General features: G+C 35.5%; 1 pseudogene; it reads right to left on the bottom strand.

Annotated features, from left to right (window-relative positions):
• Positions 1-81763: 81763 nt before the first annotated feature.
• LOC113927896 lies at positions 81764-120390 on the bottom strand (annotated as a pseudogene).
• Positions 120391-144179: the final 23789 nt, after the last annotated feature.

Here is a 144179-nt window from a genome sequence, read left to right as displayed (position 1 = left end):
CCAACTTTCTATTACATATATAGAGTTCATCACATCTTTGCCCTTCTATTTTTCTCATCTACTTTTTGAATACCCAGGTCTACCCCTCTTGCTTTCCTTCCCTACTATGACTTACATCCTCTAGTGTGTTATAATGTTCCCTCCTAACCCAGTGGCAGGCACCCTCAACCTCTTCTATTCATTACTTGCCAAACGTTAGTGATGACTTCCTTCTCTGGCCCAAGTGTAAGAATCAGTTGTGTAAAATAAGCAATGAGGCAAATATACCAGGTCAAAATGTGATCTGGAAACACACCAGATGGTATTCTTCTTACCTATATTCTTTACTAGAAACAATAATACCTTATTTTAGATACCACCATGCCAGTTTCACCTCTTTTATAAAATTTAGTCTTTTTTTTTTCCATAGGCTTAAACCTAACCGAAATCCACTTATATTTTTAGAGCAAATACCAACTCTTTTTTTTTTCAACTCTTTTGTCTGTAATTAGATGTTACTTCAAGGGAAGGAGGTATTCGTGGCCCTTTCATCACTCGCTTTGGCAGCAATATGATTGACAGCAATGACAAAGTCATAACTGTCTTAATGTCATTTGGTCAGGCTAAATGCACAGTTAGTTCTCTCTTAGTACATTTCAGAGACCAATTTTAAAAGATACTTTTCTCAGAACTGATAAACATTACAAGTTCCTCTTGATCTGGGTTGTAAAATTTATCTGGCTTAGGATGATACATAGAATTTAATTGAACTTATTTAAAAGTTATATTTAATACAATCAAAATATACTATTGTTGTAATTATACCAAGAAAGAGGGAGAAACTTTCAAATGCACCTTAAATGTTAAGGATGCTGTGACATTTAAAGATTTCCTGGAAAATCCTGCCATTTTTATCTGATGCGGGGATTCTCAGATGAGGCACCGGAGGACCAGATGTGCTTGGTTTTCTTCTCGGCCAACTGCAAGGGCTGAACTAAACAGTAACTTGGAATTCCAGTGTAAGTGATGGGTGTTATTGTCCCCGAATATAATACTGTCTATAGCCAGTTCTGCCTATTCATTGAGTAGTTTTTAAAGAAGGTTGACAAGGGATTAAAATTGTATTTTTGTGGTAATTAATAATACAATTAGTATATCGCTATACCAGCTATGTTGCTGTGTTTTCTTTAAATTCCACTATCGTTAACATACAGTGTTATATTAGTTTCATGTGTACAATACAGTGACTCAACAATTCTATACATTACTCAGTGCTCATCACAATAAGTGTATTCTTAGTCCCCTTCATCTATTTCACTCCCCTCCCCTCCCCTCCCCTCTGGCAACCACCAATTTGTTCTCTATATTTAAGAGTGCTTTTCATTTATTTTTTTTTCATTTGTTTGTTTTGTTTCTGAAATCCCACATACAAGTGAAATCATGGTATTTGTCTTTCTCTGACTGACTTATTACACTTACCATTATACACTCTAGATCCATCAGTGTTGTTACAAATGGCAAGATTTCATTTGTTTTTACGGCTGAGTAATATTCCATTGTATGTATATTCCACGAACATTTGGGTTACTTCCATATCTTGGCTATTGTAAATAATGCTGTAATAAACATAGGGGTACATATATCTTTTCAAATTAGTGTTTGTCATTTCTTTGGGTAAATACCCAGCAGTGGAATTATCGAATCATACGGTAATTCTATTTTTTAATTTTTTGAGGAACCTCCATACTGTTTTCCACAGTGGCTACACCAGCTTGCATTCCCACCAATAGTGTAAGATGATTCCTTTTTCTCCTCATCCTCACCAACACTTCTTATTTCTTGAATTTTTAGTTTTGGCCATTCTGACAGGTATGAGGTAATATCTTATTGTGGTTTTGCTTTGCATCTTCCTTATTATTAGTGATATTGAGCATCTTTTCATGTATCCATTGGCCATGAATATCTTCTTTGGAAAAATATCTATTCTTGTTCTCTGTCCATTTTTTTATTGGATTATTTATTCTTTTGGTTTTGAGTTATATAAGTTCTCTATACATTTTGGATATTAACCCCTTATCAGATATATCATTTGCAAATATCTTTTCCCATTCAGTAGGATGTCTTTTTGTTTTTTTGTTTTGTTTTGTTTTTTGTTTTCTTTGCTATACAAAAGCTTTTTGTTTTAAGTTTAATTTTGCTTTTGTTTCCCTTGCCAAAGGAGACAAATCTAGAAAAAATGATTTGAAGGCTGATGTCAAAGAGATTACTGCCTATGTTTTTTCCTAGGAATTTTATGCTTTGGGGTCTCACATTTAGGTCTTCAATCCATTTTGAGGTTATTTTTGTGTTTGTTGTAAGAAAGTGGTCCAGTTTCATTCTTTTGCATATAGTTATCCAGTTTTCCCAACACCATTTGTTAAAGAGATTTTTTTCCCCATTGCCCATATTATTCCCTCCTTTGTCAAAGATTAATTGACCATATATTTGTGGGTTTATTTATGGGCTATCTATTCTATTCCATTGATCTATGTATATATTTTGGTGCCACTACTATACTGTTTCAATTACTACAGCTTTGTGGTATATGTTGAAATTTGGGATTGTGATACTCCAGTTTTGTTCTTCTTTTTCAAGATCACTTTGGCTATTAGGTCTTTTGTGGTTCCATACAGATTTTAGGATTATTTGCTTTAGTTCTGTGAAAAATGCTGTTGGTATTTTGATAGGAAGTGCATTAAATCTGTAGATTGCCTTGGGTAGTATAGATGTTTTAACAATATTTGTTCTTCCAATCCATGAGCATGGAATCGCTTTCCATTTCTTTGTGTTGTCTTCAATTTCTTTCATCAATGTTTTATTTAGTATAGGTCTTTCACCCCCTTGGTTAAGTTTATTCCTAGATATTTTATTCTTTTTGATACAATTGCAAATGAGAATGTTTTCTTAATTTCTCTTTACTACTTCATTATTAGTATATAGAAAATGCAACAGTTTTCTATAAATTTTATAACCTATGATTTTACTGAATTAATTTATCCGTTTTAGTAGTTTTTGGTGGAGTCTTTACAATTTTATTTTTATGGTAATTAATGTTACAATTAGTGTAATGCTATACCAGCTGTGTTACTATGTTATTTTTTTACCATTTTTTTCATTTTTGTACATGAAATTAGCCATTTTTGATACACATGAACAGAATCACTTATTATGATCACATACATTTTTTAAAAAGATTTTATTTATTTATTTGACAGAGAAAGAGACAGAGAGTACAAGTAGGCAGAGCGGCAGGCAGAGGGAGAAGCAGACTCCCTGCTGAGCAGGGAGCCTGATGTGGAGCTTGATCCCAGGACCCTGGGATCATGACCTCAGCTGAAAGCAGACACTTAACTGAGCCACCCAGGTGACCCACTATACATTTTTTAAAAAAAGATTTATTTTAGAGACAGATACTGAGAGAGCATGAGTGGGGGGAGGGGCAGAGGGAGAGAGAGAATCTCAAGTAGACTCCATGCTGAGCATGGATCCTGATGCACGGCTTGATCTCAGGACCCTGAGATCATGACATGAGCCAAAGTCAAGAGTCAGACACTTAACCAGCTGAGCCACCCAGCCACCCATATATCTTTTAATTGTTTAGTAAACACTCCCCGAAAATATAAATATTGTAAATAAATGAAAACTTTGTACCCCATAAGCCACATGAATGGGCAAGTCATTTTCTAAACATAGTACATAAATATTTACTTGAAGTTTTCAAGATGAGAAAAGTTAAAATTTTGTTTTTCGTGGTGAGGCCATGAAACCAGAAATACATCAGAAATATAACTGGTGAAAAAACTAAGACACCAAAATATTTTTAATCGTAGTATAATTTTGTTCATAGCATTAACTATATTCATGTGCATAATATCTTGGAAGAGATAAAGTGCATCAGTTGTTGCCAGGTAGAGAGGATTTTTGTTGTTGCTATTGGTTTTCCCTTTTTATTCTCGTCATAAGATTAGTAACTTGAGAAAGTGGTCAAGTTATAGCTCAGTATAAAAGGTACAAGAGAGAGAACACAGAAAAAAAATCTGTAAGCTATAGTTGTTTTCAATTAAATATGTTTGACCATAATCATTATTTTATGTTTATTGAGGCAACATGAATAAATCAACAGCCTTTCAAATTGGGGCACTCGGGTAGTTCAGTCGGTTAAGCGTCTGCCTTCAGCTCAGGTCATGATCGAGCCCCATGTTGGGTTCCCTGCTTCTCCCTCTCCCTCTGCCCGCCACTCCCCCCTGCTTGTGCTCTCTTTCCCTCTGTCAAATAAAAGAAACACAAAAAGCAAAAAGCAAAACAAAACAAAAAACAGCATTTCAGATTAGGAAATAATACCCTGACGGACTTGGAACAGCACACAGACAAGCCTGTCTGTCTTTGATGAGCCTCTGAATTAAAAATATATGTACCCCCAACTTCATAAATGATATAAGTGATATTTCAGGGTGAATCAGACAAGATCTTGGTTATTTGTTATTGTCAATATTCTCCACAAACAAATCAACTAATATTCGTTTCCATTGCTAAAAGCAGAGTAGATAAGCTGATAACTGATTATGTTGATTAACTATAATTGTTAGAATATTATTCTTATGGACTTTATAGTTATTTCATCAATACAAAATACATTTCTCTTTTTTTTATTCGTAGTTTTTATGGTGATGATTAGAGATCTCTTTCTCAAAAGGGACCTGGGTAAAAATAAAATGAAAATTGACTCATTAGAATTGATTCATCCTCCTAGTTTAACAGTACTTTCACAAAAATGTCTGAAAGACAGGCATTTTTTAAAAATGAACAAATTACTTGTATATTATCAAAAAAAAAAGCAATATGTGTCTAATATAGTCCTTTTAACCTTTATAGTAAAGGGAAAAACATAGCTAACCATAAAATACTATGGACCTACCATGGGTATCAATATTGACTTCAAATAGATTGCATATAGATTGTGAAATGTTTATTGATAAAGTGACTAAGTTTGTTTCATACTGAGTATCATAAGAGTTTTCTGTATTGATTATCATTGAAACTTTATACTTATAATAAAAAGAATATTTTTGGAATTTAAAAAATTTTAATGGGAAAAATCTGTTGCTTTTCATGAAGATATTTTCTAAGAAACACATGAGATTTATGGTATATGTCTCCTTGTAGAGTCTCTCTTTACTCTCTTTTTTGGGGAGGATGGAGGAAACCCTGGGAGTTTTAGAGTTCCAATCTGGTATTTATGTTTCCCTTAAATATTGCATGACTTTTATACATTTAGCTTAATATAAAAATGTTTATGAGAATATAAATCTGATGAATCCTTTTTTCCTTTAGCATTTGTTTAACACTCAATAAATATTTATTGACCCTTTACTTTGTGGTAGGCACTATTTTTGGAAAAACATCTGTTGCAGGGAGAATAAATACTGAATTGCTTGCATTTTGGTTTATCTTTATTCCTTTTCTTCATTTATCCAGTCTTTGGGTTATGGTTCAAAAGAAGTAAACAAATTCTATTTTAAGCCCCATGGTTCTGATATGATAATGGCAGCCACCTAAATTTAAATTTATTTACATATTCTCTAAAAGAATATCACACAAGAAATACCTTTTTGGGGGGGGTTAATTTTTTATTGTTATGTTAATCACCATACATTACATCATTAGTTTTTGACGTAGTGTTCCATGATTCATTGTTTGCGTATAACACCCAGTGCTCCACGCAGAACATGCCCTCTTTAATCCCCATCACTAGGCTAACCCATCCCCCCACCCCCTCCCCTCTAGAACCCACTCCTGTCACCTAACTGGAAGTCAGATAATCCTGACAAGTTATATATAAGTAGGATATCAGCTAAAGCAGACACAGACTGTAGTGAAGGTAGAGAGGCCAGAAGGGTCCTAGGAGTCGATGGAACACAAAAAGAACAAACAAACAAGAAACACTGAGAAGAGGTCCGGAGACTTAATGAGATAAAATGTAGTGGAAATCAAAAAGAGGTTGGTGCAGAGTGCACAGGATCAAGGAGACAGATGAATGGATAAAGAAGATGTGATATATATACACAATGGAATATTACACAGCCATAAAAAGGAATGAGATCTTGCCATTGCAACGACGTGGATGGAACTGGAGGGTGTTATGCTGAGTGAAATAAGTCAATCAGAGAAAGACATGTATCATATGATCTCACTGATATGAGGAATTCTTAATCTCAGGAAACAAACTGAGGGTTGCTGGAGTGGTGGGGGGTGGGAGGGATGGGGTGGCTGGGTGATAGACATCGGGGAGGGTATGTGCTATGGTGAGCGCTGTGAATTGTACAAGACTGTTGAATCACAGATCTGTACTTCTGAAACAAATAATGCAATATATGTTAAGAAAGAAAAAAGAAGAAGATAGCAGGAGGGGAAGAATGAAGGGGAGTAAGTTGGAGGGGGAGACGAACCATTAGAGACGATGGACTCTGAAAAACAAACTGAGGGTTCTAGAGGGGAGGGGGGTGGGGGAGGGTTAGCCTGGTGATGGGTATTAAAGAGGGTACATTCTGCGTGGAGCACTGGGTGTTATGCACAAATATCAATCATGGAACACTACCTCAAAAACTAATGATGTAATGTATGGTGATTAACATAACAATAAAAATTAAAAAAAATTAAAAGAAAAATGTTAAATTTCCATCAATCTTCATTGAGAAAGTATTTTAGATAGCTTTATCGACCAATGCAAAATTATTTTGCTAGCTCCTGTTAAGATGTACTGTGAGCTAGACTATTGATGTAATATATACAGAGAAGAAAATATTAATTGATGTGCATTAAGAATTGTGATTGAGTAGCTGAGTTACTTTAAGAGTCACTAATGGAAGCTTTTAATGATCAAGCCATTTGTACTGCATAAGAAATGACCTTTGACATTTCTCCTTGTCCAAAAACTTATATTTTTCTCTCTTTGATTAATAACTCAAGAAAAATTATATTTGCTAAGAGTCAAAGCACTTTAATATACCTGGATTACTTAAAATGCATTCTCTGTGAACATAGACTATATTCTAATTTTTTTCTGCCTTAAAAACCTCTTTCAGCTGCGTGGCATACATATATTTAGAAAACTGAAACCTAACAAATTTCCATTTCTCTGCCTGAACTCATTTGCAAATACTTTGTGTGTCTTAAAGACCTCCTATGATAAGTTTCCAGAATCCAGCTTTGACTCTAACAAAACTAAATAAAAAAAATGTGTGCCCTTTCTGTTGAGTATCTTAAGTCACTCCATTTGAGGCATGCCCAGGGATTCTCCCACCTTCTTACTTTCATTTGGAGGCCTCTACTCTGTGGTTCCGTAAAATTTACTAGGACTGGTGCACAGCTGGCGGAATGATTGATGAAAGACTAAAGCATATTTCTTCAGTTTCAAATTTAACTTCAGTGAGAAATCTATACCTATTCCCACCTGGGTATTTATTTTTAAAGATTATCGAAGAAAATAGTTGCTACATATTTACATTCCAACCCAGAAAGATCTAAAAATTATAGTAATATCAGTGTGATATTTAGCAAATTCAGTTTTGTTAGGCCAGCAGAATTATTTTCTTTAGATTCTTTATGGTAGAAACATATCTAAATTCTCTTTAGACCAAAAGATTCAATAGCAGTTTTTAGGGGGATGTAAAAGAAAAATGGTCTGGGTTCCCTTTGCAACTTGAAAATTACATTTAAAGCTAAATCTAAATAACAATATGACATTCCGGCCATAGAAAAGCAGCTGCCTCCTGACAAGCATAATTTGCTTTTATGGTTCTGAAATTAATACTGGAACAGTAGGACAGCGAGGAAAAATGTATCTCTCATAAAAAAGCCCTTGGCAAAATGTGAGGTTTTTAAATCCCGATTTCTGATGGACTGGCTACAAAAATAATTACCTATTGTGTAACGTTAAGTTTTCTAATTTTGAGAAAATTTTTTGGAGCATAGTACTCATTGAATATATATCTTGGTAGGAAAAATATACCTGAAAAGTAAGTATTAATGATAAGTGCAGATACGCTTTTCATTCGTACACTTTAAAGCTAAGCAGAATTTACATTTCAACTGATAATGTCCTTCAACCAAAGACCATCAGAAGCATACCTGTAATTGAACACATTTGTACTGATTGCCTTATTGCAATGATAGAAAAGCACACTATGGGAGCTGTGGAGTGTCCCGGTAAGAGGGTGTTAGGAGGACTTGCTATAGGATGGGAACTTGTGTAAGGTGATATTAGGGATCGTTCAGGTTGCTAGCAGGGCTTTGCTCTGGAATGGATGTTGTCAAGAAGCAGGGATAATAATTCTCTTCTGGAAATTGAGAATAGAGTGACTCTCATGCTGTGATTGGTAAAGGGGCAGAAGTTACTTAAATTAGCCAGGGCAGGTAGATCTATGGTCACTTGTATGGCTTGTCTGGTGTTTAGGTTTTCATTTGTGTTCGTATATAATTACATATTGATTACATGTTTACCTTGATCTATCATGATAATACGGTGGCTTTCTTTAGTGATATTGTTAATGTTAAACAAGAAAAAGCCACCACCCAACTCTGATTGCCAGACAGGGTTCCTTCTGGCAAGATCTGCATTTTTCTTGCTCAGAAAAAAATTGCTTTATTGAGAAGACTCTTAAACTCTCCAAGTGATATGTTTGGGCAACTAAAGATGTCAAAATAATCACTTAACATTTCTCAATTATCTGGTATGCTTTTCACATTCTTCTGCAAAAATTTTCTTTGCATGGTTTATATAGCATAAATATTTACAAACATTAATTATAAATTTTACTAATAAAGAAGGATTTGCAAGCTATAAAAAGTGTTAACAGCTTTATTGAGGTGTAATTGGCATACAATAAATGGCACATATTTAAATGTATCAGTATAAGTTTTAACATGGATATACTTCTAAAATAATCTCGACCAATAATATAATATGCCCATCATCCCTGTAAGCTTAATCAAAATTTTAAAATTATTCTTAACAAGAAAGTATTTAGCTAATAATTATTACCATGTTAATTTTATGCTTCTGTTTTCTATTTCTGTCATTTCTTGGGCTTAATATCTCCTCAACAAGATGGACTAGAAGGAACATAGCTCTGAACATGAAAATCACTGGAGAGAGAAGTTAGCCCCATTAGCTGATAGTAGAAATTTACCCAGCCAGCCAGAATATAGTGCTCCTCTTAAGCCAAGTTAAGAAAAACTTCAGTTTATCTTAGTGGCAAGTGTCAAAAATTGTCTGTGGCTGATACAAGCAGAATAGAATTTTGGATAGTTCACAGAATCTCCTGGAATGCTAGAGAACTAGGCTCAGAAATCGGTTGGAACCAGGGAGACAGAACAGTAGCCAAGTCCACTGAAAAAACAGTGTATAAAAAAAAGGGAGGGTGGCCTGGGAGCACATGAGGCCACAGCTGCTGCATCTTGGATGCTGAGCACTCTGGTTCCACTGTCATTGCTTCTGGGCACTTAAAGCCCCACTGAAAAATCAGAAACTGCTGGTCCTGGAGATTCAGTGTTGCCACTGGCTTAGCCATCACCCACTGGAGACAGGGATAACATAACCACCTTGCTTCTTGCCATCAAGGTTCAGGGCCCGTGCATTTGAGTAGCTAAGGCTGATTGTGGTTGTGCTCTGGCTTCCAAGAGGCACTGAGAAAAATGAGCATTCAGTGTTTTCAGTGTGGGTAGCAAGTTCTGCTTTCCAAACAGACATAAGGTGATTCCTCCCACATTAGAAATGAGAAATGGGGAGCAAGTTATGGACAGCAAGTAGTAAATGGCAATTTTCCACTAGAGTCCAAAATGAGGTGGTTTACAAATTGATTGCAAAACAGCCATTTTAGAAGGGAAAACAAGCAGCAGTCTGCCTTTAGTCTGTGATTTCTTGGTAAATCCTCACTACTCAGGGGCAGACTAACAAGATTAAGCCAGGATTTTGGTCTTTGCAAGATGACAAAATGAAAACCTAGTAATGCACATTTACAGATCTGGTGGTAACACTCAAAGTAGTTGCTAAATAGAATGTTTGCCTTCTGATAGTCCACAATCTACTCAGGTAAATAGAAAAAGAGACCCGGGTCTAAATAGTGACCACGGGGGCGCCTGGGTGGCTCAGCTGTTAAGGCTCTGCCTTCAGCTCAGGTCATGATCCCAGGGTCCTGGGATCGAGCCCCACATCGGGCTCCCTGCTCCGCGGGAAGCCTGCTTCTCCCTCTCCCACTCTCCCTGCTTGTGTTCCCTCTCTCACTGTGTCTCTCTCTGTCAAATAAATAAATAAAATCTTTAAAAACAAACAAACAAATAAATAGTGACCATGGCTTATCCCATTCCCTATGCCAGCTCAAGAGGGACTCAATGTTTTCCACTTTGTCTCCTATCACTTTAGCACAGTGATAATATTCTCTACCTACCCACCCCTTGTTCCTGGCTTACAAGGACCCTCTGTAGCCCATGTGTCCTAAGGCAATGTTCCTGCAGCATCAATTTAATTTCTCTGCTGCTTCAAAGCTCTATTATAACAAGTAGGAAAAGTCTGCATCTCAGAAATAATGGCACATGGATCTATGCTAAGACTTTATATCCAACTTCAAAAAGAGAGAGAGAGGGGTGCCTGGGTGGCTCAGTCGTTAAGCATCTGCCTTCGGCTCAGGTCATGATCCCTGCATCCTGGAATCGAGCCCCACATCGAGCCCCGCATCAGGCTCCCTGCTCGGTGGGAAGCATGCTTCTCCCTCTCCCACTCCCAGTGTTTGTGTTCCCTTTCTCGCTGTGTCTCTCTCTGTCAAATAAATAAATAAAATCTTTAAAAAAAAAGCGAGAGAGAGGCTTAATTCTTAAATTCCCCCACTTCATCATGCCTAAAATATACTGGTTTTTTATTTTCTCCTTATGGATTGTCCAGTGAATTTGAGCAAGGTTGAACCTGTAGGTAAGATAAACAGTGGGTCCCACTGTGAGCACTTGAGAGGGCAAGGCAGTTTTAAGAGTTTGCTGAAAGTAACAAGGCATGCCGTATTATAAAGGAGTAACCAGCATTTGAAATCAGCAACCTCCACTGCCTCTATTGAGAGATGCCAGAAGTGATGTCCACCAGAGCACCTTGTGAGGAGTGCACTGTTGGTGGACAAAAGCTCTTTGTCCACCAGGAGACAGAATGTTCCCTTTCTCCTATTTAAATAGAGGTTGGAAAGAGATTTGAAGAAAAAAACACAAAACACTCATAGATATTGGGATTTTCTTCAAAAAGGAAGGATGAGAATTTCACTCCTTGTTTGGATGTCTGCTTAGGCAGCAGAATTGGTAAAGTCTCTTTTCACATATAGCACAGAAGAAAAGAGAAGTAAAATCAACTGGCCTGGTGGGGAACTGCCAGTTGGAAAGAGAATTAGAACCATGCTTAAATTCCCAGCTCCCAAAGAGTATAGAATGCGGGTCCATCTTGTCTCCATAGAGAATAGAAGAAAATGAAGTGCTAAGTCTTAGCACTTCATGGCAAGCAAGGAGGTGTCGTGATGTCACTGCTTGGAGTTCAGTAGGAAGAGGTAGCCAATCTCCTCAGGGCTCCTACTAGAAGACATTCATGGGAACAAGTCACTCACCAGAGGAGCACATTGGAGCCATCCCCATTTCATGTCAGAACAAAATGAACTATAACAGCAGTTAAAGTCAACCAAGAAGAGATGTTTGTAATTTTCTTCCTATCTCCTGAAACAAAACACAGGGGAAGCTGGTTCCAAAGAGACAATGCAATCTATGAAGTGAATGAGGAACCTGGAGGCAGTTTACAGGAAACTGTGTCCCAAATGTAGAATCATTTGGGATGTAGAATGTATAAAGATAGTGATTTTGAAGGGGCACCTGCACCCCAATGTTTATAGCAGCAATGTCCAGAATATAGAAAGAGTCCAGATGCCCATCGACAGATTAATGGATAAAGAAGATGTCACACACACACACACACACACACACACACACACACACACACACACACACTGGAATATTACTCAGCCATCAAAAAGAATGACATCTTGGGCGCCTGGGTGGCTCAGTTGGTTAAGCGACTGCCTTCGGCTCAGGTCATGATCCTGGAGTCCCAGGATCGAGTCCCACATCGGGCTCCCTGCTCAGCAGGGAGTCTGCTTCTCTCTCTGACCCTCTTCCCTCTTGTGCTCTCTATCTCTCATTCTCTCTCTCTCAAATACATAAATAAAATCTTTAAAAAAAAAAAAAGAATGACATCTTGCCATTTGCAATGACATGGTTGGAACTAAAGGGTATTATACTAAATGAAATAAGTCAGTCAGAGAAAGGCAAATACCATGTGATTTCTCTCATATGTGGAATTTAAGAAACAAAACAGATGAACATAGGGAAAGGGAAGGAAAAATAAAATAAGATAAAGACAGAGAGGGAGGCAAACCATAAGAGACTCTTAACTATAGGAAACAAATGGAGGGTTTTGGAGGGGAGGTTGGTGGGGGGATGGCGTAACTGGGTGACAGGCATGAAGGAGGGCACTTGATGTAATCAGCACTGGGTATTATATGCAACCGATGAATCACTAGATTCTACCCCTGAAACTAATAATACACTATATGTTAACTAAATTGAATTTCAATAATTTTTTAAAGGGTATAAAGAGTGAAGTAACATCTAAGGAGTTAGAGTTGAGACCACTTTGGTGGGTCACACTAGGTGCTGACAGAGGGCCTTTCATGAGCCCAAAGCCAGAATGCACACTGTTGACCCCCCAGTACAGTGTACATGCCACCTGGTACTTGGCAGTCTTTAAAAGCTCTAATCGTCCATTTCTCCTGTTTCCCTCTAGAAGACCTGACAGAGATTTTCTATTCTTTTTTAAAGTTTTCTCCTTTTAAACTTTTTTGTTTATCATAGACCCCTCTGTAGTTACAATAATTGTGTTAAAACTTTGGTTCAGATAAAGGTTCCTGCACACAAACACAGTTTTGGATATGCTTTGGGTATAGTACACAGAGCCCTTGAGGACCATTATGGAATACTTATGAGGTCTCAGATCCCAGCTCATGAAGATCAGATCTATTTCTTTTCTTGGATGCTCTGAATACACTCTATTATTTTCTGTCCCTAGCAGGAGGAATAGGAACATGTTTGAACTGCTGTGTATGTAAAGATCTGCACAAAGGCAGTCCCTCTGTCTAGAACACTTTTCCCAACTCTCCATACCTACCTACCTCCTACTAATTTCTCAGGATTCTGCTCAGCATCCCTGTTGCCAAAAGCTTTCCAAAATATCCATGAAGTAGTTGCCCTTCTTATTTGATCTCAGAGCCACCTGGGCAGACATTTATTAGGGTACTTTTTACAATGTAATTATAAGCTCCCTAGATTATAGCATCATGAGGTCAGGATCCTGTCGTTTTACATCTGTGTCTTCTGAAGCCAGCATGAGGCCTGGCACACAGTAAATAAACACACAATGAAAATCTCTGAAATAGGTGACTGTAGACATGAGTAAAGACATCTGTCATCTCATATAGTTTAACTTACATTCTTAAGTACGTACCAGTCCTTTATTAGTAAATTATAATATTCTGTTTGTTAACAAGTGAAAGCTTCTCAGAGTCTCTCCCCTTTTGGCATTGATCTTTTCCAGTCCCCTGCGTTCAGGAGAGCTCAGATCCAGATTTGGGTTTCTCCTGTTCTCCCAGATATGCGGCTATTGCTGTGTTCTGCTTTAGCAGTTCTCTGCCGCTCCAGCCTTGGTTTTAGTGATCTGCATTCTCACTGTTCTCTGCCTGTTTCAGTACTACCTATGTTGCCACAGGAGTGCCTACATCCTGCATCTTCTTCCTTCTGTGGCCTGGCCATGCTTCATCTTCTCACAAATGTAAAATTCATACCATCTGATCCAAGTCCTCTAAACTAACTTCACTTTGGGGAAATGATGCATACATATAGTATTATAGACTTTTGCTGGTTGTCTTCCCAACATCATTTCCCTCTTTATATTACCAAGCATACTATGATTATTCTTTAAGAAGTTGTCTCTCTCCCATTATCAGAAGTGCGTATAGGGTGAGGTTTTCCTTTTCCTGGCTTTAAGAGCCAGGACCATTACTGATTTAGGCAAATTTTGCACGTCTCATTCTTTTTGGCCTGGATGATCCCCTGACCTAGTGTGGGGCAAAGCATAAAAAGGAACCCCATGCTTTTTTTTTTTTTTAAAGATTTTATTTATTTATTTGACAGAGAGCAGGAGAGAGAGCGAGAGAGAGCACAAGCAGGGGGAGCAGCAGAGGGAGAGGGAGAAGCGGGCTCCCCACTGAGCAGGGAGCCCAATGTGGGTCTTGATCCCAGGACTCTGGGATCATGGACCATGACCTGAGCCAAAGGCAGACGTTTAACCAACTTAGCCACCCAGGTGCCCACCCACCCATGCCATTTTTTTAAAAAATTTAATTCTAGTTCAGTTAATATACAGTTTTAAATTAGTTTCAGGTATGCAATATAGTTATTGAACAATTCTATACATTACTCAGTGCTCATCAAGATAAGTGTACTCTTAATCTCCATCACTTATTTCACCCATCCTTCCTCCCCTCCCCTTTGGTAACCATCTGTTTTTATTCTGTAGTTAGGAATCTTTGGTTTGGTTTGTCTCTCTCTCTTTTTTTTTTTTTTCATTTGTTTTGTTTCTTAAATTCTGCATATGAGTGAGATCATATGGTATTTATTTTTCTCTGATTTAATTCGCTTGGCATTTATATTCTTTAGCTACATCCATGTTGCTGCAAATGACAAGATTTTATTTCTTTTTTATGGCTGAGTAATATTCCGTTGTAAAATACACACACACACACACACACACACACACACACACACACACACACACACACACACACACACCACCTTTCTTTACCCATTCATCTATCCATGGACTTTTGGGCTGCTTCCATAATTTGGCTATTTTAAATAGTGCTGTAATAAACATAGGGGTGTATACATCCTTTTGAATTAGTGTTTTCATACTCTTTGGGTAAATACTCAGTTGTGGAATTACTGGATCGTATGGTGGTAATTCTTTTTTAATTTTTTGAAGAACTTCCATACTGTTTTCCACAGTGGCTGTACCAGTTTGCATTCCCACCAACAGTGTGCGAGGGTCCCATACCTTTTTCAGAACCTACTGGAAATGATTCTGTTTTCCTTTAGGTGAAATACTGTGTTGTAGGAATGCTGAAATTGCTGCAGTCATTTTACTGCCTCATTCAAAGAAACTAAAGCTTTTGGGGGCTACCAAAGAAGGGACTTAAAATGGAGCTAGATCTTAGGGTATCTGGGGGTTCAGTTGGTTAAGTGTCTGACTCTTGATTTCGGCTCAGATCATGATCTCGGTTTCATGGGATCAAGCCCTGTGTTGAGCTCTGCACTGGGCATGAGCCTGCTTAAGATTCTCTCTCTCTCTCCCCCTCTCCCTTTTGCCCTTCCCTGCCCTACCCATGCTCTCTCTCTCTCTTAAAAAAAAAAAAAAAGTATAGCTAGATCTGGTTTCCTCAGAAATAACACTTATTTTTTTTTTTTTTTTTTTGCCCAGGCTTGAAAATTTTATTTATTTATTTATTTATTTATTTATTTATTTATTTATTTATTTATTTAAATCCCAGTTGAGGTTTTTATTATTTCTGTATTACTTTTGTCTTTTATCATCAAAAGAATCCAAACGGGGCACCTGGGTGGCTTAGTAGGTTAAGCGTCTGCCTCAGGTCATGATCTCAGGGTCCTGGGATTGAACCCTACATGGGGCTCCCTGCTCAGTTCAGGCTCCCTGCTCAGTGAGGGTCTGCTTCTTCTCCCTCTGCCCCTTCCCCACCCTGGTGCGTGCTCACGCTCTGTCTCTCAAATAAGTAAATAAATAATTTCTTTAAAAATTAAAAAGAAAAGAATCCAAACCCAAACTATAATCAAACTGGAGATTTTATATCCCAGGTAACTAATAAGTCTTTTTTTTTTAAGAGATAAAAAGAGTGTGTAGGAGTTGGGGAATGGATCAGAGAGAGAGGGAGAGAGAGAGAGAATCTTAAGCAGGCTCTAAGCCCAGCATGGAGCCCAATGCTGGGCTCCATCTCACTACCCTGAGATCATGACCAGAGCTGAAATCAAGAGTTGGATGCTTAACTAACTGAGGCACCCCAAAGTCTTTAGGGTTCAGGTTTCGAAGGGAAAGATTCAAAGTAGGAAAAAAAAATAAAGTAATAGACAATCGGAGAGGGAAATGAGAAAAATAGTGATAAAAATAAGTCCAGTACATCTGGACTATATTTGAATGAGACATGAAAATCAAGAATAGTTCATCAATATGATACCCAGTGTAGAAAAGCTGAGTATATGAGAAATCAGAAATGAGTCAAGTCTTATGACTTTAAGAAATGGAATAACTGCCAGTATATTAGTATTGCCTTGTTAACTTGTGCATTTGTTAGGAGCTCAGTTTAAGTAATGTGTCCTAAACTTTAATGCAAGAAGGGGATTTATTTCATGGACATTGGCCTCTCAAGAGAATCCAAGACCAGATAAGCAGCTGGTCCTCAGGAACAAACCAGCAGCAGGGACCTATTAGGATGTTGCTGTATTATCTTTCCGCCTCTCTACTCCCTTCCTCTCTTTCTCTCTACAAAATAGTATCCTCGGCCTCTCTCTCCTTGTTCCTAATTCCAGTTCCTCAGGAAAGGGATTTGAGTTGACCCAGCTCAGGCCTTAGGCTCTATCTGGACTGATTAATGGATGCCAAGGAGTAGAATCATGCTTTATGTGTATATACTAGAAACTTAAGGAGGTAGTGTCATGGTACTTTGCTGAAAAAGGGGAGTGAATTCATCCCAAGTAGTGTCCATGACAATTGGATAAAACCAGTCTATTGGAGGAGCCATGACTGTAATACTACACTGTTAGGGGATTTTCTTTTTTCTGCCTCTTTCCATACTGTGATATCTAATTGTGGGCTCTCACTTCTCCCAGTGTGAGCTTTCCTCTCTGTCACTCTAGTCAGAGAAGTAAAGACACATGAAGGTTTTTGTTTGTTTATTTGTGTTATTTTATCTGTGTGTTTTTCTGGTTTAATGCTGGAATATAAGCTCAGAGCCGACACTCTGAGATGGCATGTAAATCTCTGTGTAGTTATTGACAGCCACTACAGAGGAGCACAAAACTCCTTATTCCTAGAAAAAAATAAGATGCCACATATTAATATATCTCATTTTTATATAACCCATGTCCCAAAAGCTTAACATTATAGTTCACACCATAGCATTCTTCTATTAAATAAGGGATACCTTATCAAATATGTATCACATACAACAATAAGGCTTTGAAAAAGGATGATTTTCTTCATTTTCAATTGGCTTGTCTTCCAAATCCCAAACTCAGCTTCTTGTTATGTACTCCGACTTATAAACACATAATTGAAACATCTCATATACAATCCACATAAGAACCTAAGCTGGAGATTTCTCCCTCCCCTGCTTTAACAAGGTGAAGTCCTAACTTAGTTGACTCAGTTCTATCCTTTTATAGAACTTTACTGTTCATCCTACTGGTCGGAAAGGAAAATGGTACAATTTGCTGCTGAACTCTGTCTCCACAAACTTTTTTTTCAAGCCCCAGCAATTCTTAATGGTCAAATCATAAACACCAGAAAAGAGGAGTTTAAAATAGAAATGCTGACAAGCCCTTAACTACAGCACATTGAGTGATGCTGCCATAATGCACTATATTAGATGTACTCCTTAGAGCTTATTGCCAGTAGTGAGTCTATAAATTCCTGAATTAAACCTCAGCTGCTCACAGCTTACACTTTTAAATTAAATTTCTTATTTCATATTCTCCTTAGAGAAATCTAAGCTGCAGCAGCTGGTATACATAGGCAAATAAAAATAGGATAAACTAAACTACCTATATCAGGTCTGAAATATATTTCTATTATGTTGCTACTGCAGGAAGTGGTGTGTTCAGCTTCCCAAATATGTCTTTGGGCACTTGCTATTAAATAGTGTGGCCATTCCTAAGAGATAATGAACAGTGGGAGGACCGCTGAACAGTGTCCCGTGAAACTGAAACTAGATGATTTGTAAAGTTTGGTAAGTACTTATTTGTTTTAAAATATTAACAAAAATTCTGATACATTCTGATTTTTCCCACTGTTTACCAGCAATTTTCTCCTATAAATGTACCAGAATCAATTTGGTTTTAGAATTCATACAACTCATTGCTGAGAGAAAGACATTTGGAGAATGTGACTTTCATTTAGTTGGTCTTGACAGGTTAATAGGTAACCTTTGTTTAATCAAATGGAGGTGGTTAGTTCATATTATTGCTTAGGGATTCTGAATGTGATGATTGGACAGTATGAACAGCATGATAAATGTTCTTCCTGGAGTCTTTAAACAAGATTTATTGAGTTTTCAATTTTTATATGTTTTACAACTTCAACTAGAATTTCATCATGAAACTCATCTATAATTGGACTTCAGAAAAATCAAGAATGAACTGCATGGAACATCTTCATTAACTTATTCCTATAAATCTCTCAGAGACACTTTCTTTAACTTTCATCTGTGGTCTTAAGCAAGTAGTCAAAAATCAAAACAAACCTTCATGTTGGACACATCAAGATGCATAGATGAAAGCATAATGCTTGAGTATTTCAGGAAAAAGATTTATATATTTTATGGTCAAAAAATTGTAGGAAAATAAAACAAAAATGACTTCCTGTAGTCATGCCAGGTTTTTTCATATCAATAAAATGGATCAAGTATTTCTAACTTGTCTCACTTTCAAGTATTATAGGCTTTTAAATGAAAGCCTTTCAAATGAAAACACTTTCAAATAAGAACTAAATATGAAATGGTCGTGAAACTAATTGAGTAGGAAATCACCAAATCAGATAAAAATTTTGTTTCTTTAAACTACCCTTTTTTATCTGGCACTTCGACTCTAATATGATTTTTATTAAGTATGCTTTGGTAATTTTTTTTACTTATTTTATTTTATTTTATTATGTTATGTTAATCACCATACATTACATCATTAGTTTTGACATAGTGTTCTATGATTCGTTGTTTGTGTATAACACCCAGTGCTCCATACAGTACGTGCCCTCTTTAATACCCATCACCAGGCTCACCCATCCCCCACCCCCCTCCCCTCTAGAACCCTCAGTTTGTTTCTCAGAGTCCATAGTCTCTCATGGTTCGTCTCCCCCTCTGATTTCCCCCCCTTCATTTTTCCCTTCCTACTATCTTCTTCTTTGTTTTTTTTTTTTTTTTAAATCAGAGTAAGGTTTATGTAGGAACAGATGTCCAAATGGTTATGTATTATTGAGAAGCAACATTCTCAGTCAGGATGTGCCAAAGAGATCTAAAGTTTGTGCACAAACATTAAATCTATGAGGGCTTGAAGCCAAAATGCCATCCTCAAGGGTGTCCTCTGGTGAACATACCACAGAATTAGGGAAGACGTCTCTCTTGAGCTATTCATTCATGGAATTTAGTGGGAGAGTTGTAGAGACAGTATTAGATATACAGCCATTAGGGGAACATCCATGTGTTGTAATAGTTCAGTTGCTTGGAATTCTGCAAATTTCCTTTTGCAATTTAAGCTTCTGTCTTCTAGGTTGGAGATAATAGGATTGAGCTGGATTCTAAAGAAGTAAATTAAAAACATTATCACATAAACCAATCTGTTTATCATGTCACATCTTCAGTGAAGCTTAACAGATATACAGTAGTGTCAAACTCTATCACCTTTTTATATATTTTTATTAAAACAATGGATGTATTGTGACGGTTTTGGAATCTATGCCCATAGGTTTTTGACAAATAAACCCCTACTGGTTTTAGTTTGGCCTCAGTTGCGGGAAATCTCTGGAATTTTACCTTTGTGAATTTCCTCTTGTGACTAGGAAATGCTCAGACTCCTTAGAAAAGCTGAATGCTGAAAACAGTTGAGCTTCCTGCTACTGCTTCTATTTCCTTGCTACAAAGGCAACAAGACATGGACTAGGCGAAAGGATACACTTTGATCTTTACTATCCTTTTTGTAGAATGCTATCACGATCCTGTTGTTCTCTTTCCATAAAAGTGGAAGTATTAATGATATCCCAAAGATGAAAGACAAAAATATCCTTATATGTAGACACTCCTATATGTAGTCTCAGGCCTCTTCAGTTTTCTTTCGATATTTTCTTCCTAATCCAGCCCATCTAGCCCTCTCGTCCAGAGTTCAGCAAACATTTTCTGTTAGGAGCCAGATAACAAATTTTATAGATTTCCTGAGTCATGTGGCTTCTGTCACAACTACTCAATTCTGCCATTGTAGCACGACAGCCGTCATTAGGGATACTTACGGGAATGCGCGTAGCTGCATTCCAATGAAATTTTCTCTACAAAACAAGTGACAGCGTGTTGCAGTTGGCTGATCCCTGTTCTAGTTCATAGCTTTAACTATTCATTTCTTCAAATACATATCTGTAGCCCTGCCTTGCTCTTCCTCACCTCTAGCCCCCACATTTCCTGATAAGCAAGACATTTGGATGCCAGATATTACAATGTACTCCAAAGATGTTATCCCATTTGATCCTAATCCTGAGTTAGTGTTTATTATTCTCTTTTATAGAGCTCCTCCCAGCTTGCCCAATCCTCGAACTAGAAAGTACAAAAATTTATTTGAACATAGATTTATCTAACTCCACATCTTGTGCTTTTATCACTTCACTAGTCACCTCCTTTATACAGACTGAAGTTCAGACCCTTATTCTGGCACTCCCTTTACTTCACAGTTTTGTTGAGAACTCATAGAACCCTTCTGCTTAATCTGGACTAGCATCTTGGTTGATCTGTGCAAGTAGTGCATTCAACCAACATAATTCAGATGTGGCAGGACAAAAACACACCTCCAAAAATCTTCACAGAATACGGTTTATTTGACAGAAAAACTATAATGGTGGCTAAAGGAAACAACAACAGGGTCTTGACCTACTCAGGTTTTCCCATGAAAGCTGGTTCTTTCAAACCCTCCAAAAGAGTTCCCAGAGTGGGCCACACAGCAGAAACCTCACCAGGGAACCCACTCAAAACTTCTGAGTTTTACCAACTAAAAGCGTATCAGTGCAAATTGTCGTATGGTCAGGATGACATATATACTGATTCATCTCTGCACAGGCCTTTAGTGTATAACATTTTCACTCCTGGGTAGCTATCCACCTGCACCTTGCCACTACTTCGCATCAGCTTCTGCTCCTCTCAAAACCATGAAAATTCATCCTTGGACCTTGAGACTCTTATCCCTAATCTCTCTTTACATCACTCTACTTTTTATTATAAAATCACTTCACCTGGGGCGCCTGGGTGGCTCAGTTGGTGAGGCGACTGCCTTCGGCTCGGGTCAGGATCCTGGAGTCCCCGGATCGAGTTCCGCATCGGGCTCTCCCCTCAGCGGGGGGGGGTCTGCTTCTCCCTCTGACCCTCTCATGCTCTCTCTCTGTATCTCATTCTCTCTCTCTCAAATAAATAAATAAAATCTTATAAAAAAAATCACTTCACCTTTTACCAGTCGGAGGAGGACTCACTTTAGAATTTCTGAAAGAGGGCAAAAAATTGTGTGATGCCAGAGGCCTCTCAGTCAGCGGTGAAAGGGGAAAGTTTGCAAACATTCATATGTTAGTGTTAGTCAGCTGCGTTCCTTTGCCTTAGCATGTTGTTTTGGTTGTTGTTGTTTCTCCCATATGCCTCTATGACTATTAGCATTCCCATATAGGAGATGTCATTGTAAGCCTTCCATGCTGTCTTACTCAGCCTGGACTGATTGTAATCATCTGTTCCACTCACTATCTCTAAGTATGTAGAAATCCTCTAATTGTATTAGGATGTGAGTTCCATGAGGACCTTGATCTCTCATGTTCACTCCTCTTATCTGTTGCGCCAAAACCCGTGTCTGGCATATATCATGTACATAATTATAATTCAATAAAAATGTATGAAAATAAGTTCAAATAATGACAGTAATTACAAATATTAAGTATTAGCCATGTCACAGGGGTCTTTCTAAACATTTTTTAAATAATAAGTCATTTAATCCTCTTAATTATACAGGGTAAGTATTACCCTTCCTATATTATAAAAGAAGAAGCCTAAAGAGATGAGTTAATTTGCAAACAGCAACTACATGATAGAGAGAGGATTTGAAGCCTACAGCCCACACCAGGTCCATATCCCGATTAAGATATCTCTGATTCCTTACACATAACTCATCATTTCCATATCTTAACTCCCAAGGTGGGATTTCCCCCACTATTATAGCAATGATTTCTTCTTTGATAAATTTGCTTATCAATCAGAATTCCTAGTTACAAATATAAGAAGCCCTGCTCTGGTTAATATAAGATGAAAATCAATTATTGAAAAGATAGTGGTATTTCACAGATTCACTCAAAGACTAAAACTCCAGACTTGGAAAACTAGAAAGAACTTAAATTGTCTGGGAGAAAGAACTGCAATCAAAATCATCCAAAAGGAATAGCCGATAAGCTACCACATTGCCTGCTGATGCCTTCACAATGGTTGTTATTAGACATAAACATACCACTGTCATAGCCATCACAGCACCAGATGCTGCTACTGTTCTTCTCTCCAGAATGAATTCTAAGCTCTGTCACACTTCTTCACATCACTGACCCCAGATTCAAAGCCCAGGACAGTAGTAGCTAAGCATTTTGTTTATGCCCCTACTCTGGCTCCCAGCAGCTAGAAGGAGTGAATATTGATAGGGGCCTATTTTCCGCTGTCCTAAAAGTCCTCTGAAATGGGCAGGGTGTCTGGAGACCAGCCAGTAAATATGACAAATGACCACTTTTAGGGGCATGTCCTCCACTAATGTTAGTCTCCCAGGGGGTAAGTACCAGAGATTTCCAAGCCTCTATCCTGTGGAGCCCTCTTTTTTAATGTTGTGTACTCTGAGACACTCAGCCTAGCCTTTTTACAACTATTTGATTTCTTCCCCATTTTGGGATATCACTTTCCTCCATGGATTAACTATGGAGAAGAACACAAAAATATCCTTCCCAGCCACTCAATCATTTTTAAATTCGTTCTTGTTTTGGTAGTTTTGAAGATCCTCAATCTGAAGAAATGAAGAATAGCACACATAATGAAGTAGGGAATTTAAAATGGATCAGGAAGTCTTATAAAGTTATTGTTGGTATACTTTCCAATCTAGAGTACCTACTTTCTTTATCAGATTATATCGAAAAGCCTCATGCATGGTGCAAGGAGACAATCAGATGCTTTGTTGTGCTTTGATGGAGAATATATTCCCACTTTAAATCTAGCATGAGGGCGCCTGGGTGGCTCAGTCGGTTAATCATCTGCCTTCAGCTCAGGTCATGATCCCAGAGTCTGCTTCTCCCTCTGACTCTCCCCCCTCTCGTGTTTTCTCTCTCTCTCTCTCGCTCGCTCTCGCTCTCTCTCAAATAAATAAAATCTTTAAAATAAATAAATAAATAAGTCTAGCATGAACATCAGCCCCTGCCAGTAGCAATTTCTCAATCTTTCCTTAGATTAGGTCTTGTCTCCTCTCCTGTCACCACATCTTCTTGAATAAAGAACTCTTTTTCCACTTATTTATTCCTACATTTCTGTTTCTTTGCACCGAATGTTCAGATATCTCACTCATGTCTCTTAAGTCTTCTCTACTAGCCCCTGGAGTCCAAGACCCTCTCCCTCTGCTCACACCTCACTGAGAAGAGTGTCTTCTTATCTGGGCCCCCTTTGCTTCAGTCTTCCTTCCATTGGTCTATTATAGCCTCCATCACACTGTTGGGAAAACACTTCGTTTTAAACTATAAGTCATACTTTTCTCTTCACCTTTTTTTTTTTGGTTTGTTTCTCTGTGTCCTCTACATTTTAGTTGTCATATAGCATTAGCTTTCAGTGGATATTCACATTATTATGTCTAAAGCTTTCTGTCCTTCTCTACTTAGGGCTGTGTAGCCTAGGAAAAGGCTGCCTACTCTTTTTTCTCCTTAATAGAGTTTCTAGACAATGCCTTTTTAATTCAGAGATCCTCATTTCCTATATACCTATCATCCAGTTTCTATTTCCTGTTAAAATTATTTTAGCTCACAATTTTCAGGGCTGAAATAATTAGCACACCATGTGAGAAAGAGACCTCCCTAGTTTATTCACTAACTTGATCTGTACCTCAGTGTTCTCCAAAATGACTCTCATTCAGATGTCTCATATGCCTACTATAACCCATGCTTCAATTTTGTTTTGTTTTGTTTTTTAAGTTGCTGTCTTAGATAGAGAAAATAAAAGGGCATGAAGATCCATATACACACTTTTCACCAGTAAGAGAAAGAGGGTCAATTCAGAGTAATCTTCCCTATCACCTAGCAAGCACTTTGCTGTTCCAAATTACATGTGCTCAGGCAATATTTAATTTGAACTGAAGCAACATGATGAGGCTTCTGGTTGACTTACATGCCAGAGTTGATAAAAGAGTTTTATCTTAAGATGGTTCTTGCCCAATATTATGTGCCACTGGTCTAAAAAATATTCAGAGAATAATGATCGGCTCTAGTGATTGAGAAGGACTTTTCTATTCCTTAGATATATAGTAGCACTGCATATTTTAATTAGAGGAATGAATACGCACATCACCTTTCTTTAAGTCCAAATATAGTTTAATTATACTATTTAAAGTATTATTATTATAATAAATACATGTCATATTTATTGTATAAATTATTATTTAATTTATATTTGATTATATTACTGTCTTTAACTAGGAATTGTACTCTGTTTGTACAACTGAAAGAATGCCTTAAGAAACTTGTCCTCAGTGGTCTAGCTTACCACTGCATGACAAATATGAGTATCCCCTTCTCCTCCCTCCCCTGCAAGCTGAAATCAACTTCTAAGATAAAATATATTCAGAAGTGCTTTTCTCTCATACTCATGCTGGTAATTCTTTATCATACTTTGAGTTCCAGTAGATACAGAACCACCTTGGAGTTTAACCAGCAAAACAGAGATACATTTAACTGGAATCCATAGAGAAAAATGTAAACTGAGAAAAATAGGTCACCCATGTTGTTTCATAATTATACTATGGATTTTCTTTCCAATAAATTACCCTACCAACACCTCTAGCATAAATGTAAATTCTCCATGGAGGACTTTGCAGAAGATCGTTGATGACATTAATATATAGTTCAGCTGAGATACATTATGCTCAAACAGGAATCTGGTTCCAAAAGGTTGAAAAGCTAATCAATAACTTGCTGAAGGAAAACTTATTAGAGAGGATCTGCAATAATTTTATACAGAAATAAAGGAGGCAAATATTAAACAAGGCAGCTAAAATTAGGGTTTGATTTCTGCTGTGTGAAAGCATTAAATTAGTATTAGTGAAACTCTTCTGATGTCTAAATTCTCACTTCGGTTTTCCAAAACAAGGTAAGTCAATCCAGAGCTATAGAGTGATTAGCAGTTATCTGGCATATATAAGTTGAACTTACAACAATAAGGAAAATTCAATTCACAAAGTCGAATGACACAGGCTTTCTTCTTCTCCCTACCCAAAACACTCCATGGTGACTCCCTCAAGCGGGAGAAAAAAATATGGGGAAATACTGCAGAATTTCCAGGCTCAATACTCCCCATTCTCTGAATTTTCAGGGCACAGTTCTCACTGGGTTCCACTAATCTAGAATTTTAGGACCTCAGAATTTGACAGAACCCAAGACAAAAATCCACATATAGAAACCCAAACAAATTACTCTTATTTATCCCTCCTACATCAGCCAGTTAAAGGAAGGGTATAGAAACCAGGATTGTTCAAACATTGTTCCCCAACTGAATTCATACATTGTAAAAAACTTTAAATAATACCATTCGCATGGACTATTGTTTTCTACCTATTCACATGCCTGTGTTTGTCCTTGAATCCAAAGTAAATTCTGTTTTTAAAGCACATTTTTATTGAAAGATAAATAAAATGCGTCAAACCTTATTTTTCTAGTACTATGTTACTCACAAATGTTAAAATGTCTGTTTATTAACACCTCTGTATTCATTCTTACAATAATGATAGTTATTAATAATTATTCTCTGTGACCCAGAGAACTCCATTTATTACACAAAGAAGAGTCATATTTTTGTTATCCATTAACACTTGTGTTTTTCATTGCATTCTAATCCTTTGGAAATTTCTAATTTTATACCTGTGTGATGTACTGACTCTCTCTTGACCAGAATATTGGACTTTTATGAACTCCATTCCCTTAACTTTGCAGACAGCAATGTGTTTCCTTTTACAACTTTCTTCCTAATATAGCTGTAGAAAATGTTGAATCTCCGGTCTCAGTTTTGTGTCTCACAGATTTATGCTACACTTGCCTCATTGATGAGAAAAATAAAACAAATGAAATGCAGGCTGCAGACCAGCTGGAGCCTGCGGTACTCATTTTCAGTTGAGAGCTGATAATTAGCCTGCATCCATTCAAGCACATAACTAACGATAAGATGGTTCCACCATAGATAAAACTGTTCTGGAGCAATTTCATTTCTAATTAGGAGCCCTGATAGAATATGCTTGTACCTAATCTATGGTTGAACGTAATCTCCTGGGAAATAGGGGAACCAAGATATTAAAATCACATTTTCACGTTAGAAGTGAGGAACAATTTCTAGTTGAAAATATGTTTTGTAAATATGAATGAGTTATTTGTAAAAAGAAAAAAATCTATGAGAGGAAAGTAACTATATTTTCCATGATCCTGGCTGGGAAAGAAGGATGGTATACACTGATACCCATGCAGATGTACTTAGGGATATGGAGGTAGATGTGACAGAGATGGATGTAGGAACAGACACAGAAATAGAAACCAAGCTGGAGATAGAGCAACTCATATTTAAAGATTTCTAAATAATTTCACGTACTCTGGCCTAAATTCTCGTAGTTAGTTGTTAAATGAAGATAACTTAAGTACTTTGGCAGCATCATTAAATTTATCAGGTCACTAAAGTAATGAATTTAAGTGTCATGAAGTTATTTACTGTTTTAAAAATGATCCAGTTATTCCATGTAAGAAGTTAATAATACTTATAGGCAAACCTGGATCGGTCCATATACCATTGGAACACCTTATAGTGTAACAAACTCATCTTGATCTAGATTATATATAACCTAAATTATTTATATATATAGGTATTATAATCTATATATATTCAATGTTTTGGGTGCTGGGTAGAACTAAAGTTCTACCATCTTTAGATATTTTTCTTGATTCATGAATCTTTTCTGTCTTTCCGTGTCTTTCCATGTGCATGTAACATAATCCCAAGAAAAGCAAGTAAGTAGAATTTAAAATGCATAAAGTTGACTTTAATCAGAATGGTTAGCTTTTAAACCCAGTGTCAGAATGATAGTGTGGTTAGAATTTGGTTCTAGGTCCCCTGTGTACAGGCCTCTCCACCTAGACACTGAACATATTGGCTCTGTTTCCTAAGAAATGGATTTACAGTTTTACTTGTTAAATATACCTATTTTATAAATGTATTCAAACTGTCTCACATTCATTTATTTCAGGTTCTTGTATTCTCTTACATACAACGAGTCTATAGTTATTAGAGAACTACCCTACTGATCAGTTTGCACATCAGTGCCAGTTAAAATTTGAAATATCCACTAAATTCATTTGTGAGGACTTCAAGATGTATCAATATGCTTGAGTCAATGTGATTCAATTGTGTTCAAACGATTTACAAGACCTACCAGAAGTAGTTACCTCTCCAAAGAAAACCTTTGTTGCCTGATTTGGAAAAGGTCAGTCAGTCAGTCACATCACTACATTTTCCAAATCCTTGACATTCAGAGAAACATTTCTGTGAGTTGCTCCATGAAAGAGAAGAGTTGAATGTGTAAATATATTCCACAATTGTACTCTCAGGGCTTATTTCCCCAATCAAAACATGCATTAGAATATTAAAAACTCTGAGAAATCCCTGTTCAAGAGAAAGCTGTTTATAATTGTTAACTTTTGTTTAACTCAGCATTTCTTAAAAGCTTTTTTGACTATGGAGCCAAAGAAATACTTTTAGTGTAACATATTTTAACACTCAACAAAACTATTTATCTGCAGAACGCATTTTGAAAATGCTGGCTTATTGAAATGTATTGTTTCTACTACACACAAGATTATTACTTAGGGGCGCCTGGGTGGCTCAGTAGTTAAGCGTCTGCCTTCCGCTCGGGTCATGATCCTGGGGTCCTGGGATCGAGCCCCGCATCGAGCTCCCTGCTCCGCGGGAAGCCTGCTTCTCCCTCTCCCACTCCCCCTGCTTGTGTTCCCTCTCTCACTGCGTCTCTCTCTGTCAAATAAATAAATAAAATCTTAAAAAAAAAAGATTGTTACTTAATTGTAACTGCTTAAAGCTTAAATCAAAGTTCAAATCTTCTCATCTCAGACTCCAATCTGTAATCTGAGGTCCAAGAGCTCTATGGATTCAGTAAACTCTTGAAAATTGCATACAAAAATGTGGGTATATATTCACATTTTAGAGAGAGAGAAAATATCTTTCATTAGATTGTTAAGAGTCCATGATTTAAACATTTAGTACCCTTAATCTAGTAATGCTAAAAATCTGTTTTAAAAGTGAGAATTTAAAAAAAATGCACTGATATATATTTTAAATACATACGACAGGAAACAGTGGTGTATATAGTCAAGTCTGTGCCTTGAATAGGTGATATTATGAAGAGAAAGTAAGTATCACATCAATCATGTGCATGTATTCTGGAAAATAGTAGCAGTTAAACCTGCTTCCCAGCTTCTGATATCACCTCTGTTTATGCTTCAAAAGAACCCTGATGTCTTTATTGAATCACTCTTGTTTTCCTGCTGTGACTAATTCTCTTCTACCATGTTACATGGAGAAATGCACTTTCTATGTTTATCACTACAATGTTCAAGGAAGGGCCTCCCTCCAGAACTGAACAGAGGACTACTCCTGCCAGTTGGTAAAATGGATGACAATCGATGATGAAAGGGTCGATGAAAAAAGGTAGTTATTTCCTGGGGTAAGAGGTATGAATATCTCCAGTGTTTTACTTTGTCTCATGGAAATTAATAAAAATATTAAATGCCTGAAGAAGTTATAATTGAAAAATGAAAACTGGGGTCTCTAGAGAGTTCTCCGTCTTACATTCTAGTGTTTAGATATCCTGTTCAAAGGGGAAAGATCCATGGTATTTCTTGTTTTCCTCTTTTACAACTTAATAGCAAAAGCCTGGAATTGTTATGATGTCTTAGTTTTCCTTGGTTAGATTATGAAAGGAGAAAGACCAGCCAGTAAATAGCATCACCTTTGAATTTTTTTGTTTTTATTTTTTAAGTTTTTATTTAAATTCCAGTTAGTTAACATACAGTGTAATATTAGTTTCAGGTGTAGGATCTAGTGATTCCACAACTCTGGGTGCTCATCACAACAAGTGCCCTCCTTAACCCTGATCACCTATTTCACCCACCCACCCCACCCACCTCCCATAAGGTAACCATCAGTTTGTTCTCTATAGTTAAGTGTCTGTTTCTTGGTTTGTCTCTCTCTCTCTCTCTCTCTTTCTCTTTCTCTCTCTTTTTTCCCCTATGATCATTATTTTGTTTCTTAAATTCCACATATGACTGAAATCATATGGTATTTGTCTACTTTTTAGGACATAAGGGTTAGGTGGTCCTGGTTAAATAGGAACAAATTACCATTACTTCTGGAAATAGGCGAACATACTTTTGAAATTTGACAAACATATAAATGGGGAAGGTGATTAAGAATGTTAACCTGAAAAGTAAGGATATTTTAGGTGCTTTCCTTGGTTACAAATACAAATACTTAGGCCTCCCAAAATATAAGCTTAGTATAATAATAAATGTATGATAAATGCATAATAATAATAAATGATAAATATATACCTAGTGAAATGTCTTTTCTTAAATAAAGCGATTAAGATGCGCAGGGAATTAAGATCTTATCACATGGCTCACACAAAAACAGAAACATACATACATACATACACACAAATGGCATTTATGGTTTTTATTTCATCCGATTACAGTATTTTATGTTTTTAATTTAAAAAAAAGGTGATCCCGAGGTCCTGGGATCAAGTCCCACATTAGGCTCCCTGCTTGGTGGGAAGCCTGATTCTCCCTCTGCCTCTGTAGCCGCCCCCCGCCCCATCTCTCATGAATAAATAAATAAAATCTTTAAAAAGAAAAAAAAGTCAGACTCTTGATATCAGCTCAGGTCATGATCTCAGAGTCATGAGATCGAACCTTACAACGGGCTCACCACACAGGGTGGAGTCTACTTGAGATGCTCTCTCTCCATCTTCCTCTGCCCCTTCCCCTGCTCAAGCTCTATCTCTAAATAAATAAATAAATGCATCTTTCTTTAAAAATTAAAAAATAAAATAGCCACACTTTACAGATTTTAAATATTTGATGTAGAAGGCATTTTAATGTTGTGAAAGAAGAAATACACATTCATTGAAAAATAACAAGCAACTACTAATAAAACAATCCCTATTTTCTTTTACTTTTATTTTCTTTTACTTTTTGGAAATTCCCTAATTCCTTTAACATTTGAAATCTGAGCATGAGCAGACAGGGTGTGTGATATGGAGAGCCCATATAATTCTGTTAGGTTTACTTATTGTACCTTAAGAGGTAGTCCCAAACTCAAAATTTCTTAACTCACTGGAGTTCTTTGATAATGTAAACTGCCTACATTTATCTCCTAAAGCCTGATAGACCTTGACTATCATTAAGCTCATCAATCTTCAACTCTCTTCTAATGAAGGTCCTATCCTAGGACCCTGGGATCATGACCTGAGCCAAAGGCAGACGCTTAACTGACTGAGCAACCCAGGTGCCCCAGAGTCTGACTTTTACCTGACAGTCACTCAGGTACCCGTGGTGTGGCTACTTTTAAACACTGATTTTTTTTTCATTTTTATACTTCCATTGTTCTTTTTGGGATGAAACTCATAAATGAATGAAATACTAGACACCTAAGTGAGTTGTAGGTTTTGAAGAGCCTGGTGAATTCACTCCTCACTCTCTACTTGATGTTTGAAATCGAATCATTAGAGACCTAGTCTTTATGTTTTGATTTAATAAATTTATTAGTCTTTCTTACTAATACCTCATTGTATACAACTTTAGTAATCTATTTTCCCCTGTGACAGTACTTAAAAATATCTGGCTCAGAAAGTTTAAAAGATACCAAAGGGAAACAAAATGCAACAGACCAGGAAAGGGGGATCAAACTGGATACAAATTTTGCCCATTCCACAGCTGTCTCTAAGCCTTAGAGAAATAGTGCCATCATTAGTTTACTATCTCTATTCTACAACGATCTACAAAGAGAACAAAGCTGACAGGGATACGATTGTGTGAATAATATGAAATGTATACATATATATAAATAGGTATATCTATATATACATAGACACACACATATGTATACATATACATATATATACACATATAAAAAATTATCATTAAGGCAATGTAAGAACAGCTGTTTATTTAGATGTTACCTGTGTGTTTGTATGTGTGTGTTAAAGGAAAATGGGGTTTCCTCTGGAAATTCGATTGCATACACATTTATTGATCATTATGCTAGTCCCTATACATATATATATATATATATATATATATATATATATATATATATATATATAAAATCGTGTTGCATTTTCAACTCTTACTCTAATAAATAAAGTAGATTTTCTGGGGGTTTTTTTGCATTCATAAAAATATAGAATCACTATTTCTGAGATTCCATTGAATAACATCATTCTAATCCATATATCAAAGTTAGATGACATATTTTATAGAGGGCTCTCACCTGAGAATCTCGAAGAATTTTGGGTGGAAGAGATTGCAGTGATTTTTCCTTTAGTGATGAGCAAGGATCTGAAGATACAAGTCGCCTGCCTAAATTATATAGCCAGGCTAAACTAGAGGTATCTGCAACCTTCCCAGAATATTCCAGGGGCAGACTTTTAGTGAGTGTAAAAGGCTAAAATGAAAGAAATTCCTGGGCAAAGTAGGGATCGTCCCAGTGTACAAGGGTTAAACCAGGCTTGCTCTTAAGATTTTCATGTGCTGGAAAATGAATCAAAATTACCAAACCTTTTCTTCTCCATGTCTGAAAAACCCCACCAAAGAAGGTTTCTCTTCACTGCTATGATGTTCAGGGCAACTTTTGACCCTATTGCAACAACCCTTGTCTCCCTAGGTCCTTAGAAAGAGAGAGAACATAGAAACTATTTTAAACAGTTAAATACCTGCTGGTTGCAAACTGGATTAAATCCTATTCAGTCTCAACTTAAAGGCAGGAACTAGGGCCATAGATAGAATTTTAAGAAGTTGAATTTTAGATCAGAGTCAAGAACTAAGGGCAATAGAGGATAATGATTTACATATATTATACCTCACATTCTGAATATAGCCATATGACACAAAGGTTGTATTTCTAAGTTTCACATGTGTACAATTCCTATTAAGTGATTGAAATAAGATTTCAGGATACCTCTGAAATAATTAAATCCCAGTAATATTCACTGTATTAGTGATGCTGAAGAATTTTACCACTTTTAGATGGAAGGAGTCAGAAGACTCAAAGCCAATTCCCCTTGTCCTACCCATGCTTTCTCTTCTTTCCATGGAAAAACAGCTTGATGATAAGAAGAGAATTGAAGATTAACAAGATGAACCCATTAAAATAAATGTATTGCTAGCTATAGATATAAATTGCTTATTAATGTTTTAAGAGATGAGTATGACCATATGTGTATATATATAAATTTTATCATAAAACAGTATGCTATGATATAAAAATAATTTAGCAAATGCATTACATTTATTTAATACTCTTTTGCAAGTTATTTAAATAGCATAAATGCACAAGTAGAATATAATCAATGAAGCTGCCAATATGTTGGTGAATATGTGTATACCTGCTTTGGAAATAAAAATAAGCATGATTCATCTTTGAATTTCAGTATTCACATCTTAAAATCTATTAATTGGAAAATTGCAAATCAAAATTCATATATTCACTACAAATTGGCAAGGTCACTAAATAATCCAAAACTAACTAAATTGATAAAGATGAAGTTAAAATTACAGCATCCCATACTTTAAAAGCAAGAAGAGCAGCAGTTGTAAATCATCCTGTTTGAGGCACACAATTAATGTAGTAATGGCAAAGCACTTTCCCCTGAAATTCTGGGAGTTCTGATTCTTTTCTGTATACATAAAGCAATAGAAGTTTTATAGTGTTGTCTTATAGTCAGATTGCCTGATATAATATTGATTTATAGTTGTCAGGAGATTTAAGCACTAATAAGAATAAATGAGTATAAAATTTAGTAAGCCTTAATAACTTGCTTTATATATCACTAGCAAGTTGCTTTTAGACATAAGGAGGTTATGTGTTCAACCTAATTACCAGAGAGTTAATCAGAGGGATAATCAAGACAGGAATTAGGGAATCTAATATACAAGGCAAAGGAAGGTCATCAATGTTAGTTGATAAGAAGAAAAATGAATATCAGCCCTTTGTCTGTAGTGTCATTTGCAAATATCTTCTCCCATTCTGTGGGCTGCCTCTTTGTTTTGTTGACTGTTACCTTTGCTGTGCAGAAGCTTTTTATCTTGATGAAATTCCAGAAGTTAATTTTTCTTTGTTTCACTAGCCTTTGGAGATGTATCTTGAAAGAAGTTGCTGTGGCCGATGTCAGAGAGGTTACTGCCTATGTTCTCCTCTAGGATTTTGATGGATTCCTGTCTCACATTGAGGTCTTTCCATCCATCTTAAGTTTATCTTTGTGTATGGTGTTAGAGAATGGTCGAGTTTCAGTCTTCTGTATATAGCTTTCCAGTTTTCCCAGCACCTGGATCACTACATCAAAAACTAATGATGTATTGTATGGTGACTAACATAACATAATAAAATTAAGTTAAATTTAAAAAAAGAAGAAAAATGAATAGAGAGTGAGAAAAATCATAAAGATAAAGAAGTCAGACTGTGAAATGTTTCACCTTTATTTGACAGTGAGGGAGTACAATGAAATATTATTAATTTCCAGCTGCAGTTGTCCATAAGGTTACTCCCAGCTACTTGCAGACATGGTTTTCCTCCTTATACTAACAACACTATTATAATAATACCGTAGAATAACAAACATGGAAATGAACATTGTTGGAAACTGAACCTTCTTATGTAGAGCTGTCTTCACCTTGGAGTAATCTAGGGAGAAGTTTAGATGGAGGTCATAGCATTTTAAAAGATCAAGGACAGAAGGTAAGAAATTTTAATGGAGGTTGAAAGAACTTAATTCAAGGCTTCAAATTAAAAATAACTCTTGGATACTATAGATATGCCATTTCTCCTGCTGAATGGTCATGTCAGGGTAGGTATTAAAACATAGATTTCCATATCCAAGTTGTCTTGCTCATTCTATCTACTGTCTGCAGGTAAATTCTAAGACAGAATGGCTGAAGATCATGTTCTTAATCCTTGTATAAACTGGGTTAGGGCTGGAGAAATTGTACTAGCTTACTACTAAATTGTTCTGCTATCCAGAAGAGTTGAATCTATCCAAAGTGGGAAGTGGCAGTACTTGGAGATCTACCAGGAAACTGCAGGTTTCTCTGAGGGAAGGTGTTTAAGTTATTACTGAAAGTCAATGCTATTCTGTGATAGCAGAGACTGAGTAGTATATAGGGTTATAACTAAACAAGAGAGGTGGTAAAAAAATAAATAGCTTTCTGGATCCCCCTGAAAACAGTTCTACATTGTGGTTTAATTATTTTATTCAAGGTGTGCTTGCTTCCCAGAATATCAGAAGCAACCACAATAAAATATTTCTATAGAAACACATTTTAAGAAAACACACATACACACAACAACAACAAAGATTTTTGGTTACTTGTGTCACTATGGCTCTATTTCCTTTTATTAACATATATAATTCATTACAAATACTGGCTCTTATAGGACTTAAATCACAATAAGAACCTAAGTTTTTCTTTTTAGGTCTGAAATCCCTGTGATCTGGAGAAACAGAATAATGGAGCAAAATGAATGTGGAGAATAAGGGAGAGTATGTGCTGGTTTAGATCTGTTATCACCTATATATATCAAATTAGTTAAATCCCTTTAATTCTCTGCTAAAAAAGTGGCACTGATGCTATCTCTTAGTGAGTTGTGAATATCCCATGGCATTAAGTGATTGGAAGTGTTTTATATAAATTTAATAACTAAGCATTCATTGGCATTATGGGCTATTGATTACTCATAGTAGGGAACATACCTTTTTTTTTTAGTACTTTTTATTTTTTTTTCTTTTTCAAGTTTTTATTTAAATTCCAGTTAGTTAACAAACAGTTTAATACTAGTTTCAGGTATAGAATTTAGTGATTCATCACTTGCATACATCACCCAGTGCTCATCACAATGAGTGCCCTCCTTAAAACCATCACCCATTTAACCTATTCCCCCCACTCACCTCCCCTCCATTAACTCTCAGTTTGTTCTCTAGTTAAGAGTCTGTTTTATGGTTTGCCTTGCTTTTTCCCCTTATGTTCATCTGTTTGGTTTCTTAAATTCCATATATGAGTGAAATTGTATGGTACTTGTCTCCCTGACTGACTTATTTCATTTAGCATAATACTGTGTAGCTCCCCCCATGTTGTTGCAAAGGGCAAGATTTCACTCTTTTTTATGGCTGAGTAATATTCCATTTTATATGCATACACCACATCTTCTTTATCCATTCATCAGTCAATGGACATTTGGGATCGTTCCATAATTTGGCTATTGTTGATAAAGCTGCTATAAACACTGGAGTACAGGGAACATACCTTTCTTTTCTAGTTGTGACAATTTGCATTGAATATCAGGTCTCTATAACTAGAAATGCATCAGAGAACTGACCACTGTCAAGAGGTTTATGTACTAAAACACTCTCAAAAATAATTTTCCTGGATGATGTAAGAAAAAATGAGAACTCTGTTTTATTTTCTCTTGAATGTTTTGATAATCATGGTCCTAGATACTAGTCTCTGAGGCCTATTTTTTCTGACTTTAAAAATCACACACATTTAAAGTTATTCAGTGATATATCCTTTTCCCTTCATTTAACAAAGAGGGCTTGGAATTAGCAATCATGTTGGTATGTTCAGGAGTCAAGATTAGTTGCCTCTTAAAATAGTTAATAATGCTTAGAAACAGTTGTTTCCTGTTTTAGACCTTTCCTAAAGATCATGAGACTACATTAGCGAGGCAGTGGGTTTCACTCTTCATACTACCAATCATGGCAATATAAGCCTACATTGGTATGGGTATACTTACAAAATGTTTAATATGAGTCAAATATGGTCCAAGATATTGTACAACACTGGGATTTCAAAGCAAAAAATATTGCACTGAGTACTTACATGGAAAGAAAACACACACTAATATATGTGACTGAGGGGTACTGAATTCACTGCAATATGAAAGTTTGCATCCAGGGCAACCACAAACCTAAGCATTATCCATTTTGGATATATCATTTATATCACTTACAGATAGTTCATTAGTCATTACAGTTGAAAATTTCTAGAAAAATTTACATGTATCATCCCAATCTCAGCAATATTATTTTTAAAATTCTTTTTTTTTAATTCTCAATACATATATCCAGCAAAGGGTTTATATCCAGGAATATACATACACATGAAGAACTCCTAGAAACCAGTAAGAAAAAACAGACTACCCAATAAAACAGCAGCAAATGACTAAGAACAGACCATTTACAAGAGAGGATACCCAAATTACAAATAAGCATAGATAAAGAAGATAAACTACATGAGTTATCAGACAAATGCAAATTAAAACCATAACACATGACTTCTACAAACCCATAAGAATGTGTACAATAGAAAAGATGGACAGTATAAATGTTGGTGAGTAAATATATTACAGGGTGGAGTAGAAACGAAAACAAGCTTTGTCTAACTTTAGCTTTGTCTAACTTTTAAAAATACTATCAAATTTTATCAATTCCTCACTTTTTCCAGCTGCTATTAATTGGATTTTCTATTACACATAACCAAAACTTTCCAAACAGATAAACTCCTTAAAAATGCAAGTCTTCCTGCAATTTAACACCTAATACATCCAATATTGCTTTGATGATAATTGTTGTAAATTATCAAGGCTACCAAATATATAACATAATTCAGCATATTTACTCTCTAGCAAAGGCATTTAAGCCACAATTAAATATGTTCATCAATTAGAGTTAAGAGGCTCAAGAATAAGTGGTGATAGATTGGTGGTTACTTATTGGTATGAAAGCAGAAAGCTCCACAACATAGTCAAACAGTATTGTCATGATATTAAAAACTGTTCATTCACCTTTTTCAGAGAACGCAGGAACAAACAGGTACTAATGGAAAAACGGCCACTAAATAAATAGTGATGATAGAGCCACCCATAGAAAGAAGTGCGTATAAATAAAAGGAGGCTACTACAATTGGACATGGAGTGGTAGTTAGACTAAATATTCATGAAGGTCAAACTCAAACTCTATCAAAGTGGCTTTTTTTAAAAAAATGAAGTGGGGGAGCCTGGGTGGCTCAGTCAGTTGGGTGTCTGACTCTTGATTTCACCTCAGGTCATGATCTCAGGGTCCTGGCGTCCAGCAACATCTCGAACCCCCATGTCAGGCTCTGTGCTCAGTGGGGAGTCTGCTCTTTCCCCCTCTGCCCCCATTTCCTGCATGCACTCTCTCACTAAATAAACCTTTAAAAAAATAATAATAAAAAAACGAGGTAAAACAGAAGTTTGATGAAATATCTAGGGATGTGGAAACCATTACTTTGTTTCTATTTAAGCAGCACTTTAGGAAAACTTATTTATAAGTTTGGTGACATTTGTATTTGGTATGATTTATTTATAAGTACAAAAGCAGTTTCTAAGATGTCAAAAAATATTTTCTCCATACATTGTTTTAAGAAATACATACTGCATTTTTAAAAATTATTTTGGTCAAGTAGTCTTTTTCTACAAAGATAGTACAAAGGGAAAAAAATATCCTCCAAAGGTCTTCCATTTCTGATTGATGAGGACTAGTTAAATGAGATCTCCTTTTATATACATAACAGTCTTCATGTTTTTACTTAAACACATGTAGGGTTATTCCTCATTTTCCTTTATTGCCAATTCAACCAAGTTTGTTTTTCTTAAGTTCATTCAGATATGCTATATTCACAGAAGAGACAGCAGTTAAAATACTGCTTTACATAATGAGTTTCAATAATCTGAGACTTATGCACCATTACATGGTGGCAGGGACAAGAGCAGGGTCATAAGCCCAAATGCTAGAGAAACAAAGAGCAAATTCCTGAACTAGCATGAATTCATTTCTAAGAAAGATCTGTGACCTTCTGTTAGCAAACACTAACCGATTTTCTATCTAGAAGATACCTTAGAAGTGACCTAGTTCTAATCCATAATTTTCCATGTGAGGAAACTGAGGCTTGGAGAAGTCATGTGATTTGCCCAAATTTTCTGCCCCGTAGACCTGGAACTATAATATGAGCTCCTGATTTTCATACTGGTGCTTCTGTCATAACATGGCTAAGTTTGGCTTGGCTTTGTGGGAGCCCAGACACAAATTAGACTCTTATCCCTATAACTTTAGAATTAGCCACAATTAGAATACTTGCTTACTTTTCTTTGATCTTAATTTTTCTTTGTATTTCCATTTAGTTGTTCTGTTAAATACGTCTTTTTTGAAGTTTCTTCAGATCTTTTATTAAAAAGGTACATACTACACACACACACACACACACACACACAAATAAAATTCTTGTAAAATCCTACATATGTGTTTGCAATTTAAGAAGAGTTTATAGAAAGAATATAATGTCTTTCAACAGTTTTACATAGGTCACCTAGGATTAATTTAGTGTAGCCAAGCCTAGATTGTTTTCCTTAATCAATAAGTGGTCATTATTTATAAGATACCCATAAAAAAAATCATACTTTTTAAAACTTGCTCTTTATACGTAACAGTAATTTGGGATGTATTTAATTTTGGACCTAATGAAAACATATATTCAGCCTTAAATACATGCATTATTACATTTCCAAATTGAAGAAAATATTGCAGATTTTAAATTTAGAAGTCTATATTGAATGTACTAGATTAAGCTAAAAATACTCACACCTTTTCAGATACTAAAAAGTTGTACCTATCACTAGTTAAGTGGCAAAAGGAGAGAGAGTAAAGTAAAACAGAGTGCCACATTTTAAAATCATCTCTGTTTGTTAGTAATATAAATAATACACTCAGTGTTTAGGACATAAGGACACTATGACTAAGGATCAGCTGCCTGAAATGATGAGCACAAGGTATGATACCCTAGCCAAACAATGACAAAACACAGCAATCTTTGAATCTCAGCATTGATATGGCACTTGGGAAAAACTTTAACACTGAGGGCTCGGGTATCATAGGGAAACAGAGCGATCACAACTGGAGGCAATTCTCTTGCCATCCATTCTAGTTGATGCTATAGGCAAAGGACAACCTGACAAATTTAGAAAGAAGCAATAAAATCTACTGAAGCAGCTAAATTGTCCACTAAAAGACACTGGACATTGCCTAGAATGAGGCTATAAAAAGGAAATGCATCCTAAATCACCTTGCAGTAGAGTTTGAAATAAACATTTTTGGCAAAGTTCCCCTGCATTGTCTACTCTTACAATTTCAGCACACCATTCTTCAGATCCTAAGACTAGTATTTGGCTTTCCTAAGCTACATATATTTTTTTGCCTCTATACATAAAGTTATTTCCGAAAAGGTTGTTCTATTGCTTTAAACATTGACTTTCAAGGATTGGAATATTAAAAAAGAATTTTACATTATTAAGTTGTATTAAGTCAAATTTTAGTTGCTGTCTGTCTAAGGTAGCATAAAAATACGGTGCTTTGATATTACTGTGATTCAAATTTAGTTGTGTGGTGTATTGAGACAAATGTACTGATGTATTAACTAGCTGCTGTGAAGATAAACTCCAGAATCTCAGTGGCTTAAACTAATAGTATGTATTTCTTTCTCACGTGATCATTCAGGAACCCAGGGTTCTGCCTTGTGCCTCTGCATTTTTCTAGGGGTTTGATATCATCTGTTCAGCAAATGGATGAGGAAAGAGACTGTGGGAAACATGTACAGGCATCCTTACATCTTACCCATATCTAGGTGGTCTGAAATAACACACATCACCAGCCCTCACCTTCCATTGGCAGGAACTAATCACATGTCCCACTTAGATGTGAAGGTGTGGTATAACAGCTGAGAGAGAAGAAGCCATGTCCTAAAGCAAAACTATTTGATGGAAGGGGAACACAAATATTAGATGGTAATTGCTGCCATACCAGAGAGTAATTTTATAAGGAAATATTTATTAAATATATGTTCTACATTCTTCCAAAATTCATATCTGGATCAACCATGAGGTTTTACCTGTGATCCAAGGGTGCATTAGGTAGGCCAGTGTTATGGCAGCGGCTTTCCTAAAGCCATGCTATTCTCTTCAGAGATCACAGAACTTTTCAAGTGATACACTCTATGAGCTACAGTAGGTTTTCCTTTGAATGCTCTGCAAATTCCACTTTTCTGTCTTATACATTTTAGTTTGCTTTAAACTTTACCTTCTCTTTGTCATATTCTCTAACCTCTCTGGCTCACATTAACTCATTCTTCCTCTCTTTAACATCATTTTACACTTAGCATTTTTACTTGTACCACCATGGATTGGTCTCCATAATTATGTTGCTAATATCTGGTCAGTGAAAATTATTTCTTATATTTCTTTATGATACATTCAAGTTTCTGATAGAGTGGACAGCATCCAGAAATGGTTAAAAAGTGATGCATTGGCATGCTTGATGAGAATGCATGCATGAATGAATTACATAAACTAATATGAGGAAGTGAAAACAGCTTAACAATTAAAAGAATCTGCAAAATTGTTTCTAAGCAGCATGCTAATTTTAATAAAGATAAGGAAGCACAGAGGCACGTATATTTCACAGCACACCAGTGAACTTAGAAAACATAGACCTGATTTTCTATTTTTATTCATCTTGAATGCTATCTGGTTTTATTGATATCTGTGTATATACATTTAAACTAAAGAATACATACAAGCGGGCCAATATGTGTTATTACTTAAGAGATTGGTCTTAAAATTTGGTACTTTAAAGAAAGATGTTTTTACAATCAGTGCTAAGTCATGAATGATACAATAAATTCACATTGCTAGGAATAATTGATCAGTTGCTTCAATAGCAATATTGAATTCTAACTGAAAGTTATAATATTTAATTGACATAGACATTGTATTATTGTATGTATCCATGCAACGTTCTCCTTTCTGCACAATTTTTCTTCTCAACTTATTGAACAAATACTATGATAGGAATTGTATAGACATCTGCTCCAAATTTTACATCCCCATTTTCTGTAGAAGGAGGTTGTAATGTGTGGAAACTTTCTTAAATTTTACAATCTCTGGGTGTAGGGAGACAGTTATCTACCAATCTCCTGTGCTTCTGTAGTCAGTGAAAACCTGCTGTCCCTTCCACCCCCAACCAAGAAAAAGGAGGCCAACCACCTGAATGGACTCGATATTGGAGACAGATGTGCCTCAGTAGGATTTTTACCTGGGCCTTTATATCAACCGCCTTGAAAACCAGCATCTTAGAGTTAGTCTGAGTTGAAAGTTGTCCAGCAAACTGGGAATTCTTTCTACCATTGAGACCATACGCTAATGACCCCTTTGAGCTACAGTCTGTGATAGATGTTTGCGCTGATTGGAGCCTCTGGCAAAGAGAGGACTTCCATATGGAAATGCCCCTCTTGGATTTGTTACCACCCAGACACAATGACCATGCACAAAACTTTAGGAAAACAGCAATTAGTTTGCTACTGGGTTCTTGTCAAAACTGAGTGTTTGACTCATGAGACCCCTATGACTCACCAGCCTGATGTTCCCCATTTTTGGGTGGGTCAACTCAAATTCGATCACAATGTAGGAAAGACCCAACAAGCTCTGTTTGTCAAATTGAATAATATATTCAATGTAGCTGTCCTGACCCCAGTGGCCCTTAGCTTCATATGAAAAGTATCAGCTTGTTTAGCTATGTCTTAGGGAGAAACTTTATTCCCCACTCCATCATCTGAAACACAACCACTATTTTAGTAGGGGCTTCAACTCAGAAAAGTTCCTAAATATCTGAGCCTGATTCACTAATCATCTGATTATGCTGAAATAAGAAAGTAGACTGCTAGGGTTGGGCCCACCTCATGATATGTTTACTCTGTTCAGTGGAAAAAACTCAGGCTGTTCTCATAGCTCTGGTCAGTACTCTCAGTGACGAACTTTGTTAATATTTTCCTGGCTCTTGGGCTATTGCCAATACCAAGTTATCTTTTTTTTTCACTTGAAAAACTACTGAGGGATGCCTGGGTGGCTCAGTTGGTTAACGTCTGCCTTCGGCTCAGGTCATGATCCCAGGGTCCTGGGATTGAGTCCCACATCAGGCTCCTTGCTCTGCAGGGAGTCTGCTTCTCCCTCTGCCTGCCGTTCCCCCTACTTGTATTCTCTCTCTCTCTCTCTCTCTCTGTCTCTCTGACAAATAAATAAATAAAAATCTTTTTTTTTTAAGATTTTATTTATTTGACAGAGAGAGACACAGCGAGAGAGGGAACACAAGCAGGGGGAGTGGAAGAGGGAGAAGCAGGCTCCCCGCTAAGCAGGGAGCCCGATGCAGGGCTCGATCCCAGGACCCTGGGATCATGATCTGAGCCAAAGGCAGACGCTTAATGACTGAGCCACCCAGGTGCCCCAAAATAAATAAAAATCTTAAAAAAAAAGAAAAAATATTGAAAGATTAAACACAATTTCTATCAGGCTGGAAACTATAAAACAAATTACTGATTCTGAATGAACCATATAGATCATTCATGTAGCCCAGCCTCTGATGGAACCAATTGAAATGAAGCTGCTAAATGTGTCTGTACTAGCCAGATTGCCACCATGATGGGCAACACATCCACCATCATAGCCTGGACACAAAGTAAAGGACTCCATTTCTGAGAAGAGTCTGTCACTGTATGCTGGATTTATGACTCCTGCCAAAAGTTGATCCATTTTTCTGGTGGTGAGAAAGGTTACACTGTATGATGTGTCACCCTTCACCCACTCTAACAAGATTCCCTATGTTGACCTTTGACCTCCTCCCAGGATACTCAAGTATCCAAACCACTGCTGATGCTTTTTCAAATTAAGATGCTCCTATTCCAATGGGAACAACTGACTCTGGCCATACCATTGTAGTTCTTAAAACTAATCTGTGTCATGTTTTTAGCTTTTATAAACTTCTGCAGACTCACAAAGATGTTCCGTTTATTGCAAACTCTATGCAACAGTGGGATGGTATTTAAGGTATTCAATGGACCTTCCATACTCCCTAATATCATAAGGATCTAATACTGTTGAGCATTGGAACAGCCTCCTCAAAGCAGACACAAAGCAGTCTTACTCTGTGCTATGCTTATCATTTCTTGGTCCACACTCTTTAGTAAGGTCGTTGAACATGACTGTTCCCAGGAAAGAGATTATCTTATCTGGGCTGCTGGCTAATTAATTATTAAGAGAAAAGGGATGGGATGATAAGTAGACCTATTTTGAAATTTTGGGATCCTACCTTATTTCTGGAAATAATTCTTATTTCTTTCTCATAATGGCAACCCTAGACCAGGCTGGTTGCTATACCAGTTTGGACCTGGTTGGGTCCAGGATTTTGGGGGGCACAAGTAAGGTCAATTCTGTAAGTTGGCTTCATTCTGCTGCTTGGTGTCCTATTGATTGTAAATGTTATAGAAGATAAATGGAACAGAATTTGTCCTAACTTCTGCCAGTCAGATGAATCAGTGCGGCCAACAGGTAGTATATGTGTGCAAAATTTGTCAAAAGCCAAGATGGTATTAAAAACAAAGGGTGGGAAGTGTTGGGAGGCAATTCTCCCTTATGTCTATTCATTTTGCCTATCTTGTTAGTAACTCACTACCTGACCTTTCCCAAAAATTATTTTTTCTAGGACAGTTGTAGAGTGACAGTTTTAAAGATAGAAATAGTGTATCTATTTGGAATGAAAGGAAGGTTTTCCACAGCCATGGAATATATAGATATTGTATCTATTTGGAGCAAAGAGAGGGCATGCTTATTGCTCACTATGAAAGATTGGGTTCCTTAAGCTCAGGGAAATGCAACTAACTGTGTGTGCAGGTATCATCTTGCCCTATATGTCACTCTCTGGGGATCAAGGCTTGAGAAACTAGCCCGTATATGCTTATACTTTGGGTAATAGTGTTTCTGTGAGTAATAAACTGTCCTCTGTCTCTGACTTCTACCAGAGTACTTCTATCCATGCAACTTGGGAAGGCAATTTTTATCTTGCAAAGAATGTAAAATCTCAGACCCTTCACAGTTCTTGACACTAAGTGACAAATCTGGAAATCTGGCTAGTTCCTCTGACTCTTAAACCATGCTCATTCCACAAGAATATTTTGCCTTTTGACTCAATTTTTTTAAGTTGAATTTTATGTTAACCTGAGGGTTCACATATTCTAATTTATAGTTCCAAATCTCTTCCTTTATACATGATTTCAATGAAATCATTATAATTTGCTGGCTTTACTTCCCTATGTATAGATGAAATTTCTATAGTGTCCGAAAAAGAAGTAGTAAATACAGAAGTTCCAGTAATGTTAGCTCAGCAACCACAATAGTCATTTTTGTTCTACCAGAATAACAAATGCACCCTTTAATCACTTCTGGACAGGAGGGATAAAAAGAGGTTAAACTAAGGCTGAACATATGCATACTCTACGTTCCAATAATTCCCCTCTGTGCAATACCAAGCACAAATGAGTGCATCTATGCATGAAGTGACACATATAAGACTCTTCTTAGCAGCTTTATGCATAATAATAATCTGGAAATAATATCAAGGACAGTTAAAGGTATCATATTCATATGGTGCCATATCATACAGAAAAGAAAGAAAGAACAAAAAGGAACAAAATGAACCTTTGCTACATGCAACAACTTGGATGAAATTTATAGACTTATGTTGTGTGGAATATACCAAACAGAAAATACATACTACATGATTCCATCTATATATAAAGCTCAAAAACAGAAAGAAAAAATCTATGATGATCAAATGAGAATAATAGTTACAATTGAAGGACAAAGTTAATGACTAGGGAGAGAAACAAGAAAGCATTTGGGATTCTGGTAATGTCTGCATCTTGATCTGGGTGGTGGTTACAGAGTTCTATTCTCTTTGCAAAAAATTTCACCAAGATGTATATTTCATGTCTTGTAAGTATAAGTACTACTGGTAGTTTATGTCATAATAAACTAGGTATCTTACTATAGGTGTTTTATGCTATATGTATCTTACGAGATAATAAAAATTATACCAAAAATAATCAAATAAGATTTTATAGGCTGATACATTTGTTCTATTACATGTGTCTATGTGTAACAAAGTTCCTTTGTTCTTATGAGAGAAAGTATAAGATTGCTGACAACTTGAATTATGAATCATAAACTCATGAAGGAGAACATATACAATTTTCAAAACACAGACTTAATGATCCCAATTAAAGATATCTGATAATTAAGCAAGTAAAAAGATTAATTAAAAGAGGGTGACTGAGATTATTATGAAAGTATTATATATGTGTGTGTGTCTGTCTGTCTGTCTGTCTGTCTGTGTGTTTATAGCCTTTTGATACTTAACTCTCTGCTCTAACAGAATAAATCTTTTTATTCAACCAAATAAGAGGATTTTAAAAATACTCTTACTCAGCTAATTCCTAAGCCATGGTGTGAGTTCTTAAAATATTTTATAACTATTACTTTCAGCATTTAATGAACTATTTTAGGAGCAAGCTAAACTTGAGATAGTTTATTACAGTACAGTCATGCTATTCTCCTGTTCAAAATGTTTAGTTGCTACTTCATTACATAATTAGCAAGATACCAACATTATTTAATACCCTGACATTTAAATTCTCTATAATATCACCTGGACATACCTTTTCCTTTTTATTACTCACCTGCTTCCTTCCTGACTTGTAGCCCATGTTTTATCTAAACTCACACTTTACTGTTCTCTGTACCACTACTAATTTAATTTCCTTCTCATTTAATTTCTGGTTGTTCCCTTGAATGGAAAAATTCTACATACCTGTCTCTTGAAATCATACCCATTTTTTTTAACTCAAGTGAAATACCACTTCTTCTATGAAGTCTTTTTTGACTTTAGAGTGATGCCACTCCTTCCTATGAATTCCATCGTACTTCATAAATCATGCTGCAGCTGTGTAACCAGCTATTACTTGAATCTTCCTGGCGATCACACATGTTTGAGTTATGCCTGAGCCTCACCAAGCAGAGGCAAATCAGGGTCTCTCCTCAGAGCCATGGCTTATCTTAGGGAGACCTCTGACTAAAAAGGAAGGATCTACTTAGTGCCACAGCCGCTATCCCTACTTATTCAGACTTCACTTCTGAACACTCAGTAGTACCCATGGCGAATACAGCTTCTCAAATGCAAACAGACTCCTTCATCTATTGTCTATTTTCCCCCCTCATTTCCAATTAGTTTCATGAACAGCATGAATCCAAGGGGATTCTCTGATCCTTCATAAACTCTTAGGCTTTCTAGTGAGGTTCCACAGTAAAGCAGTTGTGGATGTGATGTACAAACTTCTTCATAAGATTATCAGGCATGAATTCTTGAACAAAATTCTGTTTTTAACATATACAAAGGAACATTTTGCCCTTCTTTTGTTGTATATATTCCACATTTTGCTTTATATATATTCAAGTACCTAAAATACCTGAGTTCTTAAATTTATTTCATCGTGGTTTCCTCTGTGCCCTCACTTAATACAAGTGAGTTCTATCCTTTGGTCTCATACCAGCCATTCTGCTAACTATGGCCACTTTCCACAAGAAATTACTAACCATTCTTTTAAAGATGTGTCTTTTATACCTGTAGTGAATTACTGAAGAACTGTGGGAAAGAACATATCTTACACTACTCAGGGTCCTTCATCGTTTTCATTTACCCACCATGCTCTGTGCCCCTTCCCCAAACCCCGGTCTTGACATATGATCTCCACCACAGAAACTATCCTAAGACATGCAGCCCTGCCTTCTGGGGTAGCATCTTCATTTGCAGTGAGTAGACCTACTAGGTCACCTGCCTTTATCATCTAAGGACTCCAGTGATTAACATTGTTCTACATCTTCTTATATTTATGCTAATTTATATTGCTTAAAGATCAGACTTGGAACTGGATTACCTAATTTAAATCCCACTTATATGGGGTGCCTGGGTGGCTCAGTTGGTTAAGTGTCTGCCTTTGGCTCAGGTATAATCCCAGCATCCTGGGATCGAGCCCCACATCGGGCTCACTGCTCAGGGAGTCTGCTTCTCCCTCTCCTCCTCCCCCTACTCATGCTTGCTCTCCCTCTAGCTCTTTGAAATAATAAAGTCTTTAAAAAAAAAATCCCACTTATGAGTTGTGTGACCTGAACAAATTATTTAACTTCTCTGTTTTTCAGTTCCTATATTTATGAAATAGAGATAATAATAGTAGCTACTTCAGAGGGTGATTGTAGCAATTAGGATAATTAATATATATAAAGAACTCAGAGCAGTGTCTAACTAATAGTAAGGCTATGTAAGTGCCATCTCTGATACAGTTGGTATTATTATTGTACCAACTCTTGGTACTAACAATGCAGTCTACTAAAACTCCACTTTACCCACCTCCACTACCTTCATAACAACTCTCATGGAACCTTACTCACAGTAGATGTTTAATAAAAATGTATATAACTAATACATCAAATGAATTGGAGAGCTCAGCTTAGAACCAAGATTGCTAAAGCAACTCATCAGAAACTGTTAAAAGAGAAGGCTACAAGGGTATAAAGATAGTGAGAACACTTGAGTAATCAGAATTCCTTTCTGGAAAAAATAAATTGACTTTGGGAAAATAAAGGAATAAATACTTGTCATAGAAAATGAGACCGTACAGGTAGGGTAGGGGAAGCGTTAGTGAACACAGATAGGATGTTCTGCAGGTGTACAGAAGGTTTCTTATAAATGACTGAAGGGGGGGATATAATTAGGAGTATGAATATAGGAGCAGTGTGCTTATACTCAGCAGTTTAGCCTTTCCTTCCAGTTGCACTATAAGTTTTTTGTAAAAACTCAATCCCCAACCCCTGCCAACACACACACAGCTTTGTGTCAGTGGACCCCATCCTCTGCCCAAGAAGTGAAGAGTCTGGGCTTTCTGACAAGAATGGATGGATAAAAGAGCCCAAAGGCAGATGTAGAGAGAAGCAGGAGTGCATAAACTACCGGGAACTCAGAGAAATTATGGAAAGGCTCTGGATTTTGACCAATCAAAAAAAAAAAAAAATCAGCAGTCAGTAAAGCAATCTAAATTTTCATGGAGAGAATACCTAGGTGATACTGGCCTTAATTTTTTTTTTTTTTAAAGTTCAGGGGCCCCCGGGTGGCTCAGTTGGTTGAGCATCCAACTCATGATTTTGAGATTTATTTATTTATTTGAAAGAGAGAGAATGGGAGAGAGAGAGAAAGAGAGAGCATATGAGAGGGCGGAGGGTCAGAGGGAGAGTAGACTCCCTGCTGAGCAGGGAGCCCGATGCGGGACTCGATCCCGGGACTCCAAGATCATGACCTGAGCCGAAGGCAGTCGCTTAACCAACTGAGCCACCCAGGCGCCCCCCAACTCATAATTTTGTCTCAGGTCATGATCTCATGGGTGGTGAGATAGAGCCTCACATCAGGCCCTGCCCTCAGCAGGAAGTCCCCTTGAGATTCTCTCTCTCCCCTTCCCTCTGTCCCTCCCCCTGCTCTATCACTCTCTCTCTCGAATAAATAAATCTTAAAAAAATAAAAAGTTCATTCCCATTTCTCAGTGAATAATGATACCTAATACTGGTATGGTGAACATCTATGAATTCTCTGGCCATCAACCCTTCTCTTTTGGGCACTGTTTATGGTGAATTTTGTGGGCATAAACACATTAACTCAGGGTAGACTTGTTCTCTAACTTCTAGCCTAGTGGTGGACACCCTACCAAACCTTAACCTTGAAGGCCTTTCCCAAGGTTTCAAGAACTGAATTTGTGAGAGTCTCTTTTCTTGGCTAAAATTTAAACTGTGGAACTCAAGAGCTCTCAGCGAGGGGGCATATTCTGGCCCATAGAGCAAGACTCCACACACTGCAGTGAAATAAAACTAGTCTTAAAAGAAACAGGAAAAAAATAACACCTTGTCATGAAAGCCAATAACTTCAGTTATTCCTGGGTCCAGCATTCTCCCTGCTGTTCTTAAATCTTAGTGCTTAACTCTTCCTTGATTCCCAAGTTACACAAGTATTCCAGCAGTGGGTAAGACTAGATCAGATTGGATTGCTATTTCTTGCTTACAAAATATCACACACTCAATCTCTACTAAGTAATATTTTTACTATTTTATTACATATAGACTTGTTTAAAATATTTTACCATAAAATCATAGGAGCTATTTAATTATATCCCAAATCACTATAATCCTAAACAGTGAGTCTCTTGATAAGTTAATATTTCAAAATAAACATTGCCTAAATTTACAAAAGAAATACAGACTTCAGTTATGTAAGACTACAATCTCTGTAATAATAATGTGTTTATTCATTTAAGGGTCTCAAGAGATTATGATTCATAGTGGCCTTTATATAGTTTGTATACCAGCCTTTCCCGAACATTATTTGATGTAACACATTATTAAGATTTGTTGTATAATAACATTTATATAGTTTCTTTACTAAAGCTTTTTTTAAGTTTCTTTAAAATGCTAATGGAAACCTATCCTTCAAGATGAGGCTATTGAACACGGTGTTTTCCCAGACTTACTCTATCATGGTTTTTGTTTGTTTGGGTTTTTTTGCTTATATCAGATTAGTCTCCCATAGGGCTAGAGTTGAAACGTGGTAATACACAGAGTTGAAAAACATTTTTATGTGGAAAAAGAGCAGTGTAACAAAGGAATACATCTGAGGATCATGCCTTGAGAGGTATTTAGAACTCCCTAGAACTCAAACTTTCTTACCTCTCAAATTGCCTAACTTGAAATAACAGTAGTAATTATAAGCATAACAATTAATTAATTACTTATTAAGCAATTTTAGTGCCAAGCTCTGAGCATCTTACAAATTTCTTCATTTGATAATTTAGTCACCACAATAAAACTGGTAGGTTGGCATGATTATTCACATTTTACTGGGGGAGGAAACCTATCCTTACATTACAGGAGTTGGGTTTCTAAACCTGTCAAACTGAATATAGCATCCAAAATGTAAATAACAGACAGTAAGAGGTTATGTCTTAATTAGAATTCACTTAGAGTTTTATCAGATCCAAATCCAACAGCAAAGTTACTTGAGAACAAGGCACAGAGAAAATGGAAAATGTGGCTGATGTATAAAAGAGAAAGTGAAGAAATTTGGAACACGAAGAAAGAACTTTGCCTAGAATAAATGCGTCTTGGGAAACCCAAGCACAGAATGAGGGCACAGTCAAGAGGAGGGAAATGTGCAAAGTTTGCCTTTCTGGACTTTGCATTTTTTTAGGACTCACATGGGTGATGGGGATAAAACTTAAATGGAAGAGAAGTGGGGACTTTGAAGTCATGAACTGATCATTATAAATCTTTTCTTGTTCCTCCTTCTCACAGCTGGTCTCTGGCAGCCCAGTGCTTATCAAAGGACTGGGCCTATGGAAAGCGGTGATGAATGCTCTTGGGTTTGGACACAATTGAATTGAACGGGTGTGAATTAATTGATTTGAATCAAATTAAACAGACTCTAAACTGCTGGAGAAACTCTCTTTTAGATAATTTTCAGAAGAGTTTGGAAAATTGCCTAATTTAATGTCCTCTGATGAAAGGTGACTCCAATGCACATCGAAATGAAACCCAAGAGCATGTGCAACTAATGAGTGGCTCACATGGGACAAAGTCCTAGTTTTCTGATTTCCTGCCCAGCTTTACTTCCACTATGCAACACTATATAAGAATTCTGTGAGAGTTCCCCTTTCTCCACATCTCCGCCAACATCTAAAGATAGTAGGAAGGGAAAAATTGAAGGGGGGGAAATCGGAGGGGGAGACAAACCATGAGAGACTATGGGCTCTGAGAAACAAACTGAGGGTTCTAGAGGGGAGGGGGTGGGGGCATGGGTTAGCCTGGTGATGGGTATTAAAGAGGGCACGTATTGAATGGAGCACTGGGTGTTGTATGCAAACAATGAATCATGGAACACTACATCAAAAACTAATGATGTAATGTATGGTGATTAACATAACATAATAAAATTAAGAAAAAGAATTCTGTGATCTAAAAATCTAAAGAATAATAAGAAGGGTACAAGAATGAAGATAATTTTTCAATGTATAAATAAAGTTTGCAAAGTTATGTTGGAGAATGGATGATTAAGGGTACTACCAAAAGCCATATTTCCATAACATGTTTCTAATGTTCAAAGAGAAAGTGGCTTAGACAGTCCACTGTGACTTGCTTTTAGAATCAGAGGAGAATTATTTGAATGCTATGAATGAAGATATAAATGTACTAAAATAAAAAGGTAAATCGGTAATGGCCTCATTGTCATTTATTGAATTATTATCACCATTTCTATTACTAGTGTCAACTTTTTGTAGAATCACCCTGATGAAATCAGCTGTGATCATGTAATTTAATTCATCATCTTCACAATTCACATTTAAATCCTGGCAGCTTTAAAATCAATCAAGATAATGTGAAAAAACAAAATTAAATGTGAAGATAGGAGTTTGTGATAATGGTAGACAACATCCTGAGTGTTCAGTAGTAGAGATTAAATGTGCTAAATTATTTGAGAAGAGATTATGGGTATGACAATTTATCTTTTTATTCCTCCATCTTGACACCTTAGAAACCTTATGAAGCAAAATCCATGAGATATTGTAATTCAGAAAAGGCATATATTTTGTTATTTTGAGTTAGTTCTCCCAGGCAACAATACCATCTTTTACAACATTTCTTGTAACATGGGTGGATATTTCTTCATATTATATGAGAAAAAATCATACGTAAAATTTGATGAAGACCTATTTGCCCAAACTAATCACTTTCCGAACTTCAATGATTCCTAGTCTGTCCACAGTGAGGCAGCACTCTCCAGGAAAATGAAAATCATATCTTCTGTAAAACTGCATATAGTGACAGTGACCACAGACTGCTTTAGAAGATGGTCATCATGATTTGTGAGCTATAACAGACACCTAGGGAGAACTTACTTATGTTTAAATGGGTTAAAGTAATCTCATAATTGGATTTTAGAAATTATAGCAGGACCTGAGATATATTTACAACTATAAATGTGTTTTGTCTTTTTCCCCAAATGAATGATTTTTAAAACATAAATCTTTAAATATTTTGCACATGATTTAAAGAATACTTGTCACTTTTGATTAATAAACAAATTTGGAGGGAGAGAAAGAGTGGTTGCTAAGGGCTGAGAGGATGGAGAAGGAGGGATTAGTCAAAGTCTCGGTTACAGATGGTCTATAGGTGAATAAGATGAGTAAGTACAGTATAGTGCCTGTAGTCAAGAGTACTGTATGATATACTTAAAAGTTTGCCAAGGGGACTTATCACAAATAATAAAAATGTATAAAGATATATACACTATAGTATAATATATAATAGGAAGAAAGAAAGAAAAAAAAGGAAGGAGGGAAGGAAGGAAAGAAGGGAGGGAGGAAGAAAACTTCCGGAGGTAATGACTTAAGTTTATGGGATCGATTTTTGTGATGGTTTAATGGGTGTATACTTATCTCCAAAGTCATTTAAATTGTGTACATTAAATATATTACAGTTTTTTAAAGTCAAATATACTTCAATAAAGTGTTTTTTTAAGTAATGTCAGCTGTTACATATGTTACTTTACATATGTTACTCATTTTGGAATTTTCTGTGTAACTGGTACTCTTCAAGTCTACTTTTGATGTTACATATTTTCATAACAGTGCTCCCCTGCTTTCTGGTCTTTCGTTGTTGTACTGTCTCTCATCCAACTAAACCCAAAGCCTCTGTATCTGATAATCATGTAAACTGCCATTTCTGGTTCATCTCAGTCCCAGAACTGAACCTTAATCAGTTCCTGTTCCTCTACTTGCCAGCCCTTCTTCCACAGCTGATCTACCCCAGTTCCTATAGACCTGTTTTTCTGGCCAGTCTCAACACAGTCCATCATATTGCTCATACATTTTTAATAGGTATGATATTTCTTAATGAATAGATAATCCCAAAGCCCATGTTGAACTATTTTTATGAAGTCAAAGCATCCCTGATACTAAAGACAAAAAAGGAAGCATGAGTTTAAAAATGTACTTGAGCAATCTCAAGTACAAAGATTAAAAAGTTATTCATTAAATTATTAGTAAGTAGAATGCAGCAATATATTAAATATACTGAGGAAAGTATTATTTCCTCCAGAAATGGAAGGCTGTTTAATATTAAGACATCTATTAACATGATAAAAACATGTTAAATTTCTATGGTAAATCAAAGGCAATATGATGCATAACTGAATCACGTAGCACATGTCCATTTAAGTCAGGAACAAAACAACAAATAATCATATTTATCATTATTTAACGTTGTTTTTCATGTGTTAGCCAAGAAGATTCTTGGAAAGAAATACCATTAATATTAACAGATGATATGACATTTACTAACAAACTCAAAAGAACTGACTGTTCTTTTGGGTTTGTTAAAAATTTAATCAAGTCTTCTAATAATTTAACACAAATCAGATACAATTTATCTGACTTTAAGACTTTTTAATGACAGCAATAAATGTCAACTTTCGATGAATAAACCTAACAAGAAACCTCAACATTAAACTTAACTGATAAATATAATTTAAGATGTCAACAAGTGAAATGAAAATAACTAATCCATTTATATACTGGCCACCCCAATTAAAATCTGCGAATTTTTAAAAAAAATTAGTTCTAGATAATTTACTAAACCATAACTGACAAGAGAGTAATGTATACTGTAAAATACAAATGATGATGAGGGACTTGTTTTACCAAAATATAAAAATTTATAATAGACAAAAATGTAACTGTGATCCTGGTACAAAAATGTACAAATAGGTAATAAAACAGTTGTGAAAGCCAAACAGACTTAATTATATAGAAGTGTTTTATAGTATATAAGTATCACTTTATAGTACATAGCATTGCTTTATTAAAGCATAAATTATAAATTTATGAAATAAAAATTTCAGAATAACCTTATAGGAAGCTACTTTCTTGAAATTTGAGATAATCATCTCTGCCATTCCTTTATAATTTTACAAACTATGTAGTTTATACAAACATGTATATTCCCCTTCAAAGCATTTTTTTCTGTTTATGCTGGACTCATTTATAAACGGATTCATATCATAGCTATGTTTCTCTATTATTTGCATGTTGCTCAGTATGAATTTTGAAGTAGAGCCATGTGGATGTGTTCATTTGTAATTCTTTTATTTTCACTGCTCTATAGTGTTCCACTGTTTGATATCTTTAAAATACTGTTTTAGGCTGATCCAAGTGTAGTGGTGTTTACAATTAATTGATCACAGTCCATTATAGACTTCTCGTTCCTTCTGTACTCCCACTGCTTCACTTGACTAGCCTTAAAAAATGTTTTTGTTCATTTTACTATTGGTAAAGTTTTAAGTTGCTTCCAGGTTTTTTTTGCTACTACTACTGCTATCATTATGGATATTCTTGTATATGTCTCAGAAGTTCATATGGAAGACTGCCTATTCTCTAGATTTTGCACATAAAAATGAAATTTCAGGGTTATCGTGTGTGTGTGTGTGTGTGTGTGTGTGTGTGTGTGTGTGTGTTAAACTTTACTGGGTAATGCCAGGGTTTTTTTCATGATGGCTGGATCAATTTACACTCCGCAACAACAGGGTATGATCATTCCTGCTGTTGACATAATTGCTGACATTTAGTATCATAAAACTTATCACATTTTTGCAAATCTATTGGGTATGAAATATTCCATAACAATTTTAATTTGCATTTCTCTAAATGTTAATATGGTTGAGTATCTTTTCATATTTTTATTGGTCATTCATGTTTCCTTTCTGGTTAAATATGAATTCATGACTTTTGATCATCTTTTATTAAATTATTAGGCTTAGAATATTAGGAGTTTTCTATATATTCTGTATGCTATTCCATTTTGAGTAATTTGCATTACAAATGCCAGTTCCCAGATTATGTCTTACCTTTTCACATTTTTTTTCCTTTTCACATTTTTATAGTGTATTTTGATCAATAGAAGCTTCAGCTTTTAAAATTATCAAATGTGGGCACCTGGGTGGCTCAGATGGTTAAGCATCTGCCTTCGGCTCAGGTCATGATCCCAGGGTCCTGGGATCGAGTCCCGCATCGGGCTTCCTGCTCCTTGGGAGGCTGCTTCTCCCTCTGCCTCTCTCTCTGTCTCTGTCTCTCATGAATAAATAAATAAAATCTTTAAAAAAATAAAATAAAAAATAAAATTATCAAATGTTTCATTATTTTCTTTATAGCCTTCTTCATGATTTTTATTCTTTGAATATTAAGAATCCCTACTCTAGGAGTGTAAAAATATTCTTCTATGTTTTAAAATTTTTTTCCAAAATTATTTTATATATTTTTTCTACATGGTTAACCACATGTTCCAGTAAAACTTATAGAAGAGTGCATTTCCCCCACAAATCTTCAAAGTTGGCTGTGTCATAGCTTATGTTTCTGGGTCTCTATTCTGTTTTACTAGCCTAATTTCATATCCCTATGCTAATAACTTTACCAGATTTTCTTAATGAGTATCAATTTATAATAAATCAGTAACTAGTTGGACGTAGCTCCCTCCCCTAAGTAGGTTTTCTTTCTTAAGATTATTGACAATTTCTGGCTTTTGTTCTTCAGCATAAATTTGAGAATCAGCTTGATTAGATCCTCTAAAGCTATATTGATATTTTATCGAAAATTCAGTGAATCTAGAGATCAATATGGGACTAAATGACACCTTTAGGATACTAAGCATTTTTTTCCCACAAGCATTGCATATCTCTCTATTAGGTATTTTTAAATTATTTTACTGTATATTTTGCAACATAAAAGTCATATATACCTTTTTAAATTTAGTCCTTCTTTTGTTCTTTTTGTTAGATTTAAATCTTCCATATGTCACTGTTTGGGGTAAAATAACAAACATTCTGTTTGTTGCTATGGTATAGAAATACATAGGTACTGAGCTTATTACTTAGAAATTTTCCTTTATAGTAATTCTATTAATTTTTCATTTTTGTCAATAATGACAATTTTGATTTTGCCCTTGCTTTTTTTATCTATTATTTTTCTTAACTAAATGCATTATTGAGGTCTATTAGAATTTTGAATTAAGTTTTAATAAGGATACTTTTAATATTTTATAATTGCTAAAAGTTATTATTGTTTTCATTTTTACTATTATCTTGTAGAGTATTTATTTCAAGTTAAGAAAGTTACCTTAAATTTCTGTATCAGAGAAGTTTAAATATAACACAACAATACTTAAATCCCAGTGTCTAAACATAATATATTTTTGGTCATATCACAGTTCAAAGCTGGTTGGTGTAAGTGGCTCTTCTTCATGTATCCATTCAATGACCTAGGATCCTTTTATCTAGGGTTGTTGTTTTCCTTAGGTCTTGGGAGTTCTTTGCTGCATTCTCTCTGCGGGGGATATGTTCCCAGATGCTAGTGCATGCCTGAAACCACAGATAGTAACAAACCTTATAGATCCTATGTTTTTCTGATATCTATAATCAAATTTGTTTTATAAATTAGGTACAGCAAGAGATTAGCAGCAATATATAAAAATAAAATAAAACCACTATAATAATATACTGTAATTAAAGTTATGTGAATGTGGTCTTTCTCTCAAAATACCTTACTGTATTATACTCACCCTTCTTCTTGTGATGATGTGAAATGATAAAATGCCTACATGATGAGATGAAGTGAGGTGAATGGCAGAGGTATTATGACGTAGCATTAGGCTACTATTGACTTTCTGACAATACATCAGAAGGAGGATCATTTGCTTCCAGACTGCAGTTGACTGTGGGTAACTGAAACCACAAAAAGTAAAACTGAGAATAATGGGAGGGGGGAGACTGTTGTTGTTGGCTGACAGACACCAAGCAAAAAGAGACAAAATATAGACATCACCTGGGAAGTTCTACAGCCTGGCCTAGAAGTGGCATTCATGGCTTCCAATGGTCAGGAGGCTACGCAGTTATGTAGCCACTTACTGGTGTAAGGAACTTTCTCTTTAAAGAAACATGTCTCATTGTAGCTTAGCAACTGTCTACAATGTAAATGTATACAACTTTTAAAAAATACCATTTATAGCAGTTCTGTAGAAGCATGAATACTCATTGGCATTTTGTCCATTAGGGTGGTGAGACACATGGGAAAGAATAATTTTAGAGACCAGAAAACTGTGTGCTTATTCTGTCTCTCAGGACTTCAAAGCACAAGTTTGAGATTAAATAATCTCTAAGTAAATAATATCTAATTCCTTCAATCATTTGTTGGATGAACGTTTATTTTTTTCCACAATGATGAGTTCTCCATCATAGATTTATAACAGAGTTTTCCAGAATGTGAGGTAAAGGTAGGCTTTCCCTAAAAGCAATTACTGATAATAATGTCTTTCATTATTGGAAAAATGTGAATACCTGTCTTACATAGCCTATTTTGACTTTCAACCCTTATGGAAATCAGACTTTATGAAATGATGTCACAGTAATTAACTATGCTTATTTTGAGGAATGGTTCTTCTAGCATGCCTTTTGAAAGATTCATATTTTTCATCCAGCATCACAGAAATAATGTGATAAACTCTTAAAATAATTACATATTATTTTAACATCTTAATTAAATTAAAAGCCTCAAAGTTCCACAGACTGTCAATAAGCACTTAACTAATTAAGCACTTCACTATGTGCTAAGCATTAATGTGTTTGCTATATAGTTGGCAAAAAAAAGCATAATCATTTGACATGATGGCATAACCTTTCTTAAAATATAATCGAAAATTTTATTAAAGGATTTCTCAGTCATGATTCTTCTGGTAGGAAGGAGGAAGAACAGCCAAACTGGATAATTTGGTAAGAGTCTAATAAAAAAAAAAAAAACTATTTACAGAGTGTGTACAATGTTCAAACAAACCAAAAAGGGACAACGTAGGACCCCTGAGGCTAGTAACATTGAGGATCTCACCATCCCTAAACCTGAAGGGACAGGGGAGGGAATTGTTATTGGAATGTGGAGCAGGTAACATGGAGAGGTCACCTAAAGGAACTCTGGTCTTTGCAAAGCCAACTCACAGTAATGTGCGAAGAGAGAACCATGGTGATCAATTTTATAATTGAATTTTCAGAGAAATATACCTTCCAAAATTCAGTTATCTGCAGGAAAACTTCAAACATATCAAAAATTGTCAAGATTAGGAGATCATTGTAGATTTCAACATTATTATTTTTTAAAAGTTAATGTTCACATTTAAAATAAAACTTTATGCCTTAATTTGAGCACTGACCTCACTCTCTTCTCACCCTCCCATCTCCTGCGGGTGTCCCTTATTGGCCAAGCCCTAGACAGCAAGTGAGCCTATTGATAACCACCTATTTGGTCAGAACAGAGAAGGATAAAGATAGCTCTAGAGATCAAACAGGAGATTTTAGTTCAGGAGAGCAGCTCTGCCTAATCAAGAAGTTCTGGAGTAGATGTCTGGGTATGAATCTACTAATTGTCTCCATGACTTTCGGGGAATGTCCTAACTTCTCTGTCTAACTTACCCTATTCATAAGAGCAGGCAATGGCATGAGTTATCTTATGAGACTGTATTAGGAGTAAATAAAGGAAAACATAAAACTGAGGACATACTTATCATATAGTAGACAAGAAGGACTGACTATTTTTATTATTGTATAACATCACTAGTAAAGCTCTCTGGTTTGTTTATCTGTCTATCCCTATCTTCATGGCCTACCAGAAGCAAATCTGATAAATAGGTGGCATTTTTCATTATCTGTTATTATCCCTTAGTCTCCTATTTCTAATACTATTAAATTTACCATCAAACTAATACTTTTGTATACAAATTAAAACCTGTTCTTAGCAGAGGCTCAACAAAATCAATTCATACCAGTTAATGAAAAAAAGATTAATTTATATTTGCATTTGTTCAAAAAATGATTTGTTGGTTTAAGCCAAAGAACAGACACTCTAATTATTTAATTTGTTAATAAATCAGATGCAGAAATTATTGAGGAGCAAGAAAGCTTCTAATAACATTAGTTATGTAGACCAACACATAAAGCTCGTTTTACTTATGTCCTTCCATTCATGTGCCAATGCATTCATTTTTATATATGCTGTGTGAGAAACACAAACCTAAATGCTGATAATTAAAAGGTAAAATGATAAAAATGTGTCTGTAATTAGAAAAACATTGTCAAAACAAACAAAAAATACTAGTATAACCATATTAAAATGCCATGAATTACTATTTTGCCTTCTAGCATTGAATGTTTTGGATGGAAGTCTAAAGCCAGGTTGGTTGTCTCCACTTATAATTGGAGGGGACTCTTTTCTTTCTACCTGGAAGTTTACAGATCTTTTTTCTATTGTGATAATTATTAATTTAGTTAGACTATTTAACAAAGTTGAACATTATGAATCTTATTTTCCTGAAACACTTATTTTTTATAGGTAGATTGGGGTCTGTCTTCCTTTTGGAAATTTTTTGGCCAACAAACTTGAATAATTCTAGTGTTTTAATATTCCCTGAGTGGTCTGACTACTGCTTACCTTTTCCAAAATCATTTCATGTCACTCGACTTCCTCTGTTGTTAGTCCAGCCAAAATGATCTTGTCTCTCTTCTTCATATAATCAGGATGTTTACAGGGAAGTTCATTTTCTGTGTTTCATCTTCTGGCTGTCTCCCTCTTTTTCAGGTGAAGTGACATTTGCTCAGGGCTATATTCACTCATCATCCACCCCTCAGTATAGATTAAATTGCACTGTTAATTCTTTGTCATGACATCCTGTCCCTGGCATCTATAGCATGTATCTCAGTTATAACTATTTAGTTACATACGATTATTTGTTTAAATTATTCCTCTGCAGACTCTAAGATTAATAATGAAGATAGGAACCGTATCTTATTTTATTCATGCAGAATCCCTGGCATCTGACTATTTCACAAAGGGCTTTTGTTGAATGGATGGATGCATGCATGGATGAATCCAAGAATTCATTGAATACATTTTATAAAATCTGTCTAATTTTAAATTCTAGAATCTCGTTTTAACACTCTTATTGCCTCCTTACACTTATTTTAACTTTATTACTTAGAAATAAGTAACATCTTCATATTTACCAGCATACTTTCCTATGTACTTTGACCCTTTCTTTTTTTAAGTCAAAATACCCAACCCCTACACTATGGGCCAAATGCACTATAGAGCCAAGCCTTCTTCCATTCACGTCTGTCCAGTTTCTCACTCCATGACCATTTCCAGCTCACACCTATTCTCTTGGGCACCTCAGGATCTGACTAACAGCAGCCTGCTTTGGTCAGCTTCCTAACTAGGACTAAATATCTCAACTTCCCCACCTTAAGGAATAATTCAGAAACTTACAGGTAAAATTGTTATCTTCTTGTTCCAGGCTTTTCTTTCATTCAAACAGGTCTGTGACCTCTATTTTCCTTCAGTTTGGAATATAAATTGCTTTTTCTTCCATAGTTGCTGTCTTAATGAAAAAGAAGGGCTGACTATACAATAAGAAAACCTAACCCTTTAAATGCCTGGGTGATTACATCCATACTGTTGAGTCATACCTATCGTATTTCTGGATTTGAGATGAAGGTAAATTCACAGCTGTCAGTCAGGAGAAATCATGCTGGGTCATTTATATCTTTCTTCCATATTAAAAATAAGTTGTTTTTTGAAAAGTTGGGATAAGTTTGGTGAAAAGTATCAGCTTTTAGAATAATGTTTTCATGACACTAATAAAAGACATTACATACATTTAAATATGAAAAATATGCTTCTCAGAAGAATGCAGGGGCGCCTGGGTGGTTTAGTCGGTTAAGCGTCTGCCTTCCGCTCAAGTCATAATCCCGGGGTCCTGGGATTGAACCCCATGTCAGGCTTCCTGCTCGGCAGGGAGCCTGTTTCTCCTCCCTCTGCCCCACCACCTCCCGCTCATGCTCTCTTTCTCTTGCTCTGCTCTCTCTCTCAAATAAACAAATAAAATCTTAAAAAAAAAAAAAGACTGCATTGATTATATAACTTTCTCTACCAGGTAACCTACAAACCATAAGTATAATGATTTAATAATAATTTCATTTGTATTGTGTAAATGTTTCTCAAATTCAAGTATTTCATTATCTTTATATTTAAGTCAAGATGACAAATGATTGTGTATCTCCCTAATTACCTCCTAACTTGGTTTTCATGAATATACCAAGACTCCATGGCTTCTGACTGGCATGTTGGCTATTGTCTCACATGTCTTACAAACTGAAAAACTGTGCTTATCATGTGTAAAATGCTAATCCGGTTTAGCAAATGGCTTTCTAAAACTCACCATGGCATTATGGCATAATTACAAGTGTAGGCTCGTAGTCCAAGATGACTGGGTCTATATCCTCACTGCACATTTGCTAGCCACCTGGCCTTGAGCAAACAACAACTTATATAGTTTCCTGGAAAATGGTGATCACAATCATAGTGAACTGTGAAGATGCGGTTTGCTGTGAAGATTACGTGAGCTTAAATGAGAGTGCTCATCACATAGTAGAAAGTCCACAATAAGGGATTCCCATCACTTCTATTGAATATGATGACTTGCCTGAATTATCCTAGTCTACTTTAGGAAAAAATTTAAAATATATATACTTTATTCGTTTCATCTCACTTTCTTTTCACTTTTTCTTAGGGCATGCTTTAAAAAAAAAGAACAACTCATCTAGAGCTTTTTTTTTTAAGATTTTATTTATTTATTTGAGAGAGAGAATGAGATAGAGAGAGAGCATGAGAGGGGAAAGGGTCAGAGGGAGAAGCAGACTCCCTGCTGAGCAGGGAGCCTGATGTGGGACTGGATCCCGGGACTCCAGGATCAGGACCTGAGCTGAAGGCAGTCGCTTAACCGACTGAGCCACCCAGGCGTCCTAGAGCTTATTTTTAATGTTACCCTTTCTCCTTTAAAAAAAAAAACAGTAAGAGGGATTGGTAACAAAAGGAGATATCATAGTTTCCCTAAGTACTAGACCCACAGTACATCTTCACAGCATATTTCATTAACATGACAAACTATCTTCTAGAATTAAGAGAAGACAGCAGAATTTATAGTGGTACATTCTTGGTCTTGATCATTTTCATATGATATGAGAACCTCTTAATGTTTAGAGTCTAATATATAAAATTTGGAGAGAAATGTTATATATAAAGCTTCATTAATATATAAAATCTTATGAAAATAAGTCCTTAATTTTTATAATGCCAAATCCACAATCTAAAATGTTAATGAGATGAATCAAACCTAAGATAATTCTGAAACCACAGATAGAAATCAAAATAAGCCATGAATTTTTTAAAAATGTTAACATTGACTTTTTAAAAATAATATTGAAACCTACAGTGACCTCCTTAATCTTGAGAATTTTTGAGATGTTTAAAGCATCACTGCAGATAGTTGAATTTTAGAAGGCAGATAGATTGAATTTTCTGAAAAATCAATTACAAAAATGTATATTCCATCAAAATTTATCATCAGAGAGAACATCTATCATAGAAAATGGATGAAAAAGAAAGCAAAGTGAAAGCTAGAACTGGAGAAACTAAGAGAGCCAAGCAAAGCTGGGACTGCATTCAAATTAAAAGATGACATGAGGAAGCAATTCACCATTTTAGCAGACAGAGCCTCCAGGGTACTGCAATACCTCCACCTGCTTTGGGTCAGAGTGTATCAGCCCAAGCAGTGCATTTCAGGTTTTATGGCCAGAATAGTTTCTCCAGCAGAATTTGATGGATCAAAGGCAGTGAGCAGGAAATAAAGCAGCAGGAAACTATGGCAACTTCTAGGCATAAGTTGAAATATACTTTGTCACTCATCAGTTGTTCTCCATAATGACCCTCCAACCTAAGACATCCAGCCTAAGACACTATAGCCTAACACTGGTGTGTTTTAGTGTTTGGTAAGTTACAGTGGAACCACCCCAGGACTTGGAATGAGACAAATCTGGCTTAATTCCCTGCTACAATTTATGAACTATTTTTTTTAAATCTGTCTGTGCACATTTGAGAAAGTTCCCTAACCTTTATTAAACTGATTATTCTTTAGTTGTAAAATAGAAATAAACTTCATGCAGTTCATGTGAGAACTAAACTGAGATCATGCCTCATCGAAAATGTACACTTCTCTCATTGTGATGCACATTTAGATAACACCGACTGAAGTATCCACAAATGGGCATAAACATCTGCACTCAGGGTTTTTTATTTGGGGCCTGATATTATTTGTAAAATACTCTAAAGTATTATTTTCTAGAACCTAAGTTATAGAAAAAAGGGCTATCACAAAACTAAAGTTTATTGTCCATATTGATCTGAATATTATCACCGGGACACCAAGATCAATGAATTGACCCCAAGTTAGACTAGTTAGCTATTTTATGTTTCACAATTACAAATGTCACCTTGCCTAATTCTGGCTAGAAAGATATTGAGGGGACTGTGCTGTGTGATTAGTTAAATTTATGGAGAAAATTTTAAAAATTAGTTCACAGTTGTGCCTTGCCAATGATAATATAAAGAAAAATACTGTTTTTCTTAACATGATGAAGTGATGCTTTACTCCTTTCACTTTTACTCACTTCACATGATGAAGTGATGCTTTCAAATATCTTTTAAAAGATATTTGAAACTAATTTAAAACAGTTAGATACAATTGCTCCTGGTGCCATAAGGAAGTGCAGATCTCTTCAAAATATCTCTAACAAATCCTTTTAAAAATAAATTGATCTCTTTTAAAAGTTTTTTTTTTTAAACTTATATTATCATCAACATGGATGGAACTGGAGGGGATTATGCTAAGTGAAATAAGTCAGTCAGAGAAAGACAATTATCGTATGGTTTCACTCACACGTGGAATATAAGGAATAACGCAGAGGATCATAGGGACAGGGAGGGAAAACTGAAGGGGAAGAAATCAGAGGGAGACAAACCATGAGAGACCCCTGACCCCGGAAACAAACTGCGGAAAAAGAGGTTGGTGGGGGATGGGGTAACCTGGTGATGGGCATTAAGGAGGGCACGTGATGTGATGAGCACTGGGTGTTACATTCAACTAATGAATCATTGACCATTACATCAAAAACTAATGATGTATTATATGTTGGTTAATTGAATTTAAATTTAAAAAATGGAAAAAATAAACTTATATTGTCACCTAAAGCTCTATCCTGTTACTTCTCTAGAAATAACTACTGTTCTGAAAGTTGATGTATATCATTTCAAAATGATGTTTTGTATTTGTATTGACTATAAGGATATCTCTGAATGGCATCATTTATTGTTCAATAAATGGTACATAAAACGATTAATTGTATAGAAACAAATTTAAAACTTAGATGTTTGCTGCCCAGTGTGTCCAGTTTTACAAAAATTATTTCTAGATAACATTTTTTGCTATTATGAGTTTTTTTGTCTTTTAAGAAGTTCATATTTTTTTAAAGATTTTATTTATTTATTTGACAGAGACACAGCGAGAGAGGGAACATAAGTGGGGGGAGTGGGAGAGGGAGAGGCAGGCTTCCCGCTGAGCAGGGAGCCCAATGCGGGGCTTGATCCCAGGACCCCGGGATCATGACCTGAGTTGAAGGTAGACGCTTAATGACTGAGCCACCCAGGTGCTGCAAGAAGTTCACATTTTAAGAACTTACTCCTAATTTAAGAAATATAATTTATATTTAAGTATTGATTTTCATCCATAAAACCTTTTTGAGTTTCTTTATTATGTAGTAGTGTGGTAGTATATCCTCTTTAAATTTCTGAGGTCTTTTTTAGTCATTTTATCAATGACTAAATTTATCAATTTATTATTTAGTCAATAATATTTTATTTATTTCTCTTGATTTATTTCATTGACTACATCCAGTACTATGCTGAAAAAAGTGGTAGTGGCAAGAATTTTTGCCATGTTACAAAATTAAAACAATCACTCCTAACATCAATTGCTTCCATTAAGTATGATGTCAAAAAAGCAATTATTAAATGATCTCACTGATATGTGAAATTTAAGAAACAAAACAGAGGATCAGCAGGGAAGAGAGGGAGAAATAAAACAAGATAAAACCAGAGAGGGAGACAAACTGTAAGAGACTCTTAATCATAGGAAACAAATTGAGGGTTGCTGGAGGGGAGGGGTGTTAGGGGGATGGGGCAACTGGGTGATGGACATTAAGGAGGGCATGGGATGTGATGAGCACTGGGTATTATATAAGACTGATGAATCACAGACCTGCACCTCTGAAACCAGTAATACATTAGATGTTAATTAATTGAATTAAAATAATTAAAAAATAGAAATACAGAGAATAATTGGGGGGAGAAAGAGATTTACTTTGTGATAGGTTAAGGATGTTAAATGTTACATTTTAGTTTACAAAAATTTTTTTTTCATTTTGTCAATCACCGATAAGGTTTGAATATTACCAACTGTTTTTAGCAACTATCTAATCATTGCAATCAAATTGATTATATGATTTTTTTCCTTTTTAAAAAATATTTTATTTATTTATTTGATGGAGAGAGAGAAAGCACAAGCAGGAGAAGCAGGCTCCCCGCTGAGCAAGGAGCCCAATGTGGGGCTTGATCCGAGGACCCTGGGATCATGACCTGAGCCAAAGGTACATGCTTAATGACTGAGCCACCCAGGCGCCCCTCATTTTTTTCCTTTAATGTTGAGATTTATATTAATGGGTTTTCTATTGCTTACAAATAAATCTAGTTGTGTCTTTTTTTTTGCGCTATTACTAAATTCCTTTTGTCAGTGTGTTATAGGATTTTGTTTTATGTAGGATTTTGCATTTATAGCCTATAATTTTCCTCTCCCAGTTTAATATCTTTCTTGTTTCAAAGTTATATCATACCCAGTAAATGAATTTGTGAATCTTCCATTTTATCGATTATCTAGAGAGCTTATAAAATTTAGGGCATATCTTTCTTGATATGAGGTTGCCCAAAATAACAGTGTTTGGAATTTTGGCTAGGGGAAATTTGAACTCAGGAATGCCTTTGCTCATTTTTTAATTCTTCTTAAAATGGGACTTTTAGATTAAATTTTCAAGGAAATTAATCTCTTCATCTAATCTTTCAAGTTTAGTGGCATAAAATTGTTTATTGCATTCGCTTGTAATTTTTAGTTTTATTTTCCATATAGTTTATTTCCTTTTTATTTTATTTTATTTTATTTTTATTGAGAGAGAGAGTGTGGGAGCAGGGGAAAGGGGCAGAGGGAGAGAATCTTTCTTTTAATTTAATTTTATTTAAATTCAATTAATTAACATAGTGTATTATTAGTTTCAGAGGTAGAGTTCAGTGATTCATCAGTTACATATAACACCCAGTGCTCATTATATCACATGCCTTCCTTAATGCCCATCACCCAATTACCCCATCTCCCTACCTACCTCCCCTCCAGCAACCCTCCGTTTTCTCCCTATAGTTAAGAGTGAGAGAGAGAATCGTAAGCAGACTCCATGCTCAGCTGGAAGCCCCACATGGAGCTCGATCTCAAGGCCCAGAGACCATGACCTGAGCCAAAATCAAGAGTTGGAAGCTTAACCGACTGAGACACCGACATGCCCCTCTTTCCCTTTTTTAAAAAAATTCTGTTTGTGACTTCCCTTTCTTTTGATTAATATTGAATGAAATTTATTGATTTTAGTGTTTTTTTTAAAGAACCAGGTTTTGGTTTTGATAATTTTTGTCTATTTAATGGTCTTTTTGATAATTTTTTTGTTATATTAAGTTCTATTAGTATCTTTTTTTCTATTTTGATGCTTCTTTCTTTAGCTTCATCCAAGATATGCTTTTTGTAGCTTCTTAAGTTGACACTTTTATAAGAAATCCAAAATGCAAAGGAGAAAAGACTGTATCAACTGACTTTATTATGAAACAAGAAGTAATATCCCACAGTTAGAAAATGCACAACAAAGCATTTTTTCCTCGTGTCATTGCCAATGCACAGAAACTCATTTGGAGTTTTTTAGCTCATGAGGTTTAATGTAGTGTGCTTTTTCTCATTTGGAGTTTTGTGACGTGTGAGATTAAATGTACTGGGTAATTTATTAGCCAAGTTTTCATCATATTTTAAAAACTTAATATGCAGTTTTTTAAATACTGTTTTTTAGTGTTTTCACTAATGCAGAAAGTGTTAAGTCTGTGTTTTTCCCATAGTGGCAGTCTTCATTAGTTATTATAGTTATTCTGTATACCCATAATATTTTTAAAAAATTATTTGGAGTATGGGATTACAAGTTGATATGATTTTTGCAAGGTCACTGAAGAAATTTCATTTCAATATAAATAAAATCTAATATATTTGGAAAACATGTTTAACTTAATAGCCAAGATTCCAAATATTGTAGATCAGTTTTTTAAACCCTAAGGGAAAAAATATTAATCTATGGAAAAACAAAAAAAATGATCTATGGAAAAATACATTTCAAAAACTCCGTGTGCTTCAGAGATTCACAATACATATTAGCATATCAAAGGCATTGAGAATTCCTATTGCAGGTTAAATGAAATAAAATAAAATAAAACCCTTATTTGTATTTGTTTAATGTAGTGCTTCCCAATATATTTTAATATAGAACAGCTTTTCTGAGAAACACCTCTAAAAAGTGTTTGCTAAAACCGAGATGCTTCATGAAACATAGTTTAGAAAATCCTGGGCTAATTCAATGATCATGTCCCTTCCTGTTGTTCAGCATTTCAGTAATCTCTACACGACCAAATAAAATCCTCCATCCTCACTGGACACTTTTAGAAATTGGGAAATAAGACAAATGGGTACAGTAATTGAACCCTAGAATTAAGCAGACATACCTACGAAATTACATCAGTGCTAGACCAAGGCAGGCTTCTCACTACATGCCGAGTACTGGCCCTGGAAAAAAAATGAAGACCCACCACTCTCTGTGAGCAGGTGAGCTTCCAAAGCACTTAGAAGGTTGAAGTTGAACCAGCCCTCTCAGTTTTTCTTCAACAATATACATTCAGAAAAATAACTCCAACTTCCCAGAGGAGGTGGATTGAGTAAATGGGTAGAGAGGAGACCATGTTATTATACAATTCGGCTATCTTAAGCAAAGAAGGAAATATCAGAACTCAGGAAGAAGGCTTTCTTAATATGTCCCAACTTTTAGTTCTCTGAACCTATTAGACTAATCCTTGCTCCTAGATCATCCTGGTGTATACTCAGGCCCTTTGGGAGAGGAAATCCATGTTACATTATCCATGAGGTCTTTGCTTCTTTGGAGCCCTTCCTGTTTCCACATTTGACTGTTTGGATATTGGCCTTCAAACTTCAGAAATGACTCATAACAACACAATAATCCAAGGCCATCATTTAGTCAAGAATGAAAAATGTTTTCTTATTCTATTTTTTATCCCAACTTATGTCCAGCTATATTCACTAATATATCAGAATCCCTTCAACTAGATTAAATGACAGTTGAAAATGTCTGATCACAAAATGCATAAAAATATCCATCTCTTCTTGAAGAGTTGCTTTGTAGACAGGGCTAGTCACAAGATCTTATTTGAGACACCTTTTGTTCCTGTGGTAGGCTAAATAATGACACCCTCCCCCCACCAAAGATGACCACATCCTAATCTCTGGGCCTATGAATATATTACTTATATGGCAAAAGAGATGTCGGAGATTTGATTAAGAATCTTGAGATGGAGAGATGATCCTGGACTATCCCAATGTAAACAAAAGGGTCCATATGAGAGGGAGGCAGGAGGTTCAAAGTAGAAAAGAGCTATGAAATGAAAGCAAAGGTTGGAATGATGTGCTCTGAAGATGAGGGAGGGTCTATGAGTCAAGAAATGCAGGCAGCCTCTAGAATCTGGAAAAGGCAGAGAAACAGATTCAGCTTTAGAGAGTCCATAAGGAAAGCCACTGTGTTAACCCTTTATTTTAGCCAATAAGACTCATTTCAGTCTCTGACCTTTAGAACAGTAAGATAATAAATTGGTGTTGTGTTAAGCCACTAGATATGTGATAATTTGTTACAACGCCAATAAGACACAAATACACTTTTGATTCAGTGTATTCAAATCAGATCACCTCCTGTGAGCTATGGTTTCATGATTTTTAGTCTGCATTGGAGCTTAGCTCTGTCTAGTAATATTGGCCCTTAAAATACCTGGTGAAAAAAAATTTTTTTAGTGTGTGCCCCACAAAAATGTCTGTGATTGTCTCTTGTTAGGGAATCATTTAAGCCTGAGATATATGCCTCCTAGGGAAGGCTTTCTCCTTGTCTTACATTTGTTTCAGCTGCAAAATCACTTTTAGCAGATTTCTGAATGGAAGCTGCTACTGATGCTTCTGAAATCTCTTTACAGATGCTGTGAGAGCCAATAAGCCTGCTGTGTGTTCCAGAGGTCATGGTCTTTTAATTCTGTGTTCATTTTTTTTTTAAATTTCTCATGCATGTTCCCTCAGGGAGCAGACCGTACCTGTACCACCACACTAATTATGCCCTTGAATTTAAGGTTGGCCTCTCCAAAGTTTTCTTCCTGGACCCCATTGCAGAACAGAAGTTGGGGCTCCTAATTTTACACAGTCAGGCTAGGCTTTGGGACTAACAAAATAAAAGGGAGAGCCTCACTGCTTTGTAGTAACTAGAAAACAGCCCCTGGCCATTTAAATCCTATACTCATAGACTCTCTAAGGAACTCATTATAAGCCCCCTCATGTTTATCCTAAAGTTTTTCCCCTTTAGTCTAGCCTTAGCCTAAGTCAATGATTCTTAGAAAAGTTGTGTTTCAGCTCAGGCTGCAACCTGAGGCACCAGCCAGCTGGAAATCTTGTTCAGGACTCTCACCCCTACGCCATCTTTAGATTAGGCAGATCATTCTTTAACTTTTGCTCTCAGGGGATGAGATTTTGTATTTGTTTTATAAGGATGGAGGTCCCCATGAAAAAAGCCATGGATCTATGGACAGAGTCACCATAAGCACAATCACTCTCCAAGATTAAATATCAGGTGGTCATCTTAACCCTCACAACTACAAAATCCCACCTAGCCTATGATCAGTATTGAAGAGTTGCTAAAATCACAGTTTGCTGTTCATACAGGGAAGCCCAAAGCCACACACAACAAAAACTCTCCACGTGCGAATCTGTAAATTCTACTGCCTCTTTCATCCATTGATTTTCTCAGAAAGTACACCAAATATTGGGGGCTTTGAATGATAAGATAAATACCACCTATATTATCCTTTCAAATTCTGAACCAAGAGAGAAAAAGAAAAAGTCCAATACTGTAGAGACTAAAATATCACCTTTATTGTTGATTGAGTTTAGTTTGGGAGACAGAACTTCATGGGAGATTGAAATGCACCTGGCATCAGAGCCCAGAAACAGGCAATCATAATCCTCCAGTCACAGCAGGGGTGGCCTCATTCAGGAGGCTGGGCCCTGGGGAAGAATAGAGAGTGTGCTTTCCACAGGCTGCCTGGCTTCCTAAGAGGAAAGGACAATGCCAAGTCAAGCATGCACAGATCACTCTTCCTAAATTCACTGCATGTTTGGCCACTTCCCCCCAGGCCCAGGGACAGAGTGAGTGGAAGGAATGTCAAGCTGATATGAATTTCTACTGGAAAAACATACCAGAATTGGAGAAGCTTTCCTCCTAACAGTTACTCAAAATATAAAGACAAGACAGCATTATCAGAAAATACACTCAGTACAAAACAGTACTCAGTAGTCCAAAATATTCAGTTGTGTGGCCCACGTCTGCCACCATGCTATTCATCTTTGATGCATCTGGTCATTTTTATTGGTTAATCATTCTGAAACAAGGTCCAAATAAATACCTTTTGGTTATGATGATAATGTTTCTAAAAATGAGGCCCCATGCCAATAGCTTTTAATCCATTATGTATCAAGAATGGAGTCAGCCATAAACTTGAAACCATGAGTTTTCTAAAAGACTAAAGAATATATGCATGAGAATCAGCAAGTCTCCAGCTAAATTTTACTCCCCTGGGGAACCACTGCTTTGCAACAACTGAGTTTTGAAATAGAAAAGACTTGTGTTTGAGCCGAACTTTGTCAGTTACTTGCTATGTATGTGATATTTGACAATTACATAATCTGGTGTGCCTTAGGTTCCCAAATGTAAAAAGGGACTAATACCTACTTCATAGATTCACACCATAAGGATACCATGTTATAACATAGGATCTAAACCCAACAAGGTCCTCATAGGTAACGTTTGTTTCATTTCTCTGTCATTATTAATCTTTTGATAAATGTAAACACATAGCAGCACACACCTGCTATAGCCTGCTTATAATCTCAGTTTACCCTCTGCTACAGAGTGATTAGTTCACTTCACAATGTCCTAAAGACCACCTGCGAAAATGATGAAGAGGTCTGATCTGTGGTTTTATGACCGCCTATACTGCACAATCTATATCTTTAATGCCTGCGCTACTAACCTCTGAAGTCCCTATCTCACTAATTGCCAAATGGACTGGATCTTTTTTTTAGAAGAGGGTTGTTATGGATAGTTTGTCTCAACCAACCTACAAGTGAAAACCACAGAAAGACAGCAAAAGTACAAGAATCCCCCCCCCATTTATGTGGTTAAGTTTTTTTAAAAAATTAAGTAGCTTATCTCCTGTTTGCACCTTTTCACTCATTTTCCCCATCTAATTCTGTTTCTACACCCAGTGGTTTGTCCTTTTTTTACTCCATATTAAATTTGCAGCCAGTCCTGTACTTTAACTTCACATAACCACTCTATCTTTGGTTGTGTCCAAGGATCCAAGATTTTATCATGCAACATACGTCCCGTTTTAGAGTAGTAAAGAGCAGGACTCTGGCCTCAGGCACAATCAGGGCTTGAGACCAACCTGTGCTCTCAGCCTGTGTGGCGTTGTCAACTTCCTCATCCTCAAACGGGAATCACAACTCTCATAAGGATTGTTGTGAGGTTTAACAAGATAATAAATGTAAAGTTCTTATTATTGTCTATGGCACATGGTCGGTATTTAATGAATGTTAGCCTGTTTTAAATTGTGTGTGTGTGTGTGTGTGTGTGTGTGTGCATGTAAGGTTTAAATTAATTATAGTGGGCTATATTATATCAATGTCAAGATCGTTTAGATATTAAATATTAAAATATTGTTAGGAGAGATAGTATATCATGATGATTAGGTAGAGACTCTGATTCCAGGGCTGAATCCCCAGTCTATTCTTTTTTTTTAAATGTATTGAAGTATAAATGAAATACAATATCCTATTAGTTTCAGGAAATGATCTCCATGCTAAGTCTAGTTACCATCTGTCACTGTGCCAAATTATTACAATATTATTGACTATATTCCCTGTGTCCTACATTATATCTCCATGGCTTATTTTTTTGAAACTGGAAGTTTGTACCTCTTATTCCCTTTCACCTATTTTGCCTGCCCCCCCAATTCCTCCCAAGTATGTTTCCTATGTCTCTGAGTCTTTCTTTTTTGTTCTGTTTGTTCATTTGTTTTGTTTTTTTAGATTACACATACAAGTGAAATTATACCATATTTGTCTTTCTCTGTCTTATTTCACTTAACATTATGCTCTCTAGGTCCATTCATGTTGTTTTAAGTGGTGGGATTTCCTTTTTATAGCTGAATAATACTCCATTGTGTGTGTGTGTTTGTGTGTGTGTGTGTTTGTGTGTGTGTGTGTTTGTGTGTGTGTGTGTGTGTAAATAACATCTTTATTCATCTATCAATGGGCACTTGGGTTGCTTCCATATCTTTCCTATTATAAATAATGCTGCACCAATAGGAGTGCATAAATCTCTTTGAATTGGAGTGTGTTTGTTTTCTTCAGATAAATACCAAGACCTGGAATTGTTGGACCCTATGATAGTTCTATTTTTAATTTTTTTAAATATTTTATTTATTTATTTGAGAGAGAGAATGAGATAGAGAGAGCATGAGAGGGGGGAGGGTCAGAGGGAGAAATGGACTCCCTGCTCAGCAGGGAGCCCGATACGGGACTCGATCCCGGGACTCCAGGATCATGATCTGAGCCGAAGGCAGTCGCTTAACCAACTGAGCCACCCAGGCACCCCTATTTTTAATTTTTTGAGGACCTCTATCCTGTTTTCTATAGTGGCTTCACCAATCTATATTCCCATCAACAGTATGCAAGTGTTGTCTTTCTCCACATACTTGCAACACTTGTTATTTTTTGTCTTTTTCTTAATAGCCAAATGACAAAGGAGATAAGAATGTACAATAGGAAAAATTGTCTTTTCAATAAATGGTGTTGAGAAAACTGGACAGTTACATGTAAAAGAATGAAGTTAGACCACTATCTTACAGAATATACAAAAATAAATTCAAAATGGATTAAAGACCTGAAAGTAAGACATGAAACCTTAAAACCCCTAGAAGAAAACAGGGACAGTAAACTCTTTGACATCAGTTTTCATAATACTTCTTTTGGATGAGTCTCCTCAAGCAAGCGCAACAAAAGCTAAAATAAACAAATGGGATTACATCAAACTAAAAAGCTTTTGCACAGTGAAGGAAACCATTAACAAAACGAAAAGGCAACCTACTGAACGGCAGAAGATTTACAAATTATACGTCCAATAAGGGGTTAATATTCAAACTATATAAAGAACTTACACAACTTAACATTGAAAAAACAAACAACCTGATTTTAAAATGGGCAAAAGACTTGAATAAATATTTTCCCAATCTACTCTCTGACTAGCTGGGAAATCTCATACAACTTATTTAGCCTCTATGTGTATCAGTTGCCTGATCTGTAAAAAAGAGTATGTATAATAAATAATTCATGGGTTTGTTTTCAACTTAGAAAAGTACTAGGCACATAACCATTTAATAAGCATTTCAAATAATTCCTTTCATGGAAAGAATGATATCAATATTTGTCATCATTATAAAATTAAAGATAATCTCTATTTATATTTTCTAATTTAGAATTGCATATAGTATTCAGTAAATACCACATTTAAACTTAAACACTGTAATGATATCCTTTTACAGAATTTCAGCATTATCTTAATTTCACTTTCTGCTACTTCATTATTAGTATATAGAAATGCAACAGATTTCTGCACATTGATTTTGTATCCTGCAACTTTACTGAATTCATTTATCAGTTCTAGTAGTTTTTGGTGGAGTATTTAAAGTTTTCTGTATGTAGTATCATGTCATCTCGTAGTGAGAGTTTTGCTTTTTCCTTTCCAATTTGGATATTTTTGTTTCTTTATATTGTCTAATTGCTATGGCCAGGACTTCCAGCACTATGTTGAATAAAAGTGGTGACAGTGGACATCCTTGTCTTGTTCCTGACTTTAGGGGAAAAGTTCTCAGTTATTCCCCATTGAGTATGATGTTAGCTGTGGGTTTTTCATAGATGGCCTTTATTATGTTGAGATATGTTCCCTCCAGACCTACTTTGCAGAGGGTTTTTATCATGAATGGATGTTGTACTTTGTCAAATGTTTGTTTTGCACCTATTGAAATGATCTATGGTTTTTATCCTTTCTCTTATTGATGTGACATATCACATTGGTTATTTTGTGAGTATTAAACCACCCTTACATGCTGGGAATAAATCCTACTTGATTGTGGTAAATGTTTTTTTTAAAGATTTTATTTATTTGAGAGAGAGAGAGTGAGAAAGAGAGAGAGAAAGTGCATGAGCAGGGGATTGGGGTAGAGGGAGAGGGAGAAGCAGACTTCCTGCTGAGCAGGGAGCCCAACTGGGCGCTTGATCCCAGTAACCTGGGATCATGACCAAGCTGAAGGCAGACGCTTAACTGACTGAGCCACCCAGGTACCCCTGATTTTTTTAATGTGTTGTTGGATTCATTTTGCCAATATTTTGTTGAGGATTTTTGCATCTATATTCATGAGAGATACTGGCTTGTAGTTCTCTTTTTCTATAGTGTCTTTAACAGGGAGGCTTGTAGTTCTTTTTTCTTTAGTGTCTTTATCAGGGTGATGGTGGCCTTATAAAATGAAGTTTTGGAAGTTTTCCTTTCTCTTGTATTTTTTTTGGAATAGTTTCAGAAGAATGGATATCAGTTCTTGTTTAAGAAGAATGGGTATCAATTCTTGCTTAAATGTTTAGTATAATTTGCCTGTGAAGCTGTCTGGTTCTGGACTTTTGGTTTTTGGGAGTTTTTTGATTACTGAATCCATTTCATTGCTGGTGATTGGTCTGTTCAAATTTTCTATTTCCTCCAGCTTTAGTTTTGGTAGGCTATATGTTTCTAGGAATTTATCCATTTCTTCTAAGTTGTCCAATTTGGTGGCATATAGGATTTTATAATATTCTGTTACAATTGTTTGTATTTCTGTGATGTTGGTCATTATTTCTCCTCTTTCAGTAGTAATTTGGGTCCTCTCTCTTTTTTTTAAATGAGTCTTGCTAGAAGTTTTTCAATTTTGTTGATCTTTTCAAAGAGTCAGCTTCTGGTTTCATTAATCTGTTCTATTGTTTTAGTTTCTATATCACTTATTTCTGCTTTAATCTTTATTATTTACTTCCTTTTGCTGGGTTTGGGTTTTGTTTGTTCTTTTTTTCTAGCTCCTGTAAGTGTAGGTTAGGTTGTTTATTTGAGATTTATCTTGCTTCTGGAGGTAAGCCTGTGTTGCTATAAACCTCCCTCTTAGAATGGAACCACAAAAGACCTTGAATAGCCAAAGCAATATTGAAATAGAAAAACAAAACTGAAGGTATCACAATTCCAGATTTCAAGTTATGTTACAAAGTGATAGTAATTAAAACAGTATGGCACTGGCATAAAAATAGACATAGATCAATGGAATGTAACAGAAAACACAGAGATTATTGTGATCGACAATTATATGGTCGATCTTGGACAAAGAAAGAATGAATATACAGTGGGAAAAAGACAGTCTCTTCAACAAATGGTGTTAGGAAAACTGGACAGCCATACGCAAAATAATGAAACTGGACCACTTTCTTTCACCATACACAAAAATAAACTCAAAATGGATTAAAGACCTAAATGTGAGACATGAAACCATAAAAATCCTTGAAGAGAGCATAGGCGATAATCTCTCTATCGTCGGCCATAGCAACATTTTTCTAGATATGTCTCCTCAGGCAAGGGAAATAAAAGCAAAATAAACTATTGGAACTTCATCAAAATAAAGTTTTCAGCACACTGAAGGAAATAATTAGCAAAACTAAAAGACAACCTACTGAATGGGAGAAGATATTTGCAAATGACATATTCATAAAGGGTTAGTCCTCAAAATATATAAAGAACTTACACAACTCAGCACCCAAAAAACAAATAATCCAATTAAAAATGAACAGAAGCCATGAACAGACATTTCTCCAAAGAGGACATACAGATACAGGGCAAATAGACACATGAAAAGATGCTCATCATCACTCATCATCAGGGAAATGCAAATCAAAACCACAGTGAGATATCACCTCACACCTGTCAAAATGTGTCAAAAACACAAGAAATAACTATATATATATATATATATATATATACACACACACATATATATATGAATATTATTATTCTGCCAGAATGAAATCTTGCCATTTGCAACAACAGGGATAGAGCTAGAGAGTATTTTGCAATATTAAATAATTTTGTATTAACATATCAATTAAATTTAAATTAATGTATTATACTAATATTTAAAATTTATTAAATGAACATGAAATACAACTAATGAGGTATTTTATATTCTTTGTTTTATACTAAGTCTTTAAAACTTGGTGTGTATTTTATACTTAGAACCCATTTCAAGTTGAATCACCCCACATGCTATGCTCAATAGCCACCTGTAGCTAGTAGCTGCCAACTTGGACAACACAAGTTAGAAAAAAAAAGTTTCTCTGAAGAAAGCTATAGATGTAAAGCACTTCAAATAATTGTTGCCTCTTCTGCTTTAATCCCTATTTCTTCTGTACTTCAGAAAAAATTCCACTGAGGTTTTCAAGTTGTTCTCCCAAATTTCATACATTCTAGTCTGAAACAAAGACTCTTTCTAGTGCTAAAATTGGAAGAAAAAATATATATCTGAGAATGGCCAAATCTGATATATTTAAACAGAGTCCAATATCAAACAGGAGTATACAAAATATATATAAGATTTATCAGATAATTTTCAGAAATGCTTAAAGGTAGACAAAGACAAATTTTCAAAAATATAATAGTTTACACTAATGCCTTCTGGCAGATTCCCGGACTGTGTTTTATGATATAATTGAGATCTATATATCCATTGGCCTTTCAATGTCACTGACAGTATTTCATAGACTCCAATATCTCAAACTCTAGTATTAAATGCTCACATTATTTGCAAACCTACAATGCAACTTGCAGACCTGGGTATCAACTACAACCAGGTTGGCTGCCAGCAGAGCAAAGAAAACATTGCTTTTCGTGTGGCTTATTCTGAGTTTTGAACTGAGGGCAACTTAAAGTTTCTTCATCTTAAAAAGTTTGCTAACCTCTTCAAAAAACCAAATCTGCTTTTTAACTACTTCTCTTGTGTCCTAAGATATCCCTTCCATCTTATTTTATTCCCTTTCATACCAAGACTTCTGCCTGGAATCCTTCTTAGCTAGCCGATCTTGAGAGAGTAGAAGCTTCAAACACCCCCTTGAACTCTTACCCTTAAAACAAGAGCTGAGACAGACCTATGTAATCTTTAGACCATTCTTCTATAGCTTGCATTTCATCTGCAAAGCAAAATGCACAGTAGACCTTTAAGCCTATACTCTGGGCATTAGGCAGAAACAGAATTGTCTCTTCCACATCTGCATAATCTTAGGAAAACTCATCTACCTCCTTAAAATCACATAATACTTAAATGATCATGACTCAACAAATACATATTTGCAGTCTAAATCTTTCTTTTAAACTCTACAACCCTGTAGTGTGTTGACTCTCTGAACATGTTTCTCTCAAGCAACTCAGTAGTAGAGAGACCACTCATCCCAGTTTTCCAGACACTCCCAATTTTATCACCAAAATGTCTGTGTCCTGGGAAAATTCTTTGCTTAGTTTCCTGGGATATTTGGTAACCCTGGACGTATCCATCCTTGGTTATATGATCTTCAACCCAACTCCTCAGTCTTTAGAGGTCACAAAATCCACAGTCATGCATATTGTGAAAGCAGCCCTAGATTCCTTTCTTGTATTTATTCTTTCATTTATTCAAGTCATACTTATTGATTAGCAACTAGAGATTTATCAGAAAACTGACCACAAAAAAAAAAAAAACCTGTGCTTTTAGAGAGTCCACATTTCATTGTGGAAAGACAGAAAACAGAAAAATAATATATAAGTTATTATAAATAGTGATATAAGAACAAAATAAAACAGAGAAGAGGGGGTGAGAAGTACAATGTGTAGGTGTAGAAACTTCCTATGGTACCTGCAGTACCAAGGCATCCACCCCTTTACACTAAATTGCTCAGATTCATGGGGAGCTAACCCCATCACTTTATTCAAGGGGACACCTATATGTATAGGTCAATCATGATAATTCCAAAACCCTTGCCAATGTCAGTGGATCCAAAGCTAAATACAATTAACTCATAACATTCCCCTAGCAAATCCATGTTTGAACACATGGCCCAATTAATCTGATAGATTTGCATTCTAATATTGTATGAGAAGTATTTTTTTATCAGACTTCAACACAGAAACTTATTTTCCAGCTGCTGTGGGCAGCCAGATGTTGTTAGTTGAGGAAAAAAACCAACACACAAAGCTTAGATATAGTTAAAGAATAGAGCCAGAGACTAATTCCTATCACCAAGTGCAGGCCACTATATTTTGTAACATTTTGTTAAGTGACATAAATATGACTTTATTGTCAAAGCCAGTTGTCTTTTGGATTTCTCTTACTGGTTACATAAATGGTAGAGATTCTCTACCCTCAATAACGTATTTATGTATTTTTTCTTCTTTATTCTTTTCCTGGGTGACTACTAGGGCCAGCACATTTGAGATTTTTTTTCCCCAAATCACCCCAACCTAAGTTAACTGCTTTTCTCCTCTGTTTCTGTAGTACCACAATAGAGAACGAATCACACACTGCAATTGTGTGTTTATGTCAATTTTATTACATCTAAATTGGAGGAAAGTGATTAAATTATGATTAAGAAACCTCTATCTTTAATATTCTGTTTCAGTTATACAATCATATTTTAAACTTTAAGAATTGATAGGTAATACCTCCACCCTAGTCCTAGCCTATAAATTTTAGCTATGTTATTGTACACCAAGGAAAGATAAAATTTAATCTTGCCTCACAGTTGCCGCTTATCTGTTTTGACAACCAAATATAAAACCTAATTTTTTTCTACTGAATGTGACAGGTTTCTGTTTACTGTGAACACAGATTCGAAATTATTTTCTTAGGACACAGATTTGAAAAGTCAGTTATGACACTTATGTTTCTTTTTAGGGGAACACATAGGTAATTTTCAAATTTTTAAATTGTTTTAAATATAAAGGTTTTCTTCCCCCAAAAGGCAAAGTTTAAATCCACTTAAAAATATTCCCTAAAGAGGAGCCTGGGCAGCTCAATCAGTTAAGCATCCAACTCTTGATTTCAGCTCAGGTCATGATCTCAGGATCCTGGGATCAAGCCCCATGTTGGGCTCCCTGGTCAGCAGGGAGTCTGCTTGAGGATTCTCTCTCCCTCTCCTTCTGCTATCTCTCTCTCTCTCTCTCTCTCTCTTTTTTTTACAGTGAAAGAAGCACCTTTTAATTTTATATAATTATTTTCACCAATGACCTAAGACTTTATCTCAACACTCCAAGCAGTGTCTTTCATTTTGCGTTCCAAAAGTAGGGTCGAGGACAGAACTCCAGCTCCTTCTGCTATCTCTTTCTAAAATAAATAAATTTAAAAAATTCCCTATAATTATTCCTATTTCAAGTACTAACATTTCTTCTAAGTCACATATAGTCATAAGCAAAACTGTGAATTACAATTTTTATAACTCTAAAAGATACAACAAAAATGTTTTCCCCTTTTCATATGATTTTGACACATCAAGACTCATATCTGAACCAAATTTTTTGTTTCCCCAGCAGGAGTCCCTCTTTAAAACTCTGCTGTGTCCTCTAGTTCACACTGAAAGTTGCATAGGAATTAACCTGCAAATGAGAAAAACATGCAAATGCATTTCTTCCTGGAAAGAGCCCTGTAAGAAACACGTTCTACACTCTCATATTAATAAAAATAAAAATAGAAGAAGACAGGTAATTTGTGAAGGAAGCAGTAAAATAATTATCCAGATTGAACACAAGGGAGATACAGTAAAGTTTTCATACCATTCTAAACTAAATTTTAGCTAGAACTTCAAGATCTGTTTCCCCCCCTACAGAAACATACCTGTACAAAAATTGTGATTTCTTCCTTGCCTGTGTTTTGTTCTGCTGGCCTCAAGACAGCAGTACTTAAAAAATGCTTACCTTCCTTATAGGAAGACAAATGGGAACTTCCACAGGAAGCAGAGAAGATTAGAATCCCCCAGAGAATGTCGGGAACATGCTTATGCCTGATAAGTGGCTATAGAGTGAACTAAAAGCACTTAACCCATTGAAATGATTTAGGTAACTGTGAAGGTAGACACCATTTGCAATTATATTTCATATTCATGTGCATTTCTCAATTCTGATGTCTAAATTATGACTGGCAGTAATGAGAAAGTAACATCAGATGCATGGAATGCTTCATAGATCTAGGAAAATGGCTTTAAATTTAATTTATAAATCTATAATTACACAATAAATATATTTAAACTTATTAAAGAAATTCCAGTGTGGTGTTAATAAGCATACAGAACAGAAAATGCCTTTTTATTGTTTTGGTTTTTTTTTTCTTTCTTTTTTTTTTTTTTGGAGAAGGAGCCAATGCAATGGCTAGTCTTTATTGAAAAGAAGAAACTTTACAGTAACAGTTTAAGTAAATTAGTGCAAAGATTTAGTGGGCCAACTGGTGGGGCACCAGCTTGTAATGGGTTCCACAACTAGAGCATGGCTGGGTTTCGCCTTTGTGCAGCCAGAACCAGATGACAGCACTATTATCCTCTTCACAGATGCAGCCTACTATTCATTTGTTGGTGATAGATGGGACTAAATTAGGGTCTTCCTTGGTGCCCGAAACTGCTTTTGAGGCTAGCATATTGTATGAGTCCAACCCCTTCCATGCAACCATCATGACCTCCCCCTCCAGCCCAGTCACCTGCTCATTGTCAGTAGGAACACCACCTCCAGATGCCATGGAGCACACCTCATTGGGACCACTGGCCCTGAGGGTCTGCTCAGCCAGCACTCCAACTCCACAAAGTAATCTTGAAGGCTTAACACCTGATACAAATAGCAGCACTTCCGAGAACAAGCTCTAGAAAAGAAAGTGTCCTAACAAAATACTAATCTCTCACTCCAATCTTCTTAATCCTAGTTGTAAATCCTTAATTACTTTCTTTTAAACATTTCTGTTTTTATTTCTTTTCCTGTTTTCTAACAGCTTAAGGTTGTACTTCTTGATTTATCAATTTCAAAACTGTCAAATTACTCCCTCATAAGAGTTCAAAGAGGGGGGTTTAATTTACTTAAATCTAAGCCACTTCTTTCCACTTTATAATTGTCCCATGGTTATATCAGTGATATAACATTTTAACAATGGATTCACTGAAGTGAAGACAGACCCCAGTTTGTAGCAGTCGCTAATGTCTGTGGCTAGTTTCAAGCTACCAGAGAACAGAGTTGAAAACTTCCCGAAAATTTAATAATTAGCTCTAACAATTCAGGACAGGAAAGCCCCAGCATATTGTTAGATAATATCCACTTACACTAATGGTTACTTTTTTAACACTAAATAATATGTTTCTATTTATTGATGAAGGCTCTGCTTTCTATATCTTGACTCAACCCTTTCATCCTCCCTTCTGCCTTGAATCTTATTTAATGATCACTTTTATATAAAGATAGTATGTGTATTTAAATAAGAAATCACAATGAAGTCTTCTATGTTTTCTCTTGATTCTTTAAGTTGAAAACTCATGAACAACAGTATATGAGTAAAACCATATAGGTATTGTTTCTTGCAAAGCCAGATGTTGTGTTAGTATTCTAGTATCATAACACTGGAATACTATAAGGGGTATACTGTTAGCATAAAGATCACTGCAACTCCCATTTGTAGCATTCTGTTGATGTTTACAGTGATGAAACAAACCTTAATTTACTACATTGGTAGAACGTGGTTTTCTTAACTAGAACTTTTGCGTTTTGGTTTTACGTTGGATTTGATTTTTCTTGGAGTTTCTAATTATTTTGTGCATATGCTGTGTGTCTATGGGTAAAAGTTTAGCATGTGTTTATCATATTCTTACCTTTATCTGCCTTTACAATCAGACTATTTTGTAACATCTACAAACCAAAAGCTGCCCTCTTGGGTTTCCTGTTTCCAATTCCTGGCTTTCTCTCTTTTCTGTCATCTCTACCACCACATCCCTGGTTAAATCCAACTCTCCATCTACACTATGTTGCAACTGAGAATCTGACAGTGACTAGAGAAAACTCACAACTATGCAGCCTGGTCACCCTCCAAAGTCATGATAACTAATTTTAAATGAGCTTTGAGGAATCAACAGGCCTATTGCATTGCCCTAAGCCCACCCTCTCCCACTATTCACAATGTTTTATATCATATCTTGTTCTGTCTCAAATATTCATACCTCTTTGATTATCCTAATGTCTGGTGATCTTCCTTTTAATTTTACTAAGAAAATACAACCGAGCATATATTCACTACCAAATCTACCAAGCAACGTGTACCTTTACCCACATATTCAGCCTGTCATTCTATCAAAATCGGGGCTGCCTCTATTCAAAGTCATTGCTCTTGAAGTACTCTCCTACTCTCCTGAATCATTAAATTTTCATTTCTTTGAATGATTCCCATAATGATACAAGTATACTGCAAATATCTCATCTTATATAATTAAGAGGATGTTGTACAGGCTCAAAGATAGAAAAATAGAGCAAGAGAATGCAAACAATTTGTGAAAACTGTTATTTATATGCTAATTTGATATGGAACAGAGATAATATTTTGGATTAGTGTTGAAAGGATGGACTAGTATAGTGTGGTACTGAGACTATCAGTTTTTATTTAGGAAGAAAATAAATTTGGATCTCTACTTCACAGTGATCACAAAAATTAACTACAAATAGGTTGACACTTCAATATGGAAAGTCAATGTTTAAGACCTTAGCCAAAAATAAATGAGACTATTATTCTTACCTTTACATAAACTGAAATTAGCACCAAAGTAATAAGGAAACCATTTATGAATTTTACTACAATGAATATAACAATTGAATTTTTATTTTCAACAATGGAGGACTAACTTATTTCAAAACAAGCCACATACAGAAAAAAACTAAAGAAAATGGAAAATACTTAAAATATTAATTTGAAGGTGTAAGGAAGCTACCAAGGCTGTGAAGACTTGAGGGGCCAAGACCCCAGAGAGATGTGAAATTCATAGAAGTGAGCATATATTTGGTACTACCTTTTCTCTGCGAGGAATCTATGATCCTGAAGTTGTGGCTGAGAGGATATGAATTTGAGCAAAAGCATTCTCAAGATTTTAGCAATTTTATGGGAGCAACGGGACAGAAACCAAAGATCAAAGCCCAATGATAAAGAGAGTTTCTGGTAAACAGACTAGGCTTAGAAAAGGGCTATGTGACCAAAGTAAGAATAAGATAATTAAACCAGTTCTTGCTGCTATAAAGTGCATTTCTCTCCTGGAAGAATATTATATATTCTAGTACTTCAGGGTTTTTTTCTAAAAATTTTCACAATCTCTGGAATCAAACAAAAATCACTAGGCATGCAAAGGGACAAAAATGGACCAAATATTAGGAAAACAAATATTGATAACAGCAGGATAGAAATCAAAGAGCAACGTAAATATTATAGAGTCCTAAGAGAAAATGAGGTGAAATGAAAATACCATACTCCTCTCCTGTACATAGTATGAAAATTCTAAATTAAAAAAAGAAAAGCAAATGAAATCACCACTATATACAAAAGATAATATATGGCAAACAAATAACATTTCATTTAAATATTCAAGGGCATCTATTATTTAAAACTCAATGTAATTCAACATAGTAAAAAAATAATAGAGAAAAATATGATCTCAGCAGATGCAGGGAAGTCATTTGATAATAGATTAGGAAATAAAGAAACTTCCTTAATCTGATAGTGTCTAAAAACAAAATAAACAAACCAAAAAAAACCAACCAACCAAAAAAAGAAAAAACAAAAATCAGTTAACATCATGACAGATGGTGAAATAGTAAAATACTGAACAACTTTCCCCTGGAATGAGAATGAGATAAAGGTGATCTTTACCACCCCTTCTATTCAGCATTGTTCTGAAGAGCACTTTGAGCATAGTATGACAAGGTGGAGAAAGGTATAAGGACTATAAAGGAAGAAAACAAAAACTAAAATTAGTCATAGAAGTAATCATTTTGTATACAGACATACAGAAGAATGTATAGAATCTTAATACAACTGTGGATTTAACAAGGTCATTTTGTATATGTTTAATATGAAAAATAAAATATAGTTCAATATATTAGCAATTAAAATTAGAAAATGAATTTTTTAAAAAGGTATCACTTGTAATAGTACCAAGTAACATAAGATTCCTAGAATTAAATAAACAAAAGATATGTGGTATCCCTGCAGAAGAAAAAAAAATAGATGTAAATTATTACCGAGAGAAATTAAGTAAATGGAGGGTTGTACCATAGTTATAATCAAAGTCTCAGAATTGTAAAGATGCCAGATCTTTCCAAATTGACTTATTGTTTCAAGGAATATCAATCAAAATTCCTCCAGTTTTGTGTATATGTGTGTATATGTGCAAATTTGCAAGCCTATTCCAAAGATTAAAAATAACCAAGATAACCTTGAAAGTTCAGAGGATGTAAGCAGTATGGTATAGACACAATGATAGGTAAATATTTCAACTGCACATAATAGAAATTCCAGAAAGAGACTCACATGTGTTCGATCACTTGATTTATGACAAAACTGGTACTGCAGCACAAAGGGAGAATAAACAGACCTACAAATACATAAATGGCTCTGGATCATTTACATACACATATAATCTCTAATTCATACCATACACAATATCAAATCCAGATGAGAATATAAAAAGCAAAACAAAAAAGCTTCTAGAAGAAAATGTAAGAATATTTCAAGACTTGGAGTAGGCAAATTACTTGAATATAACATGCAAAAAAAGCACTAACTATGAAGAAAAAGATTTTTAAATTGGATTCTTCATCAAAATAAACTACTAAAAAATGAAAGGGTAAACCACAGAGTGACATAAGTTATTTGCAATACACCTAACCAACAAAGAATTTATATCTAAGATATAAATATCAATAAAGAGAAGACAGGTAATGTAAAAGAAAAATGGGCAGGAAACTTGAACCGACAATTCACAAGAGATTTCTAAATGGCCAGTGATAAAGGTCTCAGTCTCATTAGAAATCAGGAAATACTAATTGAAACCACAAGAATTTTCCATCTCATAGCCAATTAAGGTTTTCCACAAAGTGAAGCTTAAAAGGAAATTTGTTTCTGAAAATTAAATACTGTCCACTGTTTAGTTTGCTGGTTTGGTTTACATACATGATAATATTTCTTTAATATCTTAGTGCCCTCCATTTTCTCTCTCTTTTTTTTATTTTATTTATTTATTTGAGAGAGAATGAGAGACAGCATGAGAGGGAAGAGGGTCAGAGGGAGAAGCAGACTCCCCGTTGAGCAGAGAGCCCGATGTGGGACTCGATCCCGGGACTCCAGGATCATGATCTGAGCCGAAGGCAGTCGCTTAACTGACTGAGCCACCCAGGCGCCCTCTCTTTTCTTTTTCAAAACTCTTCTTGAACAAAAATATTGTCTTGCTGCACAGGTCCTCTCTGACTTTTCCTAGATCCTCAGGTATTTTATTATATTCTGTTCTTTTATGTTCTTTATTTTTTGAAGTTTATTTATTTTTAGATCTGTTAAAAAACAAAATTGAACTGAGCATATTTGAAGATCTAATTGTTTTTATTAAATGATTCAGGAGTCAGGCAGCATCCCACAAAGTAGAGGGGAGCTCCACTGAGCTAAACCAAAAAAGGTTTTTAAAGACAGAGAGAGGGCATTAAAAAAAAAAAAAAAAAAAAGATTAGGAAGAAAGAAATTTATTAGCAAGGAATGCATTGTTTAGATAAGGCTTTCCCCCTATGGGGAAGAGAAAAGGTGAATCAGTAAATTTCCTAGAATTGACCAGGGAATTGCATGTTGACTAATTAAAGGTTACATTTCTGAGGAGTTGAAACTGCAGTTAGGTTCGATATTAAGTCTTAGTTTACTGGCTGGAGGTTTAACCTAAACCATTTTGGGCCTGCGGTTTTCTTTTTAACAGATCTCTTATAATTTCATGGCTGTAATATCTTCTAAAATCTGAGCACATTGCTTTATTAATTATTTTATTTTTCTTACCTTCAAGTCTCTCGATTCTCTATTTTTCTTGCACGGTCCAATTTTCTGTGGATTCATCTTGGTCTTTCTCTTTCAGAATTCCTGTTTTCCTCCAATCATTGGTTGGGTTCCTGCATAAGCAGATTATGAGATCGAGTTTAGCATGCAAAGTATTTATTAAGGAGTGTCCTTTGGGATCAACAACAGAAGAAGACAGGGGAAAAAAGTAGAGCTGAGCAGTGAAAGAAACTGATTTGCTGTGCAGGCTCAAAGCCGGCCTCCACTGACCTCATGGACAACTCTCAATCCAGAATGATTCTTTAGAATATCCTCAGATGAACAGAGATGGTCAGACATACACTCTCACACCAATCAGTTCTTGGATGTAGGTCTCCCCAGGAAAGGTTGTGATTGGGCCGAGGCCCTCTGCAGCGAGGCAACTACTGAAGAGACTGGTAGCTAAAGTCCATCTGCCCACGATGCTTCCAGAATCTGAGACCACAAGTTCTTCATTGAGGGAGAAATGCCTGGGAGATTCTTCACAATGTCTTCTATATCCTCGATGTCGAGTGGCCCTTTGTTTTACTCTTATATTTAAAAGCCAGTCATTTTTTTGCAAGGGGATTCATCAAACTATTACCCAATGGCCAAATCTGACCTGTTGTACTTTTGTAATAAAAATATAATCAAACAGAACCATTCCCATTTATGTTTTGCCTATGGCTACTTTTATGCCATAGACAGAGTTGAGTAATTACAACAGAGACATTATGGCACACAAAGCCAGTAATACTATCTATCTGACCTTGTACAAAAAGGGTTTACTGAACCTTGTTCTAGAAAGGTAGTGTGCTTTCTATATAGTTATGCAGTTAGGGCTATTTCCCTCTAAACATCTTCCCTGAGTGGGAATTTATAACAATAACAACAATTAATTTAACTGAGCACTTATCATTGAGAAACCTTTTACTCTCATAAGCCCTACTGAACCCCAGGCATCCTGGTTCCAGATTCCAGGCCCCTAACTACTGGAACATCTCTCTATGCAGAGTTCATTGAAGAATAGCTTCCTCTTACTGAGCAAGAGACCATCAGACTTTGAGCTCCCCCCCTGCATGCCAGAATTTAGAAGCATAATCATGTAAACTTGAATCACTTCCTTGGAGAAATACCCTGAGTTTTTAGGTCTTAGAATAAATGTCTGATTGTCTTTTGCTATGCACATGTTTGGGGTCAGAATGGTAGAGTTGGGAAACAGCCAAAGGTGTTCCATAGATACCTGGTTTGGGCCCCTGTTCTCACTCCAGGCTACTCTGAATCAATTTCTAGTTTCTGGGATTCCCTAGAGCTCCTGCATACCTTCTTCCTCCACCTATTTCAACACTTGTCATACATTTCCATCATCCTCCTTTCAAAAAAGCACTGTCCTCTGAAACCCTCTTAGACTCTTCCATTACAATTCATCTTCTCCATTTCAATGTCCCTAACAGCCCTACAAGGTGAATGCCTATGCTCAATCAGCTATTTTGATATTTTGGGTTTTTTACATTATACAATAGCTCAAGAAAAAGGTTAAGTCATTTTTAGTTTTCTGTTTGAGGTTTTTAATTGATAATGAATACTTAAATATTAAATATTTACATTTTAGGAATATTAAGTCTATGTAGTGAATGAGTGACACCAGTGCCATGTGGAGCCTGAGGCAAAAGAAAAATTCAGTAATATTGATCCTGTCTTTACTTAAAAGTTTGATATTCTGTTCATCATGGATGTTCTTGCATTAATACTGACTTTAAAAAGTACTGCATTGAGTATTTTTGTACCTTCATTACTGAGTATTTTGCTGTCCCTTTAAATTTTGTGCCCAAGCAAGTACCTCACATGCTTTAATCTTGTTCCAACCCTGCTTGACAAGGTCCTCAAAGCTCTTGATTATATGATATTTTCATTAAGGGATAGTGATAATCATAGAATTATGAATACTAATATAAAAAAGATACTATAGAAACATCTATAGCCAAAGCTTTTATGCCACACTCAGATGTTAGTTATTATAGCTCATTTATATATTTGTTCTGATAGATAAAAGTATTCTCATTTCCAAGAGAATGTGTTAAAATAAAGAGCTACCATAGAAGGTATAGGAGCAGATAATTCATTAAAACACTACTTGTATTATATGGAATTTTCTTATATGAAAACTAATTGGTTGAGATTAGGAGAAAAGAGCTAAGCTTTAATATGGAGCAGAAGAGAAGGAATCCTCTTAAACATGAGGAGTCAACTTTTTAGATGCAGAGCTAGATGCCAAAAAATCAACAAGAGATCAATAATTTGCTTAAGACAGGGCAATTTCTGAAAGCCTTGGAAAACAAGCTGTAAGAATAATAAAAGTCACAGTTCTACATTCGCCTGAACTAATTTTCTGTATTCTAATTGTGTACAAAGCATCAAATGCATTACTGCCCCCCCCATAAAAAGGTCTCAGTAAATGTATGTTGCTTTAGTAAATGAAACACTTAAAAGGATTTGTACATTTTACTCACTTATATTTTCAATTTAAATTTTCTGGATGTTTCAAAAATTATATAAAAATAGAATGCTAGTGCATTAATAAAATCAATAGCAATTATCATAATAAATATTGAGTAATAAAAAATGCCAAAAAGATAGGCATCTTTGTTTGTGATAAATGTTGGCAAGATGGAAGCAGTACATTTACTAATGGAATCATACAGTCATAAAGTATTTCATACATAAATATCCAAAATAAAATTATCATTTTCCAGGAATGAAAACACTTCAAAATTATAGTGTGCACAGCTCTAAATTGATCCTATGAGTGGATTCCAGAAAAACCATTTACCACATGGTTATATTTAAGATGCGACTCAAGCTTCCTGAATACTTTAAAGGTGGAGTCACCAATGCCCAAAACTACTGATAATAAGAAGGACAAAAACCCCACATATTCAGAGGACGTAAGTGCTTCATGTAACAGAAGCTACAAATTAAGAAAATACAAAGACAGTTTACAATGATACCGATACACAGAAGGCAAATTAATGTTTAATTATTCATCATGCTTAATTTCATATAAGCCACTCCCAGCCATTATAGTCTAAAAATTCTTCATCTACATCATGATTGCAATTTTGATTGTCATCAGGTTCACTTACTTCATGCTGCTTCCTCTTTGAGAGGCAATATAGCCCATGGTTAGAGTACAGACCCTAGAGTCAGGCTGCCTCATTGGTAGCCCAGATTTGTGACTTTAGACATGGTACTTAACTTCTTGGGTCTCAGGTTTAACATCTGTAAAATGAAAATTACAATTTTATGTGATTTTTAAAATTTTTTAATTCCAGTATAATTAACATAGAGTGTTATATTAGTTTTGGGTGTACAATGCAGTGATTCAACAATTCTGTACGTTACTCAGTGCTTATTGTGATAAGTGTACTCAATCCCCTTCACCTAGTTCACCCATCCCCCACCCACCTCCACTCTGGTATTCATCAGTTCTGTATAGTTAAGAGTTTCTTGGTTTGTCTTTTATTTTCTTTGTTCATTTGTTTTGTTTCTTAAATACCATTTATGAGTAAAATCATAGGGTATTTGTGTTTCTCAGACTGACTCATTTCTCTTAGCATTATACTTTCTCCATACATCCATGTTGTTGCAAATGGCAAGATTTCATTCTTTTTCATGAATGACTAATATTCCATTGTAAATATATATCACACCCTTTTTATTGATTCATCTACCAGTGGACACTTGGGCTGCTTCCATAATTTGGCTATTGTAAATAATGCTGAAATAAACATAGTGGTGCATGTATCTTTTCAAATTAGTGTTTTTCTGTTCTTTGGATAAATACCCAGTAGTGGATTACTGGATCATATGGTAATTTTATTCTTAATTTTTTGAGGAAATTCCATACTGTTTCCCACAGTGGCTGCACCAGTTTGCATTCCCATCAACAGTGCACAAGGATTCCTATTTCTCCACATCCTCACCAATAATTATTGTTTATTGTGTGTTCGATTATAGCAATTCCAACAGGTGTAAGATGATATCTCATTGTAGTTTTGTTTGCATTTCCCTGATGATTAGTGCTGTTGAGCATCTTCTTATGGGTCTGTTGGCCATCTGTATGTCTTCCTTAGAGAAATGTCTGTTCATGTCAACTGCCCATTTTTAATTGGATTATTTGAGTATTGAGTTGTATAAGTTCTTTATAAATTTTGGATACTGACCCCTTACCAGATATATCATTTGCAAATATCTTCTCCTACTTAATAGGCTGTCTTTTAGTTTTACTGATAGTTTCCTTTCCTGTTCAGAAGCTTTTTATTTTGATCTTTATTTTTGCTTTTGTTTCCCCTGCCTCAGCAGACATATCTGTGGCTGATATTAGAAACATTACTGCCTGTGCTCTCTTCTAGGAATTTTATGGTGTCAGGTCTCATATGTAAGTCTTTAATTCATTTTGAGTTTATTTTTGTGTATGGTGTAGCAAAGTGGTCCAATTTCATTCTTTTGCATGTAGCTGTCCAGTTTTCCCAAAACCATTTGTTGAGGAGACTGTCTTTTTCCCTTTGGATATTCTTGCCTCCTTTGTCAAAGTTTAATTGACCATAAAAGTGTAGATTTATTTCTGGACTCTATTCTCTTCCATTGATCTATATGTCTGTCTTTGTGCCAATACCATACTGTTTCGATTACTACATTTTGTAGTATATATTGAAATCTGGGATTATTATACTTCTTATTTTGTTCTTCTTTTTAAAAATTGCTTTGGCTATTCTGGGTCTTTTGTGGCTCCATACAAATTTTAGGATTATTTGTTCTAGTTCTGTGAAAAATGCTGTTGGTATTTTGATAGGGATTTCATTAAATATGTAGATTGCTTTGGGTAGTATGGACATTCTAACAATATTTGTTCTCCCAGTCCATGAGGAGGGATATCTTTCCATTTCTTTTTGTCATCTTTAATTTCTTTCATCAGTGTTTTATGGTTTTCAGAGTATAGGTCTTTCACCTCTTTGGTTAAGTTTATTCCTAGGTATCTTATTATTTTTGGTGTAATTATAAATGGGATTATTTTCTTAAATTATCTTTCTGCTACTTCATTTTCAGTTTATAAAAATGCAACAGATTTCTATATATTGATTTTATATGCTGTGGCATTACCGAATTCATTAATCAGTTCTAGTAGATTTTTTGGTGGAGTCTTCAGAATTTCCTATACATAGTATCATATCATCTGCAAACAGTGAGAGTTTTTCTTCTTCTTTACCAATTTAGATGCTTTTTATTCCTTTTTCTTATCTGATTGCTGTGGCTAGGACTTCCAGTATTATGATGAATAAAAGTGGTGAGAATGGACATTCTTGTCTTGTTCCCGATCTTAGGGGGAAATCTCTCATTTTCTCCATTGAGTGTGATGTTAGCTGTGGGTTTTTCATATAAGGTGTATATTATGTTGAGGTATGTTGACTCTCAACCTACTTGGTTGAGGGTTTTAATCATGAATGGATGTTGTACCTCATCAAATGCTTTTTCTGTATTTATTGAAATGATCATATGGTTTTTATCCTTTCTTCTGTTAATGTGATGTATCACAATGATTTGTGAATATTGGACCATCCTTGCATCCCAGGAATAAATTCTACTTGATTCTGGTAAATTATTTTTTTAGTGTATTGTTGGATTCAATTTGCTAATATTTTGTTAAGGATTTTTGCATTCATATTTATCATAGATATTGGCCTACAGTTCTCTTTTTTAGTGGTGTCTTTGTTTTTGGTATGAGTGTAAGGCTGGCCTCTTAGAAGGTATTTGGAAGCTTTTCTTCCTCTTCTATTTTTTTTGAATACTTTGAGAAAAGTAGGTGTTAATCTTTCTTTAAATGTTTGGTAGAATTCACCTGTGAAACCATCTAGTCCTAGATTTTTGTTGAGAATTTTTTGATTACTGGCAATAGGTCTGTTCAAATTTTCTATTTCTACCTGTTTCAGTTTTGGAAGGTTGATTGTTTCTAGGAATTCATCTATTTCTTCAAAGTTGTTCTATTTGTTGGCATATAATTTTTTGTAATATTCTCTTTTAATCTTTTGTATTTTTCTGGTGTCAGTTGTTATTTTTCCTCTTTCATTTCTGATTTTGTTTATTTGAGCCCTCCTTTTTTTTTTTTTTTTTTTGATGAGTCTGGCTAAAAATTTATCAATTTGGTTGATCTTTTCAAAGAACCAGTTCCTGGTATCATTTTTTTTTTTTTTTTTTAGTTTTCTGTTTTGTTTATTTTGTCTCTAATTTTTATTATTTACTTCCTTCTATTTTGGGGTTTTGTTTGTTCTTCTTTTTCTAGCTCCTTTAGCTATAAGGTTATTTTAGTTTTTTGTTTTGTTTTGTTTTGTTGTTTTTAGATTTTTTGTTACTTCTTGAGGTAGGTCTATATTGCCATAAACTTCCCTTCTTAGAACAGCTTTCTCAATATCCCTAAGATTTTGGACAATTGTGTTTTCATTTTCATTTGTCTTTGTGTGTATTTTTTTAATTTCTTCTTTGATTTCTTGACTGACCCATTTATTGTTTAGTAGCATGTTATTTAACTTCTATGTTTTTATGTTCTTTCCAGATTTTGTCTTGTGGTTGATTACTAGTTTCATGGCATTGTGGTTGGAAAAGATGCATGGTGTGACATCAATCTTTTTGAATTTGTTGAGACTTGTTTTGTGGCCTACTATGTGATCTATTCTGGGAAATATTCCATGTGCACTTGAAAAGAATGTGTATTTCACTGTTTTTGAATGGAATGTTCTGAATATATCTGTTAGATCCATCTGGCCCAATGTGTCATTCAAAGCCAATATTTCCTTGTTGATTTTCTGTTTGAATGATCTATCCATTGGTGTTAAGTGGGGTGTTAAAGTCCCCTACTTTACTGTTTTACTATTGACTACTTCATTTATGTTTGTTATTAGCTGTGTTATGGATTAGGGTGCTTCCACATTGGGTCCACAAATATTTACAATTGATACATCCTTATTGGCTTATTCCCTTATGGTTATATAGTATCCTTCTTTCTCTTGTTACAGGCTTTGTCTTAAAGTCTATTCTGTCTTATATCAGAGTATTGCTATTCCACTTTCTTTTCACTTCATTTGCATGATAAATGCTTTTCTGTCTCTTCACTTTCAATCTGCATTTGTCTTTATGTCTGAAATGAGTCTCTTATAGGCAGTATATAGATGAGTCTTGCTTTGTAATCCATTCCATCACAGTATGTCTTGATTAGAGCATTTAGTCCATTTACATTCAAATTAATTATTGCTAGGTACATACGTATTGCCATTTTGTTTCTTATTTTATGGTTGTGTTTGTATTTGTTCTCTGTTCCTTTCTTGTTCTCTTATCTCATGGTTTGCTGGCTTTCTTCAGTGTTATACTTGGATTCCTTTTTCTTTATTTTTTTTTTTTTGCATATCTATCATCAGTTTTTGATTTGTGATTACCACTAGATTTATATACAATATCTTATACATATAGCTGCCTAATTAAGTTGATGGTCACTTATGATTTAACGCAGTCTAAAAGCACTAAATTTTTACTCCCCCCCACCCTCTTTTATGTATGTGGTGTCATAATTTACCCTTTTATTTTGTGAATCTCTTGACTGATTTTTATAGATCAGATTTATAGAATTAATTTTACTGCTTTTGTGTTTCCTACTTTCCGTGCTCTTCCTCATGGTCTTTTTGTTCCACTCAGAGAGTCTCCTTTAACATTTCTTGTAGGGCTGGTTTAGTCATCATGAATTCCTTTAACTTTTGTTTGTCTGGTAAACTCTCTCTCTCTTATTCTGAATGATAGCCTTGCTAGATACAGTGTTCTTGGCTGTAGTGTTTTTGTTTTTGTTTTGTTTTTCCTTCAGCACTCTGAATGTATTATTCCACTCCCTTCTGTCCTACAAAATTTCTGCTATAAAAGCAGCTGATGGTCTTATAGGGTTTCCTTTGTTATTGTTTTCTTTTTCTTGCTGCTTTTAAAATTCTCTCTTTATCATGACTTTTTGCCATTCTCATTCCTATGGATCTTGGTGTGGACCTCCTTGGGTTGATTATGTTAGGGGCTCTCTATACCTCCTGGATCAGGATTTCTGTTTCCTTCCCCAGATTCAGTAAGTTTTCAGCTTTTATTTCTTCAAATGCATTTTCTGCCTCCCTGTTCTTTTTTCTCCTTCTAGGATCCCTATAATGTGAATGTTATTATGCTTGATGGTGTTGCTGAGTTCTCTTAATCGATTCTCATTTTTTATTAGTCTTTTTTCTCTCTCCTGTTCAGCTTGATTGCTTTCCACTACTCTCTCCTCCAGGTCACTAATCTCGTCTTCTTCCTCTAGTCTGCTATTTATTCCCTCTAGTGTATTTTTAACTTGTTATTAAGTTCTTCATCTCTGATGAGTTCTTTTTTATAGTTTCTATCTCTTTGTTGAAGTTCTCACTGATATCCTCCACCCTTTCCTCAAGTCCATTGAATACCTTTATGACTATTACTTTAAATTCGCTATCAGGCATATTGTTATCTCTGTTTCATTTAACTCTCTTGCTGTGATTTTGTCCTGTTCTTTCATTTGAAACATTCCTCTGCACCCTCATTTTGATTAATTCTCTGTGTCTGTTTCTATGTGTTAGGAAAGTCAGCTATGTCTCTTGCTTTTGTAAATAGTGGCCTTATAAAGAAAAGGTCCTGTAGTGCCCTGCAAGGCACTGTCCCCTATTCACCAGAACCTGGTGCTTCAAGGGTGTCTCATGTGTGTTGCATGTGCCCTACTGTTGTGGCTGAACCATGTTTGCCTTTAGTTCAGTCTTTTTCAATGGTTCTCTTTGCCTGTTGTGTGTATAATTTGGTCCCTATGTTGTTAGTGGGCCAGAATGGGGCCACCTTGGTCCTGAATTGGGTCAGACCAGGCATTTGCCAGAGCTGCAGTTGCACCAAACTTCAGGGTGCTCCTCCTGTGTTATCCCCTGAGATGCTTTAATTAGTGGGCAGGACTTATAGGCAGACCCAGTGTCTGCCCCCAGCCCACTGTCAGGGCCACAGTCAAACTGCTATGTCTGGTTTTCTTCCCCTTTCTCTCGGTCAGGAGTCACTTTGGGGTGGTGCTGACCCCTGTCAAGGCTGCTTGCACACTGCCACTTGTGACACTACTTTGGGTGAACTCCTGCTGAGGAAGTGTTAAGGGCAGGGTGCACAGTGTTAGCAAAGTTTATGCGGGTCTTCTGTGAGAGGGGTCCTAGAAGGCTTTGGATTGCTGCTGAGGGCAGGCTGGGGGGAATGTCTGCAGAAGAATGCTGGGGTGGGGCATGCTGTTAGCAAGCTAGGTTCACAGGCTGTACTGGTTCCCATAGGTGTCCATATATCTAGACTGGGAGGCTGGGGAGGGAAATCATGCCTGCCAGCTCTTTTGTTCCTGGAGAAGTCTCCCAAAGATCCTTGCCCCTCCAGCACATGTTCTGAGATTTGTAAACAAATCTCCCCACCCCATATTCCCCAGGTGTTTTTCAAACTGCTGCTTTTATGTGGTATCTCAATGGGGCCATTTGTTATACTGTCTTTTTAAGGGTGAGGACTCAGTTTCCTATCACTCCCAGGCTCTCCCAGAGCCCAGCCATTGATTTTTAAAGTTCCAGGTGCTAAGTCCCACTGATTTTAAAAACTTGCTAATTCAAGCTCCTCTCATTTTCAAAACCAAATGTTATGGGAATTTGTCTTCCCAATGCAGTTCCCTCATGCCTGGGGTGCCTGGTGCGGGATATGCTTCTCTCCCCTTTCCATGCTTCCTTCATCCCTCCCTCCTGTGGATAGTCCTGCAGGTCAGTTTGGCTCCTGACCACATGTCTGCCCTTCCTACCCTCTTTTAATGTGGACTCTTCTCTACATTTGTCTGTGGAGAGTCTATTCTGCCAGTCTTCAGATCATTTTCTGGGTTATTTACTCTGATAGGGTGTTACCTAGGTGTATCCATGGGATGAGGTGAGCCAGGATCCTCTTACCCCACCATCTTCACTGGAAGTCTGTTTTTTTTTTTTAATTAGATGAGAAGACACAATGCCTGACATAGAGAACGTGCTAAATAAGTATAAGCTATTGATGTTATAATAAAAATAATGGTAATAATAAATAAATAATAAATTTGGAGAACCGATTTTTAGGTAAACATTGTTAGCATGAGCATAGAATATCTCACAGGAAACACCTTAGATGTCACTGTAAAAATGTGTTTCTCTATGTGTATACATGTTTTCTGCTCTCCAACTTCAGATTGTCTACATAACCTCTAAGTTGGAGGATAGTACATACCATTTGCCCATGTCTTTTCCTTGAGGAAAACTTTTCCCTTAAATCCAGCTGCTTTATAACAGTCCATGTGGGCTAGTGTTCATAAAGTTCCGCTTAGGAGGAAAACCACTTGCTGGAGACATGAGCCTTGGAAGATGCTAGCATTTGAAGATGTTGCCCCATCCCTGCTTAAAGCAAAGACACAGAACAACAGTGGTGTCCACGTTCAGATGAAAAGTAAGTTAATAGTAGATGCTTTTACCCTGACTTTTTGAATAGTGTTGAGCATTATAAAATGGAAAATCATAATCAGTCACCTCAAAGATCAAGAATTGGCTTAATATAGACTGAAGATTTATAAGGGCATACTCTTTCTATTGAAAATGAAATGTGCAGCAGATCCTGGAACAGATTTCATGGGATGCAGCACAACCTGTTTCCAGGAACAGAAGCATCAAATAAGCTATCTCTGATACTATAAAATAAAATGAGGAAATTGAAAGTATCATTCCATTAGCTCATATTCTCTTTCCTCCCCTATTCCTCTGCTTTTTGTTCATACTGATTCTTGCCTGGAACTGCTTTCCTGACTTTTTAAGCTTTCTTTCTGGATGATCATTATTTATTATTGCTGATCACTCAAACTTCAGCTTGCATATTACTTCTTCCAGGAAGACCAAGCTAGGTTAGGAGCCCACCACCATTTGTGATGTAGAGCACCTGAACTTCCTATATCACACTATTTGTCACATTTTATAACACTGCCTCTTTGCTTGTTCATATCATCACTGCATAGAAACTCTTTGAAACCAAATATTATTCATGTCTTGTTTACAGTTATGTCACCAGAACTACCCCTGGGTAAGTGCTCAAATATTTGTGAAAGAAAAGTAGAGAGAGAAGGGAGGAAAGGAAAATAGAAATGGAGGCAGGAAGATTGATAAGCAGCACCTCCTTCATTTCAACAATGGCAGAGCTGCCAGAAATTTCAAAACCAAGGTGCCATATGATCCTAGACTCAGCTGTGGCACAAAGCGAGGGACGTTAGGTTAGTCCGTGAAGGCAATTCAAACATTTTTCCTTATACCAACTTGGATTTAACTTTTACATCCTTTTTCATGGCAAAGCTAGGAACGGAAACATCTCATACTGGCTTACTTTGTTTGCCAGACTTTTTTCAAGCCTGAAGACAAAAATATCCTTAAAACAATTTAACCCATCTGAAATAATGGTGAAGAAAACTCTGTATGCAAAAGTAATTCAGTGATAATTCATAAACAGAATAGCAATATTATTTTTGTTTCTTTGAGAAAGATTTTTTTCCATGATTTCTTATTCATCTGACTTCCAGTTGAATTCAGACAGTAGAGAAATCTAGCAGGAGTTTAAATGGAAAGAAGAGAGTGAGGTCAGGTTGTTTATTTTCCTGGCTTCCCCCTCCCTTTTAAAGTGAGCTCAAACTGGCTAATCCCTGAACCAAAAGTCAACCAAAAGACTCTAGCAGCAGCAAATGGCATTCTACTCTCTCTCTCTCTCTCTCTCTGGGTTCCAGTAACCTCTCTTGATCACCGTAGGCCTAAAGAGGGTATCAGCTCAGCGGCTGCTGAAGCCAGATTCTTGTAGTAGCCTGTGATCCTCCTATACCCATCATTTTAATGTCAGTAAACACATGTAAATTATTCTATTTTCAGTGTTCCATATATTTTCTGTTGACTTGAAATTGATACAGAAAATGGGTATCTCTGTCAAACATCTTTGATATATATTCTTTTTTTTTTAAGATTTTTATTTATTTATTTATTTGACAGAGAGAGAGACAGCGAGAGAGGGAACACAAGCAGGGGGAGTGGGAGAGGGAGAAGCAGGCTCCCTGCTGAGCAGGGAGCCCAATGTGGGACTCAATCCCAGGACCCTGGGATCATGACCTGAGCCAAAGGCAGACGCTTAATGACTGAGCCACTCAGGCACCCAATATTCTTTAAAGCAAAATATATACATGACTAATTTAATGCTTCTCTTTATTATTTTATAAAATTATAAATCCAGACACAGTATTTTTATCTGGAGGAAAAAGGAACCATATATTTAGCGAGTAAATCCAGGGTCAGCTCTGCTGTTGTATACACACATATTATTCTTCTCAATATTTTACTAATATTTTTAAAACTTGAAATTAAGATTTATATTAGTCTATATTAATCTATTACATCATTTTTCCTGACTTGGAACCTCTTGGTGGCCCACCCAACCTCTATATCCCTTGTCCTAGAAGAACCCAACTTGTATTTAGTAATCTACCCTATTTTTCATTCCAAAGTGGAATTCTGATTGGTCTATGTAGCCAAGCTGTGCATAGGATTCCCTTGGTCAGGTGGATCAAGATTTTGAGGGCTCTGAAATCATAAAATTTGGGGGTTGTCTTTAAGAAAAATAATACAAATTATGAATATAAAATAAGAATGATTAAATATTTATTAAAAATGAGAAAATTAACAAATTTAAAAATTTAAAGCTGACTGAAAATATGCTAACCATAGCAAAATCTAAAAAATAATATAATTTTAATGAACTGCTTGACTCTACATTTTCCTTCATTTTCAAAATGCATAGTTCTTGATCACCACTTCTTGAAAATAATCTTATAGTATAATTTTCTATAGAGAGAATAAAAATATGCTTCAGTCTTTGATCCAGCAAAGCTAAAATCACACTTTGTTTTTATTTTTGATAATCACTTGCTGTTTTTAGTTTTGCTACTGGCATGTACCCTACAAGTAGAGAAATTCTGATGAATTCTGTTTCATGTAATTCCATCAAAAGGACAAAAAAATGTATGATTTATTGATACTTGTATATTTTACAGTATGAAACATGTTCCAGATAAGAATAATCTTCCATTTTAAAAGAGCTATAGAGGAGAATTGAATCCTCAGTGAACAATTTTACTCTTCTGATATTAGAAGGATAATCCATAGGCTCTTCCTTACTTTCTACATTTCAAATCTTTTTATTTTCTACCACTATCCACACCCTGCCAGCTCCAGACACGTTAAGATATGTCCATATTATGATTCAACCTGAGCACAATAGGTAGTAAGCTAGAAGGCTACAACTCAAAGTGAAGATGACTGCAGACCAAATAAATATATACTATTAATCCAAAACTATGTAAACTACCAACTCAAAACCTCACTAGCAGAATCTCCCAAATATTTAAAACTTGAACATCATCTGAAATAAAGAGTAGTGTAAGGGAGAATAGGTCAAAGTTCAGAGACACAGGAGTTTTAACTGAGACTAAAATAGTTTATTTTGTAAATTTTACAAAAATAGAAAATATGAACATATAAACACATATGCTAGGGCCTCTCTCTGGGGCTTAGGAAAAGCTCATACAATTAATGGGCCTAATGCTTCATTATCTTAACATTAAATCCACCTCTGTCTCTGGTGATTGTATCTGGCCCAGGTTCAGGCACGCACCCCACTCTCTAGCCTGCAATCAGAGTGAAGAGAAGTATTGTTTTACATGTGTTGGAGACACGTTTCTCTACCTTCTACATGGCAACGTGAAAAAATAATTATTTTACAATCCTGGAGAAACTGGCCAAGGTAAAGTTAATGCTGGTTGATGTAGATATTATCCTTGGAGCTTACCCTATGTTTGGATTTATAAATGATCAAGAAAATAGTGTTTAAACTAGTTTGCATTAGTCTCATCCTAATACAATTAATTTGCATTATTTCTGAAAGGCTATCGTTTGAATAAAGCTAATTTACATTTTAACAAATTTAATTCTCAAATATGAAATTATCCTATTTCCTATTTGAAAATCATTATATAACTTGAAGTCCAGAATTGTGATGTCCTCAGCTTTGACTATTTGTGGTCTTTTGTGGTTCCATACAAAATTTAGGGTTGTTTGTTCTAGCTATGCGAAAAATGCTGGTGGTATTTTGATAGAGATTGCATTAAATGTGTAGATTGCTTTGGGTAGTATGGCCATTTTAACAATATTTGTTCTTCCAATCCATGAGCATGGAGTGTCTTTCCATTTCTTTGTATCATCTTCAATTTATTTCATAAGTGTTCTATAGTTTTCAGAGTAAGGTCTTTCCTCTGGTTAGGTTCATTCCTAGGTACTTACTGGTTTTGGTGCAATTGTAAGTGGGATTGATTACTTGATTTCTCTTTTGGCTGCTCATTCTTGGTATATAGAAATGCAACAGATTTCTATACATTGGTTTTGTATCCTGAGGCTATACTGAATTTGTGTATCAGTTCTAGCAATTTCTAGGTGGAGTCTTTCAGGTTTTCTACATAGAGTGCCATGTCCTCTGTGAATAGTCAAAGTTTGACTTCTTCCTTGTTGATTTGGATGCCTTTTATTTCTTTTTGTTGTCTAATTGATGAGGCTAGGACTTCCAGGACTATGTTAAATAATAGTGGTGAAAGTGGACATCCCTGTCTTGTTCTCTGACCGTAGAGGAAAAGCTCCATTTTTCCCCATTGAGGATGATATTAGCTGTGGGTTTTTCATATATGGCCTTTATTATATTGAAGTATGTTCCCTCTAAACCTACTTTGTTGAGGGTTTTTTATTATGAATGGATGTTGTATTATATCAAATGCTTTTTCTGCATCTACGGCAATGATCATATTGTTCTTTTTCTTTTTAAGTTGTTTTTTTTTAAAGATTTTATTTATTTATTCATGAGAGACAGAGAGAGAGAGAGAGAGGCAGAGGGAGAAGCAGGCTCCCAAGGAGCAGGGAGCCTGATGCGGGACTCGATCCCAGGACCCTGGGATCATGACCTGAGCTGAAGGCAGATGCTTAACCATCTGAGCCACCCAGGCGCCCAATCATATTGTTCTTATCCTTTATTTATTAATGTGATATATCACGTTGATTCATTTGTGAATATTGAACCACATTTGCAACTCAGGAATAAATTCCACTTGATTGTGGTGAATGACTTTTTTAATGTATTGTTGGATTTGGTTTGCTAGTGTTTTATTGAGAATTTTTGCATCTGTGTTCAGAGGAATATTGGCCAGTAGTTCTCTTTTTTAGTGGTAGTTCTCTTTATTAGTGGTATCTTTATCTGGTTTTGGTATCAGAGTAATGCTGGTGAGGATGTAGAGAAAGGGGAACCCTCTTGCACTGTTGGTGGGAATGAAAACTGGTTCAGCCACTCTGGAAAACAGTATGGAGGCTTCTCAAGAAGTCAAAAATAGAACTACCCTACAATCCAGCAATTGAACTGCTAGGAATTTACCCAAAGAATACAAAAATACTAATCCAAAAGGATACATGCACCCCGATGTTTATAGCAACATTATCTATAATAGCCAATTTATGGAAATAGCCCAAGTGGATAAAGAAGTGGTATATATATAATGGAATATTACTCAGCAAAAAAAAGAATGAAATCTTGTCATTTGCAGCAACATGGATGGAGCTAGAGAGTATTATGCCAAGTGAAATAGTCACAAAAAGACAAATATCATATAATTTCACTCGCATATGGAATTTAAGAAACAGAAGAAATGGGCAAAGGCACAGGGGGAAAAGAGAAAGAAGCAAACCAAGAAACAAACTCTTAACAATAGAGAACAAACTGATGGTTACCAGAGGGCCAGTGCGTGTGGGGGTTGGGTGAAATGGGTGATGGGAATTAAGGAGGGCACTTGTAATGAGCACCTTGTGTTATATGGAAGTGTTGAATCACTAAATTGTACACCTGAAGCTATTACACAGTATGTTAGCTAACTGGATTTTAAATAAAAACGTAAAAAAAAATTATAAACTATTGAATTACACAACTCTCACAGATATCATAAAATTTTTTTCTGAGGTGATAGGAACATTTTTAAGACTTCTGATATTTCTCAAATATGATAACTGTTTCAAAAACATTCAACTACATAAAATAAATATATTAGAATTTACATTCATATTTAGCAAAAAAGATTCCCTAAAATAAGTATTTTAAGTTGTTTAAAGAAAAACATAGGTTCTAGAGTATTTTTTGTGAATTTTCAAAATTCAAAAATAAACCCACCTCATAAGCATTGATAAGAAAGCATTGATATGAAAATATATATCAAAGTGTTTTCCCATTGGTGAGATATGTTTTAAAAGTTTGCAAATCTCAATTAGACATATTTCAAGGCATAAAATTGCAAAACCATTTCCTTTTTATTGTTCTTAAGAATTAAAAAAATAATAATTCCCTTAAGACTCAAAGCTCATTTAAAGTTGTGTTTCTGAATAACTACTATCTTTTGATTTAGATTAAAGTTCTGGAAGTCCCAGGCAGGAAATATCAAGTGATCAAGCACATAACTCAGAGAGAGAGAGAAAAGTGATTAAAGAGAAAGAAGGGGAAGAAAAGTTTTGCTTAATAATTAAAAAAAATAACAAAAGGTATTGTCAGAAAATATTAAAATTCTTTTAGAGGCAAACCAAAAATCCATCAGAAGAAAGAAGTAAAAAGTAATACCTAGAGGAATACTGACTAGTTTGAATCAGTAGGATTTTTCTCTTTAAACAGTTTACCCCTTAAGTTCCCTGCCCGAGTAAGGAGGCACTATGAAAGAATGGAAACAAAGAGAAACTGATTCATAATCTTTGACACCACATTTTTATTCCATATGCTTCACATTTCCCAAAATGTCTCCTATTGCAAGGAAAGTGTTAGGGCAGTTCTCATAATGGCTTCAGCTTGCATTTTTCCTTATTTTCATTTTGAGACTCACAAAGGCCTCCCAAGGCCCCACAGAGAAAAATCTAGTTTTTTTATTTCTAAATGGATGTTATATTTATAGATGTTTTTATGTCTGCACCTTACTAAAATATACAGAAAAGTCTGCAAGAGAGTCTGAATTTTACAAAACAAACAAACAAACAAAAAAACAGGGAGGACTGTGTTTAAAAACTCTGTGTGAAAATTGTATGCAAAATGTGCTTGGCCCCCTTAGTAAATATTTTCATGTGTCTCAGTCCTTTTATGATTATGGTGGCTTTTTATTAGTTATTTTCATTTGTTGTGCAAGGACCTGTGGTTCAGTAGTTGAACAACACAAATTATAACTGCTAGGAAAGCAGTATTTTATTTTACATTTCTCCAAAAATTTTTTGCCTCCTTTAGGACACAAAACTTATTCGACATTGCTCCTGAACTCAGAGGGTTTTTAGTCTAAGTTGGAAGACAACACATAATAATGATGAGCCATGGTGGTGATAACAAGGGTACACAAGAGGGTTGTTAGAACACGGGAGAATATGAGAGGATTCAGTGGTCCCTTGTTTGTTTTTTAAAAATGTGTTATATATTTGGGGTCTGAATACATGCAGAGAGAATAATAGAGCAAAAACCTGTTTTTTCCTTTCAATTTTGTTAATTTTTAACTTTTTGTCTTTTAAATTTAGATCATTCAAAATAAGAATACAATATTACAGATCCATATTAAATCCATTCTTCTAGTGTCACCAATCACTTTTCTTTATTTAGAAGTGACAACTAGGGGCACCCAGATGGCTTAGTCAGTTAAGTGTTAGACTCAGGTCATGATCTCAGAGTCCTGAGATCAAGCCTAGCATCCAGCTCAGCACTGGGCAGGGAATCTGTTTGTCCCTCTCCCTCTCCCCTCTTGGGTGCACCCACTCTAAAATAAATAATATAATAAAGAAAAGAGAGAGGAGTGACAACTCTCCTAAATTTTGCGTGCATTATCCCAAAGCATGTTTTTAATAGTCTTACTATATAGGTATGTATACACAAATGCATGCATGCACATGCACACACACAATGTTTGATATATAGTATACATATATTTACATGAATATTATATGTATAATTGTGTATATATATTTATAAACTGCATAACATGCTATCACACTATATATCTTTTCTACAACTTGCTTTTCCCACTTAACGTTTTGTTTAATCATTATCCATGTCTATAACTATACATAAGGATCTAGCTCAATACTTTCTGCTGCTATGTGGTATTCTAATAGATTATTAATATACAGTATATTTAGTCATTTTCCATTTGATGGGCATTTGAGTTTTTTTCATCTTTCCCTATTAAAAATAAAATTGTAATAAACGTCCTTTTATATAATGTCCTATGTACATGTGTGAGCTTCTCTTAATTCTAAGAAGTAAGCTGAAGTTCTGAGTCCTGTTACATGTGCAGCTAAAATGTTATTTGATATTGCAAATTTTTTTTGCCAAAGTGATTATATCAGTTTATAATTCTATCATTGATATGTAAGTTCTAGTTTTTAACAAAAAATCATCAAAAATAATTAAGGAAACATCCAGTTCAAGAATTTAGAGGACAATAATTAAAAAAAGAATTTAGAGAATATATGTCATCATAAACTTGAGAAAGTAGCAAAAGGAGATAATGAAGAAAAGAGCAAAAGTTGATAAAATAGAAAGCATGAAAATAATGTGCACTGCCTAATCTTTTGGTGTTAGGTTTTGTATGTGTGTTAGCCAAATGTTAAAATGCATTATTCAATCAATGTTAATCAGCATTATTAGTGGCATTATGTAGGTATTCTATAGCCTTATTTCTCTTTGTCTGGTTTGTCTATTAAATATTGAAAGAGTAATTATTAAAATATTTTATTGTTATTCTGTCATTTTTGCATTCCTCTGTTTACCTTTAACCAAGATAACAGAAGAAAAACTCAGAGTTAGACAACAGTACATCCTATATATATAGGTAGATAGATATATTAACTATAGATATATTAGCTTTATGGGATTCTTTGAAAACATGGGTTATGTAGGTAAAAATTGAATTTGATTCTATGTATAAATTTCTGAAAGGGTTGTTGTGTGTGGGTGTGTGTAATCAAGTAATTGTTTACACCAACATGCATTTACTGCAGTTTTTCTACACGTTGATATAATTTATTTAACCAATTATTTATTTTGGATTCTTAAACTGCCGTTGACACTTCACAGTTTTAACTAATGCCAAAATAAGAAGTCTCTATGGCCAAATATTTGTATTAGAATGGTTTCTTTAAATTCTAAAAAAATTATAGTACATAATCATGAAAAATTGTAAGATGCGTGATACACATTGCCAAGTTGCCCCTACAAAATGTTGCACCATTTTATACTTTCACCTAAAAATGTTGAAAGTATATATTTTTCCTACATACCATCATTAGTACTAAGAAAATAATTTTTGAATCTTTGGCTATACAAGTAAAAATTTGTTTCTCACAGTTGTACCATTAAAAATCAATAGTAAGTAAGTACTTCTTTTTAATTGTTTATTCACCATAATTTGTGTTTTTAATGATTTGCTCAGTCTATCCTCTTATTTTGTAATGTGATGATAGTTATTTTTCAGTGATTTTTATTATATTAATCATCATGTAAAATTATCTTCTCATTTTCTCATTTGACTTTTAATTTGTTCTGTTACATAGTGTAGTGTTTAATTGTAATGTTCAGCTTCTCAATCTTTTGTGAGTTCTTCAGTATTTTCCCAGCATTTAAAAAACATATACTAAATCTCTATCTCCTGCCAGAAACTGTCCTAGATATGGAGAAGACAATAAAAGACACATACAGAAAAGGCCCGTCTTCTTGAATGTAACATTCTATTCAGTAGTATTTCACCAATATTAAACACCATGTCATGACTCATGACAAGGAAAAATATAAATAATTCACTATTTTCCTAGCTATTTTCTGGTTTTTGATTTATTGGAAAATCAAAATTGATTGGAATTGATTGGAAATTTATTTTCTTATATAGTGTAAAGATATTGCTTTTTTTTTTTTACAAATCTAAACAATTATCCCTTAATTCTCCATTTGCACAGGGTTAAAAATGCCATATTTACCATAAACTAACTCTTAATTGTACTAAACTCTGTTTTTTTATAACTTTAAAGTAGTTTTTATTGATCTCCCTTATCTCTTGTTTGTTTACATTCGTTCTTTTAAAAGATTTGCACTGTTATAGTATGTCTCAATGTTAATTTAATTTTATAATAATTTTCCATGTATTATACTGCAGTCTGTTGAATAATTGAATAAAATAAGTATTATACATTTTAAAATGTGCAAAGAGTTTGATTATGAGTAGCATCATGGACTGTTAGTTATATGTCCCCAAAAAGTTGAGAGATGAAAAGTTCTTTCAAGCTGTTTCCTGTTAACCTATTTTGAAAACTTTGCATTTTGCCTAACACCCCACTTTGCAATATGCTTCAGGTAAAACTTCATCTTAATGTCCTATTACACTTGCTAATATATTTGCATCTTAATCTTCTCATGCACAAATGCTCAGGTTTATATTAGATATTGCCATATCATATAAGTAAATTTTTTTCAACCTTGTCACATTAAAAACACAATTCTTCTCATTGAAAATACTTCCAGAATAATTATTATTAAAGCAGCAATAGTCATGCCAATATTTTTTTAAGGACTTTATTTATTTGAGAGAGAGAGAAAGAGATAAAAAAGGAAGGTATGTGCTATGGTGAGCGCTGTGAATTGTGCAAGACTGTTAAATCACAGATCTATACCGCTGAAACAAATAATACAATATATGTTAAAAAAAATAATAAGATAGTAGGCGGGGAAGAATGAAGTGGAGAAATCGGAGGGGGAGACGAACCATGAGAGACAATGGACTCTGAAAAACAAACTGAGGGTTCTAGAGGGGAGGGGGGTAGGGGGATGGGTTAGCCTGGTGATGGGTATTAAGGAGGGCACGTTCTGTATGGAGCACTGGGTGTTATACACAAACAACGAATCATGGAACACTACATCAAAAACTAATGATGTAATGTATGGTGATTAACATAACAATAAAAAATTTTAAAAAATGATGATTGACTCATACCATATATTATCATCTTCTATTGCTATTTCTCAAATATTTTGAAAATAAATTTTTATTTCTTAAATTTATAAATGTGTTTTAAGCTACGATGAGGGAAGAGTTCTAATATTAAAGTTGTAGGTCTCTGATAGCATCAATCAAAGTTGTTAGATAACTGAATGAATCAATGAGTCCAAAAGCCTGGGTTCTGTTTTTTTTTTTTTTCTTATAAGAAAAAAAAAATATATATATATATGTAACTTGCTGTTTGGACTCTGCCTAATATTTTCTTTTATCTCTGAAGGCTAAAATGAAGTTGCAAGTTCAAAAAAAACTCACCTGTAAGTCCCATTTTGTTTGTCAAAGTGGATAAAAAGGGTCCATTTCTATCTAAATTACCCGAGAAATTTAAAGTCAGTAGACCTGGGGCAACTGGGTGGCTCAGTCAGGTAAGCGTCTGCCTTCAGCTCAGGTCATAATCCCAGGGTCCTGGGATTGAGCCCCACATTGGGCTCCCTGCTAAGCGGAGAGCCTGCTTCTCTCCCCACTCTCCCCCTACTCATGCTCTCTCTCCCTCTTTCTCTCTCTCTCAAATAAATAAATAAAATCTTACAAAAAAATAAAGTCAGTAGACCTGACCACCTGGTGGGATTTTTCCTTACAATTTTTAGTTTCTTTTCTGGTCAAAAATGTTTATGGCAGCATTTTTATATATTCAGTAGTTATAGAAGTGAGCTGGATTCTTGTCCAAGTTTGTTTTACATTTATTCTCTGATTTTGTTTTCTTTCAGGGAAATCACCAGTACTTTTTAATTCAGTGATCTCAAATAGGAATGTTTATGTTTGCTTAAATGTATATAGTGGGTTAGCCCCTTGATGGGTATTGAAGAGGGCACATACTGCATGGAGCACTGAGTGTTGGATGAAAACAATGAATTGTGGAACACTACATCAAAAACTAATGATGTATGGTGACTAACATAACATAATAAAATTTTTAAAAAGTGTATAGTGATATTTAGAAAAGCAATCATAAAGTTGCCATCTACACTTTACAAAATACCACAATGTGTTGATAATGCATAGATGGTAATTTTTATATAATTTCTGCTGTACCTATGAGAATACACCATGTGGAAGAAATTTCTACTTTTAATATTCCTTTAATTTTTTTATTATATTTTATCAGTCCCTTTGGAAGTGGGAAGAATGCAGGTCATTCTTTTTCTCAATGATATCATGAAAGTATTTTAAATCACTGGAATTTTATTCTCTTATCATTATTATTACTAATAATGCATGTGACAAATTGAGATTGAACCTATGTACTATAAACATTGATTTAAGAAAATAAATACTCTTTACATTTAGCTGAGGAATAGAAAAAAATACCTAAAACTGTTCTAGAGTATATTTATATAAACAATTTGTTCAAAAACATGTTTTAAGATTCTGATTTTGCTTCCTCTCTTCCACATTTTCTTTTAATCTTCTGTCAATTTAGAGCACTCAAATACCTCTGCTGAGAGATAGAGAGTTCTTAACATTCCCCAAATAACTGAATAGTTTTTATCTGCTAGTTAATATACTGTAAGTGTGTATCTGGCATTTAGAAAGTAATTTATCTAGCTGGGTATTCTGGATGGCCATAGCTTCAGTAAGGGCAAAAAGCTGAATGCAGAAGTTGCGTTCAGTTAGCAAGTATATTAATATGACTACCAATCCAGATGTGGCAATTAGGAAATGAAGGACTGTGTAAGGAGAGCACAAGGTTGGCTTGAGGACAAATTCGGGTTAAATCTGGGATAACCAGAGAAATGAGATGAATGAAATTCATTTTTTGAATACTTCTTGAGCTGGGACATTTGCTATCATGTTTTTTCCTCCCCTTAATTATACCCTTGCATTGAATTAAATCTTCAATCATTTCCTATTCATTTTCTTTCTCCTGAAATGCTTATACAAGGAAATCTTCTATCAACCACATTCTCCTTCAATGCAATCTAATTTTGTAAAATTACTTTTATGTATTACAAAGTAATATTTTTATCATGGAATGTCTGGAAACAATATAACAATAGAAAGAGGAAGACAAATCACTCATACATAATCACTTAACAGTTTTTCATATTTTCTTTGTGTCTCTTGCTAAATGTATTTTTATGGAATTGTGATCATATATACATTTCTGGCTTGTCTCATTTAAAAAACATTAGCTATTTCTCTATTTTACAAACTCTTTCTAAAAACCCTGAAATAATGGATAATATCCATTTGTAGATGCCTTATAACTTAGGTGGTCCAATTTGGAAAATATAGGGTATTCTATTTTTCATCCATCCTCCGTTATCTATATTTTAAATTTCTTATGATGTCTCTCACATTACTACCTTCTCAATTCTTTCTCTACACTAAAATATCAAATACATTTAATCTTATACTAAATTCCTTGACACCAATTAGAAGATACATATATACCTTCTTAACTCTTCTGTTTCTCTCAATCTTTATCTGATCTACCAACAAATTCCTTTGGCTTGATCTAACTAGAGTCAGACTTTTAGCTTCTGATTAGGATGCAGAAAATTGGAAAGAGCATTACTCTCACCATAAAATAAGAAAAAAAGAAAATTAAAAAACTGTAACTTTTGTTGAGTCTATCAGATAGCTGAGGTCACAGAGTAGTCAAGGAGCCTGAAATCTAAGGGAAGTTGAGTGTCTCCATGGAATGACCAGGCACTAGCTTATTTGGGATAGAGAACAGAAAAAAGAACAGGCTGCCAAACTAAAGTCTCCAGCCAAGTGTAGGCTCACATGAGAGTATAAAACCCCTGAGTGTCTCAGACATAAAGGAAGATGGCACCTGTTTTCATGTTCTACTTCATGGATCTTATAGTGTGCCCCCAAAAAGGTGTTTTGGAGGGAAGAAGGCAGAAACCTAGGGAAAGCCTCCTTTTCTGCTGAGGAGAAGGCAGGGAGTTTTGACTGTATTTCTCTTTTATATGGAACAAAATTAATCCTCTGGAGGAAAGGCAGCAAAACCTGACACCCTTAGGGCACAGATAAAGAGCCATTGTATTTAAAGTAAGAGAACAGAAAGCAAAAACTGTCTTGGGGACAGGCCGGGTAAGACCCTGGGCCTACTAACTATTTCCTACCACTGGGTAGGAGGGAAAAAGAAACAGAAACAGCCACTCTCAAAACAGAGAGCCTGCCTAAGATTGGAATAAACAAGGACAAAGGGAATAGCCCACATTCCTTACCACAAAGCCAGCAGGAAGAGAGTGGCAAGTTCCAGCCGTTTATCTCCAGAGGAGGAGGAAACATGGGATCGATAGGGAAAGATGAAGACTGAAAGTGGAATACAAATCATGAGAAAAATCCTCCAGGAATCCATGTCACACCCTAAGCACAAAGTACGCTGACAAGAATTTGAAGATACGGTACAACAAAAACCAAACTAAAATTAATTTCTGATTAGATTGATTTAATTCCTATAATAATGGTTTCATAGAAGTGACATGCCTAGTTCTAAGCATAAATACAACTTCTATTTCAATTTCTACTGTCTTACACACAATGACAAGCCTCTCATTGCAAACTACAAGACATACCAAAAAGGAAGGGGATGTGGTGAGGGGCAGTTGTCAAGAGAAAGAAAACATCAGAACCCAACTCAGATATGATAGTCTTTTGAAAACATCGGACAGGGAAATTAAAATAGTTACTCAGTATGTTAAGAGTTCTGGTGGAAAACATGGGCAACATGCATGAATTTTAGCAATGAGGTGAAAATTATAAAAGGGAGTCAAATGGAAATGGTAGAAATATGAATAGTTAACATAAATGAAGAACGTCTTTGGCAGACTTGTCAGTAGATTTATCATTGACTACAAAGGTACATGAAGAAATTTCAGGTGGGAGAGTGATAGAACTTTCATTGGGCAGACAGTTACATGTCTGTGCATTTATCAAAACTCCTGAAATTTATACTAAAAAGAGTGCGTTTTACTAAGCTTAAAATAAATTCTGTGTGTGTGTGTGTGTGTGTGTGTGTGTGTGTGTGTGTGTCTTTAAATTCTAACCATTATCTCTGCAGCTACCATCTTTGTCCAAGTCACATACCATCTCTATCTGGAATATATAAATAACTGGACATTGATGGTACTGCTGACAAAAAAATGAAATGCCAGTTCTAAATTGGGAGTCAGTAAGGTACAAGGTGCATCTTAAATTTGAAAGCATTGTGAGGCACAAATCACAAGATGTCTAGCCTTTCTTCGTCAAGTTCATGAAGAGCCTGCTCTTCTTACTTAAATGTCTCTCAGCAGGAAAAACTTTTACCTCCTTCTCCTTGCTATAATTTTGGGTCATTTTTTGCTATTTCAACTCCCCCCACCTCTACTATCTAAATTCTGAATCTTCATTTTTACTCATTTTTCTCCAAGAGCTGCTTTTACTAATTTCCTTTTCTCATGCAGCCAATGACTAAGGTAGTGAGAAATGACTTCCATGAAAAATTTAGATTTAACCAAAAATTTGTTTTTAATTCGGCATGCCAGAAGCTATTCCCCTTAAGTTTATTTCTCTTATGACACAGGCTTGTCTTAAAATATAGGCCCTTCTTTTCCTTACAACATTACAGAACACCCTCTTTCTATAGAAGGCATTACAGTTTTATTTTCCTGTACTTAAAACACTTTCTTATTCATACATTAGGGTAAGATGGTTTATAAATTCAACTTTTCCTTATCGCTGTCTTGTTTCATACTTATTTGGAGTATAAAAAACAACCCGAATGCAACTTTTTCTAGATTTAGAAAATTACTGTCAAAATATCTCTTCTATATAACATTTGTTAAAAAAGAAAAAGAAAGAAAAAAAGAAAAAAGAAAAGAAAGAAAATTAATTCTTGAGACTTCTTGCTAAATGACAATACCATTAAAATTTCCCAGGTGTCCTGTTCCTCTTTCACTGATTAAACTTTTCCAAAATAAATACTATTTCTCATGTCAGATCTCTTGCTTTTAGTCATCTAAGTTGATGTATAGATGTCTCTTGAATTTATTGTTTTTGAATTTATACTTAGGGTCTATCTTTTCTTCTAAAGTGCGTCTTAATCCAAAATTATCCCACACTAAAGTGTCTATCCCAACTGCAGTTCTAGAAAGAGTTAAAATATTTTCCTATTCTTTTCATTGTGCTTTTACTTTATCTTTCTCCCTTTCACTTTCTACCATTTTGGATTTTTACTCTCTTTTTGTTTTTATTCTCTTTGAAAGTTTCCATTGTAAATTAATCCTTACCATTTAAAAGGGCTGAAGAGGGGCACCTGTGTGGTTCAGCCAGTTAAGTGTCTGCCTTTGGCTCAGGTCAGGACCCTGGAGTTGCTGCATCTAGCAGGGCATTGGGCTCCCTGCTCAGTGGGGAGTCTGCTGCTTCCTCTCCCTCTGCCCCTCCCCCTTGCTACTGCTTTCTCTCTCATTCACTCTCTGTCTCTCAAATAAATAAAATCTTTAAAAGATAAAAGGGCTGAAGCCATGAACCTTAGAAATATATTGTTGAAATAAACTATTTTTCTGAGAATGTTCAACAGTAAAATAAATCAAACATCTCAGTTTTTTTTTATTTCTATCAAAAGTATAGCTCCACCAATCCACCTTGCTCATTATTATAAATTAACCTTCCCATTAACAGAGATGTTACATTCTTATAGGACTATTCATTTATTTTGTATTAAGCTTTGCAAAATATGTATGTAGAAATATAAATTTGGCTATATTATGTCCTTTCTAGAATATGAGAAGTATTAAGTACTTCATGTTTAATCCATTTAATATATGTAATAGACTAGTTAATTTTAATAAATTGAGTAATAATATAACAATAAATTTTAAGTCAACAAAAGAGGTAGAATTTCAAAATTGGACACTTGCTCAATTGAAGATACTTCAATACTTTTCTGTTTTCTTTGTTCAAATCTATTTTACCCTGTCATCACTTTTATTAGAGGCACATTTTGTCCTGTCTGCCTAAACAAAAGTCTTTTGATTTTAAAAATGAATCTCTAAAAGATAGATAAATATCCTGAGTATCTCCTTTATATATACTGCCAAGATTTTTATCATGAAGCATTTATAGAAGTATCAGTATTATGAAACTTGAACAAGATATTTTGGCAACTTCCTTCATTTGCACTTAAGTACGGAAAGTTCCCAAGGTACATAAGCAAGTTTGTTGCTAATGTGCTTTTAGTTGCTTGGTAGTACTTATCACATTTTAAAGAAAAATAATTTTATGTCATAGTTAGATTCTCATATTAGGTTTCTGTGTGTAACCAGTAATACTTTGCTGTGCAATTTAGTAGAAAGAAGAATTACTATATTAGCAAATAGAAACATTCCACTAAAATAATTTGATAAGATGTGGATATTTTCTTTTCCTTGAGTTATGGTGTTTGAAATATGTATACATTTATATGTGTATGTAATATATTATATTAATGTAATATAATATATTATTTTTATTTAAAGAATTAATGTAATAAATTCAATGCAAAGTGTTTCAAATACTTGATGGTAGTATTTGACTACTCTGTACTACCTCTGATATGTTGCAATATGATAAAACAGGCATATTTAGAAAATTCTAAATTAATCTCTAATAAGATTAATTGATTAAACTATAACATAAAATAATTTTAAAATAACTATTTAATCAAAATAAAATACAAATTATGGCCGTTATAATTAAGAAACTTGCAGTTAATGTTACCAGTTTCTGGCAAATTCAGATAAATTTAGTGTTAAAAAAAAATCTGCCACTGAAATAACTATGAGATTTCACAATGTGAGCTGGAGATAACTAATGCTTCAGATGGAGTTTCCTGATTATTAAAAGTGTGCTTTTTATCAGTTATCTATGGTATTTAGCTTTATTCACAGCAATTACTACTTTTTAGTTAGACGATTATTTTTACAATTTTTACTATATTCTCAAAGGAATGAAGTAGAAATAAAAATCAAAATTTTAAGACTAAATTTGAAGATTTCAGAGGAATATTTGTAAAACATTGGTCTAATGTTTAGTAGTCTCAGTTTTTTGTGTTAACTGGAAACCTTGGTCAATTCTTGGTTCAACAAAGTCAGGTATTAAGCAAAAGAGAATCATTTTTCCTTAAACCCTTAAGAGAAGTGAAATTTAGAAATGTTACAGTATGATGAATATGTATTAAATACCATGCTGTCTTTAAATAGGAATTAAGAAATTAAAATTGTGATAATGTGATATAAACAAGGTAATTTATGTTGCCCTTCCCAGGTTACATCTCTTCCTGCTAGAGCATTCGCCTAAGAATTTAGAATGGTCCAGGTATGGCAGAGGCCATGCTACTAGAAATGGCTAAATACAAGAAAAACCTGGTTTCTCATGTGCCAGTTTAGATTAATTGGTAATGCTCACCCAAGAGCTATGTGAAAGATTCTTAATCTATGTCATGTTTCCATGGGAAAGAACACTAAATTAGTGATATCAGCTCTGAGTGACAGAGAAGAATTTGTGCCACACATACTGTGTATTTATTGCTTTTCCTAAGATCTACTTTTTTAAAGATTCCAATATCTTTCTTTATGAGGTTTGGTGAGAGATACCCAAGGTTGGAGATACAATGAATTTTCCCAAGGATTATCTTCATAAGGAAGCAAAACAATGTCTATATGTGGGTATAGAAACATTCTATGGGGGAAAGGAGTTATTGAAGATTTTTACAGGCAGGGCTGATAGGACTAGAACAAGGGGATTCTGAACAAATTCTAATTTGTGCAGGCAGTGGAGACTGATGAATCCATTTGCAAGTATGTGTGCCAGTTTCAGCCATTCAGTGCTAAAGATCAAGCCACCTGAGAAGTTCGTAGATTAAAACAACTGTTTAAGCTAGAGAGTCTATAGAATAACCACTTGATCTGGGCTCAGATAGCTAGTGGTTGTAATCTCATCTAAGATTACCTAAGCTCTAAGATCTAAGATGTGGCTATAGTTATCTGGTTGTTTCCACTTTGGATTGAATGAGGCAAGATAGCCTCACTTAACGCATCTAGCAGTGGGTGCTAGAAGCTTGGGCACTTCAGGTTTCCTCTATATAACCTCTTGTAAGTCAAATTGGATTTCTAACATGCCATTCTTAGAAAATTGTTCCAAAAGGGCTAATGAAGAAACTGCAGAGTGTTCTTAAAGCCTAAACTGCAGAACTCATACAATTGTCACTTCCTTTTTATTCTATAAGTCAAATTGATTTCCTAAGTCCAACTGCAATTCAGTGGGTAGGAGAATAGATTCCACCCCTTGATGGGACAAATTACAAAATATTGTGACCACAATTAGTCTACCAAAAGGACCATCATACTGCTGGCAACTTACAGGTGCACAAAAACTTTTTCAAAAATAGTTTTCATGAGGCTAGAGAGGAAAATCATTAGTCAAAGTTTTAAGAAAATTAAGAAAAACCTAGGGATACATTTCTTTCTTCTATATGCAAATTTAACTTTAGGATTCATTTCTTATTTATCTTTCAACCAATGCAAGAGTATCTGTCATATAGTGGGTGGGAAATAAATATATGTTGAGTTAATAATAAATGAATTTGAAATGTATAACTTTGATTATGAGTTTTTTTAAAGCAGTGTTCTGTTATTTTCTATGCCTCTTAGTCTAAAAAACAACTTTACTATTAAATGCTATGGCATACATTTGAATTGAGCCGTTTGAGACCTACATATGGTGATGTTTTAATCAGATGAGCAAGAGAGCCTTATGTGCATTCAGTATGTTACCAATGTTAAAGGCAGTGAACTGCAAATTGGATAAAAATTGTCATAGTATACTTTCTATTTTTATAGTAGCACCCACTACAAACTAAGTAGCATAGGTCACTTGCATTTCTATGTAGAACTTCTCATAATGATCATATTATTTATGGCCAAGCACATTTTAAACTTAACTTTTAAATGTGATGCAAGTACTACAAATATTTCTAATGGGAGTGTTGCCACTTGGAATTCGAATTTCAAATTCAACTACTACAAACTAAGTAGCTCATTAGGCAGGGGAAGAATTGTAGGTGTGTATTTACCACCTGGATGGAATAACTGTGGATGACAAGAAAAAAAATCAAGTGTACAAATTAATGACAATTTTAAAACTTTTTGAGGAAAATCGAATTAGTTTATTTTCGGGTAACTTTTAAAATATCATTGTCAGATAAAATTGTAGCTTGTCCGTCATAATGAAGATTTAGTTGGATGTACCCTCAGTATTTTAAATGAGTCTATCATGTTATCAAGGACATATATGGGTCTATAAGCTAATTAGAAATATGGTTAATATCAAGTTATGAAAGTATGCATCAGTGATTTAAAGAAGTTTAGAAATCAACAAAGCCTAGTTAATTGAAAACACTACACTGTATAACTCAACTAATTTACAGAAAACTTATTTTTTCAAGTACTTCAATAAAGTGTAATCAAGCCTCCTCAAAGTTAAGGCATAATCCACAGTATCATGAATTAGTTATAAAATTCTAAGTCTATGATCTTATCCAAACAGTATCAATTAACAGAGATACTTGTTACTTTATGCAGATTTTCTATAGTAGATTAGAGTTAATTAATTTTGTAATTTCCTCTGAACAACCACTATTAACCAAGCAAATGAGTTAAGTGACCACACTTGCCCTTAGAATTCTGAAGCATTCAGTACAATATTTCTTTGAAGTCCTCTTTCTTATTATCTCCAGGACCACAATTCCTATAATGCACCAAATAAATTCCTCTCAACAGAAAAATCGTCAGCCTTACCTTCATTTAATTGCAAGCCACTTTCTACCTTTGAAGGACTTCCCTCCACTTCTCTTTGAGTTTAAGTCGTGGCCGGACACATGCTCTCCTAATGCTGGTCTCAAAATCGATTATCCTCTGGAATCATTTACTATTTAAACTGTATTCTTTGTGGATATTCCAAATATTTTTTGAAACACATTGTGGCAGACATTTTTAGAAAATCATCTCATATATGTTCTTAATTCCGTTTGCATTTAAGCAAGGCCAGGATTTCAGATTAGAGCACAGACGTTATAATCTTTTGTAAATTTGTAACAAATGTAAACTGACTAAATAATGAAACACATAAAATTAGCATAAATATAAAAGTGATGTTTCCTTTAAATGACATTGACAATGAATTGATATGAATTTGTGTTCTTATATAAAGTTAAACAAAGGAAAGGTAGATGATATGTAATCTGTTTTCAATAGCATATGAAAGCACTGAATTGAAAAAAATAAAGCATGAACGTAATGATAGTTATTTGATTCTCCACTTGATCCAATCCAGTATGTAGAGCAATATTCTATGGCATAATTGTATTAAACTACACCAGGAAGGTCATACAGCTCTCTTCTACCCTCCCAAACTCTCCTTTCATTCATACTTTTGCCCTTTATGTACTTTGGAATATGTATCCTCACCATAAATTTTAATAGCAAGTAATGGTAAATAGAGGTAATACAGAGGAAATGATAGATTCATCAAAATGTTAAAATACAGAAGGAATGTGAGAGGTGGTATGGAAAAGATGTAGAGAAGAAAACATAACATTGAAACAAACCAACAAATGAAAAACTTTTTTTTTTAATTAATCTTCAGCCATAATGAGGCCCCTTTGAGTTCCTAAAACCTTTGCTTTCTTTCCCTTTTGCTCACGTTTCATTGTTCCTTTCTGTTCTGGAGACAAGGTTGTTTCTAAGTTTTCTTGTGGAAGCTACCTCTGTTTACATGATCATTCAGTGAATTGCTTTCTTTAGGTTGTCCCCGTTGTTTCAGCTTTCTTTTGTGTGGTTCATAGCTGAGCGGATAAGATCAAGTTCCTTTGAAACCAAACACTGGTGTCCTGTGGGAGATGGGAGTATGCACTGCTTCAGCTGTCTTTCAAATGTTTTCAGATAGACACTGCTGACTGTCTATGTGACATCTATTTTATCCTTCTGCCACATTTGAATTCCTTCTCCTGTTGCAGTTCAATCTCTACCCCAGGTGATACTGGGAAGGTGATATCCATTCCTAACGTCATGGAGACATTCTGATAAATTGAAGCTAATCCTAGAAATCTCATTTCCTTAAGCATTATACTCTCACAGCTGGGTGTTTAACAAATTCTGTACAATGACATGCAATGGAAAGTCCATGAGGGACTCTGGGAATAGTTCCCCCTATTTTTCTGCCTAGACACATACCTGAATATGGCACTGCAATGGCTGCAAATTTCCTCCTGTCAGCCTGGGCATAGTCACCCTGTGGAGAAGAGGACAGCAGAAATGTGAACCATCATGCTTATGTACTTCACTTCCTCTGCATTTCTGTTATGCAAAAGACCATCCTTCTCACTGTTAGATCATTTTGAAAAAGTGATTTTGTCTGAGCAGGACATTTTAATTGATATAAATTAATAACCCAATAATTCCAAATCTGTACAGTAAGTTTGCACATAGTTTTCCTTTTCAAATCATAATGGCAAGAGTCCCCAGGAAACCAATTTTTTAAAATTAGAAAACCTTAAAGTGTCCTTATTTTCTTGTGGTTGCTCCCAAGTAGGTTTTTCACATAATAAATCAACACATCAGTCTTTCAACCACAGTCACCGCACAGGCACTTACTCAGGTTTTGTTTCTGCTTGTCCAATTCCTCTTCCCACTAAACTGCACAGAGAAGTATCAACATTGATGATGTCCATCAGGAAATCAACGATTGTAAAGGTTGCCATGTTGGAACCTTGCCAAGTTTTCAGTCCTCCAGCTGCACTGCTGCGTTTTGTACAGAAGCAAAACTCATTCTCTTCAATTCTGTACCATATTTTGTTTCCTCATTTCCAAAGCAGATCTAATGCTGCCCAAAATTTTTCTGTATGTTTCTGCCTTTAACTCCTCCCTTAATCAGGATTCAAAAACAAGCCATCTAGGGGAAAAAATGCACTGCATCATTGTTGTCATGCTCTAACCTTTCTCCTTTCCCTATTAAAAGGAAACATTTCAGTCCATTTAGGCAGGCACCATATGGTGGGTAAGGGTACTGATACTGGGGATGTTGTAGTAGCCATGAATAGACCCCAGCCAAATGTGCCTTGTTACAGTTAAAAGTTAGAAAAATAATCTTCATGGCTGGATGTTTTTCCCATTAAAATATCTATTTACTTTTTCTTGTTTTTACAAACTGCTTGCATAAGTACCTTAAGGCAATTTCCAAATCTCTCTTGAATTTAATTAAATTTTTAGAACACTCAAAATAGCAACACTTGTGAAGACCATTTTAATTTAGGACACATTCCTAATTAAAACCTACCCAGAGACTTCATGTTTGTAGAGCTTAAGACAGTCATGACAACAGAAATATAGTCATTTCACTCAGCCTACTAAATTCTTCTTTCTGAGTCAGTTATTGGCATCTCAACACCATAACAGCTGAGCATCAGAATATTTATGGGCTAAATCCAGATGAGAGTATATATTGTCTAATACAACTTGATGACAAGGACTACGAACTTACTATTTTTAGGGGCTATGCAAATAACATAAATGAATGGGCCATGACGGGTGGCCTGAAACAGAGGCCTACGTAGTGTAGGAAAGCATATGTTCTATCTAAAGAGGGTTGCCACTTCTCGGCTCCAGATCATAGCTGCCAGGAGGAACTGTATATTATCATACCTACTGGTTTTTCAAAAATAGCTGCAATTCTAAGTTTCTATGTGAAATCTGTAGATTGTTCAACATTGGCTATTTTTTAAAAATATTTCAAAACATTACATGGCAATGCAAATCAATACCACAATAAGATACTACTTCACACTTATTCAGATAGCTATTATAAAAAAGTAATAGTGTTGACAACGATGTGGAGAAATTGGAACCATTGCACATTGCTAATAGTAACATAAAATGGTACAGCTGCTGTGGAAGACAGTTTGGCAGTTCCCCCCAAAAACTGACATAAAATTAGCATATGATCTAGCAATTCCAATTCTAGGTATATACCCATAAGAATTGAAAACAGGGACTCAAGGGTGCCTGGGAGGCTCAGTCATTAAGCTTCTGCCTTCAGCTCAGCTCATGATCCCAGGGTCCTGGAATCAAGCCCCACATCGGGCTCCCTGCTCAGCCAGGAGTCTGCGTCTCCCTCTCCCACTCCCCCTGCCTGTGTTCCCTCTCTCGTGGTGTCTCCCCCTGTCAAATAAATAAATTAATAAAATCATTAAAAAAAAAGAAAACAGGGACTCAAATCAAAATTTGTACACCACTGTTCATACTGGCATTATTTACAATACACACAAGGAGGAAAAACTCAAATCTCCATCAACAGATGAATGGATAAACAGAATGTGGTATATGCATACAATGAAATATTATTCAGTCTTAAAAAGGAAAGAAATTCTAATACGTGTTATCACATGCATGAACTTTGAAAACTTTATGCTAAATTAAGTAATCCAAATACAAAGAGACACATGTTGGGTGCCTGGGTGGCTCAGTTGTTAAGCATCTGCCTTTGGCTCAGGTCATGATCCCAGGGTCCTGAGAGCGATCCCCGCATCCAGCTCCCTGCTCTGTGGGGAGCCTGCTTCTCCCTCTCCCACTCCCCTTACTTATGTTTCCTCTCTCGCTATCTCTCTGTCAAATAAATACATAAAATCTTAAAAAAAAAAAGAGACACATGTATAATTCCACTTACATGAGATACCTAAAACAGTCAAATTCTAGAGACAGAAAGTACAATGGTGGTCTTTAGAAGCTGGGATGGAAGTTTGGGGGAATTACTATTTAATGCGTAGATTCAGTTTGGTATGATAAAAAGTTTTGGAGATGGATAGTGTTGATGGTTTTACAACAATGTGTATGTACTTAATAGCGCTGAATAGTACATTTTAAAATAAATAAAATGGTAAACTTTATGTTGTTATGTACGTTTGACCATTAAAAACAAAGAAACAGAAAACCCTATATGTGTGTAACAAAACACATGTACAGGTTGGATTTAGTCTAGGGTATGTCTTTTTAGAAACAGAATTGTAAGGGTACTAAATGAGAAGAATATGCAGCCAAGAATACTTTATCCAGCAAGACTGTCCTTTAGAATGGAGGGAGAGATGCTTCCAAGACAAGCAGAAACTGAAAAGATATGTGACCACTAAGCTGGCCCTGCAAGAAATATTAAGGGGGGTTCTATAAAAGCAGAAAGACTGCAGGAGTGATATAGACCAGAAATTTACAGAGACAATCTATAAGAAACAAGGACTTCACAGGCAACATGATGACATTAAAATATCTTTCAATAATCACTTTCAATGTAAATGGCCTAAATGCTCCCATAAAATGGCACAGGGTTGCAGATTGGATGAAAAGACAGGACCCATCCATATGCTCTCTACAAGAGACTCATATTGAACCTAAAGATATATCCAGACTGAAAGTGAAGGGATGGAGAACCATCTTTCATTCCAACAGACCTCAAAAGAAAGCTGGGGTAGCAATTCTCATATCAGACAAATTAGATTTTAAACTAAAGACTATAGTTAGAGACAAAGAAGGACACTACATCATTCTTAAAGGGTCTATCCAACAAGAAGATCTAACAATTGTAAATATCTATGCCACCAACACGGGAGCAGCCAACTACATAAGCCAACTGTTAACCAAAATAGAGACATATTGATAATAATACGTTAATTGTAGGAGACCTGAACACTCCACTCTCAGCAATAGACAGATCATCTAAGCAGAAAATCAACAAAGAAACAAGAGCTTTGAATGACACACTGGACCAGATGGACCTCATAGATATATACAGAACATTCCACCCTAAAACAACAGAATACTCATTCTTCTCGAGCGCACATGGAACTTTCTCCAGAATAGACCACATACTGGGTCACAAATCAGGTGTCAACTGATACCAAAAGACTGAGATTATTCCCTGCATATTCTCAGACCACAATGCTTTAAAACTGGAACTCAATCACAAGAAAAAATTTGGCAGAAATTCAAACAGTTGGAAGCTAAAGACCACTCTGCTCAAGAATGCTTGGGTCAACCAGGAAATCAAAGAAGAACTTAAATAATTCATGGAAACCAATAAGAATGAAAACACATTGTTCCAAAACCTATGGGATACTGCAAAGGCGGTCCTAAGGGGGAAATACATAGCCGTCCAAGCCTTACTCAAAAAAATATAGAAAAATCCCGCATTCACCAACTATCTTTACACCTTAAAGAACTGGAGAAAAAATAACAAACGATGCCTAGCCATGCATTAGAAGAGAAATAATTAAGTTTAGAGCAGAGATCAATGAATTAGAAACTAGAAATACAGTAGAGCAAATCAATGAAACTAGAAGCTGGTTCTTTGAAAGAATTAGTAAGATCGATAAACCACTGGCCAGCCTTATCCAAAAGAAAAAAAGAATCCAGATTAATAAAATTAAGAATGAAAGGGGAGAGATCATGACTAACACCAAGGAAATAGAAACAATTATTAGAAATTATTATCAACAACTATATGCCAATAAATTAAGCAACCTGGAAGAAATGGATGCCTTCCTGGAAACCTATAAACTATCAAGACTGAAACAGGAAGAAATTGACAACCTGAATAGACCAATAACCAGTAACAAGATTGAAGCAGTCATCAAAAACCTCCCCAAAAACAAGAGTCCAGGGCCTGTTGGATTCCCTGGGGAATTCTACCAACCATTCAAAGAAGAAATAATACCTATTCTCCTGAAGCTGTTTCAAAAAATAGAAGGAAAGCTTCCAGACTCATTCTGTGAGGCCAGCATTTCCTTGATCCCCAAGCCAGGGAAAGACCCCATCAAAAAGGAGAATTTCAGACCAATGTCCCTGATGAATATGGATTCCAAAATTCTCAACAAGGTCCTAGCTAATAGGATCCAACAGTATATTAAAAGGATCATCTACCACAATCCCTGGGATGCAAGGGTGGTTCAACATTCACAATTCAATCAATGTGATAGAACACATTAATAAGAGGAGAGAGAAGAGCTATATGGTCCTCTCAATTGATGCAGAAAAAGCATTTGACAAAATACAGCATCCTTTCCTGATTAAAACTCTTCAGAGTATAGGGATAGAGGGAACATTCCTCAAGTTCATAAAATCCATCTATGAAAAACCCACAGCAAATATCATTCTCAATGGGGAAAAGCTGAGAGCCTTTCCCTTAGAATCAGGAACACATCAAGGATGCCCACTCTTGCCACTATTGTTCAACATAGTACTAGAAGTCCTAGCAACAGCAGACAACAAAAAGAAATAAAACGTATTCAAATTGGCAAAGAAGAAGTCAAACTCTCTCTTCGCAGATGACATGATACTTTATGTGGAAAACCCAAGAGACTCCACCCCCAAATTACTAGAACTCATACAGCAATTCAGTAATATGGCAGGATACAAAATCAAGGCACAGAAATCAGTTGCTTTCTTATACACTAACAATGTAACTGTAGAAAGAGAAATTAGAGGATCCATTCCATTTACAATAGCACCAAAAACCTTAAGACACCTTGGAATAAATCTAACCAAAGAGGTAAAGGACCTGTACTCTAGGAACTACAGAACACTCATGAAAGAAATTGAAGGTGACACAAAAAGATGGAAAAAGATTCCATACTCATGGATCAGAAGAATGAACATCGTTAAAATGTCTATGCTGCCCAGAGCAATCTATACCTTCAGTGCCATCCCAATCAAAATACCAATGGCATTTTTCAAAGTGCTGGAACAAACAATCCTAAAATTTGTGTGGAATCAGAAAAGACCCCGAATCACCAAGGAAATGTTGAAAAAGAAAAACAAAGCTGGGGGCATCACGTTGCCTGATTTCAAGCTCTGTTACAAAGCTGTGATCACCAAGACAGCATGGTACTGGCACAAAAACAGACATATAGACCAATGGAACAGAATAGAGAGCCCAGATATGGACCCTCAACTCTATGGTCAAATAATCTTCAACAAAGCAGGAAAAAATATGCAATGGAAAAAGACAGTCTCTTCAATAAATGATGCTGGGGAAATTGGACAGCTATGTACAGAAGAATGAAACTCGAACATTCTCTTACACCATACACAAAGATAAACTCAAAATGGATGAAAGACCTCAATGTGAGACAGGAATCCATCAAAATCCTAGAGGAGAACATAGACAGTAACCTATTCGACATTGGCTACAGCAACTTCTTTCAAGACCCATCTCCAAAGGCAAGGGAAACAAAAGCAAAAATGTACTTTTGGGACTTCATCAAGATAAAAAGCTTCTGCACAGGAAAGGAAACAGTCAACAGAGGGCTGATATCCAAGATCTATAAAGAACTTCTCAAACTCAACACCCAAAAAACAAATAATCAAGTAAAAAAGTGGGCAGAAGACATGAACAGACACTTCTCAAAAGAAGTCATACAAATGGCTAACAGACACATGAAAAAATGTTCATCATCATTAACCATCAGGGAAATTCAAATCAAAACCACATTGAGATACCATCTTACACCAGTTAGAATGGTAAAAATTGACAAGGCAAGAAACAACAAATGTTGGAAAGGTTGTGGAGAAAGGGGAACCCTCTTAAACTCTTGGTGGGAATGCACGTTGGTATAGCCACTTTGGAAAACACTGTGGAGATTCCTCAAAAAATTAAAAAGAGAGCTATCCTATGACCTAGCAATTGCACTATGGGGTATTTACCCCAAAGACACAGATGTAGTGAAAAGAAGGGCCATATGGACCCCAATGTTCATAGCAGCAATGTCCACAATAGTCAAACTGTGGAAAGAGCTGAGATGTCCATCGACAGATGAATGGATAAAGATGTGGTCCATATATACAATGGAATATTACTCAGCCATCAGAAAGGATGAATACCCAACTTTTGCATCCGCATGGATGGGACTGGAGGAGATTATGCTAAGTGAAATAAGTCAAGCAGAGGAAGTCAATTATCACGTTTTCATTTATTTGTGGAACATTAAGGAATAGCATAGAGGACATTAGGAGAAGGAAGGGTAAAATGAAGGGAGGGAAATCAGAGGGGAGATAAACCATGAGAGACTATGGACTCTGAGAAACAAACTGAGGGTTTTAGAGGGGAGGGGTATGAAGGGATGGGTTAGCCTGGTGATGGGTATTAAGGAGGGCACGTATTGCATGGAGCACTGGGTGTTATATGCAAACAATGAATCGTGGAACACTACATCAAAAACTAATGATGTACTGTATGGTGACTAACATAACATAATAATAATAATAATAAAGAAACAGAATTGTAAAAGATTTAACATACAACTCATTTTCTGTGGAAGATTAAACAATGAATGAATGAATGAAGGCATAAAGAACCAAACTCTCATATACCAAATATATGGAATGTTTATAGAAGATTTGCTTCTTTTTTAAAATATTCAATAAGCATTTATAAAAATTGCCTCCCTAATATTATCAGGTCTCTAATGAAGCTAATTAAACTGGTTCAAATCAGACCCTAACTGATTTGACTCCAGCTAAAGGCTCCAACTTCTGGTGATGGGCTCAGAGTGTGAAAGGATGGGGGGAAAAAAAACAAATAAACACAAGAAGAGAATGGGACTCTAACCACAAAGTAGGGCTGCTGTAGTTGGCATATCACTTCTTTCTGCTTTTTCTGATGACCTGAGACCTGATCCATTGACTTCTAGGGCCAGGAGTTTTCATGGGAAACCCAACAAGTTATGGTCAGAAAGGTACCACTAATATTCCATCTATTGTCAGCTACATCTTTCCAAAGCTGGATTAATCAGTTTATCTCTTCTGCAAATCTGAAATTTGGAATGAGTCACAAGTATAAAGTGGCTGATGTAAAGTCTTTTTAAAGCTTTGACTTACTTTTGGAATGGAAGTCTGAATGTAGTGACCTTGACTTATCATTTGCCTCTCTGTGGCTTAATTGTTCAAAAACTTGGAATTCTGAGAGATACTCTAGCAATCTACCAAATTATTAATACCTTGTTGTTTCTTTGAAACTCCCTGTTTTCTTTAAAATAGCTCATGTCAGTTTTTGCTACTTAGAACAAACAGGACTGCTAACATCGAGTTCAAACAAAATTCTCACTTGAATTGTTTTTGACCCTTGAAAATGACCTTGAAATTTATTAGGAAGGATAAAAAAGAAAGTAGTATATTATTTTTGTCTTGAATATAGCAAAACTAAATATTGACATTTGTTAGACCACAGTAACTAAGCCTTAAACAGATGTTAAAATAGTTTTCAAATTGAATAAAAATGTATGAAAATATAAATATGTTAAGTTAATAGAAGTTATGATTTATATAGTTTTTTCAAACATCTCAGATATTTTACAGAATAAACTGAAATCAAGTTATATATGTTTTTTCCTATTAGCAAAGATTTAAAACATGACAATACAAATGCAGGCAAATGTACAAGGAAAGAAACACACTCAAATACACTGTAAGCAGCAGAACCCTTCTGGAAGCATAAGCAATGTCCATATATATCCTCTGAAAGTATCTATAATTTCAACTTTAAGAAATCTATTTTAAGAATATAACCCAAATTAGGGAAAAAACTGGTATTCCCAAGTATATTCATCTCACAAACAATATGAGATCATAAATAAGAGAACAATTAACCAATCTCTTCCCAAAGTGTGTTCTATAGTATGATAATTCATGTTATTTGAATAAAGGATTTTGTGACCAGGAGTATATAACAGATTCTTCTTTTTTATTTTATTAATTTTTTAAATTTTAATTCCAGTACACTTATATACAGTGTTATATTGGTTTCAGGTGTACAATATAGTGATTCAATAATTCTATGCATAACTCAATGCTCATCACAAGTGTACTCTTAATCCCCATCACCTATTTTACCCATCCTCCCACTACCTCCTCTTTGGTAAGCACCATTTGTTCTGTATAGTTGAGTCTGTTTCATGGTTTCAATCTCTCTCTCTCTCTCTTTTTTCCCTTTGTTCATTTCGTTTTGTTATTAAATTCCACATATGAGTGAAATTATATGGTATTTGTCTTTCTCTGACTGACTTATTTTACTTAGCATTATAATCTCTAGCTCTATCCATGTTGTTGCAAATGGCAAAATATTATTCCTTTTTATGGCTGAATAATATCCCACTGTATGTATATATACCACACCTTCTTTATCCATTCATCTATCCATGGACAATGGGGCTGCTTCTATAGTTTGGCTATTGTAAATAATACTGCAATAAATGTATATCCTTTCAAATTATTGTTTTTATATTCTTTGGGTAAATACCCATAATGTAATTACCTGATTGTAGGATGGTTCTATTTTTGATTTTTTGAAGAACTTCCATATGATTTTCCACATTGGCTGCACCAACTTGTGTTCCCACCAAAAGTGCATGAGGATTCTTTTTTCTCCACATCAATATCAACAATAGTTGTTTCTTTTGTTTCTGATTTTAGCCATTCTGACAGGTATGAGGTGATATTTCTTTACGGTTTTGATTTGCATATCCCTAATGATAAGTGATGTTGAACATCTTTTCATATTCTGTTGGCCATCTGTATGTCTTCTTCAGAGAAATGTCTGTTCATGTCTTCTGCCCATTTTTTAATTGGATTATTTGGTTTTTGGGTGTTGAGCTGTATAAGTTCTTTATATATTTTGGATATTAACCCTTTATTGGATATGTCATTTGCAAATATTTTCTCCCATTCAGTAGGTTGTCTTTTAATTTTCTTGATTGGTTCCTTCACTGTGCATAAGCTATTTATTTTGATGTAGTCCTGATAGGGCTTTTTTTTTTAAGATTGTATTTATTTGAGAGAGAGAGAGAGAGAGAGAGCGAGCATGAGTGGGGGAGGGGCAGAGGGACAAGCAGACTCTCCACTGAACGTGGAGCCCGATGCGGGGCTTGATTCCAGGACCCTGAGATCATGGTCCGAGCCAAAGTTAGACACTAAACCAACTGAGCCACCCAAGTGCCCCATCCGATAGTTTATTTTTGCTTTTATTTCCCTTGCCTCGGGAAACATTTCTAGAAAGATATTGTTACAGCCAATGTCAGAGAAATTATTGCCTCTGCTTTCTTCTAGGATTTTTATAGTTTTAGGTCTCATGTTTAAGTCTTTAACCCATTTTGAGTTTATTTTTGTGTATGATGCAAGAAAGTGGTCAAGTTTCATTCTTTTCATGTCACTGTCCACTTTTCCCAAAACCATTTGTTGAAGAGACTATTTCCCATTGCATGTTCTTACCTCCTTTATTAAAGATTAATTGACCATATAACTGTGGTTTTGTTTCTGGGCTTTTTATCCTGATCCATTGATCTATGTGTCTATTTCTGTCATTACCATACTATTTCGATTGCCATAGATTTGTAGTATTACTTGAAATCTGGAATTGTGATATCCCCAACTTTATTCTTCTTTTTCAAGATTGTTTGTTTTTGGGGTCCTTTGTGGTTCCATAAAAATTTTAGAATTTTTGTTCTAGTTCTGCGATTAATGCTGTTGTTATTTTGATAGGGATTGCATTAATCTGTAGATTGCTTTGGCTAGTATGGACATTTAAACAATATTTGTTCTTCCAATCCATGAGCATGGAATGTCTTTCCATTCTTTTGTGTCATCTTCAATTTCTTTCATCAGTGTTTTATAGTTTACAGAGTAGAGTTCTTCCACCTCCTTGGTTAAGTATATTCTTAGGTATTTTATTATTTTTGGTGTAATTGTAAATAGGATTGTCTTCTGAATTTCTCTTTCTGTTGCTTCATTATTAGTGTATAGAAATGCAACAGATTTCTTTACATTGATTTTGTATGCTGTGACCTTACTGAATTCATCTATCAGGTCTAGTCATTTTGTGGTGGAGTTTTTAGTGTTTTCTATATGTAGTATCATGTCATCTGCAGATAATGAAGTTTTACTTCTTCCTTAGCAATTTGGATGTCTTTTATTCCTTTTTCTTGTCTAATTGCTGTGTCTAGGACTTCCAGTACTGTGTTGAATAAAAGTGGTGAGAGTGGCCATCCTTGCCTTGTTCCTGATCTTAAAGAGAAAGATTTCAGTTTTTCCTCATTGAGTATGATGTTAGCTGTGGGTTTTTCATATAAGACCAATAGTATGTTAAGGTTTATTCTCTCTATACCTACCTTGTTGAGGGTTTTTATCATGAATGGATGTTGTACTTTGTCAAATGCCTTTTTCTACATCTATTGAAATGATTATATGGTTTTTAATCTTTCTCTTGATGTGATGTGTCATGTTTATTGATTTGCAAATATTGAATCACCCTTGTATCCTGGGAATAAATTCCACCTGGTCATAATGAATGATTTTTTAATATATTGCTGAATTCAGTTTGCTAATATTTTGTTGAGGATCTTTGCATCTATGTTCATTAGAGATTTGGCCTGTAGTTCTCTTTTTTTGTAGCGGCTTTATCTGGTTTTGTTATCAGGGTAATGCAGGCCTTGTAGAATGAATTTGGAGCTTCAGAGCTCAGCCTGTTTGTGATCCAAATCTGACATTTAATAGCTGTGTGACTTTAAGTGAATGACTTATCTCTTTCTTATAAAATAGAAATAAAAAGAGCCACCTTGCACAGTCTTTAGCCAGATCTGACAAGATACTATTGTAAAATGCCCAATATGGTGATGGGCATGTAGAAGACTGCCATCAAATACTGGTCCCCTCTTCTTAGTACCCATAAAACTGTTGTAAATAAAGATTAGATTAGAAAATGTAACAGTTTTCTGATAAAGGGAAAACAGCAGTATTCTCCCTTGTCTCTTTTTCCCCTCAAGCACATATAATTATATCCTTTACAACTGAATGTTTAGAGCAAGAACCTTGAGGTCATCTGTTTGGGAATTCCATGTCTTAGTGCACCAGTGACTTTTGTAACCTTAATTGACCCTCTGGGCCAGAGCTTTGCCATTTGTCAAATAGATACAATAATGAAAAACATCTCCCCCTCATAAGGGTGCTTTTAGCATTACTGAAAAAAAAAAAAAGAATCATTTTAAAGGACACAAGATGAAAGTACTGTTGTTATTAAATATGTGATGAACTGTTGATAATACATAGTCTGTGATGTTGTAAGAGGCAGTAGCTTTTGGAAGCAGACTCTCTTGAGAGTGTTGGCCAGAAGAAACTATGTAATGGCAGTTGAATTACCTGCTAAATTGAAAAGAATCATTGAGAAAACTCAGTATCCCTATGGAGAAAGAAGAAGCTATTATACTACACCTCAGTGGAATACCTATAACACTGGAAGGGAAGTTAGATATGATCTCATTTCTTGGCCATATCTATAAAAAGCAAGTGCTTCACAGGGACATGGCCAAGATATTTCCTTTTATAAAGCAACACATTAGCAATGTATATATATTTTAAAAAACAATTTAGTGTTTAGAAAGTCAAGAGCTTTACCCACATTAAGAATTAACACATATTAATTAATTCATCATATGCATATTTTATATATTGATAACTTAGGCAATCAATAAATGTTTTAAAATATAGGGGTTGCCTGGGTGGCTCAGTTGGTTAACTGTCTGACTCTTGGTTTTGGCTCTGGTCATGATCTCATGGGTCATGGGATCAAGCCCCGCTTTGGGGCTCTGCACTCAGCTGGGAGTCTGGCTTGGGATTCTCTCTGTCCCTCAACCATCCCCCCTGCTTGAGCACATGCACATGCTCTCTCTCTCAAATAAATAAATGAATCTTTTAGAAAAATGTTTTAAAATATACACAACTAATGAATCATTGAACACTACAACAAAAACTTATGGTGTACTGTATGTTGGATAACTGAACATAATAAAATATAAAAAAATAAAAATAAATATACAAATGGTCAAACTAATATTGAATAAAAGCTTCCTAACATTACAAGACTCCCTTTGTTATCTTGAGAAGGGATGAATTTTTTTGTCTAAGATGAAACAAGTTTTGATTAAGAAAATTAATGTTTTACCTACTGGTAAAAGAATAAAGTTTATAGTCTTTATACTAGGTCACAGTTAAAATACTGAATACATTATAAGTGATCCTTTAAAAATTTATCATAATGTCAAAAATTTTAGAAAACTTGAGTATTAGTTAAAAGTGGTAAGGACAGATTTTAATGAGTAGTATATATTTCAGTAGGCAAGAGTCCAACATGAATCAAACTCAACTTCTATTTGTATAGAAGTAATTTGGTGTTCTAACATGAGAATGAGGGAATAAGGAGAGGGTAGAACAGAAACTGAGTAGAGTTAGGTAAGTGAAAAATCACCAAAAACGGGAAGGAGAGTTGGCCCATGTGAAACGTATCTGGATTTGCAAAACTGAGATTTATCAAAGTTAGGCTCCTACTCTCCACAGAAATTGGGAGACAGGGGCCCTATCTTCAGATGTTGGCTGGAACAAATAGCTAAATTCTTTTGGTAGCCTTGAGATTTCTCAGGTAGGCACTTTAAGGGGGACTAGGGTCATCCTAGGGATACAATGTTGAGCTTTTAGAAACTATGTTGGTGTTTGTTCAAGTCTTTATGGGCCAAGGTTGAGGCCTAGATGAGAAGAGAGCTTGTAGGATCCTGGCTAAAGTTTGGTCAAGGAGAGAGTCTTTGTCAATGGAAACCCTAAAATTGGAATTATAGCCATGTGCTGTCTTTCTCTAAATTCTGCTACAGATGATGATTTGGCACTGAATGGCATAAATTCCTTCATTCTTTCTTCAGGTACTTGTTAAATGATTAAGTTCTCCATAAAATACAAAGGTAGGTTTGAGGAGATTTTGCCTCTTGATCAAGGATCTGACAGTCTAGATGAGAGTAAAAGCCATAAAGAAATAGTTAAAATAAAATACTATAACTGCTATGGTAGAAGTCTATACAAGGTATTGTAAAGCACAAAGAGTGAGAAGTTAACTCTCCCTGGCAGAAAAAGAGAATGATGAATATTAATAAAGGAGGCAATATTGGAGGTGAACTTTAATGATGAGGTAGATTTTCTTCAGGTAGACAAAGACAGGAAAATACAGTGCATGCAGAGGAATTAGAATGAACAAAACTTCAGATATATGAAATTATCCAGCATATCTGAGAAATGCATGTGGAAGAATAGAGTCTATGAGTGGGTTAGAGATTCAAAGGAAGGGGAGGCAGCTTTTAAGTTAAGCAAAAAGAAGTAAATGGATGAAGGAAAATATATATCATCATGTCATCATCCCCAAACTGTACACCAGTGCCCCCCATGGTGCACAGAAAATTCACAGGAGTGCCATGGGACACCTTAAATTTCAGGAGGAAGTACAGCAACATCTGTGGAATATCACACAGTTTACCACTATTGAGGTGTTGGAACCTACCTATTTAAGAAATTAAACTATTGGATATTTACTTTGCCTGAGGGGGGCTTTGAAGAAAATAACTTAGATATGAAGGGTTCTAAGAGCCAAGAAAATTTCAGTGATAGCTAAAACAACTTTTAACTTTATTGTGTAAGAAACAGGGAAAACCAGAAGTTGAAGGAGGAGAACAGAATGGGCAAACTTGTATTTGGGGAAGCTCATTCTGACAGCAGTGAGGAGCATTTGTTAGAGAGTTGCCATTTTGGAAGCACAGAAACGATTTAGATATCCTAATTAGACAAGAAATGTCTAGTGAGTGATGGACTCTGTAACTGAAGGAGTACTGCTATAACTTAGACAAGTGGTTCTTAAGTTCCTTACTGTTTCTTTGAAATGCTAGAAGTCTTTGGCAACACTCTTGGAATTATGAAATTATCATAATTTCTGTAGGCCCTGACAACCTCTAGGCCCTGACAAACCACTGACTTACTGTCTCCATAATTTTGCCTTTTCCAGAATGTCATATAGTTGGAATCATGCAGTATACAGTATGTAGCTTTTTCAAATTGGCCTTTTTTCACCTAATAATATGTATTTAGGGTTCTTCCATGTCTTTTCATTTCTTTTTAATGCTGAATAATATTCCATGGTCTGGGTATTCCACAGTTTATTTATCCATTCACTACTGAAGGACATCCTGGTTTCTTCCAAGTTGTGACCATTATGAATAAAGCAGCCATAAATACCTGTGTGAACGTTTTTTTGTGGACATAAATTTTCAACCCTTTTTGGTAAATACCAAGGAGCATGATTGCTGGATTGTATGGTTAGAGTATGTTTAGTTTTGTAAAAAACTGTTAAACTGTCTTCCAAAACTGTACAGTTTTCATTTTCACCAGCAATGTATAAGGGTTCTATTGCTTCACATCCTCATCAACATTTGGAGTTGTCAGTATTCTGGATTTTGACAACTCTAATAGATGTGTCATGGTATCTCATTTTTGTTTAACTTTGCATTTCCCTGATGACATATGATGTGGAGTATCTTTTCATGTTTACTTGCCATCTGTGTATCTTCTTTGGTGAGGTATATGTTAAGGACTTTGAGACCATTTTTTAATACTGCTCTTTGTTTTCTTACTGTTGAGTTTTAAGAATTCTTCATATTATTTTGGATGACAGTCTTTATAAGATATGTCTTTTGCAAGTGTTTTCTCCCCATCTGTGACTTATCTTCTCATTCTCTTGAGTAATTATTTATTTTAAGCATCAAGTTATGTATACCTATTTGCAAAGCTCTCTTTGACCTAGGTTAACTGGATAAAAAACATTATTAATTTTATTTTAGAAAAAATATTGTGGTTATGGAGAGATACATTAATCAAAACATAAGCTTGATTATTACAGTGAGACAGAGATAGCAGTAAAAAGGTAGCCTCACTAGCTGCAATGCTTCAGTGTCAGTAGCATGGTCCCTAGTTGTGTGGATGAAAGAAACTTAAATTTCCGAGTGCTTTTATATTTATAAATTCCTCAGGCACTGATTGACATTAATAAAGTCCTGAAACACTTGTGGTTAATTTGGAATGTTAATACATGGACACTGATATACCAGCCTAGTCACCAGAATTATAGTGCCCACCTTCTTGGTTCTTCTGTATTACATCAAGGTGCTTAGAAAAAAGATTTGAAAAATAAATCAAAGATAATCAGAAGTTTTCACGATGACCATGATATAAGATCTAAGAGAAGTAGTGGGTCGTGAGATGTAATTCATTTATGCCATGATAAAGCCTGAATAATTACTGTTGTCTTATATCTTTAAGACTGAGGTGAGTAGGAATGGGATAAGGTTTACAGTGTACACTGGCGATTGTAAACAAAGGAGAAAAAAGTTGCAAATAATCAGAGATAAGAGAAAATTATTTCTTGGAAATACAAATATTTTAAAATATCTATGTGTAGATTAATAGACAGGTATACAGACATTATGAATGAGAATAAGAGAGGCTGAAGCTAGTGAATGGAAACTACTAAAGAGTCTGGATGTTTTCCTGAAGGTATCAATAGGTTTTATGTTCATTTAGTTTTATGACAGGATACAAGTCAGGAAACACAGCAGCTACAGCATCTTCCCCTCTCCCAACTCCCAAGTACACAGGTTCTTTTGTCTTTCCCACCACATGGGTATTTACTAGGATTCCATGAGTAAGAAACAAGGTGTGAGTGGGGCCACCTTGACACATAAAAGCTTTGAGCTGTATTTTCTACCAATCTTTTATACTGTTCAAGTCCATAGGCCCCAAACCAGCTTGCCAGCTTGTAGCTCTCCCAACCTAGTCCTAATTTCACCCAACAAATAGAAACACTATTTCTCATTTTTCTTAGCTCCACTCCTTCCAAGGAAAAAGTGCTGAGGGAAACTAAGATCATCCTCTGAGAGGCTGAATCAGACCAGCCTGATGTCAAATTCTTTCTCACAGTTTCACCCCCATGACCTTGAGTCAATATTTTCACAAAACAAATTCCTTAAGTGTTCTGTGATATTTTTTCTGACAGGCACATCTCTAAAATTTTATACAGAGGGAAAAGCAAGTTAATGTGCCTGCAACCACCAAGGTTTGCACTATCTAATAAAGTATCGGTGTCCTCTTCCTAAACCATGTTCCTCTTGTCCAACATGCTTCGTAAGTCTTTTCTTACTTTATCAATTGCACAGGTCTCCCTCTCACGCACTATCACATATCTTTTAAAAGTTATTAGAGACATTTATATTTGTGTTTAGTTTCTCTAAGGCCAAATTTACCATTTTGTCTGGACAATCAGTTTCCATGGGGTTAATATCAATTGGAGGTTTTAAACCAGTTTTCCAAAATATCTTTTCATCCTGCGGGGGTCATCATCAGTATACATTTATTTTTATTTAATTTTTATATAAAAGCCCATAAAGTACAGTAAAGGAGACATTAAAATAATGCTTAGCATACAAACTACTTGCTAATATTACACCATATAGCAGTAACTATTACAGTAATACTTAGCACACCAAATACTTGTTTTTATTACAGTGTAATTTCTCCATCCTTCCCAACAGAATCATCTCTTACCTCTATAACATATATTTTCAGCAGAGAGGGATGGTCGCTGGAGTGTTTGGTAAATTCAGGATTGCTTCTGGCCTGGGGGGGCTTATTATACCCAGCTATAAAAGAATAGCTTTTTATTGACACTGATTCCCACTATGTAGATTACAACCCATTTACCCTATGAAGAGGATATATTGTTGGTCTGCTCAGTACCCACTAACTATATAGCAAGAAATAACACTTCCTTTTAAATTCCTGGCACATATGCAATAAGGGGAATGATGATTAAGGGCCACATGTTCTAGTGACATCCTGCTATAATTCAGATGGTTCTTAGCATTTCAATAGGTGCGTCTCCCTGGCTTGGGTTTCTAAAACACCCAGATTTGTTGTGTTTCTTAAACACAATAGCAATCATCCGCAATAGAGAGCCCTTCTTGGACGAAGATATAGATTGTTCCCAGAGGTGTTGCAGGGCATAGTGTCTCAAATGACTTTTTTTTTTTTTTCCTTTCCCTTCAGGTAACAATAGAGCATCACCAAGTCCTTCTTTCGCCATTCCTAAGAATAGATGGTAGGTTTGCAAAAATAAAAGGTAGGAGGTCATTCTCTCCCACTAAGGCAACATTTAGAGTTAGTCCTAGCCTGGCCAGATTAAGCAAAGTGACCATCTGCTCTAGGATTTCCTTAGGAATAAATATAATCAGCTTCAAAGGAATACAGTATCTTAAGCAGTAATTCTCCCTTCAGCTGGAAGGAGGGCAAATTCAATCTTAATCCAAACCATGAGATCAGAAAACCCCAAAGAAAAGCTTGTGATGTGCAGAAGACAAAGATTAGTGCCACAGCATCCTTTCTGACCCCCTTATTCCCAGTACACAGAAACTTCCCTAAGGCTGTTCTTCTCTCAATACCTCTTATATTCAAATGAAGCACACACTCATTGAGCTTACTATCCAGGCTTTCTCATTCTTATCATCCTTAGCATCCTGTCACTCAAAAATGAATGTTTTAATTGCCCACTCCAATTTTCAATGAAGTCAGTGCCACGTCACTGGTAGGAATATATGTCCATTCTGTGTTGTGCTTTTTGTCCCATTTTGGTGAACTGGCTATGGTGAAATGTATTTCCTACAAGGCATATAAAGGAGACCCCAAACACTTGTCTATTCCTGAAAAGACCCTTTGGAATACTCCAGGAGCCATGAGCAGTGTTCTATGTAATCCTCTTATCTATGGTATGCCAATCCTTGACCTCGTGTAATGCCCTTAATGCCATTTTTGGACATTTTTTTTCTCTTGATAGCATTCAGGATAGTCTCTCACCATAGTATTGGCTGTTCTTAGTGATACTAGTATATGCCACTCTTTCAGCCACTATGGCATTGTTTGAGCACCACTTTGCCAGCTCATCTCATATACCCAACGGTTTTTCCCCAGGGGCAGACCAGGGCAAAGGCTTTGACTATCCCATGTCTCTCTGAGCCATAAATAGGTTCTCTTGATGAATATCTATGAATGGAATTCTCCCTAGAAGTTTCTGTAGGAACATCCACAATTTTACCCTTTCACACCAGGCTTTTCTTATCTATCTATTCATTAAGGAACCATTTGTCTGCCTGTCCATGCAACATAGCCAAGGACTCTCTATATATTCAGATATTTCCCTGATGCTAAGAACCAAGTTCATGTGCTGTCAGATATACTGCTCTCAATTTAGCCCACTGGGTATACCTATTGCCTTCTGCAGCTAAGACTTTTACAGACCACTGTCAGATATCAATAGCTTTTCCATAGAGTCCCACTATTCACTTTGAGAACTCCCAGGTAGATGTTTTGCTTCAGCAGGTTTTAGATCTTTGGACAATAAGAGTGGGTAGCTCAGGAGTTCCAATATAGAGGCAGTGATGCTATCTACTCATGGACACAGTGCTTTCCCTCATAGCGGATCTCTCTAGCATGTTCCCAAATATACCATTTATGTTTTATCAGGGAACTTGTATAGCTTCTTCTTTACTGGAGTCTCTTTCTGATATATCACCTATGATGTCATAGGTAACTTAAACCTCAATATAATCTGATGCTCTTAGGTAGGAGTGTTATTTTTACTAGAGCCAAATAGTGTGCCAGTACTTGTTTTTCATGTGGGCTGTTCTTAGAAAAAGTATCAGGGAGATTTTAGTCCAGAAGTCTAACAGTTGCCTATAAGTAGCATTGGAAAGCTTTTGCTAGGGACTTGAGTCTGTGTGTATTTTAGCAGTAGACTTCTCTAAATACATTGGTTATGTCAGGATTATAAAATCCCAGAGGGACAGCTTGGGCTACCCTCTGCTCTGGACTGCATTCAAACCCATTTCTTTTTCTAGTCTCTTTGTATATTGGGGCCAACAGGATTCCCAAATATGGTGTCCTCTAGAATCCAAACAGCCCTTTGAGGCTTTGTTCCTCTCTATTATTAATAAAGACCTGAAGGGAGAGAGTTTTCTCTTTATTGTTTGTGAAATCCTCTAGTGGCCCTAGCCCAGATTATTCCTGGAAAAAGGTCTGACTGAGCTGGGCCCTGACTCCTTAGCCAGATGATTCAGGCATCCTTGGCTAGTCCTATTGCAAATAACAGCTTTTTAAATTTCCCCTCCCTCAAGTCCCAGCTTCCTTTCTGAGAGGGGAAGTATCATTATATTATCAACTTCATGAATCAACAGAAGGGCAGTAACTGAATCCTGGAGAACATAAGTAAACTTAAAGGAAGACAGTAAAAGTATTTTTAATGGAGTTTCTCCTGTGTTTGACATGTTCAAGATTCTGAGTCTATGACAGCATACCATCACCATTGTCCTCTGAACTTCCTGTTAGTTTTTACGACGTCTGGAACAATAGAAGCTTTGGACTTTTTTCCAGACCAGACAGGGTAAAGGTGGAAAGAATCGGTATTGGAGAAGGACAACTGGTTCCATAACTTCTTTAAACAGGACTAAGATTACCCTCCTGGAAGGTAGTATAGTTTAGTCTTTACCACAGAAGAAAGTTAGGGCAATTGTTAGGGTTCCCATTTAGCTGATCCAGGTAAGACTTGGCAAAAGGCAGATATCCCTAACATTCAGCTGCAGACCAGTAAGGGCAAGACCTTCTGTTCAGGCATCACATCCTTTCCAGTTATACATTCAAGCAAAGGGGCTACCACTACTGGATATCTTCTCCTTTACCATGTTTCTAGCTGGAGTTTTATTGGAACTCGTGATACATCAATCATGATATCTCCATCCCCTTTAGCTTTATTTTTGGCTTTGTAATATTATGTTGCTCCCTGGAAATATATGTAGTGCATTATGTACCAGTATCCACTTAACCCAAAAGTTTTACCAACCCCAGGATATTCTACTTTTTTTTCCTTTTTTTTTTTTATATATATTATATTAGTCACCATATGGATATTCTACTTTAACCAAAGCACATGGCCTTAGAACTTCCACCAGGGGCAGGACAAACTATCCCACCCTTTAGGTTAATCCTCTTTGGTATCTGCTACCTCAACCTACAGAGTACATTTAGCAGCCTCAGTTAGCACTTGTTATTATTGTTCTCTAACAGCATCTTTGGGTTTAAATTCATCCAGGCTGGGTTAAAGGGAACATGTCTCATGGGGTTCATTAAGGGAGGACTCTGCCCGATATGGAACAGATTTTCCAACTACTGATAATAAGCTAGTAAATCTTTTGAAAGAATCCATTACATTTCTTCTCTTTTCTTCCCTTGTCTTAACTGCCACCTGATAATGGGTCTATCTGATTCACCATTTCCTTTTTTCTTCAGCTGCCCCCCACCTCACTTTGCCTTTCCTTGACTATCTGTTTTATCAGTAACCCAGGAGATGAATCTATAGAATGTAGCCACCCAGGGATCAGATTCTCACTGGAGTCTCCTTCCTACCCCTGCCCAGTTCTGCTTCCGGCATCACAGCGTTTTGACTCAAGGGTCTGAAAGCCAAGCCTATTTCTGAGACCAATGTCTAGCACCACAGCTGTGGTTATGGGTGAATTGGCAGTCACACTAAGAGACAGGCAGGATTTTTTTTTTCTTGAAGATTTTATTTATTTATTTGACAGAGAGAGACACAGCCAGAGAGGGAACACAAGCAGAGGGAGGTGGGAGAGGGAGAAGGTGGCTTGCCGTGGAGCAGAGAGCCCGATGCCCGGCTCGATCCCAGGACCCTGGGATCATGACCTGCGGCAGACGCTTAACAACTGAGCCACCCAGGCAGCCCAGAGACATAGGCAGGATTTAACATAAAGCTCTGTTTACTGGCATTATAGAAGAAAAAGAAAGCCATTCATGCCGTCGGTTAGGGATCTTCATCTCCTCATCTCATCTCCACAGCTACTTAAGTACACAAAGAGGAGGCTTCATTTGCAGGCTCACCCACATAGACACCTATGACTGCCACAGATAAGAGCCAGGGTACATGTGGGTCATGTTGATACATGGAAACCTCAACCTCTATTTCCCACCAAGCTTTTTATACCATACTTACCACATGGGCCCAATGCCAAGCTCCCTAATCCGAGGCAGGTGTGTGTTCCACACACCAATGAGGCAAACAAAATATTCTTCATTTATCTTTACTGTTTCCTAGGAAACAGTGCTATGAGAGTTGGAGATCTTCCTGAAACAGGCCTGAAATTCAGGCTGATAGTAACGCTTTATTTACAAAAGTTATATATATATTTATACATAAATATATATGTATGTGTTTGTGTGTCATTATGTTACATTTTTCTATTTCTGTGCTTATATTTAGTTTTCATTTATTATATTCCTTTTATTTAACCTTTTCTAATTTGTGAAATATAACTATCATACAAAAAAGAACATAAAATCTTAATCCACAATATAATAAATAATATTTATATATAAATACCCATGCAACCACCTCCTAGATTGAGAAAATGAACATTGTCAGCACCTCAAAAGCCACCAGACCGTCACTTCCCAAATCAGCCCTCCTCAGTATTTCCCTGCCGCATTCATGTGTTTGATTTTATGGTAATTACAACCATGTGTTCCTCTACAGTTTTACCACTAGGTATATATCACTAAACAATATAATTAAGACTTTCCTGTTTTAAATTTTATATAAATTCTGTATGCTTTTGTGTCTTGCCTTTTTTTTTCTTTTTTTGTAGGTGAGCTCAATATTATCTTTCCAAGATTCAATAATGTTGTACTGTACAATGGTACTTTCCTTATTTTTGTTGCTATGTAGTATTCTATTTTATGAAAGTGTTATGATTTATTTAATCCAGTCTTTTATTAATGGTCATTTGTGTTATTTTAATAACAAACAATATTTCTTATATTATTCTTTGCAATCCTCTAAGGTAAGCAGGATTGTCTTTGTTTTTCGGACAAAGAAAAAGATGGATAGAGAGAGGAGATAAAATTTACTCAATATGGTTCAGATGGTAGAACTGGGCTTTAACCCAGCTATGATGACTCCAGAGTCCATGTTCTTCATTTCTTCACTAGGCTCTTGCAACAAGAGATATAGGATGACACTAAGATAGTGGCAATTGAAATGAAGAAAATGCTCAGATTCAACCAATTCTAAGAATGTAGGTTCACTATGATTTGGTGATTAACTTGAAGTAGTTGCTGTAGGAGATGGAACAATCAATAACATCATTGAATAAGCATCTGGCTTGAATGGGTAGTTGGTGATGTCATTTATGGAAATAAATGCAGAAGACCCAAGTTGGGAAACAGAGAATTTAGTTTGGACTTGTACATACTCCCTTTGGTACTGGCAAGACACTCTAGTGATTAATAGTAAATAGCTAACATTTACTGAGAACTTATAATTTGCCAGGAACTGTTTTAAATTCTCTATCTACATTAACTCATGATTCCCACACAAACCTATAAAGTAGATCATATTCATGTGTCCATTTTATAGATGAAGAAGAAGCAAAGAGGAGCTCGGTGGTATACCAAAGTTATAAAACTAGTAGGTGAGTCAAGGTAGTTACATGAGCAACTGCTTCTAGAGCTTGTGTTCTTCTTTTGTTTTTTCTTTCTCCTTTCTTATTTTTTTAGAGCTCATGTTCTTAAGCACAAAAATATAATGTCTTTTGATAAAAAGACCCAGCCAATAGACAGTTAATTATACAGATTTGATGGTTAGGCAAGAGATCTGGGCTGGAAATATGGATCTAGAAGCTATCAGTAATATACATGACAATGGATGCGTGGAAATGGATGAATTAGCCCTGAAGGAGTGAGTAGTGTGACCAGAGTCGTGGGCTTCATATGGAACTCCGTGGGATGTGAGGAAGAAAGAATGACACATTACAGCTGTCCAGAATTAGAAGTGGGTGGACTTTTATACTCTTATGTCAGTGGTTCTCAGTTGGAGGTGATTTTGCTCCCTCAGGGATGTTTGGCCATGTCTGGGGACATTCTGAGGGTGTGTACTACTGGCATCTAAGTGGGTAGGGGCTAGAGATGCTGTTAAACATCCTACAGTGCACAGAACAGACCCCCACAACAAAGAATTATTCTGTCTAAAATATCAATAATACCAAAGTTAAGAAACCCTGTTCCGCACAGATCAGTCACTGGGTGTGGGCCCACCTAGGAAGCGAGAGTTATGCAGCTGCGAGGTGTTTGCTGACAGCACGTCCAGCAGCTGGGATAAGTCATCCATCTCTCTAACTATGAATGCAGCAGTGCATCACAGCATCTGTCATGGCTGGTAAGGGACATAAGGAAGCCTGCTTTTGACCACCTGCTGGGATCAACAGTGTATCAATCACACCTTTTTATTTTCTGTAATTCCAATGCTTTGACATCTTGAAGCCCTACTGACCCTGGAGAGATTGTGCCTTGCAGGCGCTCGCCAGTTCCTAGAGGTAGTAAATGATTTGGCCGGGAGAATGCCTTTCATATGCAAACCAACCAATCCCGAGTCCTCCCACCCTACCACCTTCTCTCATTCTCAGGGCCACTATCTCCCTGCTCTAACCACCCCAGAGTTAGGTACCAGACAGTTTGGCACAGCCCCTGCACCTCAGAGCCTACT

Source organism: Zalophus californianus, chromosome 7 (genome assembly GCF_009762305.2).
Source record: "Zalophus californianus isolate mZalCal1 chromosome 7, mZalCal1.pri.v2, whole genome shotgun sequence".
Lineage (NCBI taxonomy): Eukaryota > Metazoa > Chordata > Mammalia > Carnivora > Otariidae > Zalophus > Zalophus californianus.
Note: the sequence above shows the minus strand (reverse complement) of the source record. Positions and strands in the feature narration are given on the sequence as shown.